Below are 110,381 nucleotides of genomic sequence, written 5' to 3' on the forward strand. Positions count from 1 at the left end.
TTGAGTATCTTAATTTCCTTTTATCATGTAGCTTTTCTTAAGTTTTCAGTGGGCTGCCATGATTCATTTTTATAGTCCCCGCCCCTATCAGGGTGAACCCATGTGATGTCCAGGTGTATCCTATAAAAGCAGCAACATTTGACTTCTCTCAGCCCTAGTGAGTTGATTCTAGCTACGCTGGAAAAAAAGCTTCTCTTGAGGTTAATCTCAGCTGTAAGGCAAAGTAAAGTTTTAAGAAAACCTTTCTAGATTAATTATACTAAGCCATAGTTCTCTCTGTCACACACAAGATTAGAGCAAAAGGTTCAGAGAAAGTAATGAACAGGATCCAAACAAAACTCCCTATTTATTTCTTAGTGTCTTCTCTTCACTTTTAGAAAGAAAAAGAATGGCTGTCCCAGCCACAATCTCCAACTTCAGGTAAATCAAACTTATTTTGTGAGAAGAGAGTATGAATTTCAATTTAATACACAACTTTAGACAGAACAGCTGGATGCTGCTTCTGATTCTGCAAACAGAGCCCAGGAATTGTTTGATTGGCTTCTTTTGCCATTAGCTGTTAACTTGTGGCTTTTGGCTGTATTTCTTTTAAGGACTGTAAGTGACTATGGTGCTGGTGAAAGATGTGAGAGTAATACTCCTGCAGGGTGCAGGTACAGTCAGGGCACCTGAAACCCTCTACTACAAGGGGAGAAATTGTCCTTTGCACCCTGACTCTTCCAAATTGGGTTAAGAAATGCAGATTCACTGTAATTCCCCAAATAAGTGCAGGTTACAACTGAGCTAATCTGGATTTGACAGGTCAATGCATGCTTTTGTACTGATTTAACTATATTGGCTTAGAACAGTTAAATCTGCAGCCTCTTTGAGTGGGTGTTATCCTGATAAGGGTGTAGTTTATATAATTTACTCTTAAAATGTAGTTCATTTCCATAAATATATAACCACCTTTTATACCAATATCTCTTCCTTGCTAGAAGACTGCATGGCTTTTAACTATCTGTTTCTAAACCTATATAGGTAATAGGTACAGCCTTCCAGGGAAAACTCCTGAGCCCATTTTCAGTCACCCTAACCACTATTTCCCTTACCTATAATAACTGTTGAGTCAAGGTAGGCAAAATTTTCCAACCAGAAAGCTTTCTGGCAAAAAAAGAAGGGTGGGGGGGTTCCTAAGTTTTTTCCCACAGGAAAATGTCATTTGATAATTTTTTGCAATGAAAGTTGTTAACTTTGGAGCTTTAGTTCTTCCACTCTCCCCTCCTCTTGTGCCACCAAATGCAAAAGAATGAATGGGGTTGAATGGTTTTATTTCTCCCTCTGCTTTGACTTTTCTAAATGTTTTCAACTTTGGAAGATTGGCAAAGCTAAAGGGTTTCATTTTTCCTTTTGCCACTTCCAATCTGTTGATTTTTCTAAAGTTGAGGAGGTTTTAAAGAGTGAAGAAATGAAAATATGCCCCTGGACACTTACTCCTTTAATTGTGTTCAGTGGAAAAAGGGGGAAAACAATTATGAAATTCTGAAAATTCACAATTTTGCAAAACAAGACTTGTTCTAGTGTTCTGCAAAACAGAAATAACTTCTAATTTTGATATAAAATTGTTTTTCTCCTCAATCTGCTTTAACACTGAATCCTTTTCCTGATCAAAACCAAATGATGACTCTTTTACAATGGGTTTGAGAGGGGAGTGGTTCAGCAGGTGAACTGTGACAGTTAGATTCTATCAATGTTAATAGCAAACATCTATGGCCACACCCAATCTCTTCTTGTGCTCAACACTAAGAAAGAGGTTTTTTAAAATCAGGGAAGTATAGGAACTAGCATTATGTAACCTACACTAAACTGCTGCTTTCAAGTCATTTGGATTTGTTGGTCAGTGTTCCCTGAATAGCTTAGGACTTACCTATGCTTTTAGTCTTCTGTTCTAAGAAACGGGTTTTGAAGAACTACTTTCCTTATTCAGTTATCTGTGTAGTCTGTTGGTGATCCAGCTGCATTAAGCAAACATTGCCTGTGCTGTGAATGGGTGATACTGAGATCAGGGCCATGCTAAATGGGTTGCATGTAATATAGAAGTGGAGCTATTGTGTGAGGCTATTAATACATTTTCTTCCTTCACATTTGTCTTCTGAGATCAATTATATGAAATAAACGGAGTTGTGTTTTGTACCATCTTGAAAAAGACAGTCCAGAGAACCCAACACTGGTAATAGAAACATGCTTATTTTTCATTATTTGTATCTTGGTGTCTCAGCTGCAGCCTGCCATTAGAATAACTTAACGGTAATGCTACCATGGTGCTTGCTAAGCTTATAGTGTAGAACAACTTTTGAATCCATTTTAGCTCACTAAAGATTTAAAAATGAAATGTACATACTCTTTATTTTGTATTAATACACTGTAATTGCTTTACAGAGTCCAGGATACTAGTTGCATGTCATTACTACAGATGCACTTGCCCAACTGGAGCTCACAAAACTAGTGCATTTATCCCAAAGCAAAGACTAAACCCTCTAACTCTTTAAAAAAATACATTAAAGAACGTACCACACACACATATTGCACTTTTCTCCATATGAAATTTTTACCCCATATACATCTCACCAAAGTCTCTTCAAAGGAACCTGTAATACAACATACTAAAGGTAATACTTAACTATACAGTAGTATACACAATCCTCTAATGTTAGGCACAACAGACTTGAACAAAAGCAGCCACTTCAAAGTAGCATGAATACAACAAGTGGTGCCCACAAAATAGTCTAGTGTGGCATTAGAAATGTTTTAGTCTAAAGAAAATGACATGAAATGTTAAACAGGCTGTTAGTTGAGGGAGATCTAAGCTACTTCATGTTCATAACATTCAAAACTCTTTAGCTCCCTAGATACCTGCATTCCAAAACTCAGCAGTTTAAACTAATTGGGACCCTCTGGTAAAGAAATCACTAAAATGACTGAGATCAAACCACAACAATAATTCTGCTCTCTGTGCCCCTGAATCCTGCTCCATGTCAGCCTACTACGTAGGGGGTGGTAGGGTTTGTTGTGGAAATAGTTAAGAAAAGGGGCAGGCCATGTTTTGTAACTCAACTCCCTGTGCAGAACTGGGCTTCTGAATTGATTGTTCATGCTATGGAGACACCTCCATATCCATCGTTTGCTTCTCCCTCATGCAGCTCTCTGGGTATTGAGCTTGGCCTTGTATGTGCACAAATGTTTGCTTAATATTTTAGGTGGCCTCTTGCTGCGTGTGGTCACCTGCCCTGGTGAGATGCTTAGACTCCACTGGGCTGGCCCTTTGTTCCCCTGCAGTGTTGTTGCCAGTTGCTTGCTCTCTACAAGTTACTTAAGACCTAGGGGCTGTGTGAAGATTTTTACCCCTTCACACAGGCATGTCCATGAATGAGGATGGGATGCCAGTATAAAGGTTTCTATGCAGATGGCATTAAGTGGCCTTAAAAGAGTCTTTAGGTCGGTGGTTACATGTCGGAGCCCATGTTACAACAGCAAAGCATTCGTGGACCTCTTTGCCATCTAGCCATAAAGAAGGGGGTAGGTGGGCACAACCTTTAAGCTGGGATTCCATGCTTTAGCTTACATGGGATTTCAAACTGCCCCCCAGCAATGGCTTTGGAATCAAGGTGTAGTCAATACAAAGCCTTGATTGAACAAATCTGACTGCACAACAAGTGGATTAGTGACCAATATTACACAATGTGCTGTATAAACACCACAGGTCAGTCAGATTTTAGCATGCTAGGAAATAAGGCAATTGCTGGCAGCAGTGCTGAACTTTTTCCTGTTTAAAGATGACTAATATATAGTCACTAGATTTTTTTTTCTTTGCCATGTAAATACTGTATTATTGCTCTGTGTGCTGACTGCTTATTCCTCTGAAGGGGAAAAATGGTTCTGCAGTCTGATCTTTGATAACTGTTTATGACATGACATTAGTTGGTCAGAAAATCTGATTATAAACTGACTGGGCTTTTCTCAGTGTATCAGGAATTCTCTCTTCTGCTACCACCAATTCAGTCCAATGCCTTGGTGCTTTATACAGTGACTGTAGAACTTGCCTGTGGGTCAGTGTAAAGTGATTTGGTGGGGTTGGGAACTCGCAACAAAACTTTGGTTTGAGAGCAAAGTCTCAGGCGCAAGGTTGGTGACTGTGTAGTGATAGATACAGATGGAGCTATTAGTATATTTAGCCTCTTTCCTCACTTTGAACTTAATGAAAAGGGAAAACCTTTGACATCAAAAGGTGTTTTTCATAAGCAGTACCTGCTTCTCTGCTGTTCTTTGTGCTTTAAAGAACTTGCATTGTGCTTAGTGTGTTCATCTGCTCACAAAGGGCTAAACACTGGAGACAACCCACATTACAGTGATTACCCCTGTCCTTTCTATGGATCCAAAGCCCAGCCTCTGTCTGGCATTTTGTGAACTGCAAGGGTTTGGGGACTCAAGTGCTTGCTCAAAGTGAGTATCTGTTGAAATGGTTAATATAGCAATAGTTCTTGACACTAAATATTGCTGTAATACTTTTAACATTTCACATATAGATGAGCAATCAAAACACTAAGGAAGTTGCATTGTATTCCACATGGTGGAACACATGCTCTGAAGTGACTTTGGCTTTAGCATGGATATAAATGGGGTATTGTCTACTTTCTTCAGGAAAAAAAGCATACAATCTGATAAAGAACCCAAAAAGGCACAGCACTATCACTTCACATGGGGTTTTTAAGCTCATTTTGTTTTGTCCTTAAGTTCTAAAACCTAAATTGTCCAAATATACAAAGCTTAATAAACCACCAGCAACGCATACTGTAAATTCAAAATAGTTATTTTTAAAAAGCAACAGAGGACAGATGTATCCTCTCCAGTGACCACAGCTGCTCCAAGACAGAGGCCTCCACAAGAGGCTGTCCGCACAAAGGGCTGATTTCTAATGCTACCCTGGCTGACCTTTTTGACAATGTCATTTGCTGCAGTTGCAGACCTCCTCTTGGTACTTTCACATCTCTGTTAACTGATCCTTTACCTTTGGAGTATTCTGTACCCCATTCAGAGGCCTCTAAAAACACTGCAGTGCCCCATATCAGACCTAGCTCTCTTTTGACTAGGTCAGTGTATCATTTTGTCAAAGTTCCAGAAACTTCCCATGATGGGCAGTTAGAAGTTTTTTGGCAAGTTTGGGGAAATGCTGTTGCTAGCAGGAGGATGTGGAGTCTGTTGGAGAAACACCTGGTGTCCTCTGAGACTTACTGTGGACTAATTCAACATCAGTAGCTTAGAACCAACATTTCAATGCCAAAGTGCAACTTTCCTTTAAATCCACCATGCACTAAAGTTTCATGAGTTCTTGATTTGCCTTCAGGTTACCCAAGTCTGAGTTCCAATGAAAAATATATTGCTTTTATTGCCAAGAAGTACAATGTATCACTCATTCAATCTCCTTTCTTTTGCAGATCTTTAGCAGGTTTCATCTGGTACTGGATGGATGCTAGCAGAGTATCCAGTCTTTGGAAGGGACCCTTTTCTTTCTTTAAAACGACATCTGTAATCTCCTTCACTGCAAACTGGTTCGTCCGACCAAATTGCAGTATCCATCTCCAGCCCCTGCCACGGGGTTTGTGGCATAGCACTGACAGGATGAACCAATGGCGATGTAGCTTTTAGTCATCCCTGGCTAGTACCAGTCAGGTGGCTTTTACATCCCTCAGTAGGTCAAGGGTCGGAAAATAAGCCATGAATTTTAGGGTTGGAACAAAAATGAAAATTCAGATGCTTTTCCTTCACTTCACCTGTCTTCCATTCTTAAGTGAACATTGCAGGGTGGCTAATTCACCAAGACATAGCCACTATGTTGTGGGTCAACAGTCTCCATCATTTCACAATCAAAAAGTCCTGGCAACTCTGAAAGGGCTAAAGCCTCATAGTTGGACTGAGATTCATGAGGTGCTGAGCTCCTCTGGTTGTCTGGTGATGCTACATTGCTTTGCTGGGCTGGGTTCATGGAATACTGGCACTGGTTTGGGTAGTCTGGCTCAGAAGAGGTGACCACTGGCAATTCACAAGTCTGATAGGAATATTGTAAGGGCGGCGGCGGTGGCGGCTGCTGTTGCACATGAATCTGCAATGGCAGCCCAGGTGAGCTGTGGATCTGTGATGGTGGCAATGACTCCAGCTGCAGTTTCTGATACTGGCTAAGGAAAGGGTCATATTGCATTTGTTCTGAGGAAGGCTCCATTACAGGGCTCAAGGGCTGTGCCAGGCTGAACTGTGTTGGCGGCTGCTGCTGCTGCTCCTCACCTGGAAGTGGCAGTTGACTTGACCTTGGGTATGAGCTTTCGGCTATTTGCATCTGGTTAAAATAAGCCTGCAGCTGGGACTGCTTCTGGAGGAAGAGTCTCTTCTGATGCAGCCTGAATCAAGGACATCAACAGGAATTATTTTCAGTCTTTGAAATATTAATACTTAGTGAGATTTGTCTGCTAATCACTCTAACAGCAATGGCAGAGGAGAGTGGTGAAATGTACATTGGGTTCCTTTGAGAAAGCCAGTCCCTAAACTGCTAGTTGGGTTTCATTTACAATTGAACCTTGTTAATTGTCACTTTTCTAATCTGCACACTCAACATGTCTCTCCCTGCTTCTTAGCAAAGGTGCAATAGCAGAGACAATGCAGTAAAGTCTCTCATGGCTAACGTTACAGGACATATTCTAGTAGACTATGAAGTATTCTAAACTATTAAAACTAGACTATGCTTGGCAAATAAATGAACCTTATGCACTATGCAATGCAGCAGGAATAATTTATTGAAAAGCCACACTTCACCCCCACAAAAATGCTAAGGGTGCTTGATCATAAAAAATTCTCATTAACTAATCAACATCCCAACTTCAAACAAAATTGTAGATAGGAAAGGAGGTACAAGACTGATCCCAGCTCACCTAGTTTAGGTAGTTTACATTTCCTTAAACACAACCATCTTTTCTTTAAGACATGAAAAAGCACATGAAGTTGCTTTGGTCAGCAAGATAACGTTCTGGATGACTGTCAGCCTTAGCCCTCAAGCAAGAGTCAGTGTTACCTCTCAATTCTACAGCCACTCTTGATGCTCACTCCAGATATAAAGGGACAACAACAAGAAAGCAAGTGAAGATTTCAAGTCCCTCTACCAGTGTTTGTGGATTACAGACACGTGGATATGTCTCACTACATCAATCCCCTGTCATTGCAGGGGCCTTGGACATTGGTGCACCTTCGTCCTGCCTGTTCTCTGCCTCTGGCACTCACGAGTTGAGTCTCCTGAGTGCTGTTATACTTTTGTCTAATTCTGGCTGTAAGGCCAGACCCCTTCTGACCTTCAACTCTGTGGCTCTTTCACACAGAAACCAGAGCCAGTTTTTAGCTGACTGTTATACAGGCCTTTGTATACCCTCGCTCTTCTTGCTTTTGTATCAGTTTTCTCTAACTGCTGTTAAGCCTGGCAATTTAAATACACAGAGAAAACAGTGAAACCGGTTACAAAAAGGGAAAAAAAGAGAGGGGGGAAGAGACAAAGATCTCTTCCAATCTAAACTCTGTTGCTGTAGACATGACAACAAGCAAGACAGTTTTAGAGAAGACTCATTTTTAACTGATTGTCCCTTCTGATGTCTGTAAAAGCCTGGCTTACAGGAATTCATCATGTTCTTTGTGGTAAAATTATCTGGTCATGGAAAAAAGGCAGGAAATACCCAAATGACTGCAGGGATTCTGAGACACCACATCATTCATGTTCTGAGTTACCATAAATACTGCAATACATGGTACAGAAATTTTCACTGGAAACCATGAGTACAGAAGTACAGGCACACTGCCCCCAGCTCACAGAATCTCTGCACACTAAAGAAAGCTAAGGACACACCACTATCTGCTGAATCAAACTTTTATGGTCCTTTATCATCACTGCAGTAGTCAGGCAGTGGTGGCTGTTGAGACCCAGCTCCCTGTCAGTCTCGCTCTCCTCCACTGCACAGAGGAAGTAAACAGGGCTACACCATAGGGCTGGACTCAGGAGGGTAGCAGAAGGCTGCACCCTGTGAGTATCACCCCCCACCACCCTGCTCCTCCCTGGACAGAGCCCCGGCTGACCTTGCCGGCCCATCAGCTTGGCCTCATAAGCAAAAAATTCTCAGATCCTGAAAAGCCAAAATTTGGGTGAAATTGGCAAAACCTGAAGGGCCTTAGTACTGTGTTCATAGAGATTTTTAGATGAGTTTGCCTGTCCCAAGAATGTCGCTCTTCTCCTATTACTCCTGGGAGGAAGTTGCATGCAAATTACTCATCTACACAGATTGTGAACCATAAGAACGGCCATACTGGGTCAGACCAAAGGTCCATCTAGCTCAGTATCCTGTCTTCTGACAGTGACCAATGCCAGGTGCTTCTCACCTGTGCTCTTGTAACTGCTGTTCCAGGCTTCGCGGCAGTTCTTTGCAGTACAGCTGGCAGGTATTCTGGGCTTTTGACAGCAGGCTGGGTTTCTGCAACAGTACCAAAAGATGATGGATTTAAAATGTGAAATGAAATGCACTGTTTTAAATGGATGAGAGTCCAGGAGAGACTGAACTGTCCCATAAAGTCTCAGCTGGGGAAGTACTTGTTTATCCTAACACAACGTGAGGGTTTTTAAGAGATTGGGGGCAGCATTTTCAAGAGTGGATGTGCAAGTTTTGGACGTCCAACTTTAACCTATCTAGCACCAGCGCCACCAGTTACTGGTAGTGCCTAGAGGCCCCAGTCAGGGATCAGGATCCTATTGTGCTAGGCACATGTAAGTAAAAGGTAGTATTTGCCCCAAACAGCTTTCAGACTAAGTAATCACTCTCAGCTATAACTGAAGCTAGTGGTAGCTGGAGGTACTCTGCATTCTGAAAAACCAAGCCCAAAGTCACTCAAGTTGGATATCCAAAATAATCTGAACCACTCAGAGCTCAAGCACACTTGAAAATGTTGGTCTGTTTCTACATTAGAGATATGATTATGTACTAACTGGTAGCTGTAATTGATTTCAAACATTCTCAGAGGTTAGACTTCTGTGGGAATTTTTAGTATACAAGCTGGAAGAATCTGCAGAGTTTGTGTTCTTAAAAGAAAACCAGTAAAAATAAAAATAAAAATGTTACTCTGAGATGGAAAAAGGACAGAGGCTCCTCGGATAACTCCCCAAACCAGATCTTGGTACATTTCCTTTAAAGGAATGCAACCGCGAGGCGCTACCAAGAACTGTCACTGAACTCTTGTTACTCTCATTTGCCTCTAATTAGCACATAAGTAACTGGCTAAGAAAGTGGAAAACCAGAAGCAGTAGCTGCAGCAACCAAAGGAGCCCCTATTAGACACGGTGTAACTTGAATTTGTTGTTTTACTAGTTATCCACCATTTTTCTCATTGAAAATAACTGGCTACACTGGTGTGTACTATCAATGGCTGGCTTGACATTGTGGAGGAAGGCAACATACCTGCAGTCTGTGTTGCAAGTACTGTGTTTCTAAGCTCTGCCGTCTGGATAATAACTGTGGATGCACGCCATTAGGGAAGGCGGATACAGTCTCCTGCTGCTGAGAAGCTTCCTCCTGGGAAGAGAAGGTAAGAGCACAGTTTAATTCCTCCAGACAGAAGCTACATTTTCTGCTTAAACCCTTTAGGGAGCTGCTTACACAGATCTCCATAGTTGCAGTGACTGAGGCTCTAGTGCCACTTGATCTGCAGGGCTCACTGCTCATTTAGGATTATTTAGAATTTAAATACGATTGTTTAGAATTTTCCTCTATGCCACATAATAGAAAAGGCACACAATTGACTAACCTGGAGAAATACAAGGTATTTTCTGACTCATCTGCTCTCAGATTCCAGTGGCACCAGGACAGTGATCCTGACCCTGTGAATGTCTGCCTCTTTTCAGAGTTTTAAAACCAAAGACAAAAGGCTTTTGATATGAATTTTTAAAAGAGCTACACACACAGTGGGTGTCTCCAACAGGCACGATAGCTGCTTATGTGGCTGGAGAGAGAACAGTTCATTGGTTAGCACCACAACTGAGCTCGGACATGTCACACTTAATGACACATTCTTCCGAATGGATTGTGACTTTTTGGTTTCCAGAGAATGAGGAATGGCATCTAAATCTCATAGCAAATTGTGAGAAAGAACCAGGATTATCAGTGCTTCAAAGTTAGTCTCTAGAACATTTTGCAAGGAGTACAAGAGGTTCTATTGACCATCCATGCTGATTATTCCCCTGAGGAGGTGGGCCCAATGAGAAAAGATAGAAGGCACTTATTTACATTTGCTGTCTCCTGTTTTATTACAAACAGGCAAATAAAGGAAAACGGAAGCAACTAGCTGGACTTTTGTCTGGCAAAAGAAGGCCAAAGCTGACCAAGTGATGTACCACCAACCACCTTTAAAATGACAGGCGGAGGTCAGTTCTGTTACAGCACAGTAACTCCACTGTGGCAGAACAGAATGTAGTTCTATATGCATCTAAAACACAGGTCCTCTAGACAAAATAACAATCTGTTAGATCTGAAGAGCCCAGAATACCATCTCACTGGTTCCACAAGTCTGGCAAACACCAACTCACAGGAGCTCAGTACCTGCTTTACCCTCCACTATGCAAGTGATGGGGAGAGGAGCAAATTTAAGTTCTAAATTAATGTCTCTTCTAGGTCTCCCAATGCATCTCCTCTCCTCTTTATCTGTCTCTTCGAGGAAGGGGCTTGTTTCTGCCCGTACCTTGTACTGCACCAAACACATTATCAGTGCTTAACACACACCTGAGGGGGGCTGTTTACGAGATTCTGCAAGTGGGGAACAGTTGATGTTAGGTTGTGCTCTTCTTCTGATCCCATCTGTTCATATAGCAGCTGGACTTTATTCAGCTCCAGGATTCCTTTGGTTCGTGCCAGATTCTGAAGGTGCTGTCTAAATGCTACAATTCCTAGACAAAAGTCAAACAGAACAATATCAGCAAAGCTATTGCTATTCAGTCAGCACAGCCAGCTGAACCCTGGCAGGGCCCAGCTGAGCCATATTTCGCCACTAAAGCTTGGGTTAAAGCACACATGGTACTACATTTGTGTGTAACTTCTCATGACAACAGTGAAACAGTTACCTTGTGTGAGGGATGTGTCAGATGCCCTGCGCCCCTCTCGGAAACTGACGGGGGAGCGGTTGTGGGCCTCTCGTTTCTGGGAGGTCAGTGCCTGCATGGCTGGATTGGCAGGTCTCAGGCCTATGAAAGGGGGTGTCATTCTGGGTGCTGACTGGTTGGCCAGCACCATTTCTTTCAGTGTAGGAGTGTCCTCCAGGAAGTTAAGATCCCTCTGAAAAGATCCCATATCATATTCTGAATCAATGCTGCCCAAAGATGGATTCTCATCCAAGGAGTAGACTTTCCCTGTGAGAAATAAGTACCAGATTAAATGAAAAGTGCAGTAATTTAGCAAAGCACCACAGGTTCAAGCCATTTCTGCCAGCACTGTCTCCAGTGACTGGCACGGAGGAAGGAAGTGTAAGAAAAATGCAAGCTTTATATAAACACTAATATATCCAGCACTGCAATGGGGTCACACCCCTGGTTTTAATACTAAGTTGAAGGATAAAATAAGTTAAATGGCTTGCTAGCAAGGATACTGTGCTCCCAAAGCGCTTTTCAAGCAATCACTTCATTCACCACTGGGGTGAAACACAGAAGCCATTTACAGTGGACAGGTACATTACACAACTATTGGGGACATGAAGATGTGCATTCCACATCCAAATGAAACTGCTGTAGGAATTCAGGGAGGCAGAATAGAATTACCCAAACTGGAACCTAGCAGGGTTAGTGGGAACCAACACTTGCAGAAGTGTGATGGAATCTTGAATGGTTAGATGTGGTTATGAACTTGGCTCTATAATTGCTAAAAGACAACAGCTGAGGGCTTTAGCCTTGCACTAAGACCTCTGAGTACTGACTCTGGTAGAATGCCATTAAGTCACCAATCTTGTTTCCTTCACCACATTCGTTTTCTTGAGGAATTTCCCATTCAAGTACTGTCTAGATTCTGTTCAACTTGGGAGAGCTGACAAGATCATAGCCCAACTTGGCATTGCTGCATCCCCACATTGGCATTGGGCTGCCAGAGAAACTAGTGTTTCTTTCTAGGCACAAGCATCACCTGGAAATTAAATATGTTGGGATTGTTAATTATGCCAAAAGTGTAACTCATTTAAACTGCATGCTACCCTTTCTACATTGCCATTCGATTGGATACAGTGGTGCTTGCATAGGCCAGCTGTGAATTTGCTTCCCTGTCTTCGTATCTGCCTCAAATTAACTATCAAGAAAAACAGCTTTTTATTTATTAAGACACAAACCAAGCTAGTGTTCATCCAGCATGTAACAAGCGGGGCTCTTGGAGCCTTAAACTTCTGCAGAGACCTCTACAATTTATGTACCTGTGCCTGGCATCATGACAAGCTGGTTGGTCACTTCCGCCAGTGTGTGACGTCTTTTCCCACAGCGGGTTGCTTGGAGGGCTGCAAATGCCTGCGCGGGATCGTCTTCTGATTCGCCTTCTGTCTCTATGCCCTCATCAATAGAGGTTTCCATCATGCTAGTAGGCAGCGACTGGCATCCTTTCCTAATCACCATAGTGGGCAAGGGATCGAGCAAGCAGCCGTTTACCTAAATGCCACAGGGAAAGGAAGAGACTGCATTCAATTACTAGCATAGAGGTTCCTTGAAGAGTAAAATCTCTGCTCTATATTGTGGGACACAGACTGAGACTGACTCAAGGCAGCTTGGATATTCAGTGTCATCTGCGAACTCCTCTGATTTAAATCAGAGACCAGTTCAGAGTTGCAAAGTGAGGTTCCAGAAGAGTGGAATCACTGGCCACCTTATTTTTAGTTAACTTGAGAGATTCCAACAGTAAGTCTTAGTTTCCGTAACACTTATTCTTGTCAGTGTCTCATAAAATCTGCTTCAGGCTTAGCCACAAAATATTTACATTTAGGAAACGTTAATTTTGTTCTCTTCAGTCTGTCGGCTGTTTAATTGAGTCTGGTAAACAAGCATTTGTAAGACCAAGTTTGCCCTATTTAATTTCTGCACTGGCTCTGTAAAATGGCCAAACAAGTGTATTTCACAAAGAATCAGCAAACATGTCCTTCCTTGGTTCATGCTTAGAACTAACTGGTCATTTGCATTAAAGCTCCATTCCTCCTATCTTGTGTCTGCTCAGTCCAGCTGATATGAGGGTGTCTGGGACTTGCAAGGGAAAATGAACATCATCAGTTTGTTCAGAATTTTACATTTTGATTCCTTAATAGTGAATTGGACAAAGATGGAGCCTGTGTTCATACCATACTATGGTCAGTACTTCATGCAGTATTAAAAATACTTCTGTCTCTAAAGTACCCTAGAAGCCATAAGCAGCTTCTTTTTGTAAGACTGGCCTGGGCTGCTACTTTTTTCTTCTGCCAAGATCAGGGTGGATAAAAATCATTTTAAAAAGCCTCCATTTTATTTTAAATGGACTTTTAAAAATTTAAACAAAATAAATTTGTTTTTCAAAATAAGCCCACTTAATTTCAATTTTAATGTAACTTTATGACAACCTGTGTTAAGGACTAAATTTACAATAATAAAAATTTAAAATAAAAAAATTCAACAGTTCATATTTGCTGCTGGAGTTTTAAAGAAAGTCAAACCAGTAAACTGATGGAAGTCACTGGCTAAGCACCTGGAACCAGAGTTTGTTGAAGTGCTAAATTGGCTTTTGACAGTAAGTAGCTTCTTCTGCAGGTACATAGAGAATATTTTTTCATTTGTTTATTCAAGTAGTTCAAGTTCAATTACCAGCTCGTTCAAAACTGAGAAACTGAGTTGAAAAAGCAAGGAAGTGTGTTCTCCTAATCTACGAATAAAAATGGAGAGTGAGGATGAGATCTATTAGAACTAAAAATCTTGATGGACATGGTGATCTGAAACATTTAGTTCAATTCATTAACTACAGACACTTCCTTTAACAAATAGTATGTTTTAAATGCAGTTTTGATACTTATTTTTTATGTATCCAGCACAGGTAAGATTTTTAACTCATAATGATTCTAAACTTTTCTGTGCACTTTTAAATTAATTCCAATTTCCATACAAATACTACTTGGCACAAGTCATGAGTAAAAAATTAGATATCTAGTAAATAAGAGATGTCTGTTTTTCTAAGATAATAAAGTAGACTTAACATATTCAGGAAAGATTTGGAGAAAGCCCAGAGGTGAGTAACAAAAATGATTAAAGGTCTAGAAAACATGAGCTATGAGGAAAGACTGAAAAAATTGGGTTTGTTTAGTGTGGAAGAAGAGAAAACTGAGGGAGAACTTAAGTTTTCAAATACATAAAAGGTTGTTACAAGGAGGGGGGACAAAAATTGTTCTCCTTAACCACTGAGGATAGGACAAGAAGCAATGGGCTTAAATTGCAGCAAGGGAGGTTTGGGTTGGACATTAAGAAAAACTTCCCAACTGTCAGAGTAGTTAAGAACTGGAACAAATTGCCTAGGGAAGATGTGGAATCTCTTTCAGTGGAGGCTAGGGAATAGTTCAAGTGTAGTTCAGGAACCCATCCATGGTCTAGCTCAGTAGGGATGGTCTGGACAAAAGATGAAAGAATAAAGAGGCATCCTTGGGTTTGACATTTCATGGATATAATATTTCCTCATTCTTGGTTTAAGGTGGTGTTAGGAGAAAACTGAATCCTCTCTTCTGGTCTAATACTGAACATTGAATATTATGTTTTTGCCTTTTATTATGTACAGTGCTGTGAATCTTCTCCAAACCCTTCAGAGGGAGCTTTCCAACCATGGGAGTCTGTGAGGTATTTTGCTCCTGAATTTTCCTTTTCTACATTTTCATTTCAAGTCCCTCCAACCAGATAATTACCTCCCTGCTCTTCACTAATCCCCAGACATTTAAGCAATTGCAATTTTACAAAATGGTGTAGTTCTCTACAGAGTTTAGTCTTATCAGATTAACTTCATAATTAGTTAACTGCTGAGCTGTTTGGGGTTGGGCCAATTGCCCACACATCTCTGTGGACTTTGCTTTCTCACTACCTAGTCTGGGAATGTAATGTCTATACCTGGATAAGGGTTAGAGTGGGGAGCACCCCATACGCCAGATGATCACTAGACCTAGGAAAAGGGCAGGCATTCAGCTATGCCCAGATGGAGGATTCACACAGCCTTCCAGATGAGAAATGACTGTCTGGTTGGCTAAAAGATCTGTATGTTTCTGAGAGTTACTTCATTTCCATGCTTTCTGGATGCATGGAAAGGAGACTTCAGCGTAAAACTGAAATTCTCTAGTTTATCCAGTCCTGCTTGGGTAGAAGCTGAGTCATGTTTTGGAGTGATAACCATGGACAGCTGGAGTTGTCTGTTCATCACCTCCACAGCTGCACAATGCTAAATGATAGATATTTCGGGGATAAACTTAGAAGGGGAAGAATGCATTCAGGCTTTACCTAGAGTAAATTGGGATTCAATTTTATTCTGGACACTTCCAAATATCTTTTGCAATTTCATTCTTAAACTTCTCCGTTCTTAAACTCTCGAGTTTCCTGCATAACATTTCCAACCTGTTTTAAAACCCATTTGAGCAAGGTTATTTCTGAATCTGTGGAATCCCTGTACTCTCCTTCACACCATTCCTGCAAGCCACCAAGTTGTAAGCACCTTCTTTCTGATCATGGACAAGGGAAGATGCCCTCTGAAGTCCATCTGTGCTGCTCCTTAGTCATTTAGGGGTCACTGGGTGATATGAGGTGCTCCTACTGACCCAAGGAACGAGACAGACTATTTTCTGGCATGGCAGTGCAAAGCATTAACTACAAGGGCCATCATCACCAGACACTCTGATTTCATGGATTGCTTTTTTTAAATACAGGGATTGCTAGTGTGTCTCTGCAGTCCTGACTGAAGAGTACAAGAAGGGGCTTTTGTATGCACTTCCCGCTGGTGCAATTTAATACTGAACTAATGTAATTGTGACAGTAACAGAACAGTTCAGTGGTCAATGAGATGCCAACACCACGTGGCAGAAGCATTGCTTCTTGTTCAACAGGTAAAATGTAAATGTCCCTAACTATAGTCCGTATTATAATAATATGGGGAAAGTCATCCCTGTTGACTGAGTTTTCCTTGCAATGCTATAAACTTGAATGAAAGTTTTGCATATGGTCCTGAGCTAAGCAGCATTAGCACAGTGCAGATGTTCCCACTACACACTGGAATTCAGTTGGCCATTCTGTAGAACTAGCATAACTTCCTAGTTATTAAACACAGGAGAAAAGCTAACAAATGACCAATCTTTGTGTGCCTTCTCCCTGAATTTAACAGCTAGTAGCCGGGCCTCTGAGGAGTCAGATAGCAATGTCAAATGCAGGGATGCAACTGATTCCTGCCACTGTTTTTGTAGGGTAGAGGATGCATGACAGATCAATCAGCCTCCTCTTCACAAGGGAGTGTGAAAACAGAAAAGCATTAGTGACACCTGAGGCCTTGCTAGAGGCATTGCTAACACAACCTCCAGCAGTTAAATCTGCACTGAAGGCAAAATGCTGGGCCCTACAGCCCTGTCTTGACAGGCAAAGCGTGTGGCTTTCAATTGAGTTAGGTGACCAAAACTGAAAGGCTCTCAATGCTTATGTAAGATCCAGGCTAACAACCCTGAAAGCATGTTAGCTAGCTTCTTGTAACCTATGCTACCTCTCTAGCTACAACATGGCCTGCTAAATGTCTTCAGCCCAGGGTGGATTGATTTAAATCAGCTAGTTAAATCACCAATAGGCAAGTCTCAATTCAAATCACTGATTTTAATAAACTTTTTCATTTGTACTTCAGATATTTTTAGAGAGGCACATTCTCACTGATTAATAACCATTAAAACATGTTGATTTACAACTAAATAGAACCTTTATACTAGATTTGGTACATTTTTTGCTATCTAAGAGTACATTATAACTATGTACATTTATTTAAGCAATTATATAGCTTATTTCATTCTTATCAACTGTACATTTAGGTATGTTTGAAAATCGTGAATGATTTATTGCTTATTTACTAGATAATTATTTTTGCTCATGATTTGTGTCAAGCTGCATTAGGATGGGAACTGGAGTTTAATTAAACACACAAAGCAGCATATAAAGTTTATGGTGATTAAACAAAACTACCTGAAATGTTCTGGATACTTAAACTTCTCTTATCAAAATATGTTTCATATATACAACTAAACAATTTGTTAAACGGAGATTAACTGTAGTGAGTGAATTAAACTGATTATTTCAGACCAGCCTGGGCAAGTTTTCAAATATGCTTAAGTGAAAGTGACTGAAACTTAATTTACCCACTTGCCTAAGTCTCCTGAAAATGAGATGGTCTTTTAAATTGTTTAGCGTGACCTATTGTGCCATATTTATAAAGCTTGATCTCAAATTAAGATTCCCCCCTTATTCTTTCCTTATATAGAAAAGCAGCCTTTAGCTCACAGTTTTTGATAGAAGCTCATGGATTCAGCATTTTTTTATTTAAACCTTTAAAGAGATTATAATAAATTTAGGCCTTAGCATATTTTGTATTAAAATCAGATTTAACTTTAATCAGGTTTAAAAAAAATTTAAACAAATCCAAATTTTCTTTTAAAAATTGATTGTTATCCACCTGAAACAGGGTGGATAACATCTTAAAGAACAATAAGAGGGCTTTTCAATTACATTACACTAACTCGATTGAGCTAACACACTTAAACTCCATCCTATTTGCTGTCAAGCAGTGCCTATTTTTTGTCTCCCCCTGCCCCCAATATGTTTAATAAATAAGGATTTAATGTTTGTTATGCTGTCATCAGGAAAGAGAACAAAAGCAGGGATACACCAGTACCTAATTGGTGAGTGAAAATCATTGGGAAGGCTCTGGCAACTTATTTGTTAACACAGGGCTATAGATGAGATTTGATGTTACAAGACAGGTACAGAATGAGAATAAGTTTCAGAGAGCTTTTCCTGAATTTAGCTTGTTTCCATACCATGAGAAGCAGCATTGTAAAATGGCATAGTGAGCTTCATGTTCCTTGCAGTGACTGACAAACTTGGTCTGTTTACAAATAAAATGATGGCCTGCAAACCCAGTCTGGGATCTGAGAGTTAAGCTGTTTTTTCCACTAGCAAATGCATCATCAAAAGTAAAGGTTCTGCAATGGACACTTAGTTAACAATTCTGCTACCAGTGTACAACCCAGAAGAGAAACCAGTTTGCCTTCTGTTAGTTATGCTGCAGCAGCAGCAACAAAAACAGAGCAAATTTATTTTAGTAAAGTCAGCTGATATGATTCAGAATAAAGGGAGCAGATCTGTTGAATAAGGAAGTTCAATATTTACCAAGTAATTTTCTGACTATCACTTCATACATTTCTGAATCTATTGAAAGAAAATAGTAGCTAAACTTTCATTGTTATGAGTGTTTATAAAACAAGACTTGAATACTGAAAATGGCTTTCTATGCCCTTCTTGAACACCTCAAGCTTTTCCAACTCCACATGGGACAAAAACTGAGCTATCAAAGTAAGATAATGCAACTCCCCCTCCCACACACACCCCCCCCAAAAAAAGAAAAAAAACCCTAAAGCTGGAGCTCTAGATTCAGATTCTACTAGAGAAATTAGTTAGGGCCCAGTGTTCACTACACCAAGTGGTTTTGGCTCCCCTTCATATATGGGATTCTGTTCCTCCATTTTTAACATGCATTGGCAGACCAGGGCTGCTGCAGATCAGAACTAGCAAAGGGGCAGGAGTGGAGTAGCAGAGTTGAGATGCATGGGCAGAGCTATAATGGAGAAGTTCACACTGCAGTTTCAGTCCCTGTTGTGCCAACTAATGGTATTAGTTAGACTTTAATCAATACTAAATTAATGCACAAACAAAATCTAATGAACTGGCAGCCCCAAGGCAGGGTTCTCTAGCTAGAATTCTCACATGAAAAAAAAGGTATTTGGGTCTCCTGTATGATTTTAAAAAAAAACGTTTTTGGGGAAAATGTGTTGCAGAACAGTTAATCTACAACAAAGTGTCCGTTAGTATTTTGAAAACCAACATGTTTTCAAACAGCCTGTGTGATGTAGATCTAGGGAAATACTTCCACCATTCTTATGACTTGAAGACCTATCCATATTGTGCTTGTAGTAGAATGTGTTTGTGTTTACAAAGAACAGCTTTGGATTTGTTTGATATTTTGACAATTTTTTTCTTTCCAGGGTGTAGGTCACATTTTAGGAGTATCTCAGACACCTCCCTTCCTATATGTGATTCCATGGACCATCTATATAGATTTTTATGCTACCACCCATCACTGTAGTGGATGTTGTGTAGGCTCTGGCACTTCCCCCTTTTCAAGGAAAAAATTCTGCTTCTCCCACTTGAAAAAAAATTAATATCCCTGTAGCAATAATAGTTTCTTACATGGAAAGTATTTAACATATTTGCTGTCTTGTAGTGCAATTTAGCAGCTGAAATGGATGAGGACAGCCAACACCACATGGCCAGTCATTTCTTTGCAGAGCACCAGTGGCATACGGACCACAGCTTGAGAACCTCTGGTGGATGTAGCCATTGCAATATTCTCGGTCAGTGTGATCTGACTCCACAGTATAAAGTGTTGTGTGCTGGTCTATTCTGTTTAAGCTGCATTTATTAAAAAAAAAACCTGAAGGGTGATACAAAAGTTTCATTTTCAAAGGCTGCTGCTTTTAAGTCTTGTGATCTGAAGGCCATTTGCTTTAAAGTGAATCAATAGCTTTTCCCCTGCCAAAGGGCCCACACAGAGAGCTATTCAAATCTGTGATGTGAAAAAGGTCCAAAGTATGACTGTCAACCTCTAACCAACAACTAAGAAATCCTTCAGAGTGGCAAGTAGGGACTAAAAACATGGTTTGACTCCACCCAAACATAATTTGACTCCACGATTAAAATTATAATGTGGTAACAAACATGAGAATGCCCATGTTACTGTGTGAATAAACTCATTTGTGAACAATTCAGTCTAATGCCCAATGAGTTTTCTCCATGCTATAGTTCACATCTCTCTGCCTCCCTACAACCTATTGCCACAGACACATAGTTTGATGGCAAAATACATCAAACTTGCTGTTGCTCCCTTCAGAGAGTTTAGCTGTGGAGTTGTCAAACCCTATTAGCAGAGTTCAGTTAAGTCTTAACTGTGGAGGGCAAGGCAGCCTAAACAATCTTCCAGTCTGATTGCAGGAAACAAAACCCATTAAATGGGACTGCAGTTTAACATGGTCTCCAGAGCAGATTTTATATACAATTCTAGTTACAGAAATGGCCTTGCTGAGAGGATTAGCTGTAATCCCGTTGAGACACAGCAGTTTGCTAATACTTTGTCAGTATGAATGTCCCTGCTCGCTATTTACTGTTCAAAAAATGGACTACAGTAAAAAAATAATACTCTAAACAAATGCCTGCCAATTTTCCTGTATTTCATAAGGCAGGGAGAAGAGTGAAATTCTAATAGCTTTAGCTGTTAATGCAAATTTATGGATAAGGCTCCATTATAACCTCTTAAATGTCTACATTTCTGGAACAAAACAAAACTCATTTTCAGCTGCAAGTTTCCAGTGTTGGACTCAGCACAAAAGTGGATTTTTGGGAAGTTTGAGCAGCATCCTTTTGCCCATTTTTACACTTTGTGAAGTTGGAGAGAAATATACATATATGCACAAGTCAACTGCACAAGCAAAACACCTGCCTGAGCAACTGTCCTTTTATGGAGGTTGATTTGTTTAAAAAAAGCATGGCAGCTCAGTGAGCTTTGAATGTTAAACTAAAACCCCTGGGAGCCAGATTAAAGGACACAGGACAGGTAAAACTGTCAAAGGGGCATGATGAATTCCTGTATCTTGTCTCTAGAGCTGGTCACGTTTCTCACCTACATACGTGACATATGCACATTTATAATACCTGTGGAGGTAACATCTGATAAAGGAATTCATCATGCATTCTGACTGCCTTATCTGTCCTCCCCAAATCACCCATACAAAGATAGGATGAATAAGTTTTGCTTTTAAATACTTCAGAGGCAAATAGCGAGAGAAGATCTAAAAAAATGGAGAGGGCAGAAAGGGTTATCCTACTCAAGACTACACAGCTTTCAGTACACCCAGCTGGCATGAATCAGAATTGATCCAATGAAGTCAGTGGAGTGACACCTTCTAAATGCTGAGAATCTGTCCCCACCCCCCTCACTTAGGGGTTCTGTACTAGAAAACAGACATACCCTAAAGGCCAAGGTGCTGGTCTTTCAATTAACTAATGAAAAGGTACAGATCATTCCAGTATCAAATGCTACTTTCAGGCAATAACTTAACAGTACACCCCCCCCCCCAAACTTTAGTGACATTGAAACCTGCCATTGAAAGATAGGTAATTTATAAGATATACCTTTGGGGTATCAACTCTCTCTTCCTCCATGAATGCTGACTCTACGTGGCAGCTGGATGGGGGAAAGGAGAAGGCTTCTGGAGCTGGTGGGAGGCCCGGAGACCTCAGCAGCCTTACATTCTGTGAACGCAGGTTCACTGGAGGCACCGCAGCTTGTGTCTGAGATGTAACAAAACCAAACCATCTTAGGGCAAAAGAGGAATCAGGAACAATAAAAACACACAGATAACTGCAAATACAAAACCTGACAGGGCTCCCCTGAGGAGTGTAGATTTTTCTGCTTATCACTGCATGATAAGGAGGGAGCCTTGGTACCAGTCAGGCTTTTGTCATGTTGGATAAAGGGAGAGACGTGCTTGAGCTAAATTCCTTCAAGGTCATTGGCATACAAGTGTCATTAACATTAAAAACATAGTCCCGCTCAAAGGTAGTGGGTGAGATTTACTGCCTAGTTTTTTTTTATATTTAGCTACATTTCTAAATGAACCACTGTGTTGAAACACAAAGTTTTGACCATTTTGAAACTAAACATTCCTAAATGGAAAGTCAAAAAGGCTTGTTTCAAAATGGCTGAAACAAATGGCTTTGGGGTTTTTTCTCTCCTGTGGCTGAAACTGTTGGCGGAATTCGATCTGAATTTGCAAATAGTTTCAGTGCATTAAAAAATGCATTTACTATCCTCCCAAAAAGTTTCACCCAGCATCAGTCCTTAGTCAAGCAAATCTCCCATTGACTTTGATAAATAATCTGGGCTCAGTGGTATAGAAATAAATCTTCATCCAGAACCATAGCCTTGCAGGCTTCGACTTCAGCGTTCCTTTAGTAAATACAAAGATTTACATTTCTGAACAAATAGCATATCGTCAAAGATGGCAGAAGAAAATTGCTTAGAATCTGCAGATGCTCCAAAGTGCTCCTGCTTTCCATGTTCCACAAACCCCTTACATGGTTCCTTTCCTCTGTCATAAACTGATCAAGGTTTGAGAGTCTCATTTAAAAAACTTCATATAAGAAATCTCAGGGTTAAAATGAGGCAAATGGGTTTTTTTTTTAAGCGACTTGTGACTGTCTAAAGATCATCCCACCTGGTGACCCCTATGGAACAAGACACAAAGGAATGGGAAGGATTCAGATGTGAAGTCAGGCACTTTTAGAGGGGACTTATCTCCTGGAAAACATAGTATTGAAAGCAAAGGGGCACCAAACTCCAGGCAAATGTGGTGAAATCAGGAAACTGCCAACAGACTGGAACAAATCATCATCATATAGTCACAGGCCTGATTATGTGCTTCCGTGTGTAACACAGGGTACGTCTACACTACGGGACTATTCCGAATTTGCATAAACCGGTTTTGTAAAACAGATTTTATAAAATCGAGTGCGCGCGGCCACACTAAACACATTAAATAGGTGGTGTGCGTCCACGGTTCGAGGCTAGTGTCGATTTCTGGAGCGTTGCACTGTGGGTAGCTATTCCGTAGCTATCCCATAGTTCCCGCAGCCTCCCCCGCCCCTTGGAACTTCCGGGTTGAGATCCCAGTGCCTGATGGGGCAAAAATTGCCGAGCTATGCCCTGACCCACCGCGGACACGGTGTTTGACCCTAGAAGCATTTGGAGCTCTGTCTGGAGATTTTAAAAAAATGATTTTGAATTTCGTCTTCTGTAACGGAGCGCTGATAGAACAGATTTGCCTGCCCTTACAGCGATCACGTCCGCATGGTCCATGCGGGAGCTCTTTCTTTATTTTGATTTTTAACTGCATCGCCACACGTGCTGATCGGAGCTCCATGCTGGGCAAACAGGAAATATTCAAAAGTTCGCGGGGCTTTTCCTGTCTACCTGGCCACTGCATCCGAGTTCAGATTGCTGTCCAGAGCGGTCAGTGGTGCACTGTGGGATACCGCCCGGAGGCCAATACCGTCGATCAGCGGCCACACTAACCCTAATCCGATATGGTAATACCGATACTAGCGCTACTCCTCTCGTTAGGGAGGAGTACAGAAACCGGTTTAAAGAGCCATTAAAATCGATATAAGGTGCCTCCTAGTGTGGACGGTTGTGGCGTTAAATCGGTTTTACGCTCCTAAAACCGATTTAAACGCCTAGTGTAGACCAGGCTACAGGCACAGAATTACACCTGCATGGACTGAGCAACTAAAAGTGTTTACAAAAACAAAGTTCCATACAAAAATATTAATCAGACTCAGAAATAATAGGGATCCCAAATATAAACAAGGCTCTAGTAGCTTCTGATATTTTACCATCAACATGTTGATAGGGTAGTCAAAAGGCTAGAAAGCCTGCACAGCCTTTTCTACGCCAGGGCTCCCCTATCTACAGCTGAACAAGTGGAAGCATTGGTGGGAATAGTAATGAAATTCCCTAGCATAGGCACAGTGAGCATCAATCATGTGTGTCCCTGAGATCCCCTCAACAGCCTGAATGACTTTCAAACTATCACGTGATTTACAAAGGTGTCCATTTGGGACAGCGGTGTCTGACCTGTGTTTTCAGAGTGGATACAGATTCTGCCTTCCACTTCAGGAGAATGCAAAACAAACAATGTCTTACAATTAGCCCCCAGAGCACCATCACTGCTCTGATTCCTCCTGGAAAAGAGTAATGCAAGAAGCCTGGTAGCCACTAGATGCAGACACATCTAGACACAGCAGCACTCAGTGTACAGAAGAGACCAGCAACTTGACACAATATACATATTCCACACCATTAAAACTTGACTGTATGAGTCATCTTAGGCCAATTATTTTAATAGGGCCATGTCTCTCATGTTTCCAGCTAGGCATTAATGGAAATTATAAGCCAGGCAATATTTTTGCCCTTTAATGAAACAACAGGAGAGCATGTAAAAGGAACTCTAAGGGAATTATTGGAACAAAACATAATAAACTGTACATGACCTTTCTGTTTGGAGGAAGTAACTAGGGAATAAAGTGACAAATGGCAAGAGTGCCCCAGAGTCTGTACCGAATCCATCAGTTTTGGAAGCAGAACTGAAGAAGATACTGAGTAGACAGCCTCCTGGAATGTAGAGGCCAGTGTCTGAGCAGTGAGCACCCAGATGCTGTTCTTGTGAGTGTTGATAAAATACATGTGACATCTTTGAGACTCAAATCAATTAGTTAATAGGCATACTGGGTCTACTCATACAGAGCTGCTGGAAAACCTCAAAGGAGTCATTTACAGTACTCAGCCACCTGTGCTACAGGACTGCTAGCAAAACAAGACTCCTGACAACATGTGTCTCAGGAGATCCTCATGCTGGTCTCAGCAGAAACCACATTGTATTTAGTGACAGGTATACACACCCTTGAGGCACTAAGTAGATAAAGACAACGATATCCCTCACTTAGATATCACAATGGATAGGTACCTTCGATAACTAGATCAGACAGACCAGCCCTAGAGATTTGTCTTGGGTATGACCTCGCTTCTGCTCTAGACTTAAGTGCAAATAGAATGCATACCTCAAGAACAGCAGCGGGGGAAGTCGGGGTTAATTTTCAAAGGGGCCCTAGAGACTGTGTGCATAAGAGCACCGAACAGAGTGTGCTGACCATCAGCCCCCATCCTAACACAAACTCTTTACACTCATCTCTAAATAATCCCCTGTAAGAAGTTCAGCCGCTCATTTGCAGATTACATTCAAGGTACTTGGAGCACAGAGAGTCTGCAGCACGGCTGAGTTGATGGAGAAAGACAAACATCAATTACTGACAGCAAAGAATGCCAAATCCTCAGAAAAGCAGAAACATTCCATTAAAGTAGTGCAGCAGCACGCTTTTCATTGTTATGCCCCCAAAAGCTGCCCCAGGATGCTGAGGGTGAAACAGAACTATTCAAGCAATGAACTGAGGGTCAAGGATGAAACTCCCTGTACCCATTAACCCTGAGGACAAATGAAATCATCTTTGGTAGCTTCAGCCCCAGAGTACAAAGTCAGGCCATGTCCAATTTGCTGCTGCGCTGAGCCAACGGCCTCTGCTTCGTTCACCTGAGGGAGGAGGCAAGATCCTTCATCAAGAAGGACAACTCAGTGTGTGTGCACAGGCCATGAAGTTGGGGTGATTCATTGCAGGGAGTAGTTCTGATCCTGTCTGGCCTCTGTGACCACATGCCCTCTCCAAGCAAAGTGACCTTAGTGCTCACAAAATGAAACAGGAAAATTAGCCAGCCATTTGGGAATTAGCCAGTTTCCAAGGGTTCTCATCCGATTGCTTACATAGACATACAGACAATTGGTACCTAGGGTCTCACATGATTTGACAAGACCCACAACTCTCAACAGGATGAGTCACAAACAACTGTCTTGTCATATGATGGTTCTGAACAGAACAAATGCAGAGCACTCTGCCCAGAGCAACACAGAAAAGCTTGGGATTCTGAAGACACAGGAAAGCGAAGGATACTCTGACACAGAGCTACCTAGGAACAAGAGCTTTCTGAAACAAGAACATTTTGTGCAGTGATCAGTCCCATCTCTGCCTGGAATTAGGAGTTACCTTGGCGACTGTTTGTTCAGCAATGGTGCTTGGCCGACGCTGACGAGCATCGAGTCTCTGCTCCACAGGGAAGCTACTCCGATGTGACTTGAGTCTCTCCACTAACAGGTAATAGATAGCAGCAAAGTGGTTATAACTCTTGTTCTGCAGAGACTGAAAAGAGAAACAAGTGTCTAAATGCAGCCAACCCTCCATTCTCCAAAACCACAAAATAAGGAGGTAGGAGAAAAATCTCACTTTTATCAAAAACAAAACCAAATGCTTAAAGGGTAAGGGGGTCTCAAGCAAGTGTCAATCTGGAAACCAATCAGCTGAGAGAAGTTTCAAGCCAGAATGGCAAAGAAGAGTGTGTCAGCCTCTTGAGGCTCAATGGTTCTGTGAAGTTAAAAAGACCAAGTAGCTGCAGCTGCATGTGGAAGCCTGCTTCCAGAGTTAGCGCTCACTGCGTCCCTATCGGCAGTGATAGTTAGTGCCTGTAACCCACATGCCTTTCTGAGCCCTCCAAGAGAGAGCAAGCGCCATGACCTCACTTATAAGGGGTAGGCTACTCCAAATCCTCACCAGCACTGGGGAACTGATCCCTGGAGTGCCTGTGCACACACTCAGCCCTTTCTAGCAAGAAGTGTTAATAGAGCAGCCTCCACACTTGCTAAAAATACCAGCCATTCTAAGGAAATGATCATGCTGAGTCCTGAGGGAGTCTTTTGAGCATTTATTTCTGGTAAGAGGCATGATTTGGAATCCAAGAAAGACAGTCAATGCTTGCTGCTCTTACGCTTCCTTTTACTCTCCTCTGAATTTCACATCCCCACCCCTTCAGAAGCGTAAATCCAAAGTATTTTGCTTCTGATTTTGCCCCCCTCCATATGCCAAATGATGCTTTCCCCAATACCACCCTGTGAATCTAATGGAGTAGAAACCAACACAGCTCCTTGGCTTTGTTTTTCTGCCTACGAATCAGCTTTACTGTCCACACAGAGCCCTTTGGGGGGGAGGGGGTCTATATGTGGCAAGCTTCTGCATCCCAACAGGGGATCTTACAGGGCTATCACTTTACAAGCTCTGCGGCCTCAGAAAGTCCCACAGGAATTATTGACAGGCCCTTCAGTTTGCTCCATGATCCACTATAACAAATTGCAACCCCAAATGTTTGCAAGTGCACTCAAATAAAAATACCAGCCAATACCTCATAAAAGAACCACCTCCAGTTCTGGAGGCCCTGGGATCCATGGAGTGAAATCATTAACCTTTCCCCTCTGGAGCCAGGGGTTCATTCCAATTATGATCCACAGCACAAATGAAAGTTAATTAGGTGATTTCTTCCCAGGTCCCACTTTTTACATAAGCCCCACACATTCAGCTATGTCTGGCAGTATCTGCACAACAGAAGCCCAGCTCACTGATAAGCTCATCACATTCAGGAGTTTCCAGTTATTAGAGACATCCTCAGTCCTCTGATCTCTTATTAATTGGTTACAAAGAATCAGGGCCAAAGTTGGCTAGAGCAGTTGTGAGCGGCAGGATTCTTAAACCTTCCAGAAGCTGGAAAATATTTTCTGTAACTTGCCTTCCCTTGAAGGGTCTGTGCAACAGATAATACAGCACCAGCTTGATTTTGTTGCAAGAGTAACAAAAATAATGTTATATGAGAGACTCGGGTAAAATCTAGATTCAATAAAGCAGGACAGTAAATGGGCTCATTCTGGGGTTACAGCTCTGTGGAAGGTCTATTTTACCTCAATAGTTTTCTGTTGGTCTATTCCAAGGCTGTGCATCAGCCGCAAAACCTGCTCATTGTGCTCTCCAATGGAAGGCTCGTTCTCCTGTCCTTGTGGATAGAGCATGGGTCTCTGCACAGGGACTTCTATTAGCATCCATTTATGCTCCTTAATCTGAGCAATTGTCAATCTCTTGGATGGGTCTAGGACCAGCATTCTCCTGATCAGGTGCTCACACTCTGTTGGGATAAGGATAAAGTGAAAAAGGGAACATACTACAAACTCCTAGCAAAGAGGCTACAGTGCACACACTGTATTCATCTGACACCTACTGATGAAGAGCAACAACAGGAAACTGTCCTAGTTCTACCTCATTTTTGTGCTAAATAAATTTCCTGAAAGTTAAAATAATCTTTTGAGCTAAAGACTTCAGTTCACACCAAGAAAAAAAATCAACTTATTTCAAAAATGTGCTGTTTGGGGAGGGGTGTCATTAATTCTAAGCATCTCCCAAACAACAACAACAATAATAATGTTATTTAAAGCTCATGAAGCCACCTGATATGTGTCCCTTTAATTTAAACTAGACTATTGGCAACTTCTTCCCAGCCTGCTGGCCAGTGCCCACACCATCGATTTTAGGGTTACGCTATCAAACATTTCCTCATTGTCTGTGATCAAGAGTGACAGAGCAAGACCCAACAACTGGATCAATCAAACTAGGAAAAGATCTGATAGTCTTACAACAACAACAACAACAACATGTGGGTGTGCCACAGATATAAAACTGTGACACCCATATGAGTTGGTTATGTGGTTTGTTTGTTTGCTTTTGTTTAAAAGAAGAAATCAAAGAAAACAGGGAAACCCAATCTGCAATACACTAAAATTATGGTGATTTTGTTTTCCCTGCATTTGCTTTCCAAACTAAAATAAATGTTTGTTTTGTTGTCTTGGACAATGAAAACTACTTGCTGTTTGAATCTGTGAATTTTTTTCTGTTTCTAATCAGAGGTAGGAAGTGGGACACTCCTCTTCATCTACACTCATTCATTGCTCATTAATGACTCAGTTGTCTTGTCCACCATCTGCAGTTTAAGAGTTTAATTTAAATCGAGATTAAAATCCCCAAAGCATAAGGACAAATATATTACCTTCTGACATGAAATAGGGGATCCTAAACCTTCCTTCCAGAACCCGTTGTCTCAGAATAGGGAGTGTAGGTCCATCGAAAGGTAACGCTCCACAGACTAGAACATAAAGAACTACACCCATGCTCTGCAAAACAGAGAACATTCCTGCTTTTACCTTTCAGATGCACACAAGTACTGTACTCTTTGCTCTGAGATTTGCTAGTGAAACCCCAGGCTGTCACTGAAAAAATTAAAGTTGTTTCTACATCCTGCAGAAACAGTGTTAAAGAAAAAGGAGTCATATACCTGAAAACCCCTAAACCTTAAGAACCCTCAGCTAACCCCAAATGGCTAAGTTTGCAGTGCCTTTTGCTGATCAGCAGGGTAAAGCTGCTGTGTGTAATTAACTAAAGACTCCGGCTCCTAGTGGAAAGCTCCATACAGGTGACAGAATGATGCATGAAAAATGAGCCGCTACTTCAAGTGAGATTTAAAGCCACTCTTTACTACATCTGAATATGTTCAAACAAAAAACCCACCCCAAATTCCAGTTGTTCAGAATACAGAAACCTCAACCTCTCCTGTTCACTGGCTTGCAAAGTTTTAAGGGAAAAAACCCACTAATGTTTGTATGGCCTGTGATGGCTGTGATTCTGCACTGCTGTGTGCAAAGCCCATTGAGGGATTGCATAAGATGATACACACAACCAGAACAGCAGCATTAAGCCAATCGTCAGATTCATTTCTGAAACTGTGTGTTAATTGGCAATGCAAGTGGAAACAGTCTTGCTAAATTTGCCAAAGAAGATAGTGCCCTATGGAATTAAATGACCATACTAGATCCTGGGGACATGAGTCTGTATGGGCAGACACAGCACCAGGTGCCTCAATGGAAAGGAAAAGCATTCCAAACATGCACCAAAACTGGGCCAGCATACTGAGATTTTAAACCTAAAAATATTAAAAATCGATGTCTTTATTCATCTGCCAAAACCTGAGTTTTATTATGTCTTCCTCCTGCCAGCTCAGCCTTTTAGAGACCATTTCCATTAGCTGCTTTAGCATTTGTCAACTGTAGCACAAGAAAGACAGTATCCTGAACTCAGGTCTTGGCAGGTATGTGAAGGAGGAAACTGCTTTTCAGATGTTTTATTTTAAAATGTAAATACACTTGTGTGTTTAGTTTACAAGGAGATTTTGTTAATGAGCCGAGATCTTAAACGGTTTAAAAAATATTTACCAAAGCTCTGCAATTCACTTTTCACATTCAAACACCGCTCACATTATTCTGAAACTTGTGCATGGTTGGAGAGTAATGGGTTCATTTGGCAGTTACAGGATAATAAGCTCAGCAAAGATGTAACCTTTACTCATTAAAAAGGAGTGCTTATGAGGACAGTGTTTATTTACTAAAACAACATGGATCTCTTTAGATGAGCAGCTGCAAGGTGAACGTCTATGCACTGCCCTGTTTGTGAACTGAGCTCTCACTCAGAAATTAATCTGCCTCTCTCACATGTATGTAGTACTAGCACTGTGCTTCTGGCGCCAAAGCACAGACTGCCGAATTTCACTGTATCTCTGGGTGCTTCAGGATATGGACACATCATCATCAAGACCAGAACACTAAAATTAGATTAAAAACAAATTAAGAATGAAAAGTCTCAAGTTTGACAGTGCATTAAAGAGTGCAAGGAACCCTGCTCAGTGCATGTTTCTCCCTCTTTTATTTCATGCAATTTTGATTGTTCTCTCTGTCCTCTTCCATTAGAGCAGCAAGTAGGGAAACACACACACTGATTCAACAATATGCATCTGCCTGCAGCAGAATGGCATGGGGCACATAGCTTCTTCTCTCAACTCAAGAGCGAGCTGGCAGCTCCCTCCCCTTTGTGTCAGTGATTCAGACTCATCAACAGTTTACATCTTGAACTCCTGCTGGAGAAGGAAGCAGTGCAGTGAAGCAGGGACATTCATGCAAAGAACCTATTCAGAAAAAAACGGTTACCTACCTCTCGTAAGTGTTGTTCTTTGAGATGTGTTGCTCATGTCCATACTAATTAGGTATGCGCATGCAGCGTGCACGATTGTCGGAAAGTTTGTCCTCTAGTGGTACCCGTTGTGTTGGCTGTGGAGTCCCCTGCAGTGGTGCCTTTATGACAGTGTATATAGGTCCCTGCCGACCCGCCGCCTGCTCAGTTCCTTCTTGCCAGAATACTCTTACAGAGGGGAGGGCAGGCAGGATTTGGAATAGACATGAACACCACATCTTGAAGAACAACAGTTACAAGAGGTAGGTAACTGTTTTTTCTTCTTCCAGTGCTTGCTCATGTCCATTCCAATTAGGTGACTCCCAAGCCATACTCTTGGAGGAGGGCTTGGAGTTCATCTGGTTGCAGATTGCAGCACTGCCCTGCCAAACGCTGTGTCATCTCTGGACTGTTGCAAAATTGCGTAATGTGAGGTGAAGGTGTGGCTAGAGGACCATGTGGATGCCCTGCATATATCCTGAATGAGCACTTGAGCTAGGAAAGTGGCAGATGACGCTTGAGCTCATGTAGAGTGCGTCATCAATGTCAGGGCCGGAATCAAGTTGTAGCAAGTCCTGATGCATGATGTGATTCAGGATATATGTTAGGAGGAGATGGAGAGCCCTTTCATCCTCTCTGCGACAGTGATGAAGAGCTGTGGGGACGTCCAAAATGGCTTTGTGCGCTCGATGTAGAAAGCCAGAGCACATCTCATGACCAAGGAATGAAGCATGCAATCTCTGTTATTGGCATGTGGCTTGGGAACACACACAGGTAGGAAAATGTTCTGATTTATATGGAATTGAGAGACTACTGTAGGGAGAAACACAGGCTGTGGGCATAGTTGCACTATGTCTTTATAAAAGACAGTGTAAGGGGGCTCAGATGTCAACGCCTTGTGACCGAAGAGGTCCAGCTTCCTGGCCTCCTTGGTCTTTGGAGTGGGACCCAGCTGTCCTTGCTGCTCCGTGTGATTGGAGGTGTCCACCACTAATGTGCCCAGCTGGGGATGGGTGAAGAGGTGCTCATACCCCTTCTGTGGAACAAAATATTGGCGCTCTACCCCTTTAACTGTTGGTGGGATAGACGCCGGATTCTGCCAGAGCACCTTAGTTGTATTTACAATGGTCTTAATAAGAGGAAGGGCCACCCTAGAGGGTCCCTCAGGAGCCAGGATATCAACCACTGGGTCTGAAACCTCTGTGACCTCCTCAGCCTGTAGGTTCAAGTTTTGTGCCACCCAGCGAAGGAGATCCTGATGGACTCTGGTATCCATTGCTGGCAGAGAGGTAGTCGTCCCTGCCATCGCTTCATCGGACGAGGTGGAGGAAGACGCCTGAGGAGGGATTGGGTCCTCTTGCCCTTCCGGTTCCCTGATGGTCACCAGGGCAGTTTCGGGTGCATCAGTTATAGGTGTCCTTCCTTGCACCGGGGGTGGGGTGACAACAACTCCCATCTGAGGGTCGGATTGCCCCAGATCTTCCTCTAGGGATGCAGCCCTCACTCCTGGATCCCTTGAGACCGATGGGGCCCCACGGTATCCCAAAGCCACCAAAGTTGCCCTCAAGCCCGGCCCTTAGGCCTGATGATAGGCCCCTGGGGTCCAGAAGGGCCACTGCACCAGCCCCTCCCACTAGGGAGGCCATGACCCTGTTGGCACGGGGTTGGGGTGCATTGCTTCAGGTGCCGGGAACAGTGCCAGGATCTAGAGCAGTACCAGCTCCGCCTGGAGGTGTAGGATTCCACCTCCAACTCAGAGGAGTACTCAGATGCGGACCAAGACAGAGCAGAACCCGATGGTGCCAGAGATTGGTGCCATGGTGAGGATGAGCGATGGCTCATCATCTTGGGCTTGCCCCTATGTCTGATGGGGGGGCAGAGCAGTCATCGGTGCTGCCATCGTCAGAGCCATCAATGTCGGCGCCAGGGCACGTGCCAGCAGACACAGGGATCGAGCCATCATGGCGATCAGATCCCGTGCTGCTTCCAGTGTAATAGGTAATAAAGGTAATAATTGGAGATATACTAATCTCCTAGAACTGGAAGGGACCTTGAAAGGTCATTGAGTCCAGCCCCCTGCCTTCACTAGCAGGACCAATTTTTGCCCCAGATCCCTAAGTGGCCTCCTCAAGGATTGAACTCACAACCCTGGGTTTAGCAGGCCAATGCTCAAACCACTGAACTATCCCTCCCCCCAACAGTGTGTCTGTTGTGGAAGGATCGAAGTCTTCTCCCTCCAAATCCTCCAGCACTGGAAAGTCCACCCGCACCTGACTCGACGGCCCCCGTCACGGCCAGAGTTGACGGCTGCGGGACTTGCAGGCCAGGTTTGGGGTGTCCCAACACAGGACGCACCACACTGGTGTGCCATGCTGGCGAGCGGCCCCTGTCCGCCTTCTTATTCTTATGTGGCACTCGCGATTGTGAATGGTGTCGCAATGTGGAGCTGGGCCTCGGGGCTAAGAAGCGGTGCCAATGCTCCTTACCAGAGTCCTTCCTTGATGCCGAGGGTTCCCGCACCAATGCCAGTGCAGCGCACTGAGGCTGCCAGTGCTGGCTCCGGCTGTGGGCGAAGTGCAGATTCCATTAGGAGGAGCTTCAGGCGAGCGTCTCTCTCCTTCTTTGTTCTGGGCTTAAAGCCCCTGCAAATCTTGCACCTCTCCGCCTGATGACCCTCTCCGAGGCACTTGAGGCAGGAGTCATGCGGGTTGCCATGCGGCATAGACTTCAGACACTTCTCATAGGGCTTAATGCCCTGGGACCGAGGCATGCCGTGGTCAGGGGGAAAGGGAAAGGGAATCTGGGAAAATCCCCCAGCTAAGTACTATACAACTAATTAACACTAATGGGTAACTATTTACAATAACTATTCAAAGAAAGACTGCTAAGTAGGCACTTGTAATACGCAAGACTGAGCTGCTCCAACCACCATCACTGGCGGTAAGAAGGAACAGAGCAGGTGGCAGGTCAGCAGGGACTCCACAGCTGACCCGACGGGTACTGCTAGAGGAAAAACCTGAGAATCGTGCACGTGGCGCACACACACCTAACTGGAATGGACATGAGCAAGCACTTGAAGAACCTCACATTCCGCAAAGAACAGTGACAGCTTTTTGGATTAGCTAAATTATTTCGTGCAATGACTTCATGTGCACCTACTATGTAACCTTAATGCCAACCTGGCATTCAAAGTGACTTTACAAAGCAAGATCCTAGGCTTCAAAACTATTGGGCCTTAAGATCATTTTGTGACTTGGTCTAGAAAAATAAAGCCAGAGAGGAACAGCCTGTCTTGTGGTCTAAATGAAATTCAGAGGTGATTACAATGTTCATTTCTAAAAGGTGATTTTAATCTAGTAAATAAAATAACGATACCCAGATATCCAGTTGGGGTCCTTCATACTGCTGCCCTTCAAAGACTTCCGGGGCTGCATACGGGGGGCTTCCACACCAGGTGGTGAGAGGCTCACCACTTTTATAGAAATTTCCAAACCCAAAATCTGTAGGGAAAGAAAAAAAATTCTTTTAACACATCTACATTTTTAAACCTACATCCAATGATCTGGTGCTGATATGCAGTGACTGGGCCTAAAGGCCCACTTGCAGTCAGAGCTCTATATTTCCTGCAGAAACAAGAGATGGTTACGCTATTTTTCACTCGCGGTGCAGATTACTAACTCTTAACGGTAACTGCACAACTAGCCCCCATCCCAACCAGCACAACGTAGTGGTTAATTTCTACCACTGGGGTAAATCTGCGATTATAAAAATGTCCTCATCTAATTAAGTGAGAGAGTGACAACCAGGCTGTGTGCTGAGCTGATGTGTAAATGTCTGAGACTCAGTATCAGAGGGGTAGCCGTGTTAGTTGACTCAATAGTGAACCTGAGAGCTCTTTGGCTTTCTCTAAGCTCGGCTTTCTTTAGGCTCAGAGAAGGAAAGTGATTTGACCAAGGGCACACAGCTTTTCAGTGGTAGGTTCTCTAACACACAGAACCTGAGTCTCCTGAATCCCAGTCCAATGACCTATCCATTGGGAAATGCGGCCTCTTCAAGGAAGCATCAAAACAGACTTAATACAAACATAAGAATGACCATACTGGGTCAGACCAAAGGTCCATCTAGCCCAGTATCCTGTCCTCCGACAGTGGCCAATAAAGTGCTAACAGATGCTTAAAGTAAACAAACTGGAAAAAAAAATAGAGAAAATATGTTTGCTCCACACTCTCTCAGTTCCAGTCATCACCACGGTTACATGTAACAGTAGGCACAAAAACATTCAGTGTCATTTTTAAGCTGATGTCCCTTTCAGGCTTTGACTACTGATTTGGACTTTGACAATGTCTCTGGAAAGGTTGCTTTTGAATAGCTATTAACTTTGATTTTAAGAGAGCAGTTATGTGCCATCAACTTGTCTGTGTATCTACAGTGGACATCAGGGTCCTCAGCTAATGAATGACTAATTCAGGACAGCAGGGACAAAATACACCCATCCTCAAGGTGCCACCAGATAAAGAAATAAAACAAAAAGTGGGGAATGTTGTGTGTCCATTGCCACAATCCATCGCAGCCCTCTGGCTCTCTTCTGCCTTCCACACACACTTCCTAGTCAACACCTTCAATGCTCAGCACAACTCTGATCTGATCTGCCTCTCTGCTCTTACTTCTAGCCATCCTTCTTTCTCCCTTTACCCTGTCCACACTTCATTGACTTCTTCCATACTCCTTTGTAACACCACCTAGTCCTACTCCTGGCACACCTGTTTCAAGTTCCTCCTCCGAACCCCTTCCTTCAACAAAGCCACTCAGTGCTAACTAACAAAGTGGCGTTAACTATTTATTAATACATTTTAAAAAATAAACCTCCACTGCAATGTACCTGCTCCTCTCTTGTGAAATTGACTCCACTAAATCAGTGGAGGTTTTGCCATTGACTTCAGTGGGGCCAGGATTTCTTCCTTGTTTTGTGAGAGACACATTTTTTTTCAATATACCAATTTGAAGTGTTAGGTTCTTGGATCATGGACCATTCTGTATGGAGTAAATCACTGTTGGCACTCAAAGAGGAAGAAAAAACTTCAAGAGGAAAGGGGGAGCAGTAAAGGGAGTGGGATAGACATATTCTTTGTTTAAAAACCTTCCAGAGTTAGACAAACCCTAACTTTAATGTTAACTAATGGGCTGTATTTCTGTAGGAAACTAAAGTCTGGTTGTGACATTACCCCAGATACAATCTGGACTGATGAACAGCTGTATTCCCTCAGTTCTCCAATCTGGGGTGCCTTTTACGCTGCTTTGCTGTGAGAGCTACCACTCCTGGTCTGCTCGCAAACAGCCTCCAGCAGGTAAGTTACTCCCAGTTACATTGTAGAAGTGTTACAGCTAGCCACTCATGAAATTACACTGCTGTTTCTTTGTCAAGACGTAGATTTTTTGCTCGCACCCTTTCCTGCCAAAGAACAGCCACTTAACTAGGTGACACCCATTTGATTTTGCTGACACCTGGCTGAGGCATCGCTTAGTCTTTTGTCTCTGGAGAACTGGTTTGTGACTGCTCCCCAGACTTGGAACATATCTTAATAGTATCATATAGTAGAAACTTATAACTTTACATACAACATTGCCACACACATTTTACCAGGACAATAATGATCAGCAAAGTATGAGTTTTCAAATGATACCCCATAAGGCATATTTTGTAAAAAATTTATCATAGTCCTTTTTACAGGACTATGGATAAGGATTGGCTCTAAGGGCTGGGTCTGTCAGGATGGGGAGCGAAGCGGGGCTGGGCGCGAGCCGCGGCTGGGCGAGGCGCCGCCCCTCTCCCGGGGGGCGGCGGCGACTCTGGACGCGAGCCGGGCCCTTCCTGTGGATCGCCCCAGCTGCGGCGGGCGTCGCTCGCCTCTCCCCCATCCGCGCGGACGGGGAGGGGGAGGGGGGACGGCGTTCCGCCTCGGCCGGCGCCTAGCAGCTGACTGGTGCGGACCAGGGGAATCCGACTGTTTAATTAAAACAAAGCACCGCGAAGGCCCACGGTGGGTGTTGACGCGATGTGATTTCTGCCCAGTGCTCTGTAAAAAGGGTGAATATACAGACTCACACAGGTCTACGTTAGAAAATTAGATCAATTTATTTGTATCAGTCGGGTGTGAAAAAACCACCCCCTGGAGCAGCATTGTTAAGCTGACAAGTCCCCATGTAGACAGTGCTAAGGTGATGGAATTTTTTTTCCATCAACCTAGCTACTGCCTCTTGTGGGAGTGGATTCTGTACACCAACAGGAGAACACACTTCACCCCCACCCCCATTGGTATAGGTAGTATCTACGCTTAAGTGCTGCAGCGGCACAGATGTGCCGCTGTATCATTTTAAGGGTAGACATACTCTGAGACATGTAACAATAGCAGGTCACAGGCAATCTAAGGCCCACAATCCAATGTACTGTGCAGAACTTCATATATGCTCAGCATTAGTCTAAGTTGGTGTTAGCCATTGTTTAGCTGCTCCTTGAACTAGTGATCCTGGTTACTTTTCCAGAGAATAACAAGCCATACAATAAGATTTCAGCTTGTATTTTTTCAGGTGATAAAGCTTTACCCTCCTCAGTAGCTGAGATTTTAATGTGTAACTGTACACTGGTGTGTTGGGGAATTCTGTGAAAGTCAACAGTGTTGATTTACAGTAATCAGGCTGTTGATTTAGTCCTATCAACCGCTGAATACCTCAGAGGCATGTGAATACCATGTGGCGGTGATCAGCAGATAGCTTCACTGATAAACACTGTGGTTAGCAGACATTGTACAGGCACCACTGATACCACTTCGTTTTGCTCTATTTGCATATGTTATATTATGTTTGGGAAAGGACTCGGCTCTCGCCTCATATGACCTGTGCTACAAAACCATATAAAGACCCTGCAATTCACAAGCACAGCAACACAGTGTTACTGTTAACTATATGAAAACACAAGCTAATCCCACAGTCAGAGGAATTGACAATTTTAAGTAAAACTAACCTTGCTCTGGAGTGGCACGTATGTGGAGTTGGAATTGCAAGATTTATTTTCAGTGTAGAGTAAAGGTATGTGCATTTCTCTAACATAAGGCTACAAGATTGTCCTAGGATGTGTCTACTCTTCAGCCTCCCACCCTGGATAGACAGACCAGCAGGAGCAGGGCTTGAACTAGAGTGCTAAAAATAGCACTGTGGACATACCCATAGAGCTCATTTAATTTTCTCTAACTTTATGTACTGTAATGCGTCAATCAAGTGTGATGAAATTCAGCAGAACCAAGCACTGAAGCAATAAAATCTGAGTCAGTGGGTCACACAGAACTTCAACAAGATTCCTGTCATATCAGGGTGGTGGCAAGCTTTTTCATAGTGTAGATTACATCTTAATAGAAAGACGGTCTCCTGGATACCCCCACTCCCATTCATGATAGCATAGCACCATTAGTAGCTCCAACAACTGCTTATGTGTAAAGTACCATCCACAAAATAGTCAATGTATTTTTTACTGTTTATTACTTAAATATAGCAGCTGGGAACAAAGAAAGCCAATGCCACGTGTCCAGTCAGCTCTCTTTAGAACACAATATTGAAATCACTGCAGCAGGAAACATGGTTTAAGGTGATGCAAACATTAAGTCAATATTCACCCAGTATGACTATTCAAGGGGAATTCCTCCCATAAACTGGCCTTTTAATATGACCTGTTTTGAGGCCTATCTGGTCCACATGAGCAATTGAAGTGTGCAGTTCAGTCACATTACAAAGGCAATCCATGCCATTTCCTCCTCGCCTTATCCCTCTCCTCCTTCCACTCACCCACCGTTATCTTGGGTTTGGTACTGGACACAGACAAAGGAAGTAAATGTCTACACTAACTTACACTTAGACTAGTTCTGAACTGACCTCACTCCTTGTTACATGAAGTTTAATAATACTTTTGCACCTTTATAGTGTAACTCCTTCCATCCAAGAATATCAAAGCATTTATTATTCAGCTTGTCTTACCTTATGATGATAAATATCCCTATTTTACAGATGAGGAATCTGAGGCAGAGATTAACTAATCTGCCCAAGACCCCACACTGAGTTAGTAATCATGATTAAATGGCTGATCATCTCCTAAGCATAAAAGAGAAATCAGTGTCTCTCTCCTTAGAACCGTTGTCTGGACATTACCAAGCACAGAAACCCAGTGGTATTCCTGAAATGACACTTTGCTCCACCCTCTCTTACACTTACCTACCATTTCATTAAATGGATTGTGGGCAACCTGTCACCTCCAATTCACATGATATGCTCAGGGAACACCACACTCAGATGACTCCAACACATCAGGACTCAAGAGGAACTGCCAAGTCCAGTTTCCTTTTGTAAAGAATAGCCATGTGTGTTTTTGCTCGACTGGAACCATACGGTCCCCACCTATTTCTTTATCGTCTCATGCACTGCTCACAAATTGATTTTCTTAATATAAGCCATCCATCCTGTTCAAGATACACCACAGAACTTGCAGTCATGAGAGAAGTACAAGACTAAAGGTAATCATTTGGTGGCATTTTTATTAATAACCAAACACTACCAATAATCATCACAACATTGGAATTCTGTTTGCTTTGATATTGCATTGTCACCCTCAACCCATCTCAAGTTAACCGTACCCAATATTCCCACCAATAACAAAACAGACACAAGTCGTATCCCAGGGTTCTCTTGTTGGGAAACAAGAGTAAGAGGTGTCAATGGATGGGCTGCCTTTGTGCATTCTTCCACAATGCTTTTATGAACTGAATACTCTCCCTCACCTGATCTAGAAGGCCACTACCGCCTTCTTCATCACTCTCCTCCAGACCCACCACTGTCAAAATGTCTACAAGAATATAATATAGCCAGTTAACGTTGGTTAAGTCAAAGGGGTATCTGAAGATAATGGATTTTTATTGTGTGTGTGTGTGTGTGGGGGGGTGGTGGTGGTGAAATGTATATTCTGTGTTTTATACTGTTCCTCTATATTTCATATACTACTTGTCTTCTCAGATAGTTAGCACTTCACAAGAGATTATGTCTTCACATGAGTTTGAACAGCCCTAGCACATTGATGGTGCTACCAGAATTCAGATACTAGCACACTTTCAATTTTGTAGAAGAAAACAATTTGCTCTTCCTTCAAAACCTGTGTATATGAACACTATGTAGGTTCCCTTCAATTGGTATTTAATTATTGGATTAGGTATACAGCATGAGCCATCTTTATTATAAATCAAATAGACCATCTCAGAAACTTGAAATGTAGCATAGGGTGGATTAGCCATTACTTGGAATCTTTGAATGAAGATTAGATCTGTTTCTAGAAGATAAGATGTAGCTGAACTACAAATTATTAGGTTTATGCAGGAATTAGTGGTAACATCCTATAGCATCTGTCACAGGGGCCAGCAACTTTTTGGTCTGAGGGCCACATTGGGTTTCCAAAATTTTATGGAGGGCCCATTAGGGGAGGCTGTGCCACGCCCAACAGCCAGGCGTGGCCCGGCCTCTTCCCCCTTGACGGCCCCCAGGGACTCCTGTCCCATCCAACCGCCCCTGTTGCCTGTCCCCTGACGGGAACCTCCCACGACCCCTGCCCCATCCACCCCTCCCTGTCCCCTGACTGCCCCCACCCCAACTGTCCCCCACCACCGCCATCCAACCCCTCCTCTCATTCCTGACTGCCACCCCGGGACCCCTGCCCCCATTCAATCCCTGTTCTCTGCCCTCTGACCAACCTGACCTCTGTCCACACCCCCGCCCCCTGACCACCACCCCGAACTCCCCTTCCCTCTATCCAACCCCTCCTGCTCCCTGCCCCCTTAGCGCGTTACCTGGAGCACCAGTGGCTGGCGGTGCTACAGCCGCACCATCCAAAGCACCAAAACAGGCAATCACACCGCCCAACTTGAGCCAGCCATGCCACGGCGCAGCACAGAGCTCCGCGTCGGGCTCGGCTCTGCAGCTGCGCTGCCCAGCAAGAGCTCGCCGCCCCATTGCCCAGAGCATTACGCTGGTGGCAAGTGAACTGAGGCTGCGGGGGAGGGGCCAGGAGCTATGGGGCTGAGCAGGAGGGTCCCGCAGGCTGGAGGTAGCCCACGGGCCATAGTTTGCATGAAGGAAGTCAGATTAGATAATCACAATGGCCCCTTCTGGCTTTAAAATCCGTGCATCCATCTGTTCGTCATTACATATCAATCATCTTCTCTGTGTCAGTCTTTTGCACAGAATTGTCAAATTGAAAAATGTGCAGAAAACACAGGAAATTTCTGTATTATTTTTATGAAGTGTCTGTGTGACTTAGTTTCTGCACTCACTACTATTTTATTGCTGCCCCTTTGGTAGTAAGGGATTAATTTCTTTCCAAAGAAGGGGGAATATGCAATGAATTGACTGGGTGCAGGTCCTGTAGACATGTCTAGGTTGGTATGATTGGACTATCAAGAATTCTCAACGTATGAAGAGAGCTACCTTGGGAGACAGAATGGAGACCCATGACTGAACCATTAACCTTTAAAGACTGCATAACTGTTAACTGCCAGCCAAAGGGACCTGCTAGATGTGGATGGACAATTACTTGTCTGACCACAACTCCTTCCCAAGGGAGGAGGGCATACATGAGAATGCAGTGTGACTGATGAAGAACTAAAATGGCAGGAGAGGGCAGTAAGAATCCTGCTCTTCCAGCAAATGGAGTAATTCACTCTGGGACCACTGGGCAGGGACAGGGAGGTTTGCTACAGGAAAGCACTGCCTGTCTTCCTTCCAGGGCAAAGAGGGTACATCTACACAGCAAAAAAGACCAGTGGCAGTGAGTCTCAGAGCCTGGGTCAACTGATTTGAGCTAGTGGAGCCTGCACGGCCAGACTAAAAATAGCAGGGTAGATGTTTGGGCTTGGGCTGGAGCCTGAACGGGAGAGAAGCTCAGAGCCTGTGCTCCCCAGTCTCTCCCTCTTTGCCGGGTTCGAAGGTTCGTCTCCAGCCCGAGCACCCATGTCTGCTATTTTTAGCCGCATAGTTGACCCAGGCTATAGGGCTCACTGCCAATGTTTTATTTGTTTTCTGTTGTGTAGATGTACCCAGAGGGGCCCACCTAACTAAGCAAGGAGGAGCTGGCAAGTTAGGGCAGGACATGCATTTAGGCTTTGCCTCACCACTGTCCCTAAATACGGTATTCCGGTTCACAAATACGGTCTTGTTTTGAAAAGGCTGGTCTGTATTACTGCAAATATCTGCTGGTTGCATTGCTCCTAAGAGGGGAAGTCTCCAGTGGGTCCAAGCTCATTTGGACTAGTTCAAGGAATCACACTGAGAAACAGAGATGCTGAAGCCAAAAATCCAATCTTGGAAACATGGGGCTCCCGCCCTTGGGAAAAGTGAAGGCCCAGGGCCTATCACATACACGTCCAGAAAGACCATATAAAAGTAGAGGCATAGCATATCTTGTGGATCCAGGACATCACATTTTGAAAACATGCAAAAAGGCAGACAAGCTATCTAGAAAGGCATCCAAGCAGAGTCTCTTCAATGGCCCTGTGGTACATCATTGTTAGCTAGATAGGCAAGGGATCAGTATCAATCCAGCTCTGTATCTGAGTGCAAAGCACAGAATGTAAAGTTCGTGCCACATTTCCCTTTCTCCCTCCCCGAGACCCAATAATTGCAAAATAAGTTGTGAAAAATACTTAATAAAATAGTATAAATAAAAAAAACAAAAAACCCACCCAGTCACTGTTTCTCGCCTGCCTTATTTCTATCACAGCCAGACTTGTGTTGTGAAATTTTTAATTCACTTTGACACAGTTTTTCTTCACACATTATTGGCTTAGCAACCTTGACAGTACTTCAGGAGACGTGAGGCAGTTTCTTTCCTCAGAAGCATTTTGCCATCTGTGTAAGTGTCATTAAGTTTGAACTCTCCCCTCAGTTATCTTGAATTTGTCAGATCAGTTAAGATCTCCAAGAGTCTCTTAGCGCTGCAGATAGATACCAGGGTTTTGCCAAGAATTGCAGTGTTGTTCAGGTGCCATTATCAAGAATTTTCCATATCAGACCACAGGTACTTTCAAACGGGTAAAATTACAGTGACTTGTCTTGCAGAAAAATGTACAAGGTGCTGTTTCCCAAAGAAAGCAAAAATTAGGCCTGGTTTGCACTTAAAAATTAGATCAACCGAGCTATGTCACGCAGGGCTATGAAAACATTCACGCCCTGCGTGCCATAGTTAGGTCAGCCTAAGCCCCAGTATACATTGACAACCTAACTGTGTCTGTCTACTACCTCTCAGAGAGCTGGATTAACAATTTTATTAAAGCTAATGTTAAACAGAAATTATGTAATACATAGGATGAGAAAAGAGTGTCTGTACATCTGGGTGTAGTGCTTAGATTATCCGCAAATACAGTTTGTTTTTTAAAAGTCATATGATACATAGAGTACATAATCAGCAATAATCCAAATTTAGGTGAATAAATTTAAGAATACAGTTTGGATATTAGCATCCAAGTACTCAGGTACATCACTCATGAGAAGTTGTACAGAGATTTAGTTGCAGAAAGCAAAATATATCAATGAATGGAGACTGTCTCTCAGTAATTGAGAATTAGATTGTATTTCCTAAATGGAAAACCTACCCTATCAGGGAAGTCTTTCAGTTACTTTCCTTGCTGCGCTTCTCATCAGCACTCCAGCTCATCCCTCCTGGTATTGTCGATGTCCGGTGATGTGTTCTATGTAGATGTCCCTCGACTATCTGATGACATCCGACACCATGAGTTGCCGCATCAGATGAGCATAGCATTGACCAATTCCGCATTCCCGCAACACTCGCTCGTTACTGGGATCCCATACACAAAAGACTCAGACGATCAGCGCGTCTCTGAACCTGGTAACCCCTAGCTCTCAAGGTGTTGGCCAGAGGGGTGTGTCTCCACCTTTCAAGCTCGGGCATCGTGGAAGGCTGGGGTCCTGTTCTCAAAGGGCACTGTGGCGTCCACGATGATGATCTTCTTCCAGTCCTTGTTGGAGATGAAGATGGTCAGTCACAGTTGTCTGTCCACTCTGGGAATGGTGGAATTCACAGCAACCTTCCCTATGGGTGCTGGGATGGCTTTGACCAGGCGATCTTGGATGGTGTTGCGTTGCAGCTGCCAGGCTCTGGAATGGGGCTTGCAGCTACACAGGACGTGGGATAGTGTCTCGTGGGCACCCTTCCTACATCGCTTGTCCCAATTCCCGTGGCAGACAGCTCCGTTCAGAGGAACACAGTTGAGCCGGGCCCCATGGATGAATCTCCTGTCGGCAAATTGGCTGAAGCTGCCCCCGGGGAGGAAGTGGTTGCTGATGTCCCACTTTTCACATCACCTCGAACACCCTGCCCTGGTCCAGCTTGTGCTTCAGGTTTTCCACATACTGGCAGCAGATGGCATCCTTCAGGGTCCTCTCCAGCATGGCTCTAGTTTTTGGAGTGAGGATAAATACACTGATGAAAAATCTCCTTCTGCTGATGTAGGAAGTGTCTGCACTACTGCAGCTGTAGCACGGGTAGTGTAGGCAGAGCTTTAGTTTGAAGTTTTTTAAAATTCTTTTTAACTAATTTAGACTATGTTCTGATGTACTACCTGTTTCCACTCTAGGTACTTACTAGAATATGTTGCTGTATTCATATAATTTTAAGCTCTAAGTTTTATAAAAGGTGCCAGAATACCCACAGACAGTGTTGTCTTGAAAAAATTAAACTAGTTGTTTATAACAATACAGAAGTGTCCATATAAAACAGGGGTAGGCAACCTATGGCACATGTGCCAAAGGCAGCACGCGAGCTGATTTTCAGTGGCACTCACACTGCCCAGGTCCTGGCCACCGGTCCGGGGGGCTTTGCATTTTAATTTAGTTTTAAATGAAGCTTCTTAAACATTTAAAAAACATTATTTACTTTACATACAACAATAGTTTAGCTATATATTATAGACTTATAGAAAGAGACCTTCTAAAAAACATTAAAATGCGTTACCGGCACGCGAAACCTTAAATTAGAGTGAATAAATTAAGACTCGGCACAGCACTTCAGAAAGGTTGCTGACCCCTGATATAAAACATTTTCTTGTATGCAGTGCTAATATTTCAGTAAGCATCTTAATGAATCCAGGAAGGGATCCAGATAAGGCCAGAGCTCAAGACCATTAAAATAAAGGTTACTCAACTGTAACTTGGGTTTTCTGAACAAAAGAAGAGAGAGGGCCTTTACACTGGATTGGTCAGGTGTAAAAAATGTGTCTTTTTCTAGGGCATGAAGGATTCTTGAGATTCTCCTCTCTCAGAACTCTGTGAAGTATTTACATTATATAACCAAATACTTGATTGTTTTTATTTAATAGTCACTAAATCTACACCAAGGGCAAGTAGGTTTTGTAACTAGACAGCATGGCCCTTGCAAGGCTTTAACCTCCTGCTCCCCATTTGGTCAGTGGCACGGCACATCCAAAATTTATACTACCCCGGATGCTAAGACAGACTGTGACCGAGTGGCGTGGATAGCAGAACCTCTTTTCCACAATAGAGAAACAGTGATCTGGGGAGACGTTTATGTCCTGGACAGAGCCATTGTATAGATTCCCCAAGAATGTCCCTTTTGATTAATGGTGGAAAATCTCAATCTTATTTTCTGAAGAACGGGTCTAGACAGGGTTGTCCACTATCTTGCTGACCCCAAACACTAGCTGTTTTTCAAGGTTTCTCTCTGAACAACACTGAGTACAGAGTTGCCATATATGCAGATTACATATTGCTTTTTATCTCCAATCCTACAACCTCAATTCCTCCCCTTCAGTTCCTGAGGAACATCTTCTCGGATTTTAAAGTAAATGTTGAAAAATGGCATGCATTGGCAATAGGGTACAGCCCAAGTCGGACACCTACTAACTCAGATTGGATTTCTTCATATAACGCAAATCTCAGATACTTAGGGATACATATTCCAGCAAATTGCTCAGATCTTTACAAATCCAACACAGTCCACTGTTGGACAAGATAAATTACCTGTTTGGATAAGTATCCAGAGTTCAACGTCAGCTGTTAGGCCGTATCTGTGTAATAAAAAACTACCCTTTTCTTATTTTCTCTAGGTTTCTATAATTGTCTTCTAATTTTTTAAAAATAAAACCCACATATTAATACCATTATTAAAAATGTATTTGGATAAAAAAAAAGCAACCACCCAGATTTAGACAGAGCATTGTATATGGCCTCACATTTAAGGTATACCATGTGGGCTGTTTGATTTATTTATTTTTAGTTTGATTGGTTTGCTTTGATAAGAGCATTAGAGTGACTGGTACTCAAGTAAATACAAAACAAACGAAAGGTTTTTTCTTCATTTCTATGTTTTTGTGTTTTGTAATTGCTGTTCCATTATAATCACACTTCATCCTGGATCAGAGATGATCCCTTTAATATAACATGAATTTTGTTAATATTTCTTGTTCCAGATCTAGCAATCAGATTTAAAGAATATTAGTGTTATTCAAGAGAAAGCCCTCCATAGAGCATATGCCATCCTGAGAATCTTAGGAGGGCTGAGATTATACAATGGAGTGATCTTTATCTTCTTAACCTTTGCCTGCATCTGTGCTTCAGATATACGATCATTCATAGTTTTGTTTTCAGTTGTATAAACTGTATGTTCCTGCAGTCTGCAAATGTTGGTTTGAATGATCTTGGCATTTTGCTTCTTTTCCTTGTTACCCCTTTAAAATAATAAACTACTTAATTAAAAAAAAACTTGAATCAAAGAGGTGTAATTTTTGTCTTTACATAATTTAAATGAGCATTTGTTAAAAAAAGGAAACAATGGAGTAAGGTTTTAAACCAGTTTTCAAGCTGAAAAATGGGAGCTATTTCCCAGAAATAAGAGAACCTCTGCAAATTTTGCTGTGCATCCAACACTCTGAGGTGGGCTTTAATTCACAGATTTAAAAATCCTCCTGCTGAAGAGCAAATAGCTTCAGGGTTAAATTAATCCACTTTTTAAAAATTACCAACAGAATTCAACCTGCCTGGCTTCATGGAGGCACACGGATCTTTAGTTATGATGGTAATACAAGTGAAGGAGATAATTGTGAGGGAGGTGCTGATAAAGAAAAGGTATGACTGCGGTAGAAACAAACCTGACCCACTTCATGAACTGAATACTGATCAGCCATTCTGACGTCAATGCATATTTTACTGTCCACCAGCAAGACAAGCCAGCAGCGCACTCTACTTCAAAATAATAGTCACTCCTACCTGATTTGGTTCAACCACAATTGCGATCAGGTTCATGTGTTCTCTGCAGACTCTCAGTCTATAAAAGATCCTAATCCAAGCTCTCATGGGCTGGAAGTATACAGAGAGCTTCTCATCGTTTCATCCTAGTTTGAAGCTATGCTTATTTTCCGCACACCTTTACAGAGTGCACAGATTTTATTTGGTGGAGCCATAGTGCAGAAGCAGTCAATAATCTGCACTCTGGCCCTCACAGACCCTTCAAAACCAAGTCAACTCAAAGAAGAATAAAAATAGTTTGAATTTTTCCTGAGGCAAACCATTTCTGATCAGAACAAATGGGATTGTCTGGTTAGCACTGAAAAATAATGCAGGGTAAAATCTGAAGGAGAATGCATTAGTGTAATAGCCCTAACCCCCATCCCTCCCCAAGCAGACATTTTATCTGGGTAGTATAGAAGGCCCTTTGTTTTCAATTTTTATCAGAAAATTCCCAGGTTCTGTAAAAGCGATTTGGTTTTTACCAATTTTCACCCAAATTTTTGGATCACTGAAGTACATGAAAATACTGATTATGTTAAGGAAATCCAAAGTATTAGGATTAGGTAGGTGCGTTTATGTTAATAATAAATTAGTGTAAGTGTAAATACAAGGCTCTATGTTAAAGTAAGGAAGATACACACACGTGTGCATGTGTATGTACTGTTAATATACAGTTCACGAAATCAACCACTGCATTAAAACTTTTTACTTTCAATACTTACTTTTCTCTATTGGTTGCTTTTTTCTGTTCTCCCATCCCCCAATATTAATCCAGATGCTTACTCAGAAAACTGATAACTTTTTACACCAATTTCCACCCATTTTAATTTTTTTTTGTAATGAACATATGATAAATTCCTTGGTAATTTTAAACAAAATAAAATAAAATGGAGGGCCTTGTTAATATATGTATGTTTGTTATTTAGGACGCATTTTGAGTTTGGATTTATTTATATATATATAAAAAAATCTGGAAGATAATCCCCTAGAACAATCAGATCAGGATTCGTTGCTCCCTAGGATCAACATTTACTTACCTTACATAAAGACCCCTGTTGAGAAAAGCTCCTTGGACCTCTCTCCATTGTTTTTTTGAGCAATTTTAAATAAAAATCCTGTAACTTGCAGTACTGCCTCTTGGGGGGCGGGAAGGGGAGAAAAAGGAGGAGGAGCCTAAGCAGCAAGGGTGACAATCTCACAAATACTTCAGCATACATTCTTGGGAACAGGTTTTTTGGGTCTCAGTGTCTTCACCATTGAGCTGAACCACACAGGGCAATTTTATTCCTATTTCTATATTTGACTAAGAAGTGTTTGGCCACTAAAAAGAAAAAGCTTCAGAATAAGAGCCCCAAGAGCCAGAAGCAGATTTGCCAGCAAATTAAGTAGTGAGATGAACCAGCAAGTTACTGTGAAGCATGCAGCTGGGCAGTTGACTCTTTGTTCTTCCATGGCAGAACTGGATGTGTGGTTGGATTTCCCAGATGGCTGGACTGACTAGCAGAGGGAGGGCCCAAAGAATTAGTACAAAAAGCCCAATGCCATTACAACAACAACAGAAACGCTCTTGAGGTTAGATATCAGCTGGATCTGGTTTTCCTCCGACTTTGCAGAACTGTCTCAAAATAATCAATTGCTTTAATTTGCTATTTAAAAAAAATATACAGTATTTTCATGACCGAGAGGACTAAGCTATGGGAGTTGGGCCCCTGGCTGCCTTTTGCTCTTTCTCAATTTGATGATTGGAGGCAGTGAAGAACACAGCAACTTGCATCCATCTGAGCACAAGTGACCCACTGGGGAAGGGGAGAAAGGACAAGGACCTCTGTGACAACACATCACCACGCAGTCTGGGGTGAAACACTGGGTGAAATTCACTGCTCATCACTTTGTGGAATTAATGAAAGAGGTGACTGGGCACCAATCACCATAATGTTTCTGACAGCTATGACTGTCTTCTGATTAGCCATCACTAGAGCCACTGCTGGACAAAGGGACCGCTCTGGGTATGACAAAGCTGTACACAAGAATCACAGTATATGAAAAGTGTGAAGCGTGGGACTACTAGCTAACGTGGATACTTATCCACAGGCCAGCACAGTGATGAGCATTTTGACAATACAGTGCTAGCACTACAGAAGACCCGAAGAGAGAAAGAGCCTGACATAAGCAGTAAATGGAATTGGCTAATAACTTTATAATTTCACCTTGCTTTTATTTATTTTTGAATCCTGGAGAATGCATGCTGTGAAATTCCCTATGCTAGAACAGCTCATGTCTCTAACCTTTTCTTGGCTAACAGGGCTCCTGGGATGCCTTTGAAATAGTGTTTTTGTGAACCTTTGTTGTGCTTGTGCTGGAATGTTCAGGGAGGCAGTGAACTTGCTTCTCTGCACCTCTAAGGACATTTATGAAAAGGAGACCTTCTCTGAATACAGCACAACCATCAAGGCAGCTCAGACCCCCGAGGAGAAAATCTGAAAAACAATTCTGGTTGAACATGGCAAACGATAGCACAAAAAAATGCCATAAAGAAAATAAAATGGAGGGAGGGGGTGGGGAAGAAGAGATGAACAGAAGAAGAGGAAATGAAAGACCATACAAACAGGACAAGAATGTTCATTAATTCAGTACAGTTACTGATAGTAGATAGGTCCACATACACTGCAATTCTGAGCTGCAAAATTTGCTCAAGTACTGCTCCAGAATTTCAACTTTCATTCTAAAAAATAGTAATAATCGTAACAGTCATAAGTCGTTAAGTCTTATGGTGCGAAGAAAACCTTAGAAAACATGAACAGACTGCAAACCAATGGTTAAGGCTACAATTATGTCACGGAGGTAAATCTGTGACTTCCACTGACCTCCGTGACATTTTCTGCCCTGAGGCTAGAGCTCCCAGCCAGTGCCACCCTGCATGCCCAGCCACGCGGGCAGCCGGCAGGACACAGCAGCCAGTGGGGACTCCCCAGAGCTGCCCAGTCGCAGCTGCAGGACCCTGCAGCTACCAGCTGCCCGGGGCGAGTGGACCCTGCAGCAGGGGGACCCCGGAGCTCCCACGCACTGCATCAGTGGGGGACCCAGAAGCCCCAGCAGCAGTTGGTGCTGAACCCACCTACCCCTTTTGTCAAGGATATTTTTAGTGAAAGTCAGGAAAAGGTGACAGGCTGCCGTGATTTTTTGTTTCTTTTCCGTGACCTGTCCACAACTTTTACTAAAAATATCCATGACAAAAACTTAGCCTTACCAATGGTCAATGCAAGTCCAGATGACACAATGGTAAAAAAAAAAAAAAAAAAAACCAAAACACTCCGGGTGTCCTATCAGTGCTAGTACCGATAAAGCTGCTCAAGTCGTAGAATGAAGTTGAGAGAACTGCCTAAAGCCCTCAGTATCAATTCAGGTATCTTTGTCACCAATAGCTCTGAGAGAACAACGCTAATTGCTCAATTAATTTTAATGGGGTGCTAATTCTGAAACTGAATGATACAAATTCATTCTGAACATTATTTACTATTTCACTTTGAACCCTTTATTATAACATCCAGCTTATGCACTTGGTCCACATTCTCAAATGGCCTTCCATGCCAAAAGCCCCATTTGTCCTTTACTCCAAAACTCCCAACTTCCACACAAAGTTACTGCAAAATCCTCCTGTTTCCTGACCACTTCACCAACAGATCTGCATTTTCAATATAAAATCCTGAAACATACAAAAACCCTGAAATTTATAAAATAAAATGAAGTTTAATATCAAATGAAATTACATGGGGACTATTGCAATAACTGTGCTATTCACTTTCATTTTACATGAAATAAAAGCCTTCCATTTTTAGTTTATCTGAAGCTGCTGCAGACTTTCTAGTGTGACACAATGGAGTGCTGCAGGAATTAGGAGTGCGGAGTGTACTGCCGCACCCTCTGGCTTGAAGTGGTTTCCATTATATCCAGGGTTTAGAGTTTGGTTCAATGGATCTCAGCACCCCCAGTATAAAAATAGTTGCAGCACCGATGGCTACAAGGATGCATAAGTGTGGCCATGAAGTACACAGGACTTGACATCAAGAACCAGCTATTAATTGTCCATTTGCTCCCTTGTTTTATAGCGTTACCCTTTTTGACCTGAGCACCTAGCCAAAGATTTGGGGTCTTGCAGATTGCAGTTAAGAGAAGAAATTGATGGAGTCAGCTCCCTTTGTTGTAATCTTGTTTATTTACAAAAATGTACAAATCCTTTTTTTCCCCTAAACACAGCAGGAACCAAACAGGAGACTGTTTCCTTCCTCACACTCCCAAATCTCTCTTAGCTAGCATCAGACCCAAAAGCCTCAGGCTTCTCTCAGGACCACACACCAAACTTATCCAGGTTATGTCTGGAGTTTCCTTCTCTGTTTCTATGTACCTCTCTGCTTCTTGTCTCCCATCCCCAAACACTTCCTATTCAAACAATACCCAGTGAAGCCCTCTGCCCACATAATTCAAATTCACGAGTGGCCTTGGATGTGTCTTTGTTTTGGGTAGAGACAGCTAGTATTTCATAAAGGAGCTTAACTGTTCCTACGATTTTAAACGAAGGGTGGCTGTTACACCTCCAAGTTTCATGGAGGTTTAACCCAAAATATAACAATAAGGATCCTTCCATTCTTTCTTCAACCAAAAATGTCCTCCAGTATGTCTAAAACCAGCAATTAGAAATAGTCTAATGTTCTACCAGCCATATGGATCAGGCAAGCAGGCACTGCAGGCACCACACATTGAAATTAAATACACCTCCCTTTTCATTGTTTTTTTTTTGCGCCAATTTTAAAACAAAAATCTGTTCAGTGTCACCTTTAACACATTCCTACAGCCTTGTCCGTATGGAAAATATCAGAGATCAAGATGCATCCTGTATCATGGCAATGGCTTTTAAGCCACTGCAGGAAAGCTAGGTAGGAAGTCCAACAATAAGATGATGTGATAGGGATTTGTATCTTAAGAGAGTATCTCTACAGCTTTGTCAGCCAACTGAAAGTCTATTTGCAATTTCTTGTCAGAACTGGCAAGTTTACTTCACTGCAAACCAGCTTCTTACTGCAGAGACTCCTTTTCCCCTACCTCCCCGTCCCCCGGCTACTGCTAATGACAAAAGTTCAACAGTTCTCCAAGTCAGGGTGTCACCCAACCCTTCCCTATGCTAGAGTGTCAGGGCTAAAATCAGTCTGGAAGGGTTCTTGGAATTGTAATGAAGTAACAAGCAGCAAAATTATCCCATTGCATAGAACATCTGCTGTGTCTAAATTTATTAAAATGAAATCATGCATGGTAAAAAACAAAATCAATACGCTTCCATTTTGAGCTTTTTTATGTTGAAAGAAGTTATCTGATTAATTCTGTTTTAACCTGCACATCTGGCAGTGTTAATGAAGTGTCATGACACTACAAAAAAAACCCCAACCACTCTCCCGACCCCCACCCCCCAAAAAACACCACACCACAACTCTATAAATAAGTTCCATTTTCCTGAAGACAAAAAGGAACTAATCTAGGAGTTATTTTTAGTTGGTGTTTCTTGCCATCATCACAAATTACCCACAAATGTAAAATATTGCCCCTGTTTACCTTTCCACTTCTTACTGTTACTGGAATCTCTTGAGCAACAGCAACTCATTTGTTGGAGCAGACCAGGTGCTTCCATGGGTACAAATAAGGTCTTATTTAGAATCAACTGTATTCTGAGTACCTGCTATTTTGATGTTCATGTTGTTGTCAAGCAGGAGATTTTCAGCCTTGAGGTCACGGTGCACAATCTTTCGGCTATGACAATATTCCACCGCAGAGAGGATTTGCCAGAATTTGCGCCTGGCCTCGGGCTCACTCAGACGGCCGTGGTTGGCAAGGTAATCTATGAAAATAATGCATGTTTCAAGGGAAATGCGATAACCCTGCGATTAAAATAATTTCTTTCAAACATTTATGATGCAGAAACAAGAGAAGGATTTGGCCAATTTCAGACACCAACAGTTATTCACACAAGACCCTCTGCAAAATGGCTTCAGAGCCAGAAAAAAAAAAAACACATTGTGCAACATGGCTCAATAGTCTCTTCCTTCAGTGACGCATGCTTTGGTTTGATAGTCCCTTGTCATAAAACAGGAACTATTTCCATGGAAACAGAAGGACAGCTGCAATAAACTGGTTTTTGCTATGATAAGGTTTCAGCTTTGTTTCAAGGTTTAATCACCTGAAGAAGACATTTACACTTCATTCTTTGTCTCTCCAGATATGTCTACACCGTGCAGTAGCACCATGGCATAGACCCTTCCTACACTGACCGAAGGGTTTTCCCCCACCAATGTAGCAATCCATCTTTCCAAGAGGAGGGAGCTAGGTCGATGAAAGAATTCTTCCACCAAACTAGCCACATCTACCTCAGGGATAAGGTCGATCCAACTATGAGGCTCGGGCACAACATTTTTCATATCCCCGAGTGACATAGGTAGGTCAATCTAATTTTTAAGTGTAGGCCAGGTCTCACCACATGCAGCCTTGCTGCCTAATTATATTGTTTCCATAGAATATAGACAACCAATATCTATGCAACAACAGACCTGGCTGGTCGCTGCTCCTTCTCATACCTCAGGCACTACGATCAGTGTGTTTTTATAATTAATAATTTTTGTGACAGTAAATTTAGTGCTAGAATATAGCTAGCCCCAGAAAAAGAAGTCTCGATGGATCCCCAGAACAGGGACAGCATAGGCAGCAGCTTCTATTCACTGTCCCAAGTGGAGGCTGGTCTCCAATTCAATCCTTTCTCTGTCTCTCTCATGAGGCAGTAGTGCAATTAACAGCAAAGGTGTGCAGTAATGGTACTAGTATTACTCATTATTAAACCACAGGCAGCAGCAGATGTATGTATAGCAATTTGCATGACAGACTCATTGCATCATAATAATAAATCTTTGGTGGTGGAATTCAAACACGACGGGCCAGTGAACATGACATGTTTCATTATTTGTTGGATTAAACCAGTTTAAAAAATGCAAGGCGATTTATAGCTAAATGGTTAGTAGCAAGCCAAAAATAATCAACACCAATAAATTCTGAGGTGGTATTCTAGGAATATGCCTGACTCAAAACATTGGACAAGTCACTACAGCTCAGAGGAGATACAGAATTTCTCTCATTAATAGAGCTTATTTCTTAGAACTATGTTAAAAGGTTTTTGTGTATCATCAGATGCAGTGAAATTTGACTATGAAACTACATGGATAATTCTAATCTTTTGACTGTTCAAACAGAACAGATCCGACATTCATATATACTCTAGTCGGGCGACTGTAAAGGAATTATACTAAAAATGTCTACTTCGTTCCTTTTATATGGAACATGAACCATTCAATGCATTTCCCTCTCCCCAATCAATTTGGCACACAATCATCCCAGTAACACATTAGTACATATGTTCTATGAGAACAGAAATGAAATCCAAAGAGAATGCAGGGGACAGTAATTAGTGCAACAGAATGTCCACTAGCTGCCACAGTGAAATATTTGCTTACTGCGATATATTTTAGATCTCAGCTGTTAGTCTAAAAGTAGTTTCTGTTAAAAAGAGAAAGAGGGAGCAGAATGATTTTTAATTTTGTCTTGACTAAGGTTTGGTCCCTGGCTGTCACATCTCTGGAGTAACCTGCAGGTTTTCCATTCACTGGGCATTTTCAATTTCTGTCTAAAATAAACTAAACTAAGGAACTCGGATTAATATTGGGGTACAGGTTAGAGCTAGTCCCACTTTCATTTCATATAGCTGACGACATAATTAGCACCAGGCAAGACTGCTGAATGATGGCACAATACCTAATGTAATATTTATGTGGTTCAAGTAAAATTACTTTATCATCTTTCCCATTATCACAGAAGACTGACTTTAGCAGCACGTCACATGCACACTTCCTCATATGCAGACCTGCTGCAACCTAACTTTGAAACAGGAGATCCAGATTTCTCATACTACTGCATTTGCTTCAGCATTAATTTTTAAAATGCCAACAAATTTTTATTCAGAGTACACATTAATATTAGCTAAAAAGTTTAGTTCAACAACTTCCAATAATTCAGGCTGTGTGGAGAACATAGTGTGTGTACATGTGCGCACACATGCCTTTGTGTACATTAATTTTAAAGTGTTATACTGTAAAATTTACTCCCTTCAGAGAAATAACATTTCTTATTGGCCAGAGGGATGGGAGCAGTCCAGGGCAAAATGCATTCTGGCTGGGGGCATCAGCAATGTTCTATCATGTGACGTCAAGTGCAAACAAACCTTCAGAGTGTGCATGCATGTTGAAAACCTCCTCTCCAAACAGATTTTGAATTGTCTAGCTGAACAAGTGAGAATCATTTTTATAGGAAACCATCATTGGGAGTTACCTGCTAAAGGACAGATTGTCCATGGCCCTTGCACAGATTTCATTAGTTGACCAGGCCTCAAGAACCTCACCCAGCAGCAGGATTGTCTGAGGCAGCCCTCTGCCTTTGCTGGTGCATATGATACCCAGGCCATATGGGCCTCCTCCTCTTTTTCTTCTGTTAAAAAAGGCTGATTCACTGACATCTGGTCTACACTAGAAAATGAAGTCAATTTAGCTACAAGATGAACTACGGGTACGTCTACGCTTAAAACGCTGCAGTGGTGCGTCTGCACTGTTGCAGCTATGACACTACAGTGCTTCAGTATACATGGGCGCCAACTTATATGGGCTCGTGGGGCTAAAGCCCCAGGAATATTAACAATGAGGGGCTCTGCTCCACCAATATTTGGAGCTAGGTTTCTCCCCTGTTTGGAGCGCAGGGAAGTCAAAGGGCTCTGGGCTGCCTGCAACAGCGGGGAGCCCAGAGCCCTTTAAATCCCAGCCGCAGCCGGGAGTCAGAGGGCTCTGCACTGCCCGTAGGGGCAGAGAGCCCAGAGCCCTTTAAATCCCAGCCACGGCGGCGGCTGGGATTTAAAGGGCTCAGGGCTCCCCGCGGCTGCCAGCAGCCCAGAGCCCTTTGAATCCCAGCCCCTGGCCGCTGATTGCTCCCTCCCCAGACCCCTGCCCCAACTGCCTCCTAGAACCCCCACCCCCTATCTAAGCACCACTGGTCCTTGTCCCCCGATTACCCCCTCCCGAGACAACTGCCCCTTGGGACCCCAGCCCCTATGGCCCTATCTAAGCCTCCCTTCTCCTTGTCCCCAACTGCCCCCTCCTGAGACCCCACCCAACTTCCCCCCAGGACCCCACCCCCTACGTGTCCCATGATAAACCCCCTGGACTCCCATGCCTATCCAATTGCTGCCTGTCCCCTGACTGCCCCTCCGAACCTCTGCCCCATCCAACCCCCCCTGCTCCTTGTCCCTTGACTGCCCCCCGGAACCGCCTACCCCTTCTCCAACCCCCAAACCGCTTACTGTGCCACTCAGACCAGCGTGTCTGGCTCCGTGCAGCTCCAGACAGTTGCTGTCATGCTCCCCCATGGAGCCCACAGCCCTCTCCCACCCCCAGCACCTGCCTTCCAGATTTGAACACCTCAAAATTCAGGAGTGCTCAAGCTCGGTTTGGGCAGCTTTTACTTCATTTCTCCCAAATCAAATATACTGATCCACTGTAACTTGCTGTAGAAAAAGTAGGATAACATTGAGCAAGAAATGCTTATTAGGACTGGAATTGCTATTTTCAACAGCCATTGCCTTTTTGTTTGTTTAAAAGGAAGACAGTGATATTGCATTGGCAAATTCCCCATAGAAAGAAAGAGTGGAACAAAAGAATAATAAAGGCACCTCAACTTTTCCTCATTTATGGAGGACAGTCTTATAATATGCATCCAGATATCCTCCAATCACACAAGCTGAAAATTGTTCCACTTTACTGCAGCTCTGTAACCATATGGGAACCAATCCTGTCTGTGTTTTGTGCACATCCAAAATTCCGGCTGAATGACCCGCCCTGGGAGCGAGTAACCAGTGACCCAGGGCTGAGGCAGCAGGAGGTGTGGGGGGGGGGGCGGGGCACCAGTGGGGGGGAGCCCAGGGCTGGGGCAGCAGCAGGGTGGAGGGAGAGCACTGGTTGGGAGGAAAGGGGGAAGCCCAGCGCTGGGGTGGCAGGGGGTGTGGGTGGGTGGGGGGAGAGCCCAGGACTGGGGCAGCAGGAGGGTACCGGGGGAGCCCAGGGCTGGGAAGGGGGGCAGCCAAATTTTTTTTTGCTTGGGGCAGCAAAAAACCTAGAGCCGGCCCTGCCTGGAGCTTCCCTGCCTGAACGTAAAGAGCGTGCAGCGCGTGTCTCTCTCCCTTGCTGCTGCTGCTGCCGCTTAAGGGCTACAGCAGAACAGCAGTGCAAGCTGCTGGTACTGTAGCACCTCAGGAGGGGGAGGGGAGTGGAGGGGGCCGTGCCGTGCCCCCTCACCATAATCCCATCTAGGTTGTAATTAATTTTGACTGAGTTGACCAGGACAATATCCCTAAGACCTGCAGACTTGTGGCTGCTGCTCTGTGACTTTTAAAGCAGATGAAGCCACTTTTGATTACAGCTTAAAACAAAACGATGCGGGTGAGAGGAGGAAGTGATTGATTGGTTTCACATAGGACCTGGAGTAAAATTGCTATAAAGGATTGTCTGAAACTGGTGTACAGACAAATTAGTGTGTGGCAAAGTCTTAAAATGACTGAGAATTGAAATATTTAATTGTAATGTGCTCTTAAATTAATCAGATTGCATCGACAATTGGGAACCATTTTTATACAGTGATGGTAAAATGTATATTGAAGTAGGCAAGTGCTGCTTCTGACTTTCCACTTTTGACCCTTGTAATCTTGTGGCACTGACGCGTTGTAGCTTCATTTTATATTGGCTTACAGGGCGGGAGCGGGGGGCACCACCATTTTGGGCCCCACCAAAAATTATACAAACCTGCCGCCTATGTCAGTATACACACTACCTACGCCAGGGGTTCTCAAACTGTGGGTCAGGAACCCAAAATGGGTCGCAATCCCATTTTTATGGGGTCTCCAAAGCTGGTGTTGGCCCTGGGCCCCAGCAAGTCTGAAGCCCAAGCCCAAGCCCCACCCCCCAGGGCTAAGGTTACATGCCGCCAGCCCAGAGCAGAAGCCCTTTGGCTTCGGCTTTGGACTCTCGCCCGAAGTGCTGGGCTCGGTCTTCGGCCCCCCTCCCCGGGGTCATGTAGTCATTTTTGTTGTCAGAGGGGGGTCACAGTGCAATGACGTCTGAGAATGCTGATCTATGCTAATAGGAGGGCTTCTCCAATTGGCGTAGATAATCTAGAGGCAGTTAGGTCAACAGAAGAATTCTTTTAGCAACATCTCTCAGGGGTGAGGATTTTTCACAACCCTGAGAGATGTACTTACACCAAAGTAAATTTCTAGTGTAGACCAGGCCTAAGTCCCAGAGTAGAAAATGCTAGGTCGATGGAAGAATTCTTCCATCGACCTAGCAACTGTCTCTCGGGGAAATGGATTACCTATGCCGACAGGAGAAACTCTCACATCAGCATAGATAGGGTCTATACTGAAGCATTGCTGTAGCGCAGCTGTAGTATTCTAAGTGTAGACATACCTAGAAAAACTAACTAATTACAAACGATAGCACTGCTTCCCCCACCCCTGCCAGAAGGGCAGAAGGAAAGGAAAACCAACAGAGCAGGCATTGAAGCAGGAGTGCCGCCAGCATTTTTGGCACCCTAGGCAGCAGAAGGTCCCAGCCCCGAAATACTGCCGACGACTAGGGTGGCCGAAGAGCCGGCCGCCGCGGTCGTCGCCCCCCAAATGTTAATGGGTTGCGCCGGCCCTGCATTGAAGACACTGGATATAATCCCCACTTGCTGTGCCATCAGTGGTTAAGACAAATTGAAGGGCAATTGGGACTACTCCCCCGTTTATTACCCTCAGCACCCTCCACAAGTGGAGGGAGCAGTGAGTAGACCCCGCTTAACAAAGGACTTTGGAAGCTTATGGCATAGGTGCTTTGATCCTGAAAGTGGGGCTACACAAAGGCCACCTGAAGCAATTGTATAGGGATGCTCCATCAAGATGCAAATCATTCCAAAGGGATTGGAGAAGAAGTGGAAATATGCTGCAGGGAGGTGGCCAGCCACAAAGAGGGGAGCAAGGCTAAATGCCACAACCTGGCTTTCAATCCCAAAAGGTGAGAGCTGTTATGCCTCTTTGAATGGTCTATATCCATGATGATAAATAATGACTCAAATGGGTTTAGAGAAAACTTGACTATTCTCTACTATTTTATCCAAGCAGAAATCAGAGGAGACCAAACAATATAATCTCATGTTCCTAAAATAAATTATAGTTTGGGATTTTAATACCATCATAGGGTGTTTTATAAATCTGCATTCCTGCCCCTCATTTTCATTGCTATTCATCAATAGATGATAAATTATGGCTTATTAGCTGCTATAATGAAATATAAAGTTTGTACAATGTGGAGGATGGTGGAGACAGTCTGCTGCCATTTGGCCGTGATCCCTGTAATGTGTCCGGAGGGGAAATTTAGCAGGAAAAAACCCAAATAAAAAAAAGCTTTTACATCCTGTAAGTTGTATAAGGCGCTTAAAAGACACAGACACTCTCCCTCCCAACATTAATAAACATTTCCCTCTGGCAATATTTCAGCCATACAGAATTTGTAAAAGAACAAATTTAATTTACAAACTATCAATAATAGTTAAGCTGCTTCTTTATGATGCGACCTGGAATAAGTGCAACATAGCTGGCGAAAGACCATCATCACACACACAAGACATATTCATGGCCAAATACTGTTCTTCAGTTACACAACTTGTAAAGCCACAGAAACATCACTGATTTCAGTAGTATTGCTCTGGCCTTCCATCGTCACGGATGTTGGATTTGGCCCTTAATGAGTAAGGAAGCATTCGGCAGCAAAACTAGGGAGGAACTGCAGTCAGGTGACCTAGGAGAACTATGTTAGGGTGGTAATTTAGGAAACAGTCAATTAGGAGGAAGGAACTGCCAAACTGGGAGTGAACCAGCCAGTCAATATGGCAGGCAGGCAGAAATGTTTAGAATCAATGAGCATACACCCACTGGTTCCATGGAAAGTCCATACTTCCTTCCTAAAATCTGATTTAATAAGTGTTCCTTGTCCTGTTTAAAAAGTTTCCCCTCGTTTCACCTCACATAATAAATGGCCATATTCCTTTCCTTCGGATCCTAGCTTCAGGTCCAAGAGTTCATCATCTTATGGCTTTCATCAGAAACCTACTGCCATTCTCATACATTTCACAGGTTCATTGCTAGCTAGTCCTTCCTAGGTCAAATTTAAAAACAAAAGCCAAAATTCCAAGGGACAATCAGGATTCCAGCAGCAAGAGACACCTTGACCACCACACAGCCTGTGACTGCTGACTGATAACTCAGTTTGATCACACGCTTATGCCAACGGTGCAAGTAACGTAACTGAAGTAGTCTGGCACCAGCAGGTTAGGAAAATAGATTTCATAGTTAGCTCATTTGCCAAAGTCCAATAAAAGCTGCCTCAAGCAACCACCCAAAGGACCAGCATAAATCAATTTCCTCATGCACAATGGTCTTTGGCTGAAGGTCAAGGGCAGCTGTAGTGGAAAACTTGGGAAATGGTCATTTAGAGAATGGGGTTTGCATATTTGAGATCTGCAGATGAACAGTACTAAGTATTATTTAGCTTGCCTTGATATTTGTAGTTAAAGCAGGAATAAAATCCCTGTTACACATGTTGATTGATTGATTTTTAGCCTTGAAATTTTACATATTAAGTCTTTCAAGGCTCTTATTTCTTCACTGCACTGGACAGTCAAGGCAGAGGCATCAAGTGATTTTTTTTTTTTTATCAGCTATCCAACTCCCATCTTCTCCCTGATCCCACACATCCCTATCTATCCCACCACTCCTCAGCACCTCCCCAGCTGGCTAATCTGCCCCTCCAGCTCAGCAGGCTCTCTGTGCAGATAGAGGAGTTTGATGGCTGTGTGGACTAGCTTATTCTAATCATAAGGGACGAGGAGGGAGGAAGATCCTCAAGAAAATATTTGCTAAGGGCACATTTTAAAATTCTTCTTCGACCAAATAAATCTTTTAGGGGGGAAAAAAAATAGAAAATTGTAATGACCTAGGAAGGGCTAGTGTGAAAAAAATTGTAGACCAAATTCACTCAAAGAGTTTAACTAAGGGGTTTTAGTTCTAGTCTAATTGCAAATCTTAATGCAATTTTAACTATGAAGCCACTTCCAACACCTTCATATTTATTACTGAAGATGGTCTCGGGGAACAGGATTAATCATTTACAGAACTGCACCTGACAACCATCTTTGTCTGAATTCAGCTAACAGGTCAAATTTGCTTTTTTAAAATGCAAACAAATAAATATGATGTAATGGGGTACTGAGCCCTGCTTCTGTATGTTTGAAATAATCTGTCTGGAACATCTCTGATTAATGGTTTTACTTATGAATTTCAGTCAAAGTGCTTACGTAATTCTGATGGGTCAAACAGGGTTGTCCTAGGCATTGTAATGCCAAAAAGCAATAGGTCTAGGGAGCCTCTGGGTACACTGGGTAATTTTACTGGATTAGTTAGACAACATTTGATTTTAAAGGTAGCCCATGGGGGAAAAAATTAGGCTTATGCCTTGGAGGTGGGGTTATGATGTAAAGAGAAAGCCTAAAGGGTGTTTTTTGTGAAACCAAAACACATTCTTTTTGCCTGCTTATTTTTTACATTAGAAATTCATGTCTCAGCTGCCCCAGAAGACTCTAGGGGTATGTCTACACAGTGGGGAGTGAACCTCCCAATGCCAGTATACAGACTCCTGCTAGCAAGGCTCAAAATAGCATGCTAAAAATAGCAGTGTGGACACTGTGGCTCAGGCAGCAGCTTGGGCTCTCAAGCCTACCCAACCCCTAGGTCTGCGCTCAGGTGCTTAGTCTGAATCTCTGTGGGAGCTGCAACATCCACACTGCTATTTTTAGCATGCTAGCTCGAGCTCTGATAGTATATCTGCCTATTCATTCTGGGAAGCATGCGCTCCACTCTGGTGTAGACATATCCATACTGTACAATTTTATGAGTTTAGTTATTAAATTAAGCCTTAATAAAACAACTTTTAAAGGTATACCCCCCTGAGCCCTTCGATTAAAGTGTTAGCCCTCCATAAAGCATGCTGTGGGACCCTTAAAAGGATACTTTTGTGAAATCAGGGAAGAATAAACTTGGCACTTCTGCCTGGTTATTTCTAAGATAAAAACAAGCCAGGAAAGAAACCTGCTCTAGAAATTAAACCCTTCAGAGATTTTTTTTTATACCTTTTAAAGAAGCAAAAAATGTGCATATACACCTCTACCCCGATATAATGCAACCCGATATAACACGGGTCCACATACAATGCGGTACAGGTGGGCGGGAGGCGGGTGGGCAAGCGGGGTGAGGAGGCGAATGGGGAGGTGAGCAGCAGGCAGGAGGGGGGTGAGGATGCAGGCGGGCGAGGATGCAGGCGGGCACGAAGACGGCGAGCAGGAGAGCAGCAGTCAGGCGGACGGGGGGAGGCACGCTGGACAGACGTTGAGAAGACTAGCAGGGAGGTGAGCGGCGGGTAGGCTGTTGGGGTGAGGAGGCGAGCGGCAGCCGGGTGGGCAGGAGCGCTGGGCAGCCGATGAGGAGACTAGCAGGGAGGCTGATTTGTTCTAGGCCCCACACCCCTCTAGGGATGGCTCCGACACGCTGCTCTGAGTGGCATTTTAAGGGTGCCGGGCTAGGGCTGAGGGGTTGGATAAGAGGCAGAGGGTCTCAGGGGGCGGTCAGGGGACAAGGATCAATGGGTGGGAGGGAAGGGTTGGATGGGTCAGGAGTTCTGAGGGGTCAGTCAGGGGGCGGGAAGTAGGTGGGGGTCAGATAGGGGGCGGGGCCAGGCTGTTTGGAGAGGCACAGCCTTCCCTACCCAATATAATGTGGTTTCACCTATAATGCGGTAAGACTTTTTGGCTCCCGAGGACTGCGTTATATTGGGGGTAGATATGTACCCTATTTAAATAAAATATCCTTTGTAGGTCTCCCTTAAAAGTGAGTTCAGGTAGCAATAATCTCCTTGGTATCAGGCTGGGGCTCCTTTCTGAATATTGGAGTTTTTTTTGTTTTTTAAACAAACAAACAATCTCCTCTCCCCCAGCCAACCGAGGTAGGAGAATTAAAAGTAGAAAATTTGAATCGATATTAGATAGCTATAGAGATAAAAAGGAAAAAAACCTCTACAATAAATAGATGAACAGCATTTCATGTACTATAATCCGCTGTAGAAACACTTCTGGTTGCTGACTACATTTACACTGGGTGACTCAGGAGGGGAAGATGGTCTTGTGGCTAAAGCATAAGACAGGGTGTGTCAGGATGGCAGAGTTTGTTCCAGCTCATGAAGAATTACTGTGTGAACTAGAATAAATTGCTACCTCCTCCCCAAGAAGTGATGCAAATTTTGGATGGCTAAATTGAGATACCCTGAGCCTGATTTCCAGGAGGTGCTGGACAGCTGAAATCAAGCTATAAAGTGCTCTACATTTTAAAACAGCTGTACAAATTTTCACTAATTAAGCCTCACAGTGGCTCAATTAGATATATGCACTCTGAGATAAGTTGTGATAAGCTCTTTTGTGAGCACACAAGGGAAGGGGAGGTGCTCACCCTTACAGCAACTTATCACAAACTGGCCTTATAAATGTTATTTCTCCTATTTTACAAATGTGGAGACAGACACAGAGGTAAAGTTATGTGCACATGACAACCTACAACTCAAGAGTTTTTGACTCTCAGTCAGATGCTCAATCTATAAGACTACAACTGCTTTCTCCGTCAGCAGAAAAATTGCTCTCTGGAGGCCTAATCTACATTAGAAAATTAAGTCAGCTTAACTATGTCACTCGAGTCTCTGAACAAGGTAGTTAAGCCGATCTACCCCCTAGTGCAGACAGTGCTAGACTGACAGAAGACTTCTTCCATCAACCCAGCTATCGCCACTTGAGGAGACAGATTACTCAGGAGAACTTCTCCTGTTGGTGTAGGCAAGTGTCTATGCTCAAGTGGGGCAGGTGCAGCTGTGCCGCTATTGCATTTTAAGTGTAGACAAGCTCTAAATATTCCATATATAAAGTCTCCATCTGCAGCCATATCATATTATGGGATCTGATCACACCTCACAAGGTAAACCAAATTAGGCCTGGTCAATACTTGGATGGAAAAATCAAGGAAAACACTGATATTGCGGAGAGTGGTGTTGCTGATTGCATTTTTTCTGAGTTTCAATACTGAACTAATGCACTGGCATTGTTGCTGGAGATAACATCTTTTAGGCAAGATGTAAAACAGAGCTCCTCACCAGGCCTGGTCATCAGGAACCCTTTGATGTTTTTCAAGTACCCTGGGCAAACGCATTTGGATAGTGGTGCTCTGCTTTCCCAAATACTTGCACAGTTTCAAGCATACAGGATTCCTCTGTATCCCATTCTTATCTGAGCAATGAAAGAATGCAGACAGATAAATGATTACAGTGCTACACCCCAACTGTGGTCATTTACTCAGTTTATTGCATCAATGTAATAATAGTTAGAGTGCAATAGTCTCCCTTCCATCATTCTTTACACAGAAAATTAAACCCTGAGAGCTCTCTTGCTCTCCACACACACACACGCCTCCTAATGACGACTTTGAAATTCTTCCATCATACAATATTTAGCTCACTTGATCATTTTGCTATCTCAATGAACTCTTTACAGTAATAAATATATTGGGACTGCTATACCTTCCTCTGTCCATACTGCAGTGATACCATTCGTGCTGTGAAAGACATGGTTGCATTAGCATGCTGCATTTTTGTTATAAACAAACCCTGACTTTAAAGGTATTTATGAATAGTCAGTCAGGAAATGCCAAATTCAGGCTGAAATCTGATGCAAGATTTTTGCCCCATACATTTAAAAACATTGAAAAAAATATTCTTGGCTGCTCTGGGACAATGAGTGTGGAAAGCAAACGGAAAAGTAGTCATTTTTTCTACTATAATTTGATAAAATTACTCTCATTTAAAGACTGACCTTTGTCAAGAGATCTAGCCACACCTGGGTGAAAGAAATCTAAAATGAAAATTAACAGCACCACAAGATATTGATCTTCAAAAGTGCTCACTAAGAACCTGATCAAAAGGCTGTCAAATATCAATAAGAGTCTTTCAACTGATTTCAGTGGGCTTCGGAGCAGGTTGCAGGAGCACAGGGCAAACTTCATATGTCTTTTCATCTGGATTTAATGGATTAATTGTGCCCTCCTAATCACATCTTCCCCAACCCATAATCTACTCTCTAGAAGTCTTTTGTAATAGGAATGCCATTACCCTATTGGAGAAGCAACTACTTCCGTGACCTCCTGGATCACCTTGGCTCAATCACTGCACAGCTTCTGCACTGTGGATAAGATGGAAGAATACGCCCACTAGAGAGCTCAATAGCCACTTGCATTCCAAACAATCTCATTACAAGATCTATTCAAAATAAATGGGTATTTGCGTATATTAAATACAGGGCTTCAGGAAGAGGAACATGAAATATTAAGCTCCTTTCTAATCATGGGACCTTTAAATATATGAACCAGAAAAAGTGAGCATGACGTGCCAATCCCTGGAGGGCTTACTGACCTTGTGCTATCTAGTGGACTGAGTTAAGTGGCAGCTGGGAACTCAGATGCACAAGGACACGGCAGTGAAGTTTTGGCTCTGTCCTGCTGGCTAGAGAAACAAACTCCTCATCCCACAAAGGATGAAAATTACTTTCATCCCAACTCATTCCTATTGGAATTTTGTTAAAGATTCCAGTGCTAAAGCTAGCATTAAAGATATCTTTACCTTTACACCCCAATCTGGCCCAATACATACATTATATACATATACATATTTATTTAACATATGATAGAAACCAGTTTGTCCATTTATACTGATGGATGTTTCCTTCCATCTCCAATGAGCGTAAAGTACCATAGCTTATCACGGTTAAAATTCTCAGTGTCTGTAGAGATGCTGGTGTGTGATAAGTAATTTTCAAGTAGGACTGGTCAGGATTTGAGGGATACCAGCAACTGGGGTCATGGTGACCATTTCAAGACAGCTGAAACTCACCACAGATGTTTTCCTGCAACAGCTGGAACCTGATGAGAAGAGATTTGGATGGACTGTCTGGAAGATAATGATTTAAACCGTGGCTTCTCTCTAGGACGAGCTGATGACTTGTTTATTAGGAATACTGTAAGGTACAGGGTCAAAACACTGAAGTTCATTGACGCACACTGGGTAAAGCAAACCAAACTGTCAAGTTGCCAGGTCTTGGAAAGCAAGTATGTTCCATCTTGACAAAGGGCAATTCCCTCAATCTGTATTTCAATTACTCATTCTACACCTCTTCATGGCAGGCATTGTGGCTTTCTTTGAGTTTGGAAAGAGCTACAGGCTCTACTACAATCTTCCAAATAATAATAAGTACCACCACTGGAAAATTAGTAACCGGTATATAAAAAAAAACTTTGATTAAACTTTTCTTCCAGAACCAGTGTCAACTCCCTTACTCTAAGAACATATTAATACTGTGCATATAGTGTACTGTATAAACCAAAACTGCAGAAAAGGACCTGGGGATTACAGTGGATGAGAAGCTGGATATGAGTCAGCAATGTGCCCTTGTTGCCAAAAAGGCTAATGGCATATTGGGCTGCATTAGTAGGAGCATTGCCAGCAGATCGAGGGAAGTGATTATTCTCCTCTATTTGGCACTGGTGAGGCCACATCTGGAGTACTGCATCCAGTTTTGCGCCCCCCACTACAGAAAGGATGGGGACAAGTTGGAAAGAGTCCAGCGGAGGGCAATGAAAATGATCAGGAAGCTGGGGCACATGACTTACTAGGAGAGGCTGAGGGAACTGGGCTTGTTTAGTCTGCAGAAGAGAAGAGTGAGGGGGGATTTGGTAGCAGCCTTCAACTACCTGAAAGGGGGTTTCAAAGAGGATGGAGCTCAGCTGTTCTCTGGTGGCAGATGACAGAACAAGGAGCAATGGTCTCAAGTTGCAGTGGGGGAAGTCTAGGTTGGATATTAGGAAACACTATTTCATTAGGAGGGTGGTGAAGCACTGGAATGTTACCTACGGAGGTGGTGGAATCTCCATCCTTAGAGGCTTTTAAGGCCCGGCTTGACAAAGCCCTGGCTGGGATGATTTAGTTGGGGTTGGTCCTGCTTTGAGCAGGGAGTTGGACTAGATGACCTCCTGAGGTCTCTTCCAACCCTAATCTTCTATGATTCTATGAAAACTTAGCATTCTATCCACCCACAGAGTATTTCTATAGCTGTCAAAGACATCTGTCTGCACAAGGTATAAAGTCTTCATACAATGCAAGTTTTCTAGTATGGATTATTGTTTCCACAGTATTTAGAATAGCTCAGAGTTGCAGAGCTCCTTTAAGATACCCAGGGACTCTGACCACAAAGGATGTTCTTACAAGGAACTTAACCTAGACTGTGTCATTACACAGCTTGAAAAGAACAAAGAAAGACAGATTCATAATACTTAATGGAAGACAGTCACATTTTTGATGAACACCTCACTGAGCTCTCTGGAAAATTGATTTACAGAAACCGGTTGTGAAAAGACCATGGTGTGACAGGTACTTTAAAAATCAGGGGAACAAACAGACCTTGCTCACAGTCAACAGTCTAACATATTAAACATAAGAAATTGGGAATTACTCAGTGTCCCAAGCAATTCAGTAGGAAAGGACAGAGATCAGTGCAGAAGGCTGAGAGGTTTTTCTGGGTAGGAATACTAGATTTTAAAAGATAGCTAGATTTAAATCATCCTACAGGTTAACATTAAAAGCATATCAGAGGCCCTTCTCTTCCTATGGTCTCAATAAGTTTGGTTACTACTCCACTCAGGTAATAGTATTATATTGGCATCTTCTTCTCCCCTTATTTCACCAATTTGTGAACTTGTAAAGTGGAGACATGGGGAACTTCATTTCTGTCCTGTAAGTACACCACACCCTGCTGAGATACTACAATAATGGGCAGCAGCAGTATACAACAGCCTAGAGATCTATACACTGTTATTTTAAACTTGTATCTTGGACAAATTTCACCCCCCACTTCACATCATTTGGTTATTTGAAGTGTTGTTGTTGCTGCTGTGTTGGTCCCAAGATATTAGAGAAACAAAGTAGGTGAGGTAATTTCTTTTATTGGACCAACTTCTGTTGGCAAAAGAGACAAGCTTTCAAGCTACACAGAGCTTTCTTAAAGGTCTTCATTTGGTTAGGTTTTTGTTGTTGTTGTTTCACTGTTTCTTTGTGTAGTTCAGTAAAAACTGGAAGCTACCTTAGATTTGACAAGAACAATAGCTGGAATAAATAGGCCTTTCACTTAGAACTGAGGCGGCTTCCTGTCCTGTTTCAGCAGCACATTCCTTATTTAGATGAGTAAAATAATGGCAGGGTTTGGAAAAGAGTAAGATTTATTTCAAAGCATGTGATCTAATAGAAACAAAGTCAGGAGAAGCCAGTAGTTAATGTTTTGTTTCATTTATCATGCTAGCCTTCATATGGTTTTTCTTGTGTGCACATGTGAAGGAGCCAGGTAGATTTGAGAAAGTGTCTGGTAGTGAAGTAATCTCTTATTAATTTTCTGCCTTCTTATGTTAATATGGAACAGGAACGACTTAAGAATTCAGGAGACATTTCTATGATTCTAGATTCTATGATTTTTCTCTAGCTAAATCTGCAGACCGCTTACTTACACCCAGATCAGAACACTGTGTGCAAAGATTTATATGATAAAGGGTAAGACCCACTGATATATCACTGATATATTTCATCTCTGCTACATACAGAAGACTGGCTATGACTAACTGCGTAGAGCCTAAGAAATACTGTAAGTGAAGAAATGAACAGAAGTCAGCTATTTATGTTAATTTGTTAATGTTACAGTCCCTCATCAGAAGTTTACTATTATTCAAAGTCTGCCTTGTGAGACTAGGAATCCATTGTACACTTATTTCAGGTCAAAATATATTGAAGAAATGTCTATGTATTTTAGGAAGATCCAATTTTGGATTAAAAGATAAGAATAATGAATTTATAGTATGAATGAGCTCATCACCTTTGACTTAATTCTTTATAGTTTACTTATATTCTCCATTCTTTAAAATATTCTAGATGACAATGTCTGCTCTGTTTCTGTTAAAGCAGATGCTCAAGGGCTCTAATATCTGCACATTACTGTCTAGTCATCTGTAGGCTAAAGGGATCGTACACAACAGGCTCTCTTATTCCCAGCAAACCTCAATTTCAGGACAATACAACTTTACCTGGGTTTCCCTGGTGAGTAGCACAAGATCGGGAACAGAATTTAGGTCAGTCTGATTTAGTTGTGCATAAATTACCAGGTTTTTCTAATGATCTAAAATAGGAGTGCTCAGAAAAATAAAGGTCACTGGGCTACTGATGTCACAGTCTCTTCTCTTTTATTTGCATATTCACGACTCAAGAGTATTTCACTATTCATATTTTAGAAATTTAGTTTCTACTTCTACTCCTAGATTTTTACTGCTTCGTTTGGGGAAATATTTTCCATATGTTTATTAGTCTGTCCAAATTCAGTAGTATGTTACTCAATAAAAAGTGCAGGTACCCGGTCATGTCACACGAGTATTTCAGAGCCAAGGAGTCACTTTAGAGAAATATAAACACTGGCTGCACTGATGCAGTAGGTGTTTTTTGGCTTGTTTGTTTTTGTTTTGGCAAGAGTACAGGTGAGAGGTGTTGGATCAACAGCCCTTGGGGACAGAATAATCTAATTTATCACAGAACAGCCATAAGGACAGCCATACTGGGTCAGGCCCAAGGTCCATCTAGCCCAGTATCCTGTCTTCTGACAGTGGCCAATGCCAGGTGCCCTAGAGGGAATGAACAGAACAGGTAATTATCAAGTGATCCATCCCGTCACCCATTCCCAGCTTCTGGCAAACAGAGGCTAAGGACAATCCCTGCCCTTCCTGGCTAATAGCCACTGATGGACATATCCTCCATGAATTTATCTAGTTCTTTTTTGAACCCTGTTATAGTCTTGGCCTTCGCAACATCCTCTGGCAAGGAGTTCCACAGGTTGACTGTGCGTTTGTATGAAAAAAAAACTTCCTTTGGTTTGTTTTAAACCTACTGCCTATGAATTTCATTTGATGGCCCCTAATTCTTGTGTTACGAGAAGGAGTAAATAACACTTCCTTATTTACTTTCTCCACACCAGTCACGATTTTATAGATCTCTATCGTATCCCCCCCTTAGTCGTCTCTTTTCCGAGCTGAAAAGTCCCAGTCTTATTAATCTCTCCTTATAAGGCAGCCGTTCCATACCCTAATCATTTTTGTTGCCGTTTTCTGAACCTTTTCCCAAGTCTTTTTTGAGATGGGGCAAGCACATCTACACGCAGTATTCAAGATGTGGGTGTACCATGGATTTATATAGAGGCAATATGACATTTTCTGCCTTATTATCTATGCCTTTCTTAATGATTCCCAACATTGTTAGCTTTTTTTGACTGGCGCTGCACACTGAGAGGATGTTTTCAGAGAACTATCCACAATAACTCCAACATCTCTTTCTTGAATGGTAACAGCTAATTTAGACCCTATCATTTTATATGTATAGTTGGGATTATGTTTTCCAATGTGCATTACTTTGCATTTATCAACACTGAATTTCATCTGCCATTTTGTTGCCCAGTCACCCAGTTTTTGAGAGATCCTTTTGTAGCTCTTTGCAGTTTGCTTGGGACTTAACTACCTTGAGTAGCTTTGTATCATCTGCAAAATTTGCCCCCTTATTGTTTACCCCTATTTCCAGATCATTTATAAATACATTGAATAGGACTGGGCCCAGTATAGACCATTGGGGGACACCATTAGTTACCTCTCTCCATTCTGAAAACTGACCATTTATTCTTACCCTTTGTTTCCTATCTTTTAACCAGCTACCAATCCATGAAAGAACCTACCCTTTTATCCCATGACAGCTTACTTTGCTTAAGAGCCTTTGGTGAGGGACCTTGTCAAAGGCGTTCTGAAAATCTAAATACACTATATCCCCTGGACCCCCCTTGTTCACATGCTTCTTGACCCCCTCAAAGAATGCTAGTAGATTGGTGAGACATGATTTCCCTTTACAAAAACCATGCTGACTATTCCCCAACAAATTATATTCATCCATGTATCTGACAATTTTGTTCTTTATGATAGTTTCAACCCGTCTGCCCAGTACTGAAGTCAGGCTTACCAGCCGGTAATTGCCAGGGTTGCCTCTGGAGCCCTTTTTAAAAATTGGCATCACATGAGCTATTCTCCATTTGGTACAGAAGCTGATTTAAATGATAGTTTACAGATGACAGTTAGTACTCCTGCAATTTCACATTTAAGTTCCTTCAGAACTCTTGGGTGAATACCATCTGGTCCTGGTGACTTATTACTGTTTAGTTTATCAAATGTGTTCCAAAACCTCCTCTGATGACACCTCAATCTGGGACAGTTCCTCAGATTTGTCACCTAAAAAGAATGGCTCAGGTTTGGAAATTTCCGTCACATCCTGAACCGTGAAGACTGATGCAAAGAATTAATTTAGTTTCTCTGCAATGGCCTTATTGTTCCTGAGTACTGCTTAAGCATTTTGATCGTCCAGTGGCCCCACTGGTTTTTTAGCAGGATTCCTGCTTCTGATGTACTTAAAATTTTTGTTGCTATTACTTTTTGAGTCTTCGGGCTAGCTGTTCTTAAAATTCTTTTTTGGCCTTCCTAATTATATTTTTAAACTTCATTTGCCAGAGTTTATGCACCTTTCTATTTTCCTCATAGTATAGATGAAGCTACCAAAGAACATACCACTGTGCTTTAACAAAAATCTGGAGGGACCCCCTACTAGGGGCAAGACGACAATGCGAACACCTGTCTTTCTGACTATATCTACACAATAGAATTCTGCTGGGATAGCTACATCGGTCAGGACTGTGAAAGGATGTGATCCTAACCGATATAAGCTGTGCCAGCAGAAGCCCCTAGTGTAGATACAGCTAATCCAGCAAAATTGTGCTTTTACTGGTTGTGACATTGTATGATTGAAACATGACCATGTAGATCATTGTTGCTACCACTGATATATAATTGCAACAAATCTTATACATGTGTCAAGTACGGTCTCAATAGAAAAGTTATGATTTGCTGGATATGATTATGCTATTTGTATGCATGTATCATTTTTGTTATCTGAAGTTATGAATATTAACTATGTACCTGTATTTCAAATGTTTGCTCATGTGGTAATACCCACAAGGTATTTAGCCTGCACACATCCTGAAGGGACTATTCAAGTTAAATGGCCCATCAAGGTACACTTAACTCACAATGGACCATGGACTACGCCCATCCACACCTGATGGACTTTCATGTGAACATTCTCACTCTGCTATGACTAAGTGAAGCAGGCATAGACATGTGACTTGCCTATGTGACTCCAAAATCCATCTTGTTACCTGTATTTTTCCATAAGCTGAGCGGAGGGCTTTGTTTGAAAACAATGGGTTCCTTCCACTTGGCAGAAGCTATAAAAGGCCCTGGAAACATCTCCATTTTGCCTCTTTTCTGCTCCAACCTCTGGACTTATACTAATGGGAGCATTCTAACCAAAGGACTGAGGACCTTCCCATGATTTAAAAGCAATCAGAGACTTAACAAGCCAGCAGTTTATTCCATCACTGCGACAAGCCTGAACCAAGACGTTTGCAATTATTGTATGTATTTGATTCCTTCAGCCAATTTTAACGCTCACCTTCCTTTCTTTTTATAAACCTTTAGATATTAGATAGTAAAGGCAATAGCATGATTATTGGGTAAGATCTGAGTTATATATCGACCTGGGTATGTGGCTGGTCCTTTGGGATCAGAATAACCTTTTGGTTGATGAAACTGGTGTAAATAACTACTCATCATTAAGTCTGATGTTTTTGGTGGTGATACAAGGAGACTGCTTTTCTGACTTCTTCTCAGTGTGGTGAAACAAATTTACTTTTGTCTCTGGTTTGGTATATCTTATGGGAGAATAACCACCAGCTTTGGAGGGGTGGGAGGTGTCTGCCCTATTTTTCAGCAGTTTGTCCTGAATTTGGTATTCTCAGTTGTGACCCACTAAGGCACAATGACACTGGTATAGCTTGTTTTGCTTGTGGGGGTGGTGTTTACTACACTGGTACAAAGCACAGCCTTGCCAGTATAGCTGCATCCATACTAGAAGAACACTACCAGTACGGGAATACTGGTAAAACTCTCCTTGTGTAGAGACAGCCTTAGGCACAGTGTGTGTGTGTGTGTGTGTGTGTGTGAGTGTGTGAGAGAGAGAGAGAGAGAGAGAGAGAGAATGAACCCCCCCCTTTTATATGTGCTTTTCCGCTGGGATTTTCAAAGGAGACTAAGGCCATGGCTACACTTGCAAATTTGCAGCGCTGCAGCAGGGTGTGAAAACACACCCTCTCCAGCGCTGCAAATTGCGGCGCTGCAAAGCGCCAGTGTGGTCAAAGCCCCAGCGCTGGAAGCGCGGCTCCCAGCGCTGTACGTTATTCCCCACAGGGAGGTGGAGTACGGACAGCGCTGGGAGAGCTCTCTCCCAGTGCTGGCGCTTTGACTACACTTAGTGCTTCAAAGCGCTGCCGCGGCAGCGCTTTGAAGTGCAAGTGTAGCCATAGTCTAAGGAAGTATAGTATAGTGCCTAACTCCCGAGGCACCTACCATTCACAGGCACCTTTGAAAATCCTAGCCCTTAGGAATATTTCAATAAGATATTTTCCTTTGTCATTTCTTAATTTATTACAAAGGGGTAATATACTGGTATAAGGCAAGAAGATCTACTAGCACAAGAGACAGGCAGAAGGGCTGAGGGTTTGAATGCCCTTAATTTGCTGATACTTTAGGATAAATTAATAAAATGGTACAGTAACTATAATGCTATTGCTATTTGTTTGAGAAAAAAGCCCTACACAAAATCTAGCTGCCGACTGTGTGCGAGAGTTTCTGAGGGAAAGGATGACAATCTGTTCTACTAAACCTTGGCCAAAAGCATCACGTTTCTGTCAACAGTGATTCATGCAGTAGGATTTATACACCAACTTGGACATAAATCACAGAATTAGCCAGTCTCAATATCCTACAAGATTTGGTCACATTTGCGGCCCCTGAACTATGCAATGAACCTTTCTAGTAGTGGGGAATACCTAAGACAGACCACAACCATCAAGACTGGTTGAGCTACATTAGCAGTAGTGCAGCCAACCACATAACACTGACCTCAAAAACATTCCTCAACCCCACCCCCTGCTCAATGGTTAGCTTATTTTTAGGTTGAATAATCAGCTTTAGCTTCAAGAGTCTGAATTCTTGAAATACAAAACAGAACAATTGGTCATTGATGAATAGAACTAGTGAATCAGTCCCTATAAAACAGCTTCACTGTAATTAACAGTTGATGGGAAAATATCTGCATTCCTAGAAACTTCAGTTTCAGGCACAGAATTTGGTGGAGGGTTGGAAAGAGGCAGCTGTAAAAATACCTCAAATATGCAGCAGAAGTGGTCGCTGAAAACCCACTTTGTAGGTCTGTAAAACATTAAACATACTTGAAGCCTTTTCCCTACTCATAAATCATTTATTTTTTTAAAGACTTTCTTGAGTCTGTTTATCTCTTACCAGCTTATAAAATGTACCACCACTTAAACTGACTAGATTTTGCTCTGGAAGGAATTCCTCCAGCGGAGACCATAACAGGCAGAAGCTGTATTCACAACTGCCGCTAAGTGTGCAAAATCCTGGATGTCTATGGAGAAGAGTCGGGAGACTCACTTCAGGCCAAAGATAAGATCAGATCATCCTCTCCATGAGCTAATGTATAATACTACGCAACATGTTTTGAGCTGAGTTGCCAAGCATCTCAATGAGATGCACCCAATGGATGTTCATACTGAGAATTCGCAATACTGATAAACAACGAACAAGGGAATGCTTACTAGCTGCCAGCTCCTGACAAGTTAAAGAATTTTCTTTAGTTTATACTACTTCATTCAAGAGTTGGAGTTAAAGGATCTTCAACAAAATCTGATTTGTAAAACAAAGTAATTAAAAGTTATTTTGTTACTAATTCTGCAGTACAAAGTTTTGAAGGAATCTGTTCTTGTCTGAAAGACCCACTCAATCTCTGCTTTGGTGCAGTCAAGTTGTGAGGAGCAGAGAGCATGAACAAAAAAGACAAGTCAGATTAAGAAAAATGGGACTCCAAAAGGATAATGTTTATATGTCCACAAACTGGTGGACATGGCTAAGTGCTAGAAACCTGCAAGATTCTGAGCACCAAAAGAGCACTCCACTACGTGCTAGTGTGTAATCCAAGAGAATGAAAAAGGCAGGATTTATTTCACAGGCTATTAGTCTAGAAGAAGGGAGTTTAATACAAGCCAATAAAGCATTTGGTAGAAAGAAGGAAAAGCTTTCACCTGAAAAGATCTGATTTGATTTTCTCTGATGATTTTTGTGTAAACAACAGCCTTGTTTTTTTTCTCTTTGCTCTTACATAAGAGTTCTTCTGGACACATGACACCCTGGCACTGACACATGCAGTCTAATGATAAGGATTTAAAGGTGAAAAGAGAATACAGCCCAGACAACTGGAATGGACTTAGTAAATTTTAGTGAGTTCAGGCTCAGCCAAACCAGAAACTGCTAAGCACAAGAGAAGGTAAAATCATTCAGCCTCTGACTCCTCCATTCTCTAATCATCAAGGTTCTCAACATCATAGCTGAACTTTATTCTAATTGCTTCTGGGTGAATTTTTTTCTTGTTGGTGCTGTCAACTGACAAAAGTTCTGCTTCAGTGAAGCTGCCCTCACCATCCCCAACTGCATTATCGTGACTGAAAGAGAATGTAAAGACTGCAAATGCCTAGGTGTTGAATATAAGGTATGACGTTAACAACAAAGCAAAAATACCATTGTTAGGAAATACCCCATTCTATTCAGAACATCTACAATGACAGCTCAACCAACGAACCATAATGAACAAGGAACTTTCTAGATCTGAAGTTAGTTTTAATATTTTTTCTTCACCTTTGATCTCATTTCTGTTCTATTTCTTAGTGGTCTTAAACACTATGGTAATTTTCCTCTCTTTGTTCCTTCAATTATGAATCTGTTCTGAGGTAGTGCCTAGGAGCCACAGTCATGGGCCAAGACAACATGGTACTAGGTGCTGTACAAACACAGAACTAAGTTTTTGGTACTAGGTTTTTTTTTTTTTTTTGGTCATTAGTAAATAAACCACTCTCTTACATAGCAACTTAACAGTATAGTGGATTTTTTTGTGTCAGGCAACCTACAGAACTAACAGCAGGGAACCATTTTTTTTCTCCCTCTGAAATCTCAACATGTTTCTGTGACAAAAAAAAAGTAGTCACCAAAACTACAACAAAAATATTCCGAGTAAGAGAAAAAAACATTTCCATATAGAAATTCCAATCACCACTGAAAAATTACATCACCCAATAGAAGGCCTCAATAACTTCTAAGGCATAATTACTCAAAAAAGCTAAGGAAACAAAACTTTATAAACGTAAACAATATTAAACCTTCAATAATGCATTTAAAGGCATAATTCTATTACTTTACTGCAATAAGCCCTGGTCCATGCTACAGCATTAGATTGACACAAGGCAACTTAAAGTGATCTAACTCTGTAAGCATCAACAATAAAATGTTGTTCCCGCCAATGTAACTCACCCACTATACTGACTTAATAACTCCACCTCTGTGAGAGGCGTAGCACTTACGTCGACGTAGTTAGGTCAACGCAGTGTCAGTGCAGATACTGTGTTGCTTACATTGACTGTTGCTGGCTTTCAGAAACATCCCACAATGTCCCACACTGACAGTTACATCAGTACAAGTGCTTCTGGTGCGTACGTGCACCGCTGACACAAGCGATGTAATTACTATGATGGCTGATCGTCGACGTAACTTAGGTCGACATAATTTTGTAGTGTAGACATACCCTAAGAAAAAACAGCGATAGACAATTCACAAGTTAGGTTATGGAGAATCAGATAAATTGAGTGTTAAAGGCCTCTAACCCATTTACAAATCCTTTAATATATATCTAGTAGACCAAAAAAGCCTTTGTTTCACTGTAATAAAAATACAGATCATCTTTGTAGAGTCACAATTTTGCAGGAAATATGACAGACATTGAAAACTCAGAGACAACCATCACCATGGAAAAAACAGCCTATCAGTTTCTTTCTATACGCTTAGGTAGCCTTGGCCACACGAGGAAACAGGTATTCTTTGATCTGTGCTCATTTCTAAAGACCACCACCTCTTTTTTTTCCCCCTTACACATGCATCAATCTCTCCTGACCAGTAAATGGGTCTATGGAAATGGCAATAATAGAAAATGGTTAAGCTGTTGCAACTGCGGGCAAAAGAGCAGAATCTTTAGTGAATCAATAGTGAATATTTTTTATTAAAAGTTCAAAACTAACGGGAGAAAAACAAAAATACCAAACCCCTAAAGTATATAACTTTAATTCTAATCCCAGAATCACTGCAAAGACTTCTTTCAAAGAAATCTCGGGGTTAGAACTAAAAATTGTACGTGAACCTGAGCTATCTGCACAACAGACTGTCTCTAATACAGAAGATGCACAGGGAGATTATGAGGGAAACAGAAAAATGCAAGGAAACACTCTCAATGTCCCCTTAGATGTCATAGGAATTCCATGGAAAATATACGCCTATTTAGTTTCTTATAATAATAATCCATCAGCATATGATCTCAATGCTTCCAAAAGATATTCTAATTAAGCTCTATTCTTGGTTGTTGGGGCTACATGGCCTTCTTAAACTGAATGCATTTTTAATTCCAAAATCTGAGTCCATAAATCCTGGGACATGCTGGGTATAGAGGTAGACTTCTAAATCCAAAGAAACTCCTGACAGTCAACCAACTAAGGCCCGAATTTCACCTGAAATGTTCCTAATCACCTACATTTCCCTGTGTCCAAGAAAAAACCAAAACAATGAAATAAACAATTTAATTACCTACAAGTCTAAAAGCAGGATTCAGGAAGCATGGTAGGGGAGGATTTAGAGATGGCTGGGGTTTCACACACAGCCTTCTTGGCCCTAACAATGTCACCTGGGGGCAAAGTAAAGGGGCTGCCTGCTCAGCAAGCTCCAGGCAGTGTCAGGGTTTTTTTAAGCACGTTACTCAGTTAACTACCTGAAATATATTTACAACAAAAAAAAATTGAGTCAATGTGTGTTTTATTCCCCTAGGATGAAGTAGATAAACAGCTCCAATACACTACAGAACTACAAACATAAATAAGAGGTCATTCTAACAGCAGAGACCTTCTGAGCTCTCTCTAGTCGGATGCACTTACAAAAATACTCTAGGACAAGATGAATTAGTTGCTCAAATACCATAGTTATTGACACTTCATAAGGACAGAGAAAGAGGCATACACAAATATCAAATGATCTTCTGCCTATCTAAACTAACATTTGGGAATATTAAGATGATATTCTTTTTTTAAATCTATTACCAAGAATGGTCTGTTTATAAAGATAAAATGGTAAACATGTGATAAATATTTTAACCTGAGAAAATGATCAAACTTTATACAATAATAAAAAAAAATCAACGCTGAATTCTTCTTACAAACACCAAGAGACCTGTTTTTTAGACCTGCTAACTGTCAGACACACACAGCACTTACTGTAATTTCTATGAGGAGTAAGGAGTCGAATAAATTTCACTCCCAATGCACACAGTTCTATGAACTTTCTTTCTGCATAGTCAAGATTATAGGAAGATTACAGGAATGATAATTGCAGAAGAATTCCATTAGCAAACACAATCTAGCTATGTAGAGAGTCCAGGCTTATTGAAACAAACAGCATTTAAGGCATCATTCAACCCCCAATTAAGTCAATGTACAGTGTCTCATTGATTTCAGTGGAGATGAATCAGGCCCTTAACACAGATGACATGAATTACTTGTTCTAATATTCCATATATGTATGCTAACAGCAAGTCTGTCACTAGCACCACTATCTGTTTTATAGATTAATCAAATATAGCTAATTTTGAATAAAAATTCCTTATGAAATCACGAAATGTAGGTAGCCAGTTTGTGTAGCAGGAAGGATCACATCTCAACTGCACAACAGCTCTGTGGTGCTGTGTAAGATTTGGGGGGAAAAAGGGCACAGGGATTGTTTAGAATGTTAGGAAGAGCAGAATCCCCCCTCCTTTACTGGAGATTCCCAGAAACATTTCTGAGGTTAGAGAATCCTATAGCAAATAGGCCTGTGTTGATGAACAGTGTTTGTAAATGGGATAACATTCTTTATATACTTAAGGAAATGGCACAATGAATATTATGTCAGATTCCCCTTTCCTGATTCTCAACATTTAGGAACAACTAACCAGTCTCTGGGCTAGACCAACACATTCCTGCCAGAGCCACTCACTGCACACATGGGAGTCAAGAGAAGGCAGCTTTCGGCCATTCTTTGAGAGGTAACACACTGTACTATAAATAAGTGTAATGTGCGAATATAGCTTAGAAGTGATGCATTTAAAGATCTAATTGATGTTATGTTCTGTATGTTTCCTCTCTGTAACCTCACTTAGTAGTAAAAGCCTAGTTTAAAAAAAACAGAGGGACTGCTATAATTAATTTATTATGGAAAAAAGAGTCAGTCTGTTGCTACTGGAGTGAACTTTACCTCTGCCTTCTTCACAGAGGCAGGTAGCATTGATGCAACAGCCTACTTGCTGAAGGCTGAGATCTCAACTCTGTACAGAACAGGTCTCACATAGGGACTTGTGTACACAGAGAGGTCACTGAGGACATAATGACCCGAAGATAACTGGCTGGTAATGTCACAGTAAGGTCTCATGTGTCTGCCACTCTTTCAGAGCTCTGACAATTATTTAATATATAGAGTAGTACCGCTCAGAGCCACAGTCTGGATGAGAACCCTACTGTAGTAGGCACAGATTACCTACCATCCATTCTAAGGTTTTCTATAGTGCCCACAAACACAGTAACTACGAGCTATGACAGCACAGAACAAGCAAGGAGCCTGCGAATCATTTATGCAATTGCAGGATTGCAATAAGGGGTTAGCTTCAGGACTCTGGGGTCTCCCTTTTTTCCCCATCTTGCAACCTGAGGACTGAACAAAAAGCTTTAAGGCAAATGTTTTAAAGTTTCTGAAACACACTGAAGAGCGACAATCTGACAAATTGCTCAATAAATCCAGTGGCTACAGATTCCAAGATTCAGCAAACCCCTCCTCTGCCCTCCTGATCTCTTCCTTCTGAAGCTTCAGAAACATTGAGCCTCATTCTCCATTGCCTTGCAGCTTGTGTAGTCATTTACTCCAGTGCAAAGTAGGTGTAAAATGCTACTAGGTCAGAATGGTACCATTTTACATCCAGTTTGCACAGGTGCAAGTGATGAAAAGTTGCAGACCTTGTCTACGCTTGAAACACTGCAGTGGCACACTCACTGCAGTGATTGGAGGGTTTCTCCAACTGGTATAATTAATCCACCTTCCCAAGAGGCATTAGCTAGGTCAATGGAATAATTCTCCCATCGACCAAGTGCTGTGTACACAGGGGTTAGGTTAACTTAACTCATCGCTCAGGGGTATGGATCTTTCACACCCCTGAATGACATAGCTGCATCAACTTAACTTTTGAGTGTAGACCTGGCCTCGGATGGCTTATAATCACACTAACAGGCTTTTCTAGTAAGCAGGTTAGGGTAGTGGTAAGACTATGGTACGAGTGCCGAAGGCGGCACACAAGCTGATTTTCAGTGGCACTCACACCGCCCGGGTCCTGGCCTCCGGTCCGGGGGACTCTGCATTTTAATTTAATTTTAAATGAAGCTTCTTAAACATTTTAAAAGCCTTATTTACTTTACATACAACAATAGTTTAGTTATATATTACAGACTTATAGAAAGAGACCTTCTAAAAATGTTAAAATGTATTACTGGCATGTGAAACCTTACATTAGAGTGAATAAATGAAGATTTGGCACACCACTTCTGAAAGGTTGCTGATCCCTGCCCTATCATATTGGTGCTGAACGATACTAAGTACTGCTGAATACAACCTATTAGGGTTAAGCATGAGACTTGAATTTCCTGGGTAGTGTAATAGTGCATGGTCATCCAGCAGGATGTATAACCAGAACCAGTAAAACAATAGGATCAATTTCACAATGCAGTTTGGGGACCTTAACTCATGACCTCTGCCAGAAGGGAAGAGATGTTTATTAATCTGGAATTTTCATGATAAATAAAAAGCACGGAAAATATAAAATCCTACTGCACAATTCTAACAGAAGACAAATTTAATGTTTAGTTAAAAAAACAGACTAATAGTAATATTGTCTTCTTACACAGAACCTGCAGCACATCGTGCTGTTCCAAGTTCTATGCTTTGCGGGTGCACATCAGTCTTGGCCTGGTGCCCCATTCATCATCTTCATTATTTCAGCTCTGAGCCTTCCACGCAGCTTTACCAACACACACAAATCCTGACCTGCAGCTCTCCCTGCCTCTTGCTATTCCAGACAAGTCCCTTTCTATGGCAGGGCCTATTAGCCATGCCAAACATATACTGGTTTTGTGATATGAACCAATATCTAGTAGGGACTGTGGTGGAGCTCACAAAACACATCCTTTTTAGGGTACAGCTGAAAATGAACTCCAGCCCCTAGAATATACTGGCACATCATCCCAGATTGCCAAACAGTATTTTAAAAAAAAGTTTTATAAGAAGATGTAGAAATCCTTATCTAAGGTGCATCTAATTCCATTTCCATGTACTCAGAAATCCTGCTTTAAACATTCACTTTCTGTTTTGCAATCCTAAATCTCCCCAATCCTGTTCCCTGTTCATTAGGCACTAACTCAATCTCACACCAATTACAGGAAGACAAGGTGCACAGACTGATATATACAACATGGTTATATTTCAACAACAATCACTGCTTAAGAAAAGCCACATTTCCAAATCACAAACAAAAAATAGTAGTTCTGTCTTTTCCAGCAGGCTGACCTCTCCATCCAGGTATCTTCTCCCATTCCAACAGATCAGCACTCTAAATGCTGATCATATCCCATCACAACCAAGACCATACACCATCCTGCTATTGTGGAAGCAGAGCCAAATAGAAAAGGTCTCATTCTCACCCTATTCCCTTTCTGAACCCATTAACTCTTGCATCTACAAAGTTGCTAGTTGCTAATGTAACTAAGTCTATACTCAAATATTCCCAACAGTTTAGGGTAATATACAGAAGCCCAAAAGAAAAGGATGCCCAAATCTGCAAGGTTAAATTCTAACTGTGCTAAATCTTTTAAGACCTCTGGGAGCACTATTTCAATAGATATATTTAAAGATGACTGGAAACAGACTAGCTGAGTGACAGCATCATCTTGTTTGCACAGGAATAGCCCTTGCTCTTTCTAATACCTGCAGACTGGCAAATCTAAACTCTCATTACACTGAAACGTTGATATCCCAGAGTAGCCTATTTGGACTGACTACTCTGAAGACCTCTAAAAAGCCAGAACCAGGCACAGCTGTGTTACATTACCACCCAAGACTGCCAGAAGGGCCCTAAAGACCCAATATGTAATGAGGGCTCTGCTTACTCTATTGTCAGGCATCTGTCATTTTAGGACAGCCCAAATCTTCATCAATTAGAAAGGATTTAACAAGCCCAAGGCCTGGTCTACACGGAAAAGTTAGGTCGACCCAGCTACATCATTCAGAGGTGTGCAAAATCCACAAACAGTTAAGTCAGTCTAACCCCAGGTGTACATAACACTTGGTTATAGTATAGCATAGTATAGTAGTATCTACACTGAAGCACCACAGCACTGCCGCTGGAGCATTTAAAGTGTAGACAAGTCTTAAGTCATCCCCACTGCATCTGTGAGGCAACAGGCCAACCACCACTATATACAGGAATATTGAATGTGAACCTTTATTCTCTGTTAGGCTACGGATATCAGGTTTTGGGGCTGAGACCTTCATGTGCTATGGGCAGCCACTTATTCAATATTCTTGTGCTGTTAGCAACCAAATGTCCAGAAGTTCTATGGATTGAAGGTGGCCCATCTTCAGTGTCCAGTGCCAGCCACCTAAAATGCCACCACTGAAAATGAGAGAATCAACATTTTTAGGCAAAAACCACAAGCACATACTTGGCCTGCAAATAGAGAGTACATCAACAAGCAAAGATATGGAAACAAAAACCCTCAGTAATTTAATTACTGGCCTGGAATCTGCTGACTGCCTGTTAATTGTTTGAGCTCTCAAACTGCTAAGAGACCACCCTATGATTCCTGATTTTTTTCACCCCATACGAGGACATTCACAACCACAGCAAATATATCCAGAAATGTGAGTGTCTTTAGGAAACCCTTTCTTTTTCACAATCCTATAATAACTTAAAAATGAAGCTCCCAGTCCTCTCCCTCCGGTCATGTTCATAGACAACTAGAGATCTGTGTTAGACATTGAATTCATCTCCCTTTGAAATATTTCCAAATGTTCAGAAGATGAGAAAAAGCTTCCTTCACATCTTGTTATCCTAATGAAATGATGGAGATTCTTTATTACTACCATTGTGGAAAGAACACCTTGCTGGAATGTCCTGCCAGGCAAAGGCCAGATACATGTGTGAGATACCAAATACCTGTGTGAGAATTGCTCAGGAGGCTCCATACTCCAAATTCTACTTCACAGTTCTCACTCAGTTTTATTTGCTGCAAAGGGAATTCTGTTCATTGGAAGATTCTGATATGACAGAACTGTTTTCTGATCCCAACAGTGAAAACTGGCAAGGCCAGAACAGCAAAGAGCCTGTGAGGCCAGAGGAAACACTGCCTTCTACATAACCACACGTCATGACAGCCTCTCGGAATATGATTCTTTCAATAGCAAAACCCTCAGACCGGAAAAACAACAGAAAAATAGAAACTACAGGATGAAAGCATAAGGCCAATCTCTATCCAAAGTCTTTTTCCTAGCTATATAAAGGCAGCAATAATTGGTAATGGGGAAAATGATAGCAGATTCCCCAGAGATATCTTGTGAAATATCAAGTATTCCCTCATGATAAAGAGGGCAGTACAAGGTCATTTATTTTGGGAGGAATGCTTCTTTTCTCAGGTAACTTCAGAGAGCAAACCTTTGACTCTTGTTGCATAAAGCCCGGGCTCGTTATCTATTATGCTTGCAAATCTGATGGAGAGAGGACACCACTACTTTGTTTACCCTTAATTCCCTTCTATATAGCCAGAACTACTAAGTCCCAGAATCTAAAAATTACTCTGCCCTCTGCTTCTGGAACTGTAGTGCACACAAAAATAATTTCTGGGCCAACGTTTTTCACTAACTACTAGTTTTAAAACGATCAAAAAGGAAAGGAAAGTCTGCACGTTCCTTCTGCTAAGATGTCATCATTTGGAGAGTATACAACCTGGGACTCAGAGGCATCGAGGTGACTTCTTTATTCAGCCTTTCCTCATGGTTACAGTCTTCAGAGACCAACGGAAGCAAAACAACTCTTTTTAAAGTATCACAACAAGCAAAATGCCAAATTTCATTTGAATTTATTATGAAAATCTTGTCCCCACTCCAATTTCAGTGCTCAAAGACAAAACTGAAACAAGGTCAGGTTCATGTTAGCTAAACTTACCAGAATTTATTATACAGTGACTCCGAGCAGCTATGAATAAACACTCCCCATAGGAGCCACGTTAAAAAAGTAAGTAAGTCTGATGACTGAAAAAGGCTAGAAACAAGAGTGCTTTAGCTTACCTGAAATATGGTTTGGGCCACTACTCATTGTGACAGAAGAACATCTAGCATGTTATGTAGTAAGCGTAAACCCAGATCCTGATCTCCATTACACTGGTGTAAATCTGATAACTTTGTCTTCAACTGAGTTGCACCATTGTAAATGAGATCAGATTCTGGCCCATGCTAAGGGCTAATGCAATCAGGAGAATCTCAAGTAGGACTACAGAAGTTATTATAACTATGTATTCGGCACTGGTTCAACCGATTCTGAAATATTGTGTCCAGTTCTGGTGCCCACAGTTAAAGGATGTTGACAAACTGGATGGAGCAGGTTCAGAGAAGAGTCACAAAAATGATTAAAGGATTAGAAAACATGCCTTATAGTAACAGACTCCAGGAGCTCAAGCTATTTAACTTAACAAAAAGAAAGTTAAGGGGTGACTTGGTTACAGTCTAGAAATACAGTCTAGAAACAATTATTTAGTAATAGGCTCTTCAATCTAGCAAAGAAAGGTAGAACAAGATCCAATGGCTCAAAGCTGAAACTAAACAAATTCAGACTAGAAATAAGGCATAAATGTTTAACAGTGAGGGTCATCAACCATTGGAACAATTTACCAATGGCCATGGTGGATTCTTCATCACTGTAATTTTTTAAATCAAGATCGGATGTTTTTCTAAAAAAGAGTGGCTCTAGGAATTATTTTGTGTTATACAGGAGGTCAGATTAGATGATCACAACAGTCCCTCCAACCTTGGAATCTATGAATCTACATTGCTTTTTAATATACAATCAACTCTGCTAGAAGGACACCACATTTCCTGAACAGAATTTTGTTACATTTTGTTAAACCTTACATTAAGCGTTACATTTTTAACAAACATTTTTGTATTTCAATTAATAAAATGAGGAAAACAGTTTCAACTAGGAGTCACAGCTTTTCCTTGGCAGAGAAATGAGAAAGTGTGCCCTACGGTATAAATGTCCCCAAGGCTTCAATTTACATAAGAACAGCCACACTGGGTCAGACCAATGGTCCATCTAGCCCAATATCCTGTCTTCCAAATGTGGCCAGTGCCCGATGCTTCAAAGGGAATGAATAGAACAGACCAATTATCAAGTGATCCATCCCCAGCTTCTGGCAGTTAAGACACCCAGAACATGGGGATGCATCGCTGACCACCTTGGCTAACAGCCATTGAAGGACTGATCCTCCATGAACTTATTTCTTTTTTGAACCCAGCTGTCTTCTGGCCTTCACAACATCCCCTGGCAATGAGTTCCACAGGTCGGCTGTGTGTTTTTTATTTTATAAAAACTGATCCAGTAAGATGAAATAACCTGCAGAAGTAAATGATTTAATATTTTAACATTACAATATTCTCTTGCTTACCGAAAATTTCTCCGTTTTTGGCATATTCTGTCACAAGGTACAACATGCTTTTGGTCTCCATCACCTGTTGGAGAAATTGCACATTAGTTTAGTTGGAGAAGGGTAAAAACTACATAAATAAAGCTATTCCAGCCCTTCTCCCCCAGAGGAAGTCACTTAAATCTCAAGCCTGCAAACACGTACACAGATGCTTAAATTTAGTCACGTGACTGACTTCAACAGGGCTACCGTGTGCTGACGGTTAGCCAAATGCTTAAGTATTTTGCTAAAATTGGAGCCTAAATGACAACTTAGATTTGATTCTTAGTCCCAAATAATAGCTATGAGAAGCTGACAACTCTAAATGCTAACTGAGTGAACAGACTTGGCCTGAAAGTGGTTTGCACTTGAGCCAACATGTCGGAGTGACTGTTCTGCTTAACTCCTCTTCTGACTTGCTGGAAAAAGATTAGTGTCTGTGGACAGGAAAGAAGCCTGGAGCCCTTGCTGCCCTCAGTCGTCATGGTGGAAAAAATAATGCATTGCACGTTTGGGAAAGACTGGCTAATTCGATAAATCACGAGATTCCATGGATACCATAATGCAACTGTGTGCAGTACAGAAATAGAACCATCACATCCCCAGTTTCACCTTTCTGGAAATTTTACAAACAACTTAAAACTTCTTTCCTCGGACATCTATAGCCCTGATCCTGTTTGAGTGACCTTTTCCACAAGTTTCAGAGTGGTAACCGTGTTAGTCTGTATCAGCAAAAAGAACGAGGAGTACTTGTAGCCCCTTAGAGACTCTACGGTGCCACAAGTACTCCTCGTTCTTTTCCACAAGAATAGCCTGTTCTCAATTTGGAAATACTGGACAAAAATCTACATCTCTAAATTTGACATAAAAATTTCTGCGCTGTCCCAAACAAGGGGATTTCACCTAAGAATTCAGGACACAAACTTGCCAAGAAATCTACCCCCAAAAGGAAAACTTCCTTGATTCCACTGCAGTTTTTCTTCCTATGCATCACCCTAGCTTAATCTTTTATATGCTCCCTCAGTAGCTCATTACACAAGTAGCAGGACCAAAAACAAACTGAAAAACTGTATTTTAAAATAAAAATAGTCATTTAGGATTTTTTTCTCCAGCAGGTTATAACAATTTGAGTGTCAGTCACATTTTGGACCTCAACTATTTTAACAAACCTGAGCACTGTAATTTGTTAAAGACAGACCAACCTGAGTAAGTTGTGGGCACAGCCTCCTTTAATCAAGATTTTCCGGCTTTTTATTTATTCACAATATGGAAACTATTAACAGTTTCTAGTAAATTATTTTTGGAGAAATGTGTTTTTCTTCTTAAGTTTTAAAATATATTTTAACATGTTGTAGCCATGTTGATCCCAGGATATTCAAGAGAGAAGGTGGATGAAGTAACATCTTTTAATGAACCAACATCTGTTGGTGAAAGAAACTTTCAATCTACACAGAGCTAAAGAACAAACAGATGAAGACATGCTCTGTGCAGCTCAAAAGCTTGTCTCTTTTCTTACCAACAGAAATTGGTCCAGTAAAAGATATTACCTCACTCACTTTGTATCTCACATATCTTTAACAGAAAATTATAAAACCCACATGAATTACCCAAAAGATTTGATATAGCTCTACAAATAGAACATAATGCCTGATCTTCAGAAAGTCCAACCATATCTGGGTCCTTATTTAATTCGATAAAGGTCCAGAGTGCATTTTGCCTGTAATTTTCTTTTTGAAAAACACAATAGTATGGAAAGGTTGGTTGGTTTTTAACCCAACACCTGGAGGAAACAGGACACGTCAATACTATATTTTCTACACTAGAAAGCCATGAATTTGGTCCCCTTTTTGCCCAGTCCCCTCAAATAGGAAGTTCTGAGACTCACATTGTGGGCATACTACTATGATGGGCACATTATATGTAGATAGATTAGAAAGACTCAATGTTTTTGACATGCTAATGTTACTTTTATCTACTTACCTATCTACCAAATGTATTTCTAATGTACCAATGACAATAATATCTAGGAGGCAAACATAAAATTAAAAGTTGCAATACTTTTGTCCGTAACTGTCCTTGCTTCCCTCCAGTCCTTAATTTAACTGCTTTCCACTCCTTCCTCTCCCTCGTTTTTCTTTTCTGTCATTCATTTAGGAGATTGTGGTCAATCTTACTTATGCTAGCTACTAATTTTATCCCCTAACATTTGCCTCTATTCTATGAATCACAAGTTGATTTTCAAAGGAAGTGCCAGACTATTTCCCATAAAATGAAATTAAAGCTAAACAAGACTTTGCTAAATCGAGCCCTTTGTTTTTATTCAGTGGAATAATTCTGTCATCAAAGGGTGGATCCTTTATATGAGCAATCCCATTGCCTTCACAGGGCTGCAGGATCAGGCCTTCAGTTTGAATGCCAAGAGGTTTTTCCTTTTGTTTTATTTTTTGGTGCTTGTAATTTGAGTTAAACATATTTCTTGCATGATATTTCAAAGAAGAAATCAGTTGAAGCACCAATCATGAAATAAATTGGCCTAATTTTACTAAAAAGATTGTTGACAGGGAAGTTAGGCCCAAAATGTACATTCTGTAATATATAAAGATGTAGATTCAGATCAAAATCTTACTCTGAAATGCCAGTAACCCAAAATGCCATGGCATCATGTTTGTATGAATAACAGAAAATGAAAGATACTAGAAACAAACATGAAACTGACTAATCTACTTTTACCATCCAATTTAAGTGAAATGCAAAAGAATACAGTATAAATAGTGAAAAGTAAAATAGATTTTTTAAGAAGTCTTTCAAGTCTAGAGTTCGATCGTCCAGGTTCCTCAAGTCTTAAGTGGGAGGTGAAAAACTTAGAAGAAGCTAGAGCTAAAAGCTATAGAAAGACTATAGACGTTTCTTCTGGTATATGTTTAATAATTTCAGACATTTTCTAATAGCTGGAGTGATTGTATTTGGCCATTAATGTTTCAAAGTTTGCAGTCCTGAACTGTAAGGTCACTGAGGAGTAAGTTTTACAACCAAAAAGATCCAATCTCTTCCAGTCCTTGTTATATGGAGTAGATCTGGAGTGGTGTTGTCTGCCCCGTTCATTCATGGCCTCTGCCACCAGAGAGTTTGGCATTGGGTGTGAAAATAAAAATTCCATTTTCTTGGAAGGGACATATATTTTTTTAATCTGCTCTTTTGCAAGTGGGCAGAATTGTTGCTGGGGTTTGCCATATAGTCTTGGCTGGGTCCATGAGAGCCTCATTTATTGGGGGAGTAATCTTGGAAGAGGCTGAAGTTTGGAGGATGTCCAACAACTTATGTTGAGACTTTGCAACTTCTTCCAGTGGTATACCCAGTGAGTCTGCAATCCTCTTAAACAGTTCTTGGAACTGTTTAAAGTCATCCCCATCATAGGTGGTGGGGGCATAATAGTTTCATCCAGAGAGAAGAATGAAAAACCGGCAGATGCAGTGATTTCCTGATCCAAAGTCTCCTCCAGTTTCTCGATTGCCTCTTCCAGGGATTCAGCGGGTCGAGGTACTGAAGGCGATGGAGGATGTCTTGACCTCTCCCTGTGTGGACTGGGAGGCTTAGGGTAGTGTTGGCGGTACGCTGCCCCTGGGTCCCAGTAGGGCCACTGTGGTGGGAATGACATTGGTGGCAGCATCCAGGAGTGTCTGTACCATCCTTGAGTTTCAGCTCTTGGGTGATACTGATATTATTCTTGTGGACCCAGTCTGGTGGCCGTCTATATAGGCGAAGAGCAATGGGAGGAGTAGATTTTCCCTTCCTCATCATCATCCTTGTCACTGGATAAAGGAAGAGCTGATCTGGTTCGTGTAGCGAGTTGGCATGGTACCAAGCGTGCTGAAATAATGTCGGTGCCGAGGAGTGGAGACTGCGGTGTTGACAAGACTAAAAGGTCTTTATGCTGGAGAAACTGCTGCAGTATGGAGAGTATCAGTTCTGAGCAGGGTGCTGTCAGTGGTATTGATGCCTTTACCGCAGTTGTCAGTGCGGAGGGTTGTGCGCTGTGGAGGCAAGAGGTGATGCCATAGATTGTAGCACTGCCAAGCTGCTCAGCGCCGCTGCCGCATGTTTCAGTGGCTCTGGCATACCGAGGCAGAGATTGTAGGTTTCCCTTTTGTGCCTTTGACTGAACCCACCTGCTTAGGGTCTTTGGCTTGCACGGTACCGGATGGTCCCGCTGCCTCAGAGGTGGGTGGTCTTTGTGCGGTCAGTACCAAAGGGGTCTAATGGGTCAGGGAACTACAGGTCGTATGAGGTAACCGTCCTGTCATCTTCAAATCTGTGTCCATATGATCCCACTCTAAGTAACGGATAAGCACTGTCTCATCTAGAAGGTGGGATTTAGAAGTCCTGGCAGCCTCTAAATAAAGTGACTATAACACTGTTCTATCAAATTTGGTGTAGCTGATGTAGACTGACCAATTACTGAGGAAAATGACCGTCTCTCCTGAGATAATTTTGGCTTCTTGCTGGGTGAGTACACAGAAGATTGTTGCCAAAGGTAGGTGGGTGTCCTCTGTCTGGACTGTCTTTGGTATCTAAAGAGCTTGAGGTTTGGGGCTGAGGTGTAGGGGCAAACAGGTCATCATCCTCCCTAACTTGAGCAGAGAAACACGATCTTAGATCTAGGATGTAGGAACATCATACCTGCAGAGTGGGGGAGTGCATCCAGGAGAGAAGAGACTCCTAAAAAGATTTAGGCATTATAGTGGACAAATAACCCAACCTGAGATCCCAGTGTGACAATATGGCAAAAAAGGGGTAATGTGAACCTTGGGTGTATAAATAGAGTAGTGAGGTGATTTTACCTCGGTATACGGCATTGATAAGACAGATACTGGAATACTGCATCCAGTTCTGGTGGCCTCATTTTAAAAATGAGGCTGAAAAGTCTGACAAGGTGTGGAAAAGAGCCAGAAATTTCTCCCAGAGGCAGTGCTGATCTTTGCGCCGACTTTGGTATTGTGAGTTTGGAGATGTGGATCAGTGCCAAGTGTAGTGTCATCAGTGCTGAGCATCACTTGCCCCTACCGAATGAACAAGCTTAGCACTCTGTGCTGAGAGGAGAGAGAGGGTTTGAGTCTCTCCTTGTGGGAGAAGGGGGATCAGTACAGGCAGCAGTGTCTATCCAGGTGTTCAGATCTCGCTTGCCTTGGTAAGAACGCAGTACTGGTTCTCAGTGCCGGGGTGGGAAGTTGGCACCAAGATAGTCTTCGCTGGTTCCTGATCCTTGCCTGATGTGCTGTGGATTTTTGCCAGTAGCGAACTTGGATGTTGCCTGACATCTTGCAGTGGCATTGGCTAACTGAAACTTAGAGACCAAATCAATCTTGGACGTCAAACCTCGCTCTTTGGGCTCTGAAGTCCTTCTCATTGATTGTTTGAGTCTGAGAGTCTCTGGACTTAGTTGTTGAGACGGAAAAGGAATGTCACACAGAGCAGCATTCTAACACATGGCTCTCCCCGAGACGACAAACACAGCAGCTGTGGCCATCTATGAGTGGAATAAGTGTCACAGGACTGCCACAGTTTGAAGCCTGAGGGTTTTCAATCTGCCAGTTTAGGTCTGGATACTGGGTAAAAATACAGAAGAAAAAATTTAAATTTAAATTGGGGGGGGGAGGGAGGGCAGGGTGGTGTGTGTTGTTAATATAGAAACATTTTAAAAGGAGGAAATTGAAAGTAATTAATTTACAAGAGAAAATTCTTCTAAAAGGAAGAGGGTGGACACCACTTGTTTTATCTTGCTGCCATGGACAGTAAGAGGAACTAAGAGTTGCAGCCACTCTGCTCTTTCAGGCTGAGGGCACGCACTAAGGCAGGCACAGGACGCCTGTGGCCCAATGACCACCACTAGCTAAACATTCTGCTCTCATGCACGAGGCCCAGGTGGGTACCTAGACTGGGACTGACATGGACAAATACTGGAAGAAGAAATTTAACCTACCATAGGGCACCAACTGTACCTGAACAGCTCAATTCAACTGTTAAACTGCCATACTTGCAGGCTCAGACATTGGCATTATGTAATCACACACACACACACTATATGCTAGTTCTGTATATAGTCAAAGCATTTGTATTGTAATGTAAAATGTAATAATTGGAAATAAACCAATCTCCTAGAACTGGAAGGGACCTCGAAAGGTCATTGAGTCCAGCCCCCTGCCTTCACTAGCAGGACCAATTTTTGCCCCAGATCCTTAAGTGGCCTCCCTCAAGGATTGAACTCACAACCCTGAGTTTAGCAGGCCAATGCTCAAACCACTGAGCTATCCCTCCCCCAGGAAAATGCCAGGCTAAAAAAACCCAAAAATTACCAGATACTGGCCCAAAAACTAAAAACTACATTGTGCTTTTACAATCTGACCTGTGTGAAGGGCAGTGTGTAACTATAAAGCCCGAGGAGCAGCGGAGGGAAGGAATCACGCCTCCAAGTGGGGAATTGTCATGACAACAGCACACCAAAATGCTCTGTACCATATTTTTCTTTTTGAATGTATCCTCATAATTTCCCCTCCCTCTAACCCACCCCTTGAACTGTCACCCATGCACACACATGTAAGTGTAGAAATATTATATTCTTGAGAGCCAGAGGACCAAATATACTAAATGACAACCTGTAAGAAAGATGCCCCCCTCAACTGTACACACTATTCAGAGGCAATGCCAGGTGAGAAGCCAACTCCTCCAAACATCACATGAGGGAAGAAGAGAATGCTGAGATTCCTACCACAATGTGTTGTCCCTAGACCCTATTTGGGAGATCCAGATTTCAAATTCAGCCTCTAGCTGGTAGGTATCTGAAAAGATTGAGGACCCATTCTCTTACTGTTCCCCCTCTCATCCCAGAGCTTCCTCTAGCTTTTGGGTTGCTGTGGAGAGGATGGGTTGTGTAGAATTTCTCGACTACTCTACTTCTGCCTTGGCCTCCACTTTTGAGTTCACCTCCCTTGTTAATAGTTCCAGTACTGCCCCTACTCAGAGCAGAGAACATCTGGATACCAATAAGACAAGCTGGCATTATAAGTCCCTAGTCATTTCATACAGATTTTGATTCAGCATCAGTGGGAAGTGTGTGTGGCATGCCTGATTAGATCAGAAGGACTAACTGTTGAATGCCTTGAAATTCTTTACACAATATATTGGGTTTTGATGCAAGCCTCAGTCTGCAGCAAACCTGATACACAACACCGTCCTGACACTGGAAAAGACTCAACAACATCTCTACACTTCAGACTTCAAGAAAAAAGTGTGTGCAATGAAGAACAAATCAAGAAACGTCTGAAACTGAACTCCTTCTACCTCATCTTTTTGTGCCAAAGTCTGTTGAATTATCAAGACACAATAAGACAAGGCAAGGGCAGTTTCACCTTGAACTATGAATTTACCCAGCTGTATTGCAAACCCTATACATCCACTGAAACTAGTCAGCAGATAAGAATCTGTTCATAATTACACAAACAGGGTTTACAGACAACTTCTATAGGTGGATCTGCAGCATCATGGCCTACTGTGTGTATACAGATTTCTTCATGACTTAGGAAAAATAAAGATCCAAATCATCATTTGCCCTGCACCTTGTGTACTTGCTTACACACACACACACACACACACACACACACAGACAGGAAAGGCAGTATTTTGCACTGATGTAAATGACTATACAACAATGAACTGGGACCTGGATTTTTAGGGCAACTTGGCAGTTCAAAGGATTGGGTTTAAGAATCTTCCACTTGCAGGTGGTTGGCTTGAATTGAAAGTTACCACTTATTGGCAGGTTGGTAACTTCCCTGAAAGGAGACTGGTGGGTTCAGTCCAGATCCCAGCGGACAAGATTACCAACAAGGGTGCCAAATGTTATGGCAGCGGGTTGTCTCAGCAGAAAAAACAAGAAAAACCAATGGCCACTCTCAGTTTAGGCACATAGGCAAAGTAATGTGAAGGAAACTTGCACAGCGGCTGCTCATACTATACTTGCTCTGTGAATAAATAGGAGGTTCAGTCTCCAGGTATCTCTTGCACCTCTCACCAGCACTAAATCACCCAGTTTTTTACAAAATTAGATCTCAGGCACCTCTGGAGTTATTCTGTGAGAGGCAGACATGAATGCTAACCACAGAATGAATTAGGCCAATATGCTGCTGTGCACGCACAAAGATTAAAAACACACCCAAAACAACTCAACCACATAAAAGCTGAATGTATACTATGAACCAGCAGCCCATAAAATGTCACTGATGTAGAGGACTAGACATCCATAAACATTTGACACAAGAACAAATGGGGGGAGGGGAGAAGCAAGAGGATTGTAACTGTACCTGATAGAGTTTTATTATGTGCGGGTGGTCAAGCATTTTCATTATCTGCACTTCTCGATAGATCTTTTCCAGGTTCACTGCATCCAGCTGAGATTTGTCAATTATTTTTATTGCCACCTGTAGCCAAGGAACAAAATTTTTTTTCTTTAAATCAGTTTTCCAGTCTCGTCTACCCCTGCTTGTTAACAGGACACCAAATTTGTATGACTCTGGGTCATTTTTTTATTTCAAAAATATACTTGCTATATCTTAGAATTTGATAATTCACTTATTTTTTATAAGGCACATAAGATATCATGTTGTTGATCTAGGAACTCAGCTACTGACCAAAATCTCTTTAGCATTGTCAATGGGTGCAGGCAGTACCAGCAGGTGCTTAGACAGAGGAGAAGAGACCTCAAGTGCCGCTTAATTTGTGCATGTGAGCAAGTGGATTGAAGTAATAAATGGAGAAACTGCAGCCTGACGACTGGGAACCCGAAGCAATATTGAGGGATGAAATAGCTTGACTGAGACTTCTTGCAGCAGCACCATGTCACTATTTGGGACAATGCAATGATAAATTCTCAAACTAAAACTAGTCAGTATTTTTTCATTTGCAAAATACACTAGTAAAACCTTCAAATACAGCTTGCTTTGCTACCCGAGCCCGATCCTGCAAATACTTATGCACATGCTTAATTCCATGCACATAAGTTGTTCCAGGCAGCCAGGATTTCACCCGCAAATTTTAAATCAAGTTTTGAACTCAAGTTCTTGACTCAGCACATGCCATCAAATCATACTCAGCTAATGCAATTCAGATTGTTAAGGATTTTTATTTCACTGTGCTTAACGTTCTAGATATAAGGATGTCTGTAATTAACCTGTTGAGAAAGTGTAAAATCTCTGCAGGGAAACTCATGTCAGTTACACAGAGCAAACAGAGTCCATGTTATTTAGAAGCTAGTTTGAGGTCCTACTGACCTCATTCCCAGTCAATACTGGAGAACTGAGTTACACAGAACTATACTTAAAGGATTCCCAATTTCAACAAAAAAGGAAACAAAATGTTATGCGCTATGAAGAATGCAAGAGAAAATACTGAGAATATTAAACAGATCAACAGTATGTCTCATCTTGAATATCATGTTAAAAGTGCAGAGATAGGCAACAAAAATCAGACCCATTGAAAGACTTCCATAGGAAAAGAAAGAGAATATAGGAAAGTTTATAAAAGAGTGGTACAGGAAAGGTACATCAGTCCTGATATTCAATATCTTCAACAGGACTGGACCCAACTACCTGAGATGTTACAACTCCCCTATAACTACGACCTACAACTATAGATGCATTTCCCAGGAATCACAACTTTTTTAACTATAGGGAATGGCTGACAAGCACAAGAGATACATAGGCCCTCAAAGATATGTAGGTAACTAACTTGGATTGATTTCAATACACAGGAGGTGGACCTTACTACCTGAATAAGAATGATCAAGAGCATCATTGCATTAAGAACTAATTACTAAACTCAGTTGACTTCGTTTTCCTGTCAATAAACCTCTTCATATACAGATACCTGCCCACCCCACCACTTAACACACAAAACATAAATAATTATATAACACTTAGTCCTGCCATGAGTGTAGGGGACTGGACTTGACCTCTAGAGGTCCCTTCCAGTCCTATGATTCTATGAATGAATAAAGTGATTTATCCTACTGAGCGGGAAGGGGGAGACAGAGATGCATTTTTAAAAACTTGGAATGTGCTCAGCTGTCACAGTAGCTGTCACAGGGATCATAAGTAGCCACATAGAAAGTAACAGGGTAAAACAGGAACACCTGAATTCTATTTCTCATAGTACAAGTACAGCATCCAATTAAATTGATAAATTTAGGGTAATAATTTGAGCCCAAGAACTTAGTATAATTTTAAAAAGAGCCTTTACACGAATAATGAGGATATCAATAGTTGCTAGATAGGATCAAAGATATACTAGCAATATAAATACATGCTCTAGCATGTGGTACTAACTAGCCACTGTTGGAGACATGATACTCCCTGAATCCCTCCTCTGTTATCTCACCTTGATAGCCTTTTACAACTCTATCCTGCTCCAGTATCTGCACTTGTATCTTGCTGCATTACCTCACTAACAAAGCCAGCCTTGACTGCCTGTTTGTCCACTTCTTCCAGATTAATCTTCATGCATAGAAGACTCATCCTGAACTATTCCATAGTGCCTCTAACATGTGCGCCTTCACATCCCTCCTCAAGACCCATTTCTACTGTGATGTGTATGGAAAACAATCACAAGGGCTGTCTTTTTGATTTGTTCGTAAAGTGCCTAGCACAAGGGGATCCTGGTCCATGACTGGGGCTCCTACGTGCTACCGTAATACAAATAATAAATACTACTACGACTACCATCTGACAATGGCTAGGAAGATGGCTAGTGGGGATCTCTGATTGATTGATTTGTAACTCAATTAAAAACAACCCTAAAGGATGCAGAACTATCTAAATACATACCTAACTAGTCTATGTAATCACTTTTCAATTTACCTTCATTCTCCTCCTTCCGATGACTTTACACCCATTTGTTGCGACTGGTCTTAAATTAGGCACTAATTTAATCTCCTTGCCTTCAATCATAAAGTAGATAGATGAAAGGAATATGTATGCATTTCACTTGATTAGAATTACCCAAATACCCAAAGTTAACCACGCATGTAAGTCTTTGCCAGATCAGGGCCTAAGTTACTGTCTGTATTACTTCTTGAGGAGACTAAGGGTGGATATGATAGAGGTATATAAAATCATGAGTGGTGTGGAGAAAGTGAATAAGGAAAAGTTATTTACTTGTTCCCATAATGTAAGAACTAGGGGCCACCAAATGAAATTAATGGGCAGCAGGTTTAGAACAAATAAAAGGAAGTTCTTCTTCACGCAGCGCAGTCAACCTGTGGAACTCCTTGCCTGAGGAGGTTGAGAAGGCTAGGACTATATCAGGGTTTAAAAGAGAACTAGATAAATTCATGGAGGTTAATTAAGTCCATTAATGGCTATTAGTTAAGATAGGTAAGGAATGGTGTTCCTAGCCTCTGTTTCTCAGAGGGTGGAGATGGATGGAATGAGAGAGATCACTTGATCTTTACCTGTTAGGTTCACTCCCTCTGAAGCACCTGGCATTGGCCATGTCGGTAGACAGGATACTGGGCTGGATGGACCTTTGGTCTGACCCAGTATGGCCATTCTTATTGTTCATACACTCTGTAGTTCACTTCTTGGTCACATATAAAAGCAGAGTGGTAAGCAAATTCCTTTTTTTGGTGTGAACATACACGATGTAGGAATAAACAAGGACGTAAACAAGAATTCAGTCTGTTAAAAAAAATTAAGACTCCCCCTCCACAATTTCTCTTTACTGCCAATAAAACTGATTTGTGAACAAGTTTATGCAGGCACAATTTCGTCAACCTATAGAACAAGTTTCCTAGAAAATTATAATAACCAAAAACAGACACCAAAAATAGAAACAAAAATTCTTACACACACCTTAGGAAATATTTGCTTTAAAAAGTTATTCCTTATGTCAAATTTCCCCACTTTCTCTCATTTACTTTATAGTAGCTCACCGAAAAAGCAATATCAATCAGACACTGGAATTGGCCTATTATATTTTCTTAACTTAACAGGGCAGGTGTGCTCTGGGTGGAGCCCTGTTTCGAGCACCACTCAGCTTCCTCCCTCAATAAAAATAATGGAAACCACTACTTCTCACTTAAAAAGTTACCCAAAATGTCTAGGGTGATCCCTACCCCAAACTGATATTTCACTTTATCCAGATCCTGTCAGAGTAACAGATCACCTATTTTAGGTAAGCCAGGAGGATTTATATTCGTTTATTAGAGAAGTAGAATCCAAGTGTACTCACTCACCAGACAAGCCTAATTCAAGAAACCAACCACCTTCTCTCAATTGTTTGTATGATCAATTTTTAATTTTCCCATTATTTACATTAATAGCCTAATCTCTTCAAACCTCCCCTGTACATGGTGTCTTACACAGCATCAGTCTTGCCTCTTACTTCATTTATCCACACTAACCCTTTGCTCTAACTCTGTTCCTTAGCAGATGCACAGATTGCAGCAGCTTTATCCATAAAGGAATTCCTGAGCACTTTCTATTTCCTCTCTGTTCTTTCCTTTCATTATTCTAGCCCATTTACTTTTGCCTTACACTTGAACCACTGCACACTTTTACCTCATTCTCTTCCTCTATCCCTTTATGAGGCTCCCTTTAATAATAACTAAAATAACTTTCTCTTGTTGCTTGCCTGCATCTTCTGTGTGACAAGACTAATGTAGAGAGGCTGGCAGGAGCGAAGTTGTGTAGGGATTCAAAGAGGAGAGCGCTTATGTCTGATATGAAAGGTGAGGGAAGGCCAGTAAAGGGTGCTGTAGTGGAGCACAGTCAGAGTGATGGAGCACACTAAGCTCAGGTCTATACTAGCTGGGGGGTCGACCTAAGATACGCAACTTCAGCTATGTGAATAGCGTAGCTGAAGTCAGCATATCTTAGGTCGACTTACCTGGCCATGAGGACGACGGTGAGCCGACCGCTGCCGCTCCATCGACTCCGCTTCCGCTTCTCGTGAGCTGGAGTTCCGGAATCGACGGAGTGTGCAATCGGGGATCAATTTTATTGCGTCTACACTAGACGTGATAAATTGACCCCCGATAGATCGATCACTACCTGCCGTTCCAGCGGGTAGCGAAGACCTGCCTTTAGTATCCGTGGCAGCGTTCTGGACAACCTGAAGTAAGGAAGCAGCAAAACTCTGCCTTCCTAGGCTCTTCTTCCATCTTTTTTCAGTTCATCCAAAATGCAGTCACTCTTTAATATACACTTTTGTATTTTGGATTTCCATTCCTCCCCTCCCCCAGGAAAAAAAATCTAGTATTTATATGGCTTGCAATTACAAGTTCCTGCAGTGAAGCATGTAAGTTCCTTGAATTGAAAAAGTGAACTTAAAAGTATACAAGCTCTGCTGGTTTTTCCAACAGAGTTTGGCATTTCCACAATTTGCTCCTGTATTTGAATACAGACTCTCTACAGAGATTATATAACACACTGAAGGAACATAAATATTTCAATGAAGAATGTTTCTGCTTTCAAGTCTGTCTATAAAAATTTCCTATGTTGACAAATTTCTCCATGTATGTTAGGCAGTTACCAGCTCCCAATGTTAGCAAAAGTGCATGCCCAAAACAAAGTTTTTAAAAGATACAATTCAGCTGAGTTGTCTTGCAAACCATAAAGGACCTAATTAGATAGATAGATAGATAGGATAGATAGATAGGATAGATAGATAGGATAGATAGATAGATAGAGAAAAAAAAGAAGAAATGAGTTGTGAGAGGATAGAAAGGGTCTTCGTTTACCTGTAATCTCACTGACAGTTTATCTATACCAGATGCTTCTGTTATTTCAAGAGTAAATGTATAATTATAGTTTTGCCATATTGCTGACTGAAGTTATTTAAAAAATGTACTTAAAATTGAAAAGTCTTTTTTCACATTTACTTAGCAAATTCCCTTGTGGTATTTGAACCAACTAAAAAACAAAAATAATCTCTGATCTGGGACCAACCATGCAGAGTTTCATCCCCAAGAGAGAATCTTCAGAAAACTGAGCATGTAAAAAGCGAGTTGTAGAATTGAGTCCTGCTGTAACATTTATTATAGTTTAATGTTAAATTAATGTGCTTTCTTTGTGGCTTTCTGCCACTTCCTCCTTTTCCAAATGTTCCCCATTGAGAGGACATGCTACAGATGTTTAAAAATCTCCTAACAATACAACCGGCCTACATTTAGAAGATGGTGAAAAGACTGAAAATAATTCCTTCATTTGAAGGTCAGGAAGCCATACAGCTCCAAGAAAAATTCAGTCTTCAAGTCAAACTTTTCGGTGCAAATCCCAAGAAAATCTGTTCCAATGGCCTCCAAATAACATTAGCCTTCTCATACTAAAAATCAGTCTCAGATTCTAAAGAAAAATGCATTTTCATTAGAGACCAGTATGCCACACAATCTCATCAAAGAGAGTCTATTGTACTAGAGTTCTACATTTCCCACACTATCAAATAGCTGTTTATTGCAAAAATTCTATCACTATAACTTAATATTATTGCTCTAATAACCCTGCACTTACAGCTATGTAACTTGCAAATACCTGTGTCACATTTAGTTTTCATGTAGTGTATTCAGGTACAGTAGTGTGTCAAAGAACCTGACAAGCCAACACTTCCTGTGAAGTCTGAAAATGTGTTTATAAAAATCTTATCGCATTAAGAGCAAGAATGTTCTTTTAATGTCATCAAGCCTTGAACTTACATAAGTGAACTTGTTTTCATATCTCCATATGACATGATCCAAACAAGTTCCAAAAAAATCAGTTTTGGTCACTTAAAATGTAATACTTGGTAGCCTTACAACTTTCCTTGGTTAGATCTACATTTACAAAGGCCTAACTTTGTGTTTAAAAAATTCAATTACGCTCTTTACAATTAGACTAATGGGCAAGTTACTCATCTGTATTAGGTGAACTCTGGTATAAAGCTGAATGGACAGTCCGCAAAACAGACAGACGCCGAATTAGCATCCAAACCATCCTCCATCCAGTGGTTTAATTATTATTACTAACAAACAAACAAAAAAAATGAACTTCACTTTTAGTTTTTTTCTTACCACTGGTTGTTCCTAGGGGTTCCCTTCAAGGCCTTCTCTGCTCTAATGCTCTCTCTTTCCAGAGAATCCCTTAGTATTTTCCTTTTCATTCTAGATGGAGTTAAAAAGCTGCCCCCACAAAATGAGTTAAGCAAACTTCAGCGCTTTATACAGTGTTCTATCACCTGCTGTGAGGGTAGGTCAACAGATGAACTCTGCCAACCTGTTAAAAATTCATGAACACATTCTTGCTTCAGTCAAATCTTTAAAAATCAAGATTTTCAGTATACAGATCACTCAACATGACAGTTGCCACACTGCCTCTTTGATCTAAAATGTAATTATACAAGTGTAAATTTTTTATTTAGCTACATGCTAGATCATTTTTTTGAATTTCTGAAATAATCCCACGTGTGGTACTCTTGCTGACCACAAGTAGCTATGTATTGGCAACACAAAAAGCGTTTATATCAAATAATGTAGACCAATAAATATTAAAGGCTTTGTATTTCTAGTTCATCCAGAGACTTTATAAAAACATTAATGATAATGAACTGAATAAAATGTAGTGTGTACTCTCTTGCTATAGCTAAGCGCTAACAGTTTTTCTGAAACAAAGATGCAGTAAGGGGTGGCGCTAATTACAGAAATATTTTGTTGTCTATTCTCTAAAACAGGTTGAGGTTTTATATCAGGAATGACATTGTAATATATGCGTCAATATTTTCTTAATCTGAAACGGAGTATTACAGACATCTGGCTTCTCTGTTTCAAATGTTTAAAGGTAGATTAGATACCTCAGCCTTTTTTAATACTGAATTTTTTTGCCCTTTGTTCGATCTGAAGGTTTAGAGAAAAATCACTAAGAAATACTATGCAATTACACATAAATGTGAAGTTGCACTTAGCACTGAGCTCTTTTTCACCAGCAATCTTAACAGTGTCTTGATTAAAACAAAACGTGGGTCAAATCCTATTTAGTTCAAATTGGAGATGCTGCTTCTGGCTGCAGCAAAGTCTTTAATTTTACATTTTTGCACCAAAACTGTTGAACTATGAAATCTTTCTCAGTGAAACTGAATATACAGCTCAGTAGCAATCACTAACGTTTTCCAGAAATGTCATAACATAGCACTAATCTTTCCAGTATACTGCATAAAAGTTTACCTGGTACATGACTGAATTCGCATTTCTCTAGCATGGTCAACCTCTATCTATGGCAACACATGCCATCACCCACAGCACACACCAAATTAAGGACAATTATGCAAGTCACATGATTCTAGCACACTCCTACAGTTTGGTTGCAAATCACTGTGTATTTGGCACACTCCCCCCACTACCACACACAACTTTCATGATTAAGAGTAATAAATGCTTTAAATCAGCTTAAAGGTGACCTGAAAAGGGGTAAAAAAATGGTCTATACCTCCCTACCCCACACTGCTTTTAAGATGCATAAAAGCCTAAAAGCTATTTGAAATCTTGCTTCAAAATATCAGGAATAGTAAGTCTTTCCTTCCTTGTTTTTGCTAGAGGACTAGAGAATTGGAGTGGGAGCCTTCTCTGCCTTCAACTGAAAGGGCAGGGAACTGAAACTGCCAGGCATCTAAATTTAAACAGATATCAATGAAAAAAAGTTAGTCTGACTAATAATCCTTACTTTCAATTTTTCAAGATTAATTGAATTTCTATTTGGTTTTGATTTTACCGTTACAGTCCTCCAGAAAAAGAAGACTTAAACTTCTAATGTAAGGGAAATGCTGAATATCCTTCAGACCTATAAGAGACACAGCAAAAAAGGCACAAATCCAGATTTTCTCTTTTGCAGCTGCCATTCAGGTTACAGGGGTCAACCTAAAATCTTAGGCCCTGCCTAGGTTAGAGATATTTGCACGAGTGCCGTTACCCTGATGCAAGCTCCCTATGTAGACTCACTTTAATAGTGTAAAACATGGCTCACTCTGGTCTGGAATACGTCGTGCTGGTGCAAGCCCCACGGAAACAATGGAGTGCTTCTACATCATGGATTTGCTCCAATGTAGCTACATCAATATTAGCTTCCCTTAAATCCGTTTGCGCTAAACCAATTGGTGGGTCACAACAAGGGGGAGGGGGGTGTTGTTTTTTAAACTAGTGCACTTATGAGTATGTATCATGCATACACACACTTGATCAGCCAACCGTTCATCTAGTTCAACATTCTGCCTCCTAGAGAAGCCACTTTGGAGGAAAATACAACCATATGTAATAGACAATTAGGCAATAACATGCCTATAGGAGAAGGTTTTCCAAGTTCAAGCAGCGGGTGGCTGACATACGTCCTGAACCATGAGGACTGATTAGTAAAAAATGTTTACGATAGTTCATGGAGTGATAGCTTATATCAATATGCAGATGACTAACCATTTGAGTTTTAGGTTTAATGCCCTATATCTTGTAGGAAAGAGTGCCACAGGTTGGTTATGTATTTGAGTATTTCCTTTATCTGTAAGTTTATTACTTTTATAATTCCAGAGGGTGTCCCTCTTATATTAGGAGATAATAAGCAGCAGATTCAGTATGATGTTCTCTACCATTCATGTTTATACCTCATGTCACTACTTATCTCCTAAAACTAAGCAGTCCTAATCTTTCTGAGCTTCCCTTATGACTCTTCCAACGCTTCTAATTATTTCTGTTGCCATCTCCTATTTTTCTTATGTCCTCCTAAACATAACTTCTTCTCCTGTGTCCATAGTCATGAACATAAACTGAATTCTCTGATCATAGGATATTTCTGTGATACAACAAACATGTGCTGTGTGCAAGAACCTATCAAAAATGCAGCTGCCTCCTCTGAAGCATCTAGTACTGACTGATCTTAAAGGCAGGTTACAGAACTACACCAACCATGGTTGAGAATACATTGCAGTTCCTACATTTATATTAACTTTCACATTTCTTCACTTCAGTGCTCAAATGCAACATTAAGGTTGCAGTTACAGGATTTCACACTCAATTTAGAACTAGTTTGCCATACTCCACCCTCTGGGCTATATTTTCTTCTTATGTACACATTCTGTTTCAGTCTGATTTCCCCTTCAAATATATTAGATTAATTTCATGACAAGGAACTTTAAGGTCTGCATCATTTCAATACAATTCCACTATGTAACTAAGTAGAGCTGGTGGAACTCACACTGGTCTGACTTTGAATCATTTACAGTAATAGTACTTGGTCAGAACTTCTCTTTACCATTAGTGAAAGTTAATAGGGTCCCTCTCCCTTGCAACTCAGCTAGCTGCTCCTACTGCCTGACCCAACAATGAAGTTCTACCTATGTTTATAAATTCCTTGTTGTGGAAATAACTGATCATGCAAAACAAACAAGCAAACAAACAAATAAAAGTGCACAACAAGGTTTAACCATAAAACGTTGGAAAGGGAAAACCTGCTAGAAAAGTTATGGGAAAAATATGATATAGGTTTCATTTTAGCTTAATTTTAAAATATATCATGTGAAACAACTGTCAGTCATAGTAAGTTCACCCTGCCATTCACATTCCTGGAATTATTTCCATCTTGGCAGTAGTAATTCACAATGTGAACTATAAAAACAACTTCCAGACTGAGCACAGCATACATACAAGACCCTACCCAAGAAGAAAGCCTATTCAATCAAATTTAAACTTATTTATATTGACATTTAGTAAAGTTTTTAGAATGTACTTCTATTAATTTCAGCCACTTTTGAAGCTGACAACTTGTACAAAACACAATATTACCAAGCTGTTTAAACTCAAAGTGTAGATTATTTTAAATTTCCACAAAACTCAGATCTAATTTTTAAATTACAATAAAAAGTTAAGATTGCCACTGCAATGCCGTTGAGACATGATGCCTGAAGACCAGTAAGCAAACAGCTTTACCTACTGCCTGGTGAGTGAAACATTAACACTATAATTGAACACTACTTAAAATTCTAATTTTCAAACTTGAGTATTTAGTAGTAGCAAGGAAAGGGTTTCAAAATTATTTGACTAAGTTCCTTAATATGCAATTTGAGAAGTGAGGCCATAACTTGATCAAATTTCCTTTAATATTTTGGATTTTCATAGACTCACAGAAATGTAGGGCTGGAAGAGACCTCAAGAGGTCAATAACACTGTACACACAACTTTGAAGAGTGACCACTACTATGTGCCCTGCAACAATATTAAATGTAAAATTGTAGCTGAAGTTAATTATAATTTTGCCTCCTGCCTATTGATATATGTACCACTTAAGATCACTATAAGTGAAAGATTACAGTTTGCCATTTCTTTGTGCTTTTGACATCATTTTGTTCAATCAGTTTCTTTGTCTGTATGGATCATTCACATCACACCAGAGAAAAAGGTTTTTTTTAAAATAGGAAATATGATATCATAAAAATTGGCAAGAAACTGAAATCCAGTTATAGTAACTGAAAGTACTTATGTCTTAAAAGTTCAGCCATGATGTCCAAAAGTGCTGCTTCCAGATATTTCATATTTAAAAAATATGTTTAATTACATTTTTACCCAAGTAGACTATAGTTGTTTAATTATAGATGATGCATAACATAATTACGGTTTTCTGAGACTGGTATTTAATTGATAACTTGGGTAACTTGCATTTCAGAAAAGATGACTGTTTTTAATTTAGTACCCAGACAAGCTGATTCAAGGGAATGGGATAGGAGGAAATCATTCTTCTTCAAACTGAAGTACTAAAGCTGGCCCCACATCTGGAGATATTAAATAGATGGCAAACCTAACAGCAGAACACAGAACAATTTCGCCTTTAGGGTTCAAACCTGCAGTGCTTAATTTGTGCCAGGGCTTGCTAGGGCAGAGTCCCAGCACCTCTAGGGTTGGCAGTTCATAGCCCAGGCAACTCAGGGCTTGCCCCGTCAGCTATGAAAGTTTAAAACATGGCTTGAGCCCGGGCACCTAATGGCTGGCGCCCCAGCCCCTCGCTCGTTACGAATGAAGCATTGCAAACCTGTTCTGCGTTTGGCAATGACCAAGTTACCAGTTGCCTGCTGGCCGTTTCTCGTGGAGGGACTCTCCTAACAGCAGCTTCCCGGCTGGTGTCGGTATCGCTCCCAGCGCCGCTGCAGCCCCGAGCCCGAAGCGCCCTGCGGCCCAAACACACTGCCACCAGCGCAAGCTGGCCCCGTTAAGAGACACGTCCTCACCTCCACCTTGCCTTGCGGGCAAGTGCACGGCCCAGGCGCATCCCCCGCCCCGCCCCGCCCCGCCCCGCGGGGCTCCCCTCCGGCTTGGCCCCGGGACCCCCCGCGGGGCCGGGGGAAGCTCGCCCCGCGGCGGGTGCTGGGGGAGGTCCCGGGGCCGGCCGGCCGGCTCCTTCCCCACAGCGCTCGGCTGCTTTGCAGAGCCCCCCCGCCGGACGGCGCCGGCGGAGCGGCAGGGGGCCGGCTCCATCCCCGGCCCCGCTGCAGGGACAAAGGCGGCTGAGGGGAGGCTGCGGGCCGTGCCCGTGCGAACGGCCGGCGGGCGGGCGCACACCTGGAGCCCCCCCCCTCCGCCCGCCCGCGCGCCGGGTGCCCCCCCATGGGGGTCAGAGCTCCCGGGGGTCGGAACCAGCCGCCCGCGGGGCTGGGGGGCGGTACCGGGCCCCTGGCGGGGGAGGGGGAGGGTCCGGTCCGAGCCGGTCCCCGGGGGGCGAGGGAGGCCCGGCTCCCCCCCGGCCCGGCCGCCTCACCTCGCTGCGCGTGATCCGGTGCCGCCCCAGCTTCACCACGGCGAAGTTGCCCTTCCCCAGCGTGCCCTCGATGTCGTAGAACCCGACGCGGACGGGCCCGGGCCCGCGGGGCAGCGGCAGCGGGGGGGGCCGCCGGGGCTCGGCCATTACCATGCTGGGCTCGGGGGGCGGCGGCGGCGGCGGCTCGGTCTGGCTGTGGCCGTGCGGCGCCCTGCAGCCGCGCCGCCCCGCCCCCCCCCGCGCGTCACCGCGCGCGTCAGCGGAGGAGGAGTCTCGCCATGGCAACCGTAGCCACCGCCACCGGATGAGCAACGGCCTCCTGGGGCTGTTCCCTGAGGGGCGCCCCCTCCCACCGGCAGCGGGGCCCCCCTCGCAGCCGTCCCCGGCACAGCGCTACTCCCCGCCGGCCTGGTGCTGGGAGAGCGGGGGGAGGCCGATCCATTGTGGCCGCGGGGGGGCACGGCCGGGCTTTGAGGGAGCGCTACCTGCACGGCCCCCTCGACGCTGGGCAGAGCCGCCCCCCCCCGGCTGGGGGCCAGGAGAGCCCCTCCCCCAAGTCCTGGTTAGCCCTGACTGGGCCTGGCCTGTCGCCACCCCCACTGCTGCTGTGCCCCCCCCCGCACAGCACGTCCCTGGCTCCCAGTGCCCCCCTCCCCTCACTGCACAGCACAGCACGTCCCGGGGCTCCTAGTACCCACCCTCCACTGCACAGCACGTCCCTGGGATCCCAGTGCCCCCCTCCCCTCACTGCACAGCACAGCACGTCCCTGGGCACACTGTACCGCATCCCCCTACCCTGCACAGCACGTCCCTGGGCTCCCGGTACCACCCCACACACACACACACACTGCACAGCATGTCCCTGGGCTCCCGGTACCCCCCCCACACACACTGCACAGCACAGCACGGCCCTGGGCGCACTGTACCGCATCCCCCTACACTGCACAGCACGTCCCTGGGCGCACTGTACTGCACCCCCCTACACTGCACAGCACGTCCCTGGGCTCCCGGTACCCCCCCCCCCCACACTGCACAGCACGTCCCTGGCTCCCAGTGCCCCCCTCCCCCCACTGCACAGCACAGCACGTCCCGGGGCTCCCAGTGTCCCCCTCCCCGCACTGCACAGCACAGCACAGCACGTCCCTGGGCGCACTGTACCGCACCCCCCTACACTGCACAGCACGTCCCTGGGCTCCCGGTACCCCCCCCACACACACACACACTGCACAGCACAGCACGTCCCTGGCTCCCAGTGCCCCCCTCCCCCCACTGCACAGCACAGCACGTCCCGGGGCTCCTAGTACCCACCCTCCACTGCACAGCACGTCCCTGGGATCCCAGTGTCCCCCTCCCCTCACTGCACAGCACACCACGTCCCTGGGCTCCTAGTACCCACCCTCCACTGCACAGCACGTCCCTGGGATCCCAGTGTCCCCCTCCCCCCACTGCACAGCACAGCACGTCCCTGGGCGCACAGTACCGCACCCCTTTCCACTGCACAGCACGTCCCTGGGTTCCCAGTGCTCCCCTCCCCCCACTGCACAGCACATCCCTGGGCTCCCAGTACCCCCCCACACACACACACTGCACAGCACGTCCCTGGGCTCCCAGTAACCCCCCTTCCCCCACTGCACAGCACGTCCCTGGGCGCACAGTACCGCACCCCTCTCCACTGCACAGCATGTCCCTGGGCTCCCAGTACCCACCCTCCACTGCACAGCACGTCCCTGCGTTCCCAGTAACCCCCCCACACACACACACTGCACAGCACGTCCCTGGGCTCTCAGTATCCTCCTACACTGCACAGCACGTCCCTGGGCTCCCAGTAACCCCCCCACACTGCACAGCACGTCCCTGGGCTCCCAGTAACCCCCCCACACTGCACAGCACATCCCTGGGCTCCCAGTAACCCCACACACACTGCACAGCACGGCCCTGGGCTCCCAGTAACCCCCCCAGCACGTCCCGGGCTCCCACGTCCCCCCACCACTGCATAGCACACCCCATGGCTCCCAGAGCCCCACCCTCTCTACTGCACAGCACGCCCCTGGGCTCCTAAGCCCAGCTGGCCCCTTAGGTTTCCCTCCATGGCTGTTGCCCATCTCTGCCCACGCAAGGCCACACCGGCTCCTGTTGCTGCCCTGGTCCCCGTACCCCCTTCCTCAGGGTCACAGAACCAGCTGGGTACCCAGTCCTGCCCTGCTGCTGGGATGCAGCTGTCAAAGGTTCCCTCCCTCCACCAGGCCACAGGGCCTGTAAGCACCCTGGGACTCAGACACACACCTTAGCTAGTGCTCAAAGCCACCCAGGATTCCCCCTGGAGGGGGCCCTCTCACTCCAGGCAGATGGTGCCAGGTGCTCTGAGGGCTGATACAGCCCCTAGCAGCAGTAGGGATGTCCACCACCTCCGCCAGGTGCCTCACCGTGCAGACACACACAATTATTTGTACTGGGATATCACGCATGGGTTCCACTGCACTAGGTACTGTACAGACCTGTAACAGACATCATCCCTGACAGCGAATTACCAGTACTCCAGTTTCACTCTGATTTTCGTTTTTAATATTAAATCCACCTAAGTTGTTTTACCGCTTATGTTTCAATTTTGTTAAACCGCTGTTCATTTCAAATGCATGCCCTTCTATCCCCCTCCCTCTACTCAAACTTTGCCCACTATCTAACCTTTCACCTTGCCCTTTGCTAGTTCATTCCTAGCTTCAATCTCTCTTTGCCTGACCTGTCACTCCCCTCTCACAATCAACCCCACCACTTCTTTCTGGACAGCCAATCCCTTTCTTAAAACAGTAGGAGTCTAGAACACCTGATGG

At 42.5% G+C, this 110,381-nt stretch overlaps 1 protein-coding gene and 1 long non-coding RNA gene across 3 annotated transcripts; one reads left to right on the forward strand and one right to left on the reverse strand.

The window, feature by feature from the left end:
* Window positions 1-2,358: 2,358 nt before the first annotated feature.
* SIK2 (salt inducible kinase 2) lies at window positions 2,359-107,752 on the reverse strand. 2 transcript variants are annotated; one of them, XM_044996808.1, is made up of 16 exons: window positions 107,554-107,752; window positions 95,107-95,223; window positions 86,735-86,798; window positions 77,318-77,488; window positions 53,022-53,183; window positions 34,331-34,455; window positions 28,947-29,070; window positions 27,811-28,031; window positions 26,075-26,227; window positions 21,554-21,712; window positions 12,496-12,724; window positions 11,168-11,452; window positions 10,830-10,993; window positions 9,513-9,626; window positions 8,443-8,534; window positions 2,359-6,428 (listed from the first exon to the last, which is right to left on the reverse strand). In XM_044996808.1, exons 1-16 carry the CDS (start codon window positions 107,704-107,706, stop codon window positions 5,843-5,845), a joined length of 2,919 nt encoding a protein of 972 aa, XP_044852743.1. In that variant the 5' UTR covers window positions 107,707-107,752; the 3' UTR covers window positions 2,359-5,842. The 2 variants fall into 2 exon arrangements, with proteins under 2 accessions (XP_044852743.1, XP_044852744.1); XM_044996809.1 differs by lacking the exon at window positions 77,318-77,488 and having other exon boundaries at window positions 107,554-107,748.
* Window positions 9,427-20,040, forward strand: LOC123354686. The gene is made up of 4 exons (XR_006574814.1): window positions 9,427-9,639; window positions 14,859-14,917; window positions 15,988-16,164; window positions 19,590-20,040. It is a non-coding gene; the product is annotated as an uncharacterized LOC123354686 (long non-coding RNA).
* Window positions 107,753-110,381: the final 2,629 nt, after the last annotated feature.

The sequence above is a fragment of the Mauremys mutica genome, chromosome 22 (genome assembly GCF_020497125.1).
Source record: "Mauremys mutica isolate MM-2020 ecotype Southern chromosome 22, ASM2049712v1, whole genome shotgun sequence".
In the NCBI taxonomy this organism is placed as follows: domain Eukaryota; kingdom Metazoa; phylum Chordata; order Testudines; family Geoemydidae; genus Mauremys; species Mauremys mutica.

Coding starts and splice junctions, on each gene's coding strand:
- SIK2 (XM_044996808.1), bottom strand. CDS start 107,706: ATGGTAATGGCCGAGCCCCGGCGGCCCCCCCCGCTGCCGCTGCCCCGC. Junction 26,228..27,810: donor ACCAACAGAAAACTATTGAG/GTAAAATAGACC, acceptor TTCTCTTTTCAG/TCTCTGCAGAACAAGAGTTA. Junction 8,535..9,512: donor ACTTGCAACACAGACTGCAG/GTATGTTGCCTT, acceptor GTACTGTTGCAG/AAACCCAGCCTGCTGTCAAA.